The following is a 131,505-nucleotide window of genomic DNA, read 5'->3' on the forward strand; positions in this document are numbered from 1 at the left end:
TATTTTCTTTAGGAATAAGCTTTACTTATTGAATAGAGTTTTTTCTAAGTTCTTCCTATCACGATGTATGAGATGTGGTATATTTAGGATGTTTGGCCCATGTCAAGTATTGACAGGCAGATCGAGTTAAAAGTTAGGTTACTTGATATGCGGTTCAAATTAGAGGTTAGGTCTATGAGACTCATTTTTCTAGTATCTTAAAATATTTTAGGAATACTAATTTCTTCTCAGAGGATCATAATGTGATTGTGGCCCAATATACCATGCTCTTGGAGAAATAGTTTGTCTAAGATGAAATAGTGGGAGGAAAACATAGCTCAAAGAGAAAGTCTTTTAAGAGCAACAAATCATAGAACCTATTTATGTTGAGCCAGTACATATAGTCCCTCCATCTTATAATCTGCGGTCCTACTCAAAGATACTTGGATATTTTGATAGAGGATATAGAGGAAGTGTTTCTCGTGGGAGATAAGGATTATGAATTTGATTTGATCAAATCATTTGATGTGATCAAATATTTCTTGAGAAGAATATGTGTTTATAAGAAGGTCAATGCGAGCATTGTCACGATCTTCGTATTGTATGTGGATGACATCCTCCTGATTAGGAAAGTTGTTCTTATGCTGACATCAGTTTAAAATTTCATTGTCTAAACAAACTCTTCATGAAGGACCTCAAGAAACATCCAATAAAAATTTATGAGATAGACCCAAGAGGATGCTAAATCTTTCACAGAAAATATGCATGGAGGTGCTGAAAGGATTCAGCATGGATAACTCCTAGAAGGATTTCTACCCTTTAGGCATGAGACTGATCTCTCCAAGAAGATGTGTTCTAACACATTTGAAAAGATTTAGCATATGAGCTAAATCCTTTATGCTTGGCTAAAGGAAGCCTCATGTATGTCATACTATGCACACAAACTGATATGATACTTGCTGTGAGTATCGTGAGTAAATATCGGTTAAATCCGGACTGAGAGTACTGGATAGCTGTGAAAAATATTTTTAAGTATTTGAAAAGTACTTAGGATATATTCATGATCTTAGGAAGGAAAAAAAATTGAGGATAAAAGGATTCATAATTCAGATCTTAAATCTGATGCTGATGGTAGAGAGTCTACATCAAGATGTATTTTCTTTTGCATTGAGATTCGATAAATTGGAAGAGTTCCAAACAATCAATTATTGTAGATTTTAGAAGCTGAGTATATCGCTGCTTGTGAGGTAGCTAAGGAGGTATTCTGATTTGTTGCAGAATTAGGTGTAATATCATAAGATGACACAATACTGTTCTTTGACAATGATGGTGCCATAGCTCTAGCTAAGGAGTCAAGATCTCATCAGAGCTCTTAGCACATAAGAGTAGTGATTTGCGACTATTCTGAGAAATAAGACTTCGAGGATCAGAATAGATCCCACAGAAATGTGATGGGCCCACTGACTAAACGGTTAAGCCAACCAAGATTAAAGCACATCTTGAGAAGATGGGGCTTAGTTTTACGATAAATTGACTTTAGTGCAAGTAAAAGATTGTTAGATATATGTTCTAGAAGCCAATCAGATCAATACATTAATTCTTTCTAGGACATAATTTTGTACTTGATCAAATTAATTAGGATAATTAATTCTATTCATGTAGTGTATGTGTCCATGAATCATTCAAGAAATTAATAAATAATGATACATATTCTCAAAAATTGAGAATTTGAGGCTTGTGTCATTGATGGTTAATTTCTAAATTGCTGTCGATCGAAAGATCATCACGAAGATGGTGATTGATCTGATAAGATTGGTGCACAGATCGCTTTCCTTAGGGTAGATGAGTCTCAAGTCTATAGTGTGGGGACATTGGAGTGAGAGTGTAGGTGATTGTTAGAGAACAACGATACTGAACATGACCAACATGAGAAGTCACTTAGATATCTACTCACTCATCAGTGACTTTCTCAATGCTGTAGTAGTGTGACTAGTTCTTTGACCTACGGTGTCTCAGCTGTTCGCAATGAAATTGCTGTAGTTTGACTGCACCATAACCGATCTCCTAGCCATACAAAATTTTGTGGTATATGTTAGCTGCAGTAAGTTCATTGTAGAAATAGGATGTACACCTAGATGAGATCTATCAACCTTAGTAGTTAAGGAATAGTCCTATGTGATTTATGAGATTGAGTTCGGAAGACCTTGGTCAGGACAGTGTGAATGATGGAAAAAAATTTTCATCAAATTTTACAAATGAATTGAAATCGAATAAATCTTATATATAACAGATGATGGAGTTTAACAAATTTTCGTATCCTCTATCTCGTCGGGACTCATGATAGAGAAATTGAATCACACGGTAACTACACCTAGAGATTTATTCTTCTGTTCTGCTGGATTACCACTACATGCTGCTAAACGTCACTGATGGATTGTAGGACTAATAAAAATTATTTTAATGATCAATAATTTTCGATTAGAGAGTTAGAATTGTTCCAATCTATTGAAAAGAGTTTTAATGATATTTTGATGGAGATCAAAATATTAAAATATTTCTCACTAACAGACAGAATAGAACCTATGGGGTCACATATAAAAGAGATCTTGATGGATAAAAAAGAGTCCCACTGGACTGAAACTTTAGAGTCCTACTGAAATGAAATTTTGCCAAATCACAAGTGGTTTTAATTATCAATTTGATTGATGATTGAACTTAAATATAAAAATTATATTAAGAATTTACTAAGAGTTAATAAGTTATAAGAAGACTAAATTATAATTATTGTATATTATTTAATTTGATCAAATATTAGGATTGGGTCCTAATCAAATTAAATCAGATTTAATTTGATTAGTTTTAGTTTGGGTTTGGATTTGACTCAAATTAGGATTCATAAATCTAATGAGATTAGACCTAATGAATACTTGACTCAAACTTATCTAGATTAGGTTTGACTTAATATTTAGCCATGTTTGATTTGGATTGGATCTTAGCCAAATTAAATCAAATTTAATTTAATTAGATATGATTTTAATTTGATTTGGATTGAATTTTACTAGTCTAATAGGTTGGATTTGATTTATGATGAAACCTAAACTAAGTTGGACTCCAAATTTGATTTGGATTTGAACCCATACCACTTCAGACTTTATCTATTAAGAGGTCCACATACAGAAGGACTCTTTCCTTAATTTGTGGTGCCTCTTCTTAGCTTTGGCATGGAGAAATATTTGAGAGGTGGCACACAGGTGGTTGTGCGCAATAAAGAGGAGGAGTCCTAGTTTATCTCAATTAATCCCTAATCCTAACTAACTTCAAGTTTAAATAGGGATAAAGGGGGTGCCTCCTCCTAACAGGTAAGATCAAAGGAGGGATGCCCAAAGGTGGTTGTGCATGAGAGATACTATGGTGTGGAGAAGGGATTCTAATGTAAAGAGAAAAAAAAGATGGGACACCCCCTCTTCCTATCTCTTCTTTCTTACAACCAAAGGTTGGTTATTGAAGATAATCTCTTCTCTCTCTCTTTGTCCAAAAGTTGGACATATCCCTTTCTCCTTCTCCTCAAAAGATGTCCAAGAGTTGGATATGAATAAAATTAGATTTGATCTGATTTTTACTCTCTTCCTTTTGATCCAAGAGATGGACAAAAGGTTCTCCTTTTCCTTTTCTAAATCTATTCTAAGAGTTGGATAAGAAAGAAAGAAGAAAGAGATTAGATCTCTTGTCTTCCTCAGTAGATTTTTAATTTTCTTTTGAGAAGAGAAAAGTGAAAAAAAAAATCAGATATGATCTGATTTCATCATCCTCCTATAGATCCGACTGATTCTTTTGAGAAGAGAATCAAAAGATCAAGCCGATTCGACAATCCAAGAAGCGATCTCTGTAAGAAAACTAGCACCCCCGATGAGATCGAGTTCTCCTAATCAGATCAGCTTCAGTAGATATCCGTAGAGATCAGATACATGTGCGGCTCTGCAGAAATCTCATTAGATTATTATGGACCTTCGAATCGCCGTGAAGATCTGTCTGCATAAAGGTAAAGGTCTAACTCTAAACCTAATTTTATTTTTTAGCATCTTAATTTCAGCGTATGAACGTTCCTGGCATATGTAAATTGGATATATATTTTACACATGTTAAATTTAAAATTATTTTAAATCTAGATCAAGTTCAGTTTTTGCTATGTTCATGATTTTTAAAAGTTAAAAAATCTGCATGTTCTAATCTCTACATATATATCCCGGATGTGCGACATCCTTCAGTTATATGACCCCATAGGTTCAATTCTGTCTGATAGTAGGATATATTGTGATCTCCATCAATAATATCATTAAAACTCCTTTCAATAGATTGGAGCCTCTTCCAATTCAGTCAATTCAAAAATTATTGATCATCAAAATAATTCTTAATTGATCGTACGATCCACCAGTGACATCTAGCACTATGTGGTGATAACTCAGTAGAACTGAGTAGATGAACCTCTAGGTGTAGTTGTTGTGTGGTCTGATTCTTCTATCATGAGTTCCGACAAGACTAAGGTCATAGATAACTCGTCAATCTGATCTTAACCTATGTAAGATACAATCAATTTGAGTTCTTAATGAATCCTTATAGAAACTCTTTTTCATTATTCACACTTGTCATGATCATGGACTTTCGAACTCAGTTTCATGATCCTCATAGGATTTCTTCCTAACTATCGAGATCGATAGATCCCATATAGGTGCACACCCTATTCTTACAATGAATCTACTGCAGTCAACATACACCTCAAGGCTCTATATGACTAGGAGACCGAGTTATTATGTAGTCAAACTATAGTAACTTCATTGTGAATAGCTGAGATACCACAGGTCAAAAAATTATTCACACTACTACAGCATCGAATATGTCACGATAAAAAGATAGATATCCAAGTGACTACTTGTGTTGATCACGCTCAGCACTCTTATTCCCTAACAAGTACCTACACTCTCGCTCAGTATCTCTATACTGTAGATTCGAAACTCATCTACCCATAAAAAATCGATCCGTGCACCAATCTATCTGGATCGATCACCATCCTCGTGATGATCCTATGGTCGGAAGCAGTTTATAAATTCACCATCAATGACGCATACCTCAAATTCTCAACTCTTGAGAATATGTGTCACCATCTTATTAATTCATTGGACGATTCATAGATACTATACAATATGAATGGATAAATAATCCAAATTTTATTTGATTAATAAGTCAAGATTACAAATTATACCCTTAAAAAAATTACATGTGTTGATCTAATTAACTTTTAGAACATACATCTAACACTAAAGCACTTTTAATAGTTTTGATGATATCCAACATTGTGAATCTTCGATCTCTAATTTACATGACCCATTTTTGATTTTAGAGTTGACTGTAAAAGATAATCTCCTCTTGAGGAACATAATCAACTATATATATATATATATATATATATATATATATATAATTATTTCATATTATAATATTCATATGCTATTATGACAATTCATATTTTTAAATATACTTATTAAAACAATTAAGATATTTAGTATTATATATAATATTAAATTTCAGTGCAGAGGCTGCTTGGAACTGCAACTAGAGTTACATAATTTAGACCCCTTTTGTAGTTCAAATGCAACCTACAATTACAATAACAGACGTCCAAACATTTATTTTACAAACAGCCTCACAATAATTTAAGGTGTCCTTGTCCAATTCTATGGGCCAAGGCCTGTAGGGACTGCTGAAAGTTACATACACTGCAGAAAAATAAACTGAAGAAAACATATAGTATTTTTCCAATTCACACCTCTTGGTTCTACCCAAAAAAAAAAAAAAAAGAAAAAAAGGAAGAAAGGAACCCTCTGACCTATTCTTGCCTTAGATTGACAGCTATATCTGCAAAGCAAACTCCAATATTGATAAAATCATCATGAAATGCTGCTCACAAGGACATCTGTTTCGATAAGGAACATGCACACTTGCCATTCAAGGCCTCCACGAAACATTTAAATTAAGGAACCAATGGTTTAGCATAGAGAATATATTCTGTCCAAATATTATCTTTGAATAACCATGGCAATGCAAGAAGTTGATTTAATGATACAACAAAAGAAAAAACAAAAAAAGAACTAACTATGGCTGCATTTAAAAAAATTGTATGGTATGCAACTAGTTTATCAACGAACTTCTATGCCCGAAAACCTATCTAGCAGACCCCAACCATGTACATTCAAAGCTCCTTATTCCAGACCCAAATGAAACTCGAAGTGACAGACATATTAGAGGCACTTCAGCTAAGGAATGTAGACGGTCCAACCGCAGTAATTCCCATGGTGGCTTGCTTATTTACTCTTTCCACTGGAAAAATAGAATAAACAAATAAAAACAGAAATGAGTTAATACAAGGCAAAGGCAGGACAGGCAGCGAGATAGATGCAGGGTGTAACTTCCTTGACAACCATATATCAGCTTGTGACCACCCATATTTGACTCAGCCATATGGTCTAAATATTTGGCTGAGCCAACATGGTAAGGCAGGACAAAAAGGCCGGCCACAAATTTAGGAATCAAGAAGCCAGCTATAGAGCAGATAAAATCTGTCAAAAAATTTGTTCAGAAACAAAACAGGAACAAGAAACAAGAGAAGCTGTTGCAAATGACTGTGATGGCCGGTAACAAGGATCATGGTAATCAACCTTAAACTGATTTGCTGCTGCTTCTCCATAGCTTTCTTCCGGTGCTGATGATCAAACATCAGGGCCTTATCATCCCAACTGCAGGAAACCCACACCCAAACCCCCCCCCCCAACCAAAAAAAAAAAAACAGAAAGGCAGATTTAGACTGTAGACTTTCTGAAACAGTAAATTTGAGATCCAAGTGATGATATGCATGTTTGCTGCATGATTGATGCAATGAAAACAACAAAAAATGTGGGACAGCTACACCAAGAACATGCTAATGTATTGCTCATTACAACTTTTACAATCATGAGGGATTTCAAAGAGACAGTAGACTAGTCAAATTAGAAGCAAGGGATGGAAAAACCATGAACATGTCCTACTTCTGGTACCAAAAGTTGCAAGAAGTAATAGCATTTTATAAAATCAAGAAAACGAAAAACTAAAAGTCTTAGTCTGCAAATGATAAAACAAATACTGAGTCTATGGAAATGTGATGAGCTGTAATTAGTCCATGGATCCTGCTACATGATCTAGTTTGATCCCCACAGAGTAAGATTAAAGGCAGTGATAGCAAATTTTCAAACAGTGATATGCAAGAAAAATGAAAGCATCAAAAAACGTCCTTAATAACAAGTAGAAAGCCAATGCAGTTTTTGGTGAAACTTGCTACTCCAAAAAGATATGCAAAAGGTTACATAACATAAGGCATTAGAAGAGTACACCAAGGAAGCCAAAAGAAAACTAACCAATAACAAAAATTAGACATGTTTTCAGAACTCATCATGGTGCAAACAAGATAGAGTGAGCCTTGATGCAATGGCAAGATTGCTCCATCATGACTTGGAGGCTAGATGTTTGAAACACGGAAATAGCCGCTATGCAAAGGTAAGGCTATATGTATTTGACCCTTCCTAGACCCTGTAATGGTGGAAGCCTCATGTACTAGGCTGCCTTTTTTATCATTGCACAAGAAGAAGTTCAAAAAAAACTTAAACTCTTCCCTTCCACAACTCCCATCATACAACATCCTCTGCCTCTTTCTCTTCTTAGTCACAAGATGAAGCTTGAAACTCAGAACTTCACTCCTTCCTCACCTCATCCACCAGAGGAAACAGAAATGCCAAGAATGCCAGCAATTTTTTTCCCAATAGGTCTAAGAAAAATTGAGTGTAAAAGCAAATATATTGACTAATATCAACGATATTCATCTTATTTTTTCAATTTTATTTTGAACCCCATTATACACTTTCTAGTAAAGACACAAAGGGAGAGAGGAGAGTCCATAGAGTCAAATTTGGAAGGCTTCAATTTTTTTTTATAAAAAAAAAAACTGTCAATTAACCTATATTGTGAATGTGAAACTCAAGATTTTCATGATAAGCAGCAAATGATTTACAGCTTATTTTGAGACAATGGAGAACACAGACCTTCTATAATTTTTGCACCGATGGGAGCACTTTTTCTGTGATTTATTTCCTCCCTCACCAGAATACCACATAAAAAAATGGCAAGCGAATTTGAAGAGACGTTGATTACAACAATTGACATAGCTTTTTATACTGATCAATAAAAAAACAATTAGTTTACTTTACTCATTTGTGTCAGAGGGTCAGGAAAGAGAAGGGGAAAGATTTTGAAACAACTTCAGTGACGGGGACCTTAATATCAGTGATCCATGAATAAATGTTTACCAAACCAACCCTATGCAATTGAGTAAAAGCTAATGATTATGATTATAGTTATGGACAGAAGGTCATATGGTGACTGTTGTCTTGGATATTGAGGAATGCTTTAAAAAGATATTAAAGCAAAACTTCCAAGTTTTCTATAAAGCTCCAATATCCAATTAAAAATCAACACTTTCATTTGCACATATTAAAAGATACATCAACTATGGAATTAAACGCGTTTGCCAGGATGAATCCGGTGACTACTTCCAAGTTTTTTTGTACCTAAAAGTATTACTTAGAAAATCACATCTAAGAAAAGGATCAAAGATCAAATGCCAAAGTATTATTCTGTAAAAAACATTCCTTGATGGTACGTGACAACCTCTTAGAACTAGTTCATGAGATATAGATCCTCATTTACCGCTATGATCAATTAGAAAGAAGCGATGAATACCAGGCATTTTCAGTGCCACAACAATGCATTTTCACCTCTGCTAGAATCATTGCAAATATTATAAGAGAATCATACAGACACCTATTATGCCACACAAAAACCTCGCAACACTTGAAGCAGGGAACAAATCTCATTCTCAATGAATAAGAAACTAGATGGAACTTTGCAAATCCATATAAAGCAATGTACCACAATCACTTTGAAGACATGTCCCACCTATACTATGCATTCCCATAACTGCCACAACAATCTCTATTATCTAGATTCCAATTTATCAGTGAAAGTTAGGCCATCTACTTAACCTTGGTAATTTGTATTTCCACATTATTCTACTACTGCAACGCAAACTCCAAACACCATAAGTTTCATATATCCATTCCTCAAGACTATCTCTAACCACCACCATTTACCATAATACGAAACACTTAGTCTTGCATCCTGAAGGCAGTATTCAACCTTGAAGTGCAGCACGTAGTGAAAAATATAAATTTCCAGATATCTGAATAGTAGTTTGACCATCAAGGATAAATAGCGTAGAGGGAATAAAGCAATATCAAAAACCAGAGACAATCCATTGTCCAACCCTTGTTATTCCTGGGGGGAAGAACCAAAAAAATACAAATATAAGGGGAAATAAGAGAAGACGAGATAATGTATGATGGAGGGAGAGGGATGGGTGGCTGACTTGAAGTGGTGGGAGAGTTGCTGCCGCATGAAGGAGTTGAAGCAGGCCACGGCGGAGAAGGCGAAGATGGCCATGCATGTGTTCACGAACCGATCCGGGTTGGTGTGCGGCACCCCCGGGTCCCCCCGGTATATCCTCCACCAGAAGTCCTCCATATCTCGCTCTGGCCGCTGCTTCTTTGTTTGCCTTCTCCTCTCTATTCTGTTCTTCTTTTCTTTTTTTTTTTTTCCGAAGGTATTCTGTTATTTCGTTTCAAGTCACGGACTTCCCCTGAGGAAGTTCCGAGAGAGAAAAGTTCCGATTGGCTACGCACTGGAGATGAAGTCGGTCGGTCGGTCGGTCGTTTTCTCGCTTGTTCCAGCGTTGTCCCTGGGCCCGAACCGCCTCGAAATTCTGGTCCGGTCCGGAGATCCGAGGATTCGTTTGCGTGAGGTAGGGTAATCTGAGAATTCTTAAAATTATTTATTAAATAAATAATTATGAAAAAAAATAAAAAAAAACTAAAAAAAAACCTCCGTTTCACTTTAAAGTTAAAGCCACTCTCTGTTAGGAATATAAGTTAAAAGAGACTACCCATAAAAATAAAATTACTCTTATATCCTTTCTATGAATAATAGTGCATTTTTTTTCTTTTCTTCGTTCAGTCATTCTTCCCATCAAAAATTTTCTGTCATTCTCTACTCCAGAGTTCTTATCCCCCTCCGTCTTCTTCCCACCAAAAAGAGGAGGTAGCTGTGCTCTTGGCCCCCACTCTTCTCTACTCCCTCCGTCTTCTTCCCGCCAAAAAGAGGAGGCAGTTATGCTCTTGGCCCCCTCCCTTCTCTACTCAGTTTGTGCTCTTCCTCCGCTCTCTTCTCTACTCGTCCTTCTCTCTCGCCTCTCTCCACAGCCCCCAACATCTATACTGTGAGGATCCCAAGTCTTAAATCCCAAAGATCCTTGACCAACTCTCAACATCCGTTCTCTGAACTCCAATGGCTTCATCTTTTGTCGTTAACACAAGTACGGATGCTGAACTCTCCGTCATTTGTGAGTACAACACCAGTTATCATATCTTTTGCATAAATAAATTGATGAAGCTCTCGGACATTTACAACATTCTCTCACACAGATGGAGCCATATAACATCCAAAAATATCATCGTAAAGTACCTTACATCTTTCACAAGGATGCAAGTGAGTCTACTTGAGGATAGCAATGTGACTAATATGTGTCATATCCACTATATAATGAAGAAGGAGGTCATCGATATAGTTTGAGAGAGCAAGGTCCAGCCGAGAGAGGATGCTAGAGAGGATCAAGGGATAGGCACATCAAGGTACTCCCACTTGCCCTTCTATGCTATGGTTTCATATTACATCATATAGTACTATAGTATAAATTATCCATACAGTAGAAATATGAAATGATACATCACTGTGGCAAAAATATGAAATCATACATCACTGCATTACCTTGTTAATTATACATTGATACTACGATATACCTTTTTTGTACTACATTATTTAGTTCTGGTACTCCATTTTGCTTTTTTTATACTATATTATTTACTTTTGATACTGTGGTTAGTTTTTTCTATACTGCAAATCTATCATAAATTTTTTGTAATCCTCTTAATTAAAAAGATATAAATTATTTTAGAATGCTAAAAATGAGCACAAGTAGTACTCACAATTGTTATTCCATCATTTTTTCGATAGGTTGGCACCAATTGGATATGAGAATTATGAAAATTTGGATGATCCCAAAGATAATGCCATTAGTATCGAGACAATAATTATATGGAGGGGGTTGATCAAAAGAGAGCATCAACAGTTTTGCAATGCTCAACACTTTAGGATAGCTATTAAAGATTATTACATCGCACACAATCGTGACTATATCTTCAAGAAGAATGATTCTACGAAGATTATAGTTAAGTGCCCAATGGAACATTGCCCTTGGCGTGTCTATGCTGCTGAATCAAAAGGAAAGGGGACATTCTCCATTAGGAAGTGTAAGCTCACGCATACATGTGACAATTGTGTCGATACTAGGAGTCATCCTAAGGTCACATCTTTTTGGATTACTGAGAAAATCAAGACAAAGTTAATCCATGCCTCGCTATCGGCCTATCAAAATTATGGCCGATATCCATAAAAATTATGGCGTGTTGCTCAAGTACTATCAAGCATGGCATGAGAAGGAAATGACCATGCATGAGATTCATGATCTTGATCATCTGTCGTATAATAAGCTTGAACCTTATTATAGAGCCCTCAAATTAGCGAACCCAGGCACTATCGCAGACTATGACATTTTTCATGATACAAGAAGATTCCGTCGTATTTTCATCAGCCTTGGAGCGTGTATCATGGGATTTCATGCTGGATGTAGACCTATGATTTTTATGGATGGCACCCACATCAAATATAAGTCCCAAGGATGCCTCTTGAGTGCCACCACAAAAGATGCGAACAATGGTATTTTTACCATCGCCTTCGCCATCGTCCAACAAGAAAATGACGAGAGCTGGTGGTGGTTTTATCGAAAGCTACGATGTGTTCTCTTCTACTCGAATGGCTCATTGATCAAACAATACACCTTTTACTCTGACCGTCAACCTGGATATATCAAAGCGGTCAAGGACTAGTTTCTGAATTGTCACTATACTTATTGCCTACGACATCTTGTGGATAACTTTAGAAAGCAGGTACTCACTATTCTATAGTATACTACATATCTTTCATATCCTCTAGTAGTGTGGAGGAAGAATTGACATCAGAATTTAGTACTATACAATAGAAAATGGCACACTCCATTGGAATATAGGAGATGAACTTAGTACTATTTCATAAGTTATTGATATGTCCTTTGGTATTCTGAATACTTTATTATATTCACTTAGTACTGCAAAATCAGTTATTGATACGTTATCAGATATTCTAAATATTTTATTATATTCAATTAGTATTACAATGTAAGTTATTGATATATCCTTAGGTGTTCTGGATACTTTATTGTATTCACTTAGTACTGTAATGTTAGTTATTGATACGTCTCAAGGTATTCTGGATACTTTATTGTATTCACTTAGTACTACAATGTAAGTTATTGATACGTCCTTAGATGTTCTGGATACTTTATTGTATTCACTGAGTACTATAAAAGCAATTATGGATATATCATTAGGTATTTTAAATACTTTATTGTATACATATAGAAAATGTTACACACCATTGGCACATCAGAAGCATATTTAGTACTACAATATAAGTTTATTATAAGTCCTTAGGGTGTTTTCAATACTTTATTGGTGTACTTAGTACTGTACGATAAAAAATGGCATGCATCATTGGCACGTGGCAGATGTTTCTGATATACGCTTATTGATACTACTTTCTGGTGTTGAACAAATATTCAGCATTACATAAGAAACATTGGTGTGCAGTTTTCAAATCTCTCGCATGTGCTACAATGCGAATAGAGTTTGAATGACACTTTCATGATATAGTCTCCAAGATGCCATTGGCCAGAGATTGGATGTTGAGTACTCAGCCTGCACAATGGGCTAATACATTTTTTCAAGGTTGTAGGTGGAGAGTGATGGACAACAACTTGGCAGGGTCTTTTAACCGATGGATCTTAGCTGCTAGGTTCTTTCCTATCACATCTTTGGTAGATTATATAAGATCGTAGATTATGAAAATGCATCATCAGAAGTGTAAGCAAGGAGCAAAATGGCACGATCATCTTTGCCCTAGGCAACAGAGGAGGCTTCAAAAGAACCATCGAGAGGGCCGCACCTTAAGCCTTCATGTAGCGAGTAGAACAAGATATGAGGTGTTGGATGGGGAAGAAAGATATGCAGTTGATTTGTCTGATAGAACATGCACTTGCAAGCAATGGCAATTGAAAATGATTCCTTGCAAGCATGCTTCGCATCCATTGAGGAAAAGGGTGACACTCTCCACTCTTATTGTGATGAATTCTTTATTGTGAAAATGCACCAACTAGCATATAGAGAAATCATCAATCCTGTCCCCATGATTGAGATGCCATCTGCTACCTTCTCAGTGCAAGTGATCAATATCATGCCACCTGTGACTGCACCACGAACAGACTATCTTAGGACTAGAAGGTTTCCATCTCAAATTGACATACGTCCAAATAAGTGTACGCATTGTCACCAAACTAGCCACAATCGACGCACATGCATGAAGAGAATCTCTTAGGAGCTTGAAGCTTTTGCTTTATTGATGGGTCATTTTTTGGGTTATTGATACTATCCTTTTGGATACTGTATTACTTTGCTCTTTGTTACTGTCCTTTGTTACTTTGTTCTATGTTCTGGATTATTGATTTGTCTTTTCTTACTGTGTTGCTTTTTGGGTTATTGATTGGTCATTTTTTAAGCTTGAAGCTTTTGTTCTGAAACTGTGTTCCAAAATGTATTTGCGTAATATACTGCAATGAAGGCATTTGATATTATGTTGTTGCCTTATTTTATAATATTATATTATTATCTTATTTTATATTATGTTGATCTATCTTAGTGAATTATTTATCATTGTATTAAGACCTTTAGTTACTATTTTATTTGCCTTATTTGTCTAATATGGTCGATATTTTCTTTCAGTACTTCATTATTCTATAACCACGACGAGCATAATATACTGAAGAGGGGCAGGATGCCAAGAGTGTACAAGGCAACAAAGAGGACTAGAATCACCTTATGAATGTGGCTGTTGCACTATGTATTAAGTCAATACTTTAATATGACAAAGTAACACTTTGTTATGCTAAACTAATACCGTGTCTTGATAAAACAATACTACGATGCACTATGATAAAGCAACTTTTCACTTTAGTTATGCCAAGTTTGAGGCTTCAGTTGGTATGAAAGATGAAGAGATGGGTTATGGGGCTCTGAATACATCATTATTATGTGAAAGTATGGTATGCTCACCACAATACCGTACTGGTATTAAACAATACTTTCATATTATTAACTAATACTTTGTTATGTCAAACTGATACTTTATTGTGCCAAACTGATATTTTGATGTTATTAAATAATATTTTATTGTGCTTTAAACAAGTATACCGAATTGAAAAGATCATTAAGTGAGATAGAGCATGCTCGAGCAATATTTGAACTTGCAGTTAGTCAATCTATATTGGACATGCTAGAGCTATTGTGCAAGGCTTGCATTGACTACAAGTACGAGACATCGGGGGGTGAATACGAGAGAACAAGGCAAGTCTATGAGAGGTTACTTGATCGAACAAAGACTTGAAGGTATGGATTAGTTATGCCAAGTTTGAAGGCTTCAGTTGGTATGGAAGATGAAGAGGTGGGTTGTGGGGCTCCGAATACATCATTGCTATGTGGAAGTATGGTATGCTCACCACAATATCGCACTGATATTAAACAATACTTTCATATTATTAACCGATACTTTGTTATACCAAACGGATACTTTATTACGCCAAACTGATAGTTTGATGTTATTAAATAATACTTTGTTGTGCTTTAAACAAGTATGCCGAATTGAAAAGATCATTAAGTGAGATAGAGCATGCTCGAGCAATATTTGAACTTGCGATCGCTTAACCTATATTGGACATGCTAGAACTATTGTGCAAGGCTTGCATTGACTACGAGTACGAGACATCAGGGGATGAATATAAGAGAACAAGATAAGTCTATGAGAGGTTATTTGATCGAACACAGTATTTGAAGGTACGAATTAGTTATATCAAGTTTGAGGCTTCAATTGGTATGAAAGATGAAGAGGTCGGTTGTGGGGCTCCGAATATATCTTGTTATGTGAAAGTATGGTATGCTCACCATAATATCGCACTGGTATTAAACAATACTTTCATATTATTAACCGATACTTTGTTATGCCAAATGGATACTTTATTGTGCCAAACCGATACTTGATGTTATTAAACAATACTTTATTGTGCTTTGAACAAGTATGTCGAATTAAAAAGATCATTAAGTGAGATAGAGTATGTTTGAGCAATATTTGAACTTGCGGTCGCTCAACCTACATTGGACATGCCAGAGCTATTATGCAAGACTTGCATTGACTATGAATACGAGACATCAGGGGATGAATACGAGAGAACAAGGCAAGTCTATGAGAGGTTACTTGATCGAATAAAGTACTTGAAGGTATGGATTAGTTATGCCAAGTTTGAGGCTTCAGTTGGTATGGAAGATGAAGAGGTGGGTTGTGGAGCTCCAAAAATATCATTATTATGTGAAAGTATGGTATGTTCACCGCAATATCACATTGATATTAAATAATATTTTCATATTATTAAATGGTACTTTGTTATACCAAACGGATACTTTATTATATCAAATCGATACTTTAATATTGTTAAACAATACTTTATTATGCTTTGAATAAGTATACCGAATTGAAAAGATCATTAAGTGAGATAGAGCATGCTCAAGCAATATCTGAACTTGCGGTCACTCAACCTATATTGGATATGCCAGAGCGGTTGTGCAAGGCTTGCATTGACTACGAGTACAAGACATCAGGGGGTGAATACAAGAGAACAAGATAAGTCTATGAGAGGTTATTTGATCAAACAAAGCACTTGAAGGTATAGATTAGTTATGCCAAGTTTGAGGCTTCAGTTGGTATGAAAGATGAAGAGATGGGTTGTAGGGCTCTGAATACATCATTGTTATGTAAAAGTATGGTATGCTCACCACAATACCGTACTGGTATTAAACAATACTTTCATATTATTAACCGATACTTTGTTATGCCAAACGGATACTTTATTGTGCCAAATCGATACTTTGATGTTATTAAACAACACTTTGTTGTGCTTTGAACAAGTATACCGAATTGAAAAGATCATTAAGTGAGATAGAGCACGTTCGAGCAATATTTGAACTTACGGTTGCTCAACCTACATTGGACATGCCAGAGCAGTTATGCAAGGCTTGCATTGACTACAAGTATGAGACATCTGGGGGTGAATACGAGAGAACAAGGCAAGTCTATGAGAGGTTACTTGATCGAACAAAACACTTAAAGGTATGGATTAGTTATGCCAAGTTTGAGACTTCAGTTGATATAGAAGATGAAGAGGTGGGTTGTGAGGCTCCGAATACATCATTGTTATGTGAAAGTATGGTATGCTCACAGTAATACCGTACTGGTATTAAACAATACTTTAATCATATTAATCGATACTTTGTTACAGCAGACCGATACTTTAATGTTATTAAGCAACACTTTATTGTGCTTTGAATAAGTATGTCGAATTGGAAAGCACTTGAAGGTATTGTTATGTGAAAGTATGATATGCTTGCCATAGTACCACTTTGATATTAAACAATACTTTAATATTATTAATCGATACTTTGTTACGTCAGACTGATACTTTAATTTTATTAAGCAACACTTTATTGTACTTTGAACAAGTATGTCGAATTGGAAAGTACTTGAAGGTATTGTTATGTGGAAGTATGGTATGCTTGCCACAGTACCATCTTGGTATTAAATAATATTTTAATATTATTTACGATACTTTGTTATGCCAGACCAATACTTTAATGTTATTAAGCAATACTTTATTGTGCTTTGAACCAGTATGCCAAATTGAAAAGTACTTGAAGGTATTGTTATGTGGAAGTATGGTATGCTTGCCACAGTACCGCACTGATATTAAATAATATTTTAATATTATTAATTGATACTTTTATTACGTTAAAATGATACTTTAATGTTATTAAGCAACACTTTATTGTGCTTTGAATAAGTATGTCAAATTGGACATGCCAGAGTTATTGTGAAGGCTTACATTGACTACGAGTATGAGATATCAGGGGGTGAATATGAGAGAACAAGACAACTTTATGAGAACTTACTTGATTGAAAAATACCGTAATTATATTAAATAATATTTTAATATTATTAACTGATACTTTATTATGTCAAACCGATATTTTAATGTCATTAAGCAATACTTTTCTAGGTTCATCAAAAATCAAATCCTGCCATATTATCACATATCCAAAAGAACATGTCATAAAATTGCAAGATTTTGGTAGCACCACATATCCAAAAGAACATATCATACATCAAATGTCCAAAATATTTGATAATAAAATAATGCTTAATCCTTACATCGCTCAGCTATGTATTTCTCAATGCCCTCCCTTTGAGTGCTTCTGTAATCCATCAGAATATGGTATGCCATATGAGTCCTGTACCAGTCCATACTGTAGGTCTTCGCCACTGTCCAAAATTATTACTCCTGGAGAAGGACTCAACCCATAGACAAACATGGACCCCACAATTAACGTCTCCATCTTGATCTCGACAATCTGATATGTGTTCCACAAAGTAGTCTTCAAGTGCAATATCCGGACAATGTTTCAACCATAGCCCAAAGAAGCTTGCCTATGTCAAATCATTTTATATTTGTTAGTATCGAACCAGCGAATTATCATGAACAGAGTTGATACCGCAAGAAAAAACCAAGAGCAAGAGCAACCCGACCAGCAAATTGCCATAAACATCAAAAGGTGCCAATGCCACTTATCAAAATTGTCATAAACATCAAACAGTAATTAATGGAATTGAGATTTTATACTTACAATAGTTTCGACAGTTCTTTTTGCTATTGAATTTTTTATAGAGTTATAATATAAAAATTTTCCACGCATGGTATCAAATACTAAAAGGTGCCAGTGCCACTTATCAATGGTGTTGAGTGGAAGCATTATGTAGCGACATATGGCAAGAATGTAAGAAGAAATATGATTAAAAGAGAAACATGTGGTGTTTGTCATACTCTCTATGATTTTTTTCATAGCACCTTTATCTAGATGTTCACCTAGTCTCCAGAAATGGTTTAACATCTCATGCTATCAATAATTGAAAGAAAAATATGTTAGCAGCTCAATATCATTTTATAAAGCTTAGATGTGATACTGAGAATAAAAAATATAGACAATTCATACCATGGACTCCGTGCGTAGGTAGGAGATGTTGCATTGCGTATTGGAGCTTTCTTCATTGGGCAAGATTTTCATTATATGCATCCAACAATTAATTATATGTTCATTCATACAAATAGAATTCACAAACTTTAAAAGAAAAACTTTACAGTATTATTGTCCTATAATATAATTCAACTTACATCATTAAATATTGTCTCTGAAGATAATAATTTACGAAGGCTCAAGTCTTCAACCCATATAGAACCATATGAGGTATCTTCCTTCCAAATAAGATCTCTAAAAATAATGATAATTCACTTATAAGTACTAAAAAAAAGTTAAAATTTTGAATATACCTATCATTGACATAAAATCTTGCAACTATATGCTCATACCTACTATCTTAAGCCATGCCAGTATCTACTATGGCAACATTCTGCATACAACGAAGTATCAGTTAGCACTCAAAAAGTATTAGATAATTTAATTAAAGTATCAAATAACTACAAAATAGTATCAATGTAGTACCAAAGAAGTATCAAAAAACTCTCATAGCAATAACAGAAAAACTAGAGCTGAGAAAGTATCACATAGCACTAAAATATATCAAATAGCTAAAAGAAAGTATGAAATGACAATAAAGCAGTATCAATATTGTATAGAGAAGTATCAGATAATAATAAATGTTTACCTTATCACTAAGAGCATCAATGGTTACCGTAGGATTCTTGCGCCTCTTTTTGTACTTCATGCCAACAAGATAATCTTTCACCATCTTGGTTAATGTTGACTTCCTATCCACCCTCTCCTTCAACCTCTTGACAATTGAAAAAGACCCTCCATCCTTGTTTTTCTCCTCAGTGTTGCCATCCTCGTGACCCCCATGACTTCCACCAAGGTCATGATCATCATGATGATCATGATCATCATGCTTACTCTCATCTTCCCCCTCCTCCTCCTCCTCCTCTTCTTTCTCCTTTTTCTTTCCCTTCTTTGCCTCCTCTTTCTCTTCCTGTCCCTCATTCTTCTTGTCCTCCTTTATCCCTTCTCCTTCTCCTCCTCTTCTTCCTCTTCCTACTTCCTCTTCTTCTTCTTCTTCTTCCTCCTCTTCTTCCTCAACTTTTTTCATGGATTTACCATCATCGTCATCCTCACTGTCAAATGAGGATGCATATGATTTAGACTCAGAATCAGATGAGTCAAAATCATAAAATACTACTTCACGATTATTTCTTTCCAAAATTCGATAAATTTTTTTGCAATTTCTCTTTAATAACTTGATCTTTGCTTTCAAGGTCAAGATCTCATCATCTTTTTTCTTATTGCTTTCTTCAAGCATCTAGACCCTTTGCACAAGACTCTGAAAATCTACACTATAAGATGTGCCGGTGACATCCATTTATTTCTTTTTTCTTCCCTCCATCTCAACAGTGGCAGCCCTATCATTATACATCTGAAAAACACTTGCACCAATAGATATTCCACTGAGGTACTTGTGCTCAAATGGGGCAAGCTGATACTTCTTGATCTGATAAAAGTATAAAGTATCAATAAGACAATATTATTATATCATAAGGAAGTATGGTATCACAGATATTCAGTACCAAATAATAAATGATAATATTACCTTGTCAGTGGTAATCCCATTGATCTTTTCTTCAATTTTATTAATACATTTTAAACATTTCACTTTTCACTTGAATAATCGGGGCCTTGCTGCCCTATCACCTAGGGGTGTCAAGATGGAGGGAACCCTCTCTAGAAACCAAACCTGCATCAAATAATAATAAAAGATATTAGCAAGTTTATTGTTATTATAAAATTATAAAATATAAAATTAATATAGTATAATTGCACTTGATACTTACCAACAAACCGATAGCACAACCATTTAAGTAACCGGATGATGGCTTCACATTGTTTTCCCAATCATATATAGCTCGACGACTGGATATTATGTTCTCCATCAAAAATATATAAACAGCCGTCCCCTAGTTGAATTCACCCAACTTCTCAACTTGGTCAACATATTGGTGTATAAATCTTGCATCCCTTTTGTAGACAAAGAAAAAAGTATCATGTTCAACACAGTCAATACGAAAACAGAAACAAAAGCTTCACCTCCTTTTCTCTTTTAGAGCCAACATAAAAATTTAATAGTTTCTCAAGATTATTTCTATGCCCCCCATCTCGAGAACCCCCAAGCAATTCATTATATATTTTGCCTTTTGGGGGTGCCCCCTCCTCGTCGAGTTCTACTGGTAGGCCAGTAAAAGAGAGGCCAAGCATTGCGGCAAGCTCATCTTTTTGAAGCTTCAGCTCTAAGCCATTGCCGACGATGAATACACTTCTTTACTCATCAAACCGCTTGATGAGCACATGCAACCAATTTGGGCTGATAGACAACTCCGGGATATCAAGGAAGTGTGCAAATGGTGTCTTTTATAAAAACTCCATTTGTGCATCCGAGATTGACTCCTTTATACTTTTCTTCCCTTTCTCTTTAGCATTCAATATTTTGTACAATGAACTTGAAAAGCATCTACTCTCCAACCTCCCGCTAAATAAATCAGCTCTCTTACGTATAGTTTGAACCTATAGCACAATATAGTATAAAAATATAAAAGTGAACATATAAGAAAATATTACATAAAATATATATGAAAACATAAATAAATCAGTCCAACCTCTCACTCATCTACTCTTGGCATTACATGCAATATATAAGAAAATATTTAGCAGAAAAGATAACAATCTTTTTTTATTTAAGGATCCTAAGCTCTGAAGCAGTATAAAAGTACTAAATACGCATATCAGTATACAAATTATGCACAATGAAGTATAAATTGCTTTTCACTTGTATCAATTAGGCATCATTGAATATGTAATTTAAATTATTTCTCATTCAATCATAAATAATAAAAAATTAAATTAAACTATTTCTAGGGTTTCAATAGAAGGACAATGCTTATCGGTTAGGATTTCTTGTACCGGTCAGGCGTGGATATTGTTCTGACGTAATGGAGGGAGGCAGAAGCACCAACAGGAGAGCGAAGACTATGCTTTTTCGGTGTGATGGAAGGAGGCAGCAACCGATGGAGGATCAGCAAGATAGAGGGAGATGGCCATAGGTGGAGAGAACAACAATGTGAGGGGATTGAGGGAGCAGAGTAAAGATGAAAGAGAGCGGACCGACTTGAGGTGGTCAGTGGTCAGAGACGAGCGGCGAAGCAGGGAGGGTGATCGTGTCAGAAGTTCAGGGAGCGTGCAGTGGACGTTGGGTGACCAAGGCAAGGGAGAAAATTTCGTGCCCGTTTAAGTATTAAAGGGTTAATTTGATAATTTTAGCATATTTGGATACCTCTTTTTAATTTAAATTTCAAACGGAGAGTAGCTGTTATTTTAAACTGAAAGAGGGAGTTTCTTTTAAGTTTAAAGTGAAAACAAAGATTTTACTCTATTTATCTAAAAAATAAATTTTATCATATTTAATTGATGATATTTTAAAAAATAATATTATTGAGAAAAACTATAATATCCAATCAGAGGTAATCTTATATAAAATATTACTAAATTTACAATGGTATCATCGAATAAATATTTTAAATGATGATTTTTTTTGTCCAGCTCATTTGTTGGCTATTTATGGTATAATTATATAGAGGCTGTCAATATAGGTTATTTTGAAATATTTATGTGAGTTAAAATATATATTTAAATTGAATATATATTAGAAAATAATTTTTTATTTTAATTTTAGTATATTAATTGTTGATATATCCTACGTTGTAGAGCTATTAATAGTTAATAAATAATTATTAAGTGTTCATTAATAATTAGTATTTGTTAATAAAAAAACTAATGTATGAATCATATTATTATTTTTACAATTTGTATAATAAATTAATTTACTATAATTAAGATATTAGTATATTAGCAATCAATATATTTTTACAAAGTATTATATTTATTAATACTTTAATGATTAATGTAGTTATATTTGATATATTACTTATAATTTTATAAATATAAATAGAGAATTACATTATATTAGTTATATTATATTATATTATATATATTATAAATATTAAAATTTAATATAATTAGTAAATAATAAATATACTTTTGACTATTATTAATTTAATAAATATTAATATAACATATTAATTATAATTAATAGATATCATATATAATATAATTCATATATTAATTATATAAAATAATTAAATAATATTAATATCATATAAGTTGGGGTGTATCCAAGCAATGACAATTTCATATCATCTTCATTTGATAATTTAGCATGCGAAAAAAAATACTATCTTCCTTATGTTATTTGTTTTACCTTTTTTAATAAAATAGGTATAGGATTTATCATTTATTTTACTATCTCTCATCATTGTTTCATATCAAATATAATAATTTGATATAAAATTTATTTTTTTATATAAAATTATATCCAACTAGGTGGACTCTAAAAGGATTTATAATACAACTGCACTGTACATCAAAACCTTGGCTATTAGTTTTATGACATCTTCATCATCCTGTCACTAGACCAGCTAGTGTGATGAAGGCGACTCATTTGTTTGCTTCTTCTTTTATTTTGTTTTTCTCCGAGTGTTAAAGAAAAACTTTATAGACTAACATATTAGACCAACTGGTGGATATACGGCAGCACCTTCATGAAATTATAATATGTCACCGGTGCTGGAGAATTGCTCCCGTGGGTTAAACTTGTTGCTGGGGCTGGAATGAGGTTCGGACCGGCCCAAGATTCATCGGGTCGGACCAATTTTAGATCAGATTTCAGACTTGACTCAAAGCAATTTAGATCAGATTTGGACTTAAATACAGAATCCGTTTATCTTTCGGATCGAGCTCGGATATATCTTTAATCTGATCCGAATTCGATACGAGTTCGACTCGAATATCAACCCAAAATTTTGCTTGAGATTTCAGGACAAATCCCATGGTGCATAACATGCCACGCTACTCTTTGCATAATGCCTAATGCACTATCCATCGTGTATATTCTCCTGATTTGCCCTACTCGATGACCATCCCCAAGTACTTGTCTTCCCTCTGCCTTCCTCCCTTCTCACATCTCTCATCCTAGCCTCCCCTCCCCTCCCCTCCCTCCCCTCACCCTCCAACAAGCCCCCTAAAAACCTCCTTTTCTCTCGCTCGTCCAATCAAAGAATGCCGACTTAGGGCTTGCTGACCCATGACAGCAAACACGGAAGAGGGGGTCGAGGAAGAGGAAGGTGAAGAGGGAGGATGTATCCAGACCAGAGGGGAAGTGGGATCTCGAGAAGGAGATATATAAGTTCATGGAGATATCCGAAAATTCGAGCAACCTCCATTTGCCAGTAGAATCGATAATAGATGGTAGCAACGACCATGGAGGTGATGCCGAGGCCGGACATCACTGCCGCCGCTAGGTACGTTCGCCGCTCCACCTGCTTTCTCGTGATCTTCTCTGCCATCCAATCCAACAAGATCCGTCGTGCCTCGTCTTCTTCCATTGTCAGATTGGAGCTCTCTATCTCCACTGCGTCCTTCATCTTCAAACTTCGATTCTGCTCCACAACGAAACAGACAGCAGTGGTGTGGATTGTGGCTGGTCCAATCGGATTTGAGTCGGACTTGGATTTGAGTATTTTAAAAAATTTTGAATCTAAATCTGATCCGAAGTTCGAAAAAAAAAATTTAAATCAAATTTAAACAGAGATATAATCTGGCTCCATCCGATCCACTTCCAACCCTGCTTATTGCATTATTTGTTTTGACGAATCCCAATCATGCAGCCATGTTAAAAAAAAAAAAGAAAAAAAGAAAAGAAAGAGAGAGAGAGAGAGAGAGAGAGAGAGAGAGAGAGAGAGTAAACGCGGCCACGCATGGCATCAACCAGGAAAGGCAACATTTTTGCTGCACCATCCAAAACAGCAAACAGCCAGACTCAACTTCGCGTCCCACAAAGCGCAGCTGCCATGTGGCTTCGATTCATTTGAAGCCACATTTCTCAGTGACGTTGGCTCCACGTGGTACCTTCCTCGGGACCGCGGAGGCCCAACGCCAACCCCAAGACTCTTATCCCAAGCCAGTATCCCGCCGGAACACGTTATATCTCCCAACCCTCACGTATTCTCCAAGCCATCCCATCCCACCCATTCAACCGTAGTCCGCCACGTGACAGTAACCGACTCCTCCGCGCTATGTGTCGCCGCTAGTCCTTTTTTTTTTGAAGGAAAAAAACAACCCCTCTTCGCTCGACCCCTTCCCGTCTATAAATAATTTCCCCCCCTCGTCCATCCTTCTTCGATCTTCTCTCTCCGAGCTAGGGTTTTCGGAATTTTTCAAATTTTCCCCTCCAAAATTCCTAACGGACGACCAAACGCTAGATTTTCCTTCTATTTCTCGATCTCTTTGCCACGAACCCTAGATTTTTTTTCCCCTCTTCCAGAGCTCAATTGAGCTCCAAGGCTTCCGTCCTCTTCGATTTCCAGCTGCCGAGATCCAGGGCGGAACCGATTTGTCTCCGCGCTAACCAACGGTGAGTCTTCGAGCAGTCCCAAGCTCGCCCAGCCTCTCCTCTCTCGCTCCCGTTTCAAATGCTGTTGAAATCTAGGGTTTTCCCAACGTTTCTCTCTCTACACGCGTGTTTCAGATCGGGAGTGTTTTTGAGTTCTGAGATCGCTGTTGAAGCTAGTGAAGCTCTGGATTCGGGACCGATGATAGATTAGTTGAATATGAGCGATGGAGGCAGGGAAAGTGGAACGGACAACCAGACCAGCTCGAAGAAGAGTAAGGTATCCGGAGGTGATGAGTTTGGCCGTGCCATTGCCAAGATCGCCGTGACTCAGATTTGTGGGTCGACTGGGTTCCATAGCTCCCATCCCTCTGCACTTGATGCTCTCGCAGATGTGGCGATCCGGTACATATCTGATCTAGGCAAAGCTGCAAACTTTTATGCTAATTTGTCTGGGAGGACGAGTAGCAATGTGTTTGATGTCATTCAGGGGCTGGAGGATTTGGGTTTGTCGCAAGGGTTTTCTGGTGCATCCGACATACACCGTTGCCTGGCAAGTTCAGGTGTTGTTCGAGAGATCGGCCAGTTTGTGAACACGGCTGAGGAGGTACCATTTGCTTGGCCTGTTCCCAGATTCCCGATTGCTCGGATTCCCAAGCAGACTTCTAGCTTTGCTCAGATCGGGGAGGCTCCTGCAGGGAACCACATACCCAATTGGCTGCCGGCATTCCCTGATCCACATACTTATATCCACACGCCAGTTTGGAACGAGAGGGCTACGGACCTCCGGACAGATAAAATTGAACAAGCAAGGCAACGACGAAAGGCTGAGAGGTCTTTGCTAAGCTTACAGCAGCGGCTTGCTTGCAATGCTACAGCTGAGTTTATGCCTGCCATTGATGGTGATGCCGGGAAGGGGAAGGAGATTGTTACTAACAACCCTTTCCTCGCCCCACCTTTGCCATATGGGGAAAAAGAAGTGTCTGAAATTGTTATGCCAAAGGTGGATGCCGATGAGAAGAAGTTGTCAGTGCTTGAGACTTTTGCACCTGCCATTGAGGCAGCAAAGAATGGATCTTTAACTTCATTGATTAGTGAGGAAAGGGTTCTTCCCAGTGAAAGGCCCATGGTGCATTTCAAGTTCGGAATTCACAGCAAATCCATTGTGGCGCCATTGTCTTCGAAAGCTCAGAATGCTAAAACGGATTCCTGGTTCCTCAGGGATGATGAGAAGGATGACAAGAAGCGGAGAGCAGAGATGATCCTTAAAGAAGCTATGGAAAACCCGCAGGAACTTGCTCAGTTGTAAAGTTACATTGTAGATGTGGAGTTCTGTCACTGTTGGCATGGTGTATCAAGATGGGTGGAAATGCTATCTCGGGTTTCTGATGGTTTGATCCACACGAGAAACTTGAGGTATGTGAAACCGCTCCATGAGGCAATAACCTTTGTCAACAATTATTTTTATAAAGATTTTTCTCTTTCTGAAAAGCGTAGAGTAACCGTTTCTTAACATGCTGAGATGACTGATAGACATAATCGCTCCAACATTTTTTTTTAAATAATTTCAGTTTCAACACCAAATTGTAGGGAGCAAGAATGAGTCATCTGTGTCCCCATTAAGTAAAGCATGATAATAAGTGAACACTGATCGTGCAATATGGTATATTCGGAATCAAAACTATTAGTCTGAACCAGGGGGAATCCTTTTGTTTTAGATTAAAAAAAGTTTATCTTTGCATATTCTTTTACTCGTGATATTATATTTACATGGTTCCTCATGCTTTTGCTAGTTTAAATGGTCGATATAATTTCTTATCTGCTTAAAATTATGGCAAGTCCTTGCCTGTAATGCTTTCTCATCATTATATTCAAACCTGATCCAGCTCTTTTTTTCCTTCCAAATATACTCCCTTGATATTTCTCTCCTTCCTATCCTTTTTTCCAGGTTTATTGAAGTTATACTATCTTGTTGAACTATGGTGGGTATGGATGTTCTTGTTATAATTTACAGTACAGCCAAACAACACAACTACAATTATGTATATGTTATGACTAACATAATGATTATATAATGGTCATTATTGAATCTTTGCAAGATAAAATTTTATTTGTTTTAATATGTTTTATTAGTATACCCAGCTTTTAATGCAAGAAATTTATATACTATAAACAGTGGTTTTTGCTGAATATAATTATTATTGTTCTTATGATCTGTTATTGTCCAGGCCACTATAATATCTATTTTTTCAACAAAATTCGTCCAAAGATTGAAATGTGCAAATAGAAGTTGTTACATCCATCATAGAGAGTCAGCAACTCTAGGGGCCTATTATGCTAAGATAATGGCCACTAGCTGTGCCTACTCTGTATAGGATAGAAACATGCAATTATTCATTGACTGATACCTCCTTCCCTTCATATCACAAGCATTAAACTGCTCCAACATCTTTTTTTGATAGTCAGTCAATTTAAAACCCTCTTTCTTAAAACTATTAGCAGTCGATGTGTGATATATTGGATTGCTTCTGCCTTCATTATGGACTGATGAATTTTTCTTTTGTCAGTTTATGTTCAGTTATTATCAAAATCTTATGCAATAGATCTTCTTGCAACTAAGTTAAGATGCTCCAGTATGCTCTTGCCATTGAGCAATTTTTTTTTGCCATTCTTTGCATAAAAGAGACTTGAGTTAAAGTTTGTCTCCCATAAACCACCCACTTTCATCTTCCCATTCTCTAGTATCATTTTTTTTAAAATTTTTTTATTAATCCTTGACAATTTATATAAACTCATAGTAAGGAATTACTTATGTCTTGTTTGATTGCTAATGGAAGGAGGGAAGAAACTATCCAACTGAGAAAATGAAAAGGAGAAGAAAAAATAATTGACAATTAATAATCCTTTTAGGCATGTTTATGCACGTATATCCCTTAAAATTCTTTCACTTATGTATTTATCTTTTGAAAACTAGATGCTTCAAGCCCAAAATTTTTGCATGTATGGCTTTCCCATCATTTTTCTTCCATGTTGACCATTGAAACCTTTTATTTGGCTGCGTTAAAATAACTAAGCTTGTCCATGGCCTGTTATGCACTTAACTGCATATGTTTTTTTGAAATTTTAAGCTGATTATCGAAAGCTTTGTGCTAGTAATTTATATGTACTTTCCGATTTTGATGAATTGAAGGAATTCAGCTCTTTTTGAAGAGTATGTGTGCAGAAATCCTTCAAAGGATAAAATGGTAAGATGATAATGTTACTCCTCATCTGGAGGATGCCATCTAATAGCATGTGTGTGCACAATTTTCAATTATTAGAGTGGCGTATATGCAGATTTAGATTTTTGGAGGGGCTTATGTGTAATTTTAACAATTCTAGAGGGGCACCTATGCAAGTTTTAGAATTCTGTAGGGGCATATATGCAAGTTTTAGAATTATGGAATAATATGTTGAATGCACTTAAAGAAAGGTAAATAAGCGAATAAGCATTTCTTGAAAAGTATATGCGGAAGATTATCTTTTCTTTATCATTTTTTGGGGTAAAGGAGAGAGATCATTGGAGAAAGGTTCAGTGGTTGTAGCTATGACCGTAATGGCAACATTAGTGGCAATGATAGTGGAAGTGGTAGAGTGGTTGGTGATATTTAGTGGCGGCGGTGATGATTATACGTAGTAGTAACAACATGGTGTTGTGTACAGTATGGTGGAAAAGATGGCAATGCGATGGGTGATGGTGGTGGTATCAATGGTAGTATTAATCGTGGTCCTAACTCTAGCAATGGTGGTTGTCATAAAGTGGCATTGGCAATGGTCATAATGATGATGCTGGTGGGATTGGTGCAATAGCAGCACCAATGTTAACAACAATGTTCGCCGAAGTTTTTGTTCTGGTTTTTTCCAAAATCACACCCTTCTTGAGAAGACTTTTTTGTTCATTGGAGGAAAACAAAGGTCTATACTTGTTTCTTCTTCCCTTCAATCCATCTTTGCTCTATAGCAAAAACATGCAGCATATGATTCTCTTTCAATTTATTTATTCTTTTGTCTTTGGTTGAGCTAAAACACCATGATGTACATTGTTAAGATGATATCATTCAATCTTTTTTCTTTTATAGGAAAATAGTTGTAGTAGTCATAATAAGTTGTTACTCAATGCCCTTAATTTACCGTGAGTTTTTGTACATCTATGAATTGTAGCAGAATGTTGTTGTTTTATTAGAAAAGAGTCTAGGGTATAGCTTTTCTTCCCTTGAAGGTATATGTACCAATTCTTGATTGTTGATTTGGAATATCATAGACAATGATTGAAGTGTTGTAGGAATTTCAACTAGTTCAGAACCTGAGAATTATGTAGTAAGACTACAAATTGAAATATCCATTTTTTTTTTTTTTTTTTTTTGCATACATGCCCCTGCAAATGTGGCTTATTCCATATTTACCCTTTGAAAAAAGAAACTATTTGCATATATACTCCTTAAATCATTCTGTTTTTCCAACAATTACCATTTTGGTAGATTTTTGATCAATAGTGTTTATGAAAGTATCATCCTTTTACATTATTACCCCTGACAAAATTAACATTCAACTGTATTGTAATGAGTTATATATTTTGCATAAATTTTTCAGGGATATTAATGCAAAAGGACAGTAAAGTCATTTTATACTTAAAGCAATTATTTAGTAGTACTGTTAGCAAAAACTCTAACAGGAAGGTATTGGTGCAAAAACAAGATGATTTACAATGTATATATGCAAATTATGATTTTTAAAGGATCAATATGTAATAAGCCTCATTTGCAATGGTATATATGCAACAAAAAAAAAAAAAAAAAACACCTTTCTGAAACTACCTTTCCTTTGGGTAAAATTTTTGTAGGCAAGATGTGAGAACATTGAGATGAACATTTGCAATGGTATATATGCAACAAAAAAAAAAAAAACTTTCTGAAACTACCTTTCCTTTGGGTAAAATTTTTGTAGGCAAGATGTGAGAACATTGAGATGAGCAAAGAATCTATATTCTCATATTTTCCATAATAAAACATGGTTCATTCCATTTCTTGTCTTCTAGTTTCCAAATTTGCTTGGACTATAGTACAATAGTATCGCTTTTAAGTGATTATTGTGCATCTTTGAGACCTAGCTCACCGATGATTGTTTTAAGCTATCATATAAAAGAGAGGTTTGGCCAGAATCAATCTGAAACTGAATGAATGAAATTTTTGGTTTTGGTTAGTCTGAGCAAGTTTCACTCGATTTCAGTCTAGTTCTGATAGTTTGCTGAAACTAATCAATATCGCTATTTTATTTATTTATTTATCTGTTTGTTTAACATGTTAATATGGTTAGTCTTTTCTAACAATAACGTACATTATTCAATCACAATTTATCTAGAGCTTTAATTATCAAATTTGTGTTACTTTTATTTAAGCTCTGTTGTAATGATGGGTAAGCTGCATTTTGAAATACTGACATAAAGTAAGATCTTCTTTATGTGGTTTTTTCCTCCTTCCATGGGTTGTTCAAATGAAATAGAATGACACATGGTTTTATGGTTCTTTTTCTTTTTCTTGTTTTTTAGTTTAGATGGATTCTTAATAAGGAGAATGAAATATTCTTAAATGGGTGTGTTCTTGTTTAAATGGGTTATTCAAATGAAATAAAACAGAATATTTACATGAATTTTCTCTTTGCTAGCTATTAAATGAATAAAATGGTATTAGGCAGATTTTTCCTTGCATAGATGAGTTTAAAATGAAAACTAGTTAAATATATTTAGATGTGCTTTTCCTGCTTAGATTAATTATTAAAATTAAATAGAATGAAATATGCATTGAGAAAATTTTAGCATAATACAAGAACAAGAGTAAATGTGGGAAATTTATAAAAGAAAATTGTAGGTAGAATACAGTAGCCAGGAAATGTTTTAAGAAAACAAAATATGTGTATAGTGAATGGAAAGTTTAGTATAAAGCATTGAGCTTTAATATAGTTCAGTTTCAAACTAGAGTAGGCTCACTACAGAAAAAAGATCCCAAACAGCTTAAAGAATGACAAATGATATGAAATAACTTATCTTGATTTTTTTTGATACTTTCTCTGGTTTTTTTGACCAAAACTCTGAAACTTGGACAGAACTAGGAACTGCTAAAATCATTACTATACCCAGTGGCCCGAAACTGAGTTTTAAAAACCTTGAAGGCATTGAGATGCTTAATGAGGTGGAACTCCTCAAGCTTATGAGTTTTCTGTTAACAAAAAGGAAATATTTAGAGGGGAAAAAGGGGAAGATGTGCTAAGAAAGGCAAGTAAAATATATGACTGTTTCTGCCTGATATTAAATTAAATTTTGCTATAGAAGATTCTGATATTTCATTCTCCAATTAGGCACAATTCTTCAGGTAAATATATGAAGGTGACATGTCTTGGTTTGGTATCAGAATGTTTTGCTGTCTATGTAAAGATTGAAGTGTACAGCAGTAGGTCCCACCTTTGGTTTTGCACAAGTTTATGCAGATATAGAAATACCCTTCCCTTCATCATTGATATAATTATAGTATAACATGAAAAGACAAAGTCAAGCTTGAGGCATGTTCCCTAAATGAGCTCGTATCTATCAGGTGAATGCCTCACTTTATGTAGTGTTGCCAAAGTGCTTGAAAAGAAGGCATTTAGCATGTTCCCTAAATGAGTTCGTATCTATCAGGTGAATGCCTCACTTTATGTAGTGTTGCCAAAGTGCTTGAAAAGAAGGCATTTACCAGGAGTATTATGTGACATGTTATGAGCCTCCCACATATGTTTTCGGACAACGATTCATGGTTAATGAGAAATGTGAACAGATTCCCTGGAAGCATTCGTTCAAGGGGATTGTCCCATTTATCACTAATGATATGTCCTGTTCTGATAGGTTAATTAACCATCTTAGTCATCAATTACCTTAGTTAATTTGCTCCCTCCCTAAAATATTGTAAAATTTCTCCATCAATCACCAACCTCTGTGAGTCACTTTTGTTTCTTTTTCAACTTCTTATGTAAATATTTGTTCAGTGAAATTGTTAATTAGAAAATATTAGGGCATATAAATTGTTGTAGAAAAATAGATTGACCTCCAATCGGTTGTTGGCACGTCATTTGAATGAATAAAGGCATTACCCCTAATGAATGCCCTCAGGCTAATGGGACCTCAATTAATTTATAGTGGAGTCATTTTGTTGGATATAATGGAATTAGCATTGAATGTGGTATTGTTTAATGCATGTAAAACTTGGTGGAACATGGTGTCTCACTTGAACTTCCTATTCTGTACTACTGCATTGAAATATTCTACTGGAAATCAGAGACCCATCAAAATTTTCAGTTACTATAATGAAGCCTAGCTTATATTAAAAATGCAAGTCTCATGACTTATATGTTGATAAGTATGTGTCTCTTCCTGCTTTGTGTTAATAAGTCTGCATCTCTTCCTGCTTCATGTGTCAAGTGTTTCACATTATACAGAATGGTGTTTCAAATATGCTGAGTTCATGGTGCTGCTGCTTTTGCCACTGCCTTTATTTATGTTTATTTCATTTAATCTCTAGACCAAAGTGGAGAGAACCATGAATAGTCACCTTTTGTTGGCACCTTTTATCTTCTCCTCTTTCTCAATGTACCATGGTATAAACAGAAATCATAATTCTGTAGAACTTAGGACCACAACTAAGAGAGTATATTGGATGTCTCAAGCATTTGATTATGTGCAGGTTTATGTGTATCTAGTATTTGGTTCAACCAGTTGTCAGCCATATTTGGGAATGAAAATGTGTTTCTTATCTTTCTTGTAATAATTGCAGGTCACATCTTTCTGATACAACATCGTTCAACTTGCAAAAAACTCTGCTTCCTTATATGGGCAGATTGGGAATTTGGGATTGAAGCTTCTCTCGCCAAAGTCAGAGATCAGTAAATATGGCTTGAATGTCTCAACAAGTTTCCCCTTTGGTAAGGACCATCATAACAGGCAGTCATATGGCAGCTGGAATCAATCTCTCTATATGCCCAGCAAGTTGAGATATGTCTCAACAAAGAAAAAGCCCCAGATTGACTAGCTGTCAGGATAAATCACCCAAAAAGATGCTTTCCTGCATAATCGTAACCATGTAGCTTTGCCAACGTATCTGTGGTTGGTTCTATGAATTCATTACCATACTTTGATGCTCTATATGCTTGGCTGTTTAACATCCATCCTCCACCTTTTCCATCTGGGTTTGGGACCAGATCAGCATCTGTAGCATTTGCAGGAATATCTTAAGAAGATGTTTGGATGATGGTGTCCGCAAGTGGGACTGTCTTTTCCATGATGGATTGCAGAGAGCTGTTCCTCGTGTTAGAGGATGTCTTTAGTGGAGGCTGACAGAAAGGATGAAGGATCATAGCCTCTGAGATAATATGGCATGGTCAACTAGAGGGGCCTGGCACTCAAAGGCAAGACAACTTCTTGCGAGGCTCAGGACTTACCATTATGCATCCAATGTCGAATCGCCGGCAAATGCATTCCAATCATTCAGTTTTGAAGTCATGGACTGCAACCTGATTCATATATTCTTGGTTATTGCTGCATGGACATGATTGATTCAGTAGTGCAGTGAGCGGCTACAAGGCATTAGGATGGAGTTAGTGCACTTGATGATATGTTTGAGTATTCTAGGTTTTTGGCACTATTTTTTAAACATATAATCTGCACCATTATTTTTGGGCCACGTGTACATCAGATTGCTAACCTGAGTTGCTATTGCTAATGAGGATTATAGAATTTTAATATGTTTACTTGTTCATGTGGAGGATAACAGTGTCTGCTAATTTGGTTATACAAGCATGACGTCTGAAAGAGCCCTGCTGGATGTCATTGTGGTTTCAGCTCGACTTTTCTTGCTGGCTTACTGTTTGGACACCAGACGGCATCTCCAATTGGCTGTGTGCGCTCCATGGAGGGTTCTCCGTGCAACATACATCAGTGATCAGTTTTTTGCTGTTCTGATTGTCAATCCAACTTTTACTGCTTTTCTATGGTCCTGGTTGTGGTAATAATATTCAAGATACCGGTATAATGGAGTTGTGGGATCGAGTTAATGGGGAGTCTTTTCATTATGAAGAGGTCTTCTAATTGCCACAAACTTGGATCTTGACGATGGTCATGGGGGTGGTGTGTCATTATATCTTATAAACATTATATGAAAAATAGCTTTTACTTTAGTTAATCAGTTTATAATTCTTACAAATGTTGACTACAGAAGACTGCCTGATATCTCATGTTTGCCCCCCTCCAATGACTCTGGATTATTTGAGGTGCGTAGAATATCAGTAATGGTGGCGTTTGATGACTTATGAGCTGTAGAGCTAGTAAGGTTAATCGATTGATTACGTTATGACCGGGCTGCAGGCAGTATCTCTCCCAATTTGGCAGCTGGTAACGGCTCAGCAGCATTAGTAATCATTGTTATTTCTTTCAGAATGCCTTTGTGGTTTGATAATTTCCTCTCCTTCCCACTTGATAAAGATATCATATCAACCTAAAGCCATATGATCTGATGGTACATCCCAAATGATTAAGGCCTTACAATCTTTACAGTTTCTGGTAACTGGAATTTTGTGGTTATGGTACATCAAACTTTTCTTGTGATAATCCGGTCTGATTTTAAAAAAAAAAATAGAGAGGAAGACTCTCGATCGAAGTCTTCCTCTTTCTCAATTTCGATCAAGAATCGGAGTTCGAGGGCCATTAAAAGATCCTAGGACGAGCTCTATAAGAACCTCCCTCCTCTCCTCTAAGAGTAAATCCATCAATCACCGACGATCGTCGGAGTTTTTCTCCGATTTTTTCGATTGAAGCCGCGGCTCTTCGACCTGTGCTCACCGTGATTTCACGCCGGTGGGGGTCATCGGAGGCTGTGGTAAGACCTCCTTCCTCTTCCTCTCTTCTCTCCCTTCTTTCTCGTGCCTGTGGGCATGATTGCCGACGACAGGTGTCGCCGGATTTTGTCGGAAAAGAAAACCCCTGTCCGGCCTCTTCTTTTTCCTGATTTTCCGGCACCGACGGTCACCACCGACCGCCAGCTCTGGCCCCTCCGAACTCGGGGGAAGATCGCCCTTTGCCGCCAGCCATCGTCGGGCGGGGAATGGCCGTGATCGGCCGGTCAAGGCACGGGGACCTCTAGGTCCCCTGTTTCGGCCCAAGAAGGCCGCGGGAAGAAGGAAAAAGAAAAAAAAGAAAAAGAAAAAAAAAAAGAAAAGAAAAAAAAAAAGAAAAAGAAAAGAAAAGAAAATGCAAAATAGAAAAATAATAAAAAATAAAAAAATAATAAATAAGAGAAAAATTTTCTCTCTCCCCTCTTTCTCCCTCTTTCTCTCTCTTCTCTCTCTTTCTCTCTCTATTTTCTCTCTCTAAAAAGAAAAGAAAAAAAAAAGAAAAGAAATATATATATATAATAATAATAATAATAATAAATACATGTGAGAGAAAGTTTCTCTCATCTCTCTCTTAAGTCTTTCTCTAGAATTGAACTTTCTCTCTCTACATTCTCTCTCCATTTTCTCTCTCTAGATTTTCTCCCTATTTTCTCTCTCTAGACCCTTTTATCTTTTTTTATGGATTTTGTCTCTCTAGGGTCATTCTCTCTCTCTGATTGCATCACAGATCCTAGGATAAACTTGAGATGAAAATATGATGATCTGAGATTGCTCCGAAATTCGTGCAGTAGATTAGATCCCAATCCGATCCTTCTTTGAAATTGATAACATTGATCATGGTTAATCCATATTAAATCACCTTGATATAACCTCTGATGATCTCAATCATGATTGCCACTTTTGAAGGATACGAAGATTCTCTCTCACTTTCTTTCTCTACTTTCTCTCTCATGATTGACTTTCTCTCTCTAAGAAGGTCTATGAATCCTGTATCGAGTCATGCCTTCATCTTTTAGGGGTTCATATTGACTCTAACAAGATGATCCGAAATTGCTTTGATATTCGTGCTGTATGTCAACCTCATCTGATCGTATCAAAGATCTTTCAAATTTATTATTAAAGAACCCTATTGATTGATCTTGACTTGAATTCGATCTGTCCTTCACGATTTCTTGATCAAGTCACTTGAATCTGACCCTCAGATAAGAGATCCTGACTTGCCCTGGTATCTGGATGGTCCGACACATCCGAACAACAGTCCTCTTTCCTTATGATTTAATCTTATTATATTTATGGAATAGAAATTGATAATGATTTGATATTTTAAATAGGATTAGCTGATTCTTCTAACGAAGTTTGAAGATCTAAGATGAACAAGGTAAGTAGATCTTATGCTCCTTATTTATTTTTAAATGATCATATTTTTATGCAAAGAATTGCTATTGATGAAATCATAATTTTTCATAAAATAAGGATCGGCATATGTGATATGAAAAAGCATGTTTTATTATGAGCATTGATTTCATGAATATGTCTTATGAAAATAGCATGATTATGAAGCATGAATTTCATTATTTTTTCATCTATGTATATGTATGCTTTAAGAAAAAGATATAATGATTTCAAAGGCTCTCAGATGGCTATGAATGAATCCCTTCGGGAAAGTTGACATCCGGAGCTAGCATCCACACGAAACATGGTCCTGCCAGCGGGTATAAAGTTGGCACATGAATTAAGAACTCTGTCGATTAAGAAACATGGCCCTGTCATGGGTATAATAGTGACCTTAGCACGAATATCTGTGAGCAATGTTTTGAAACATGACATGAATACATGATGAAAATGATTTACGATTCATGATTATGAAATATACATAATTTATACATGCATGATGAATTTATAACTTATTTTGTTATATGCTCTATGAAATACTTTATTTTGTATTACCTGCTATTTTCTAAACATTGCATTATCATGAAAAACTTATGTTTGATCCGATAAGGAAGCGTAAGTTCTACTTACTAGGCTAGTGTAGCTCATATTCTTTTTGTTTTCTTTTTAAAGAGAGAAAATAGAGAGAGAAGAGAGAGAAAGAGGGAGAAAGAGGGGAGAGAGAAAATTTTTCTCTTATTTATTTATTTTTTTTTTCTATTTTACATTTTCTTTTCTTTTCTTTTCTTTTCTTTTTTTCTTTTTTTTTTTCTTTTTCTTTTCTTTTTCTTTTTCCTTCTTCCCGCGGCCTTCTTGGGCCGAAACAGGGGACCTAGAGGTCCCCGTGCCTTGACCGACCGATCACGGCCCTTCCCCGCCCGACGGTGGCCGGCGGCAAGGGGCGATCTTCCCTCGAGTTCGGAGGGGCCAGAGCCGGCGGTCGGTGGTGACCGTCGATGCTGGAAAATTAGGAAAAAGAAGAGGCCGGACAGGGGTTTTCTTTTCCGATAAAATCCGATGACACCTGTCGCCGGCAATCGTGCCCACAGGTATGGAAAAGAAGGGAGAGAAGAGAGGAAGAGGAAGGAGGCCTCACCACAGCCTCCGATGACCCCCACCGGCGTGAAATCGCGGTGAGCACAGGTCAAGGGGCCGCGGCTTCAATCGAAAAAATCGGAGAAAAACTCCGGCGATCGTCGGTGATTGATGGGTCTACTCTTAGAGGAGAGGAGGGGGTTCTTATAGAGCTCGTCTTAAGATCTTTTAATGGCCCTAGGACTCCGATTCTTGATCGAAATCGGGAAAGAGGAAGACTCCGATCGGGAGTCTTCCTCTCCATTTTTTTTTTTTTTTTAAATGGGTTTTGTGGGCTTTTTGGCCCATCAGGCCGGATTATCACATTTCTAGTCTGACGGCCGGAATCCACGGCAAAGCTCATTCACATGCGATTTCTGTCCCGGGTAAGTGCGAAACGTGAAGCTGATAACAACACAAAAACAATGTATGTTCACCTCACTTTTGTGTAAGGATTGTGATCTTATAATTCTTATGGCTTGATTCTATATGTCCTTGGTATAATGCTTAAAGATTTTGAACAAGATAATCTGTACAATACATGGATAGGAAAAGTTGTTCCCTTTGTGAATATTATACTCTCAGAAAGCAAGGCAAGGGAAAAAGAAAAAAAAGAAAAAGAAAAAGAAAATCATAGCAGAAGATTTTTAGACTCTTTTGTTTACTTGGGAAATAGTTGCCTGCGCCACCTGCTTGCCTTTGTTTGCACACCAGATGCACCTTCCCCACTAACAACCTCATCAATTAGGTCCTTGAAGATCAATCTTTCAATCTCCAACACCATATCTGGCACTTCTGTACTGAACTCGTACCATCCTTTCGATTGCCGCAGCACATCTTGACCTGATATCAAATTAGTATCATCATTGCAGCAGTCACGGATTGAGGTATCAGCTTTGAGTTGCTCAACCTCCGAACACAATTCTCTTAGCAGTTGCTGACCACTAGGAAACCTGCCAGCAAGTTTCATCGCTCGAAGCATCAGGTAGGGTTGAGCACCGGGACTAGTTAGCTCCAGCTTCTGAATTAGTAGTTCATTTACCACATCAAACAAGAGCTTCCGATGAATCTTCTCCCTCTCAGGTTTAGGCCTGGGAGCGTTTTCATGAATGCCGTTGAGTTTGGTTACCATGCTGGACTTTGTTTGCTCCAGGACAAGGAACAAATCAGGGTTGATTGGGTGGCCTGAAGGATGGAGCTGAATAGGCATTGGACCCATGGTTCCGCAGTTGATGTCTTTCATTAGAAGGCCTGAAGCCAGCAGTATCTCAGACACATACCGATGGTCCGGACTTTGAGTTTCACAGAGCAATGCAATATGATCGGTGGCTGGAACTTCATCATCAGTTGAACTCAACTGTCTCAGCTTCTGAACCAGGTTCTTAATGTTTTCCAGCTTCTTGTGATTGAATTTCGAGCCTGAATTGGGTGATGAGCTGTCCGGCAATGGCTTTGGACTCCAGCGATGTTCTGAAGGATCAATCTCATCACCTATTCATCAACACAAGAAAAGAATATAATGCCCATTCTCTTGTCCAAGTGCCAGTTTATTTGGTAGCAGATCTACATAGGCAAAGCATGTAAATCTTGGTATACATATATGCATGTACTCGCAAATTTATCACATCAGTAAATCAAAAAAAACTAGCATTCTGGATACATGTGGTATGTCCATAGGTCTATATTACTACTTACGTGATCCTTGATATGCATCCTTTTGATTATATGGTATAACTATTCTATATATACACATTGTTGTATGTATGCAAGCATGTTCTACAATTTTATCACATGGGTAATCCAAAAGTCAGGCCTCCGTGGCTATCTTCAGTAGTTCATACAACATTACCACTTGTGTTAAAGATTACATGCATAGTGTCCATCTGTAAATATCAAAAGATGAGATGCGCAAGTAGTAACAATGTACTAATTGTGACCTATGTGTACAGTTATGTTAGCCCACAATGTTGTTACCACATGATACATATTTCACAAGCTTATTGAGTAGGCCACGCTATTTTTTGCTTTCACATATTGCTCGAGACATCCAGCTCAGAGACAGCTGGGAGTGTCTTCTCTTTAAACAGCAGTTATAGACAGCCTCCTTGAATTGATCCATGTGTCATCCCAAGATGCGGGACCTTCTAATCACAACTACTGCAATGTGCAATATAAATTGCATGCTTCTGTTCAATGAACTCATCACATGGATGTCAGAAGCTGGCCTGTTTGAAACTGTGGGAGGTGTTCTTTTGGTAATAATAAGAAGGTCTTGTGGGTGTTAAATGACGTAGGACCGGGTACCTACCCGGCATGTCTTGCTACATGTCAATTATCTGCTCATCCTTTTACTGACAACAGCTGACAGGTAATAGTGCCTGTCCTTCGAAATACAGTAAGAAAATGGAGGCCTCTGAGGGAAGCTGTAGGAAGGGTTTACTTGCTTTGTGGTACCTCATTTGTTGCTGGAGTCTTGTTCTATCCTTTTGTGTGCATGAGCTACTAATGGATGTCTGTCCATCTAGTGGGCAAAGTATATGCTGAATCCAGTACTCGTTCGAGGTTCTATTAGCCCTACAGTTACCTTTTATAGATGCCCATTCACATAAAGCATTTGGCTTCTCTTGAAAATTTTGCTTAACCTCTGGAGTTCCATAAGTTGGTTAATTAAGATCTTAAGCCATTTGTGAAGCAGCACTATGTCAAGCCTACTTGTCTTGCTCCTTTAGTCATATATGGAGAACTCAGGGAGAGAGCTAAATGAGCCTGCTAATTGCTTGCTGCAGAGCAGGTACTACGTCGGAACGAAGTGAGTGAACCCTAAGTCAAATGTTAAATTATATAATTAGTCTAATCTACTCTGCAAGATGAATTCAGAATATACTATATCAGAGTTTCATCAATTTTACTACCAACTTGATGAACCTTAAGAATCCCTCATCCGAAAATGAGTCAAAAATAGATGAGCAAACTTCCTCAGAAAAATATATGAGAGAACTATAGCCTATTTCGCTTCCTGGTAACAGTATTTTACCATAATGAAAGATTGCCAGCCATTGTTTCATATAAGGCAAAAAAAGCATACATTGTCACCATATCTAAATGAAGAACTTCGCAAATTATTATCCTTCTTGTTGCAATGAAGAAAAAAAGTAAGCAAAAAAACAGTACAGAAACCATCTCCTTACCTTTGAATACACTTGGAGCTTTGCTGACAGGAGAGGGTGGCATGTCATCCTGATAAAATGAAGCATCTAGAACAGAGATTGGACTTGGGTGTTCAGGAGCAACAGTTGCAAGCTCCACGGCTGAAACATCTTCATTCAGACTACATGAGGACATCTGAAGCAGACAGAAAATGAAAAAAACAAAACTGATCAACCATGTGACACATTTGTAAATAATTGAGGACAAGGAGTTATTTGCAAACAAAACTTAAGTTTGGAAAAATCAAATCATTTTATCAATAGATAGAAGGTCCTTTGTGACTTTAATTTCTTTATGGAAGTAAAAGAGAAATGAAACTGATGGATTACTGAGACTCCAATATTCAAATATATAGTCTGGAAATGAAATTTTGCATCACAATTTAATTCAAGACAGTGAAAAGCATAGAGACCAGTTGAGGAAGACAATCATAGCCATGACTCATGTACTTATTATCCATGTGAATAAAATTTTAGAATTTCAGAAATAATCAAATCTGCATTTATTCAAAAATAATTAAATTTTAGAATATTTTTTGGCATTATAGATTTTTTTTAAGTGTAAACATTGTAGAATTTAATCACAAGAAGGATTAGGGTCTAACCTGTGATGCACGTACCTTCTGTTTTATGACTGAAGATGTGCTATTGGCAGCCCTTCTTGATGGACTCCAGCTTCCCTGCTGTAAGCAACGAAGGCCCATCTCTGCACTATCAGCGCTTGTTACTTCTATATCATCCTGTGATACCAAGCTTTTGTTCATCTCTGACCTTAGAGAGATCTCATCACCTGGGTGACTCAGACTCCTTGTTCCACTGCTTACATCACTCAACTGGTCATCATTCTGCTGTGCTTGTGCTGGTCTTTGTCTAAGTCTGCCTCTTGGAGAAACTGATTCCAAAGTCTGTCTGTTGGTAGAATTCCTTCGGGGCTTATTTGATTCAGAAGAAGGAATAGGCAGACGTGATTTCTTCTCTGTTTCAATCTTTCTTTGCTGTAGTCTTGGGCTAAGAGAGCCTGAAGTTTTAACTGAGCTTCCACTATTTTCCCTTGGTGAATGCTGACGCCTATACGAGCACTGCTCCATCTGTAAATGAGTTTTCTGTATACTAATTTCTTCGGTCCTGTTAGTAGATTTCTTATATTCCCTGGTGCTGGCCTTAGGAGTTTGTTCTTTGGCCATCCTGTTGTTTGTGGAAGTCTTCTTTCTATGCATGGAATCACTAGTATGCAGCTTTCGAAGACCAGACAAGCTTTCCAAAGGAATAACTGAAGAAGCTGAAACACTTGATTTGCTGACAGATTTTGCAGGCTTCATGATCACGATAGGAGACTCGAAAGCTCTTGGAGTATTGCTTCCTTTCATGAATGTGGGTACTGAAGGAGTGTTATGTGGGTTTCGAGCATCAGTTGATCTGAAATTCTGATCATTACCAGTTGGAGGTTGGTCACTGTAGTTCTTACAAACTGATAAATGCTGATCTTCACTTTTGTTGGTTTCTAAGAGCCCTTTTGCTTGCATTGCATCAAATATCTGTTTAAGAGCCCTGAAATCCTTATTGGATTGCTGGAAATCGAGTTCCTTTAACTTTTTCTCTATGTCACTATAAAATGACTCAGGATGCTGCTTCAACTGAGCTCCCCGGTGGCCAAATGTTGTTTTCTTGGGAATTTGGATTCTTTCCTGCTGTCTCCAAGGTGCAGTTTCAATCGGGAGCCTTGCATTTGAAACTGGTTTCATGACAGGATCAGAGTTTTTCAACTGTTGCATAGCAGGATCTTTGAGGGAGCTCTTTGGGGAGTGTAAGAGGTGATCCTTCCTGCTGTCTTGACTTCCTCGAGATGCCTTAGTTATGAGATTCCTATTCCTTTGTCCATTGAGAGGATCTTTGTCTTTGCTTGCATAGGTTTCTGTCAGATCAGCTGGTTTCTGACTAGCCAAGCCCAAGTGGGGCATTGCTTCCAGTCCCATGAGCTTCGCAACGACACTGGTAGGGCGCTTGTGACCTCCCCATTCTTGCTGAAAATTAGGTGTAGGTACTCCTTGGTTGATACTACTTGTGTCTGAATCCTTTAGAATTGTGTGTGGCTTAAAGCCAAAGTAAGAACTTCTTAGAGAGCCTTCCCTGCTATCTAAGGATAGCCTAGGAAGCTCTCTGAGTTTGGAGGCAGGTTTGCTGACATCTTGAGAATCCAGAGAAGAGCGTGAAATTTCTCTTCCATCATAAGAGAACCGTGGAGCTTCCCTTGATACTGGAAAAAATGAGGTATCATTTGCTTCATGTGATGATCTTGGTGGCTCACTAGCCTCTGAGAAATACCAAGGTGCCTCTTTAAGCTTCACTAGGACTCGAAGGGATTCATTGAGATCAGCAGACAATCTGGATTTTTCATCTACACCAATCACATAAGATCCATGCACTGACTCAGACAGCAGCATAGGCCTCGGGGAGTCTCTATGCTTCAGCTTGTGGTTCTTCACCTCCTCTCTTGTTGAGGTTTTAATGGATAAACCACGAGTTTCTCTGTAGATAGAGTCCTTCACAACATCTTGGAAATCAAGGGACCGGCGATCACGTCGAGCGGATGCATGTGGTGGGTCACTGAGAGGACCAAACTGAACAGGTCTGCTATTGATGTCGGAATGCTTCAACCTGGGTGAATTCTTTGTGGGCTTCTCCAAGAAAGTTCGATCTAGAGACAAAGGCTCTTGTTGAATTGATCCATTACACTCTAGAGAAGAAAATGAGGAGCTTGATGAGGAGGAAAAAGAAGTTCTTGATGACTCCATTGAAGCTTGTTGGTTCTCATTTGAGCTCTTGCTGTGATTTTTCTCCTGAAACGAACAGTTTACATGATTATAAATCATCAAAAATAGCAGAAAAAGAAAACCTGTCATGATATCCAACCGGGAATCTTACCAGAACAATCTGTGGGGAACATGTACTCCGATCTGCTCTCGTATTACCACTGTTTTGAAGGGCATGGCCTACAGAAACATCGTACAATCAATTAGGAGACATAGGCATGTTGAGTAAAACAATACAGAGCCGAATTAAAATAAGTAATCGCAACTCTGTCCAAGCTTAATAAAAGCCAATACATACGTACATACATACATACATATATACATACACATACATCCATACATACATGCATCCATGCATACATCCATACATTCGCATGTGTGTGTGTGTGTGGAGAGAGAGAGAGAGAGAGAGATTAGGATTACTGGGCATTCTTTTGAGAAGGTTAATGTATCATTCCATGAACTATCATTATCTGTACATAATTCATAGAAACAACATATGCTTAACATGAGTCGGTAGGGGGTAGCGTATGGATTATAACAGAGGCACAATTTCCATCACCTTGCTTTTTCAGCACCATTAATTTCTACTACAACTGAACCATAAAAAGCAAAAACTATATAACTTCGGAAGCAAAAAATCCATAAAGAAACACTATTCATCAAGCTGCAAATGAAATATCAACATGCTTGAAATGATGAATTGAGTATTTCCTTCCCATATGGCACATCGATCGTCAAATTGGTCATGAAAGATGAGACATAATTTAATTATCTCAAAGCTACACGCACAGTGCTATAGATGAGAAATAGTAAAAAAACTACGAATAAATAACCAAAAGCAGACAAGAATCAGAAATAAGAAAACAGATATATCTTCATAGGTTTGGTTGCAGAGCCACACTTCCAAGCATAAGACAAAAAATCTTGGAAACACAATCAACCACAAAATCATGAAACTAAATCATAACAAATTCATTTTGACTTTAGAAAATCCCAGCACCTCCATGTAGAACAAGAAACTTTATGAAAAAAATAAAATAAAATGCAGGAAAAGAAAAGTTTGAAGAAACTATGCTTCATAATTCTTTTGGAAATCAGCCAAATGGAAATAAGAAATAAAGCAACCAAGCAAAATCTTTGCTAGAATATGTTGGCTTCGTACCTGAAGCAAACCTCTTATGGTTGTGTCCCCTGAGGCGCCTTCCAGTGAGGAAATGGTGGCGGTCGAACATCTGAAAGATCCCGGTCATGCACCCAATTTGCTTCTGCAACTCCGGGTTTTCGTCGGCAAATGCGTGAAGGAACTTCCCCGACATCTTTTGAAACTTTCTCCAACACCCAAGACCCCAAAAACTCAGAATCCAAATATAATTCCCCACAGAACCCAGAACTCTTCCCAAATAGAAATTCCCAGGGGCAGATAATAGGGTTTGAGAGAAACCTTAAAATCTAACACTGAGGCTTGCTAAAAGTCCCACAATACTGAGGTGGTAACCCCTTCCACATTTCCTCGTAAACCTTCCACCCAATTATCATCCAATCGGTGACACAGAGCTCACAGCTTTCATGGGACCAGAAGCCTCTCACTGCAATTAAAACTCCATTGTAGGATAACAACCTCAGCTTCCTTCCAACTCATATGCAACCAAATCTCATTATACAAAGGTCTCTCCTTTAAAACTTTGAGAGCAGTACAGGAGAAATGATTCCCATGCCAGCCTTATATCAATGATTCAGAATGTAAATAAATAGAAAAACCGAATGCACCAAACCCCTCTCAAGTGTGCAGAGGAAGGTAAAACCAAAACCTTTTTCACCTTCTATGCCTTGCAGCAGTACGCCAATATTAGTAAGAGAGCAGGTTTAGGGAGTACTAATAAATGAGAAGAAGGTGATGCTAAGTGATTTGTTGGTCTACTTATTTCTGTGTCCCTCTTCTTTTGGTCTAGAAAAACAAAAGAGGAAATGTGACATCATCAAATGAATCTAATGATCCTAATGGTTGGGTGGGTGTTGTGTGATCCCAAGGATCCTGAGATTTCTCAATAGGAGGTGGATTTTGGTTGAAGTTTTGGAAGGTATGAAGAGGTCAGAAGGTTTTTGGTATCTTCACACCAGCCCATGTGGATAACAATCCAAGTATTAAGCATGTCTCAAAGTTTCAACTCCTCTGTTCATTTTTTTACATCTAGTTGTTATTTTAGTAAATCTTGGAAGCTATGAACCAAAGCAAACCACTCTTGGAAAACATATCCTCTTGTGCAAGTCATCACACTGGAATGTTATGTTCTCAGCAAAATAGTTTATATTGTGCAAAGGAATTTTACCTCTATTTAATCTCCTATCAATCACAAAAGTTGTTGAGACCCCATACCAAGAAAACCACCGATTGTCCTCTTAAGATGGTGAATTTTTTGAATTAAATATGAAAAAACAGAGAAGACTATATTTTTTCGGCGAATTTATCTTCGAATACCAAAATAAACATTACGGCGCCTACATTGATCAAATTTCTTAACAAGAGAAATGATCTCAAAGCATGTTTTTTTGTGTCCATTATAGCATTTGTAATTGTATGGGGCAAAGTATTTTTACAATTATAGGTGAAAACCATTGCAGAAGAAATGAAGGGAAGGGTGACCCACAATGTATTAATGGATGACCTGTGAAAGCCGGCAGTTTTTGACAAAGGCATAGGCATGGTGGGCGATCATGTGGCAGAGGAATCTCACATGCCAACACGCCCTTCTCGTTGTCCTGATAAATGCCACCCAGAAAGAGAGTAAATGCTGAAGCCCCAGGGAATAAAATGGGGAAGCATTGGATCTTCTTTTGGTTTGCCTGAAATGATCTGAATAGTCCCTAAGCCCACAAGCAGGAATTTCTACATTTCAGACCATGGAGTGGAGAAACTTGGAATTGATATTACTAGAACATGCACATATGAGACTTCTACGAGGCCAGGTTATAATATTTAGAAATTTATGTACGAGACTGACATAGAGGAAAACATATTTATTCTTTTTTTTTTTTTTTTTTTTTTTTTTGAGAAGATGCATTTATTTGGATACAAGGGAATACGAGATCATAAAAAGTAAATAGAAAGATTGAGCAACATACTGTCATGATATGGAAATGGTAAAATATAGATGCAACGTTTATATTCTTTTTCGTTGTTTAGTAATGGAAGGAAGGGTAAAACCCACCTAATTTTATTACAAGTGAAGATATGATGATTATCTACTTTGTATCAGTTCAGCTATAGAATGGAGATAAAGTTGATGACTCAAATATGACTAAAGAAGTAGAGAACACTACATGCATGTTTTGCAATGTCGTGCAACATGGAGTAATTTTAAACGCAAGTTGACTTTTGGTTCCAAAAAATCAAATTCAGGAAGATAGGAATGTTGAATTGGATACGTGGTAAAAGTAGTTGTCAAAGACACAAGAAGTAGCACTAATGGAGAATTAGACTACCAAGAAAGGCATGTATTCTGAACTGCAGTGTTTTTTTTTTTTTTTTAAAAATTCATTCTAGTGTTAAAAATGTAATCATAATATATGATCATTGCAGAAGTACGTACATAGGCGTGACTGGCTGCATAACCATCCAACATAGCCTGATGTGCTTTGGTTGCATGATGGATATCACACTTCCAATCCATTTTTCCATGTTAATGCAACCCTGCATGAAAATACTAGTTTTGGACATAAATCCTCACTCTCTTTGCAAACTTAGAAAGACATGAAACTGGCAATGCTAACATGGCTTTGATCGTAAAAGAATCTGAGGAATGAAATCCCTCATGGTCCCTACAATTCTGCATGAAGGGCCGTGCATGCTTTACATTGGTTTGGAATACATATGGTGCAGTCTGGAATCAGACAATGAGAATGAACTTATGGAGGACATGAGTTGTTCCATTTCATGCGAGGGGTTTTATGGCAACTGTGAAATGGACCACATTGTAAGAAGATCCCTTTCACACCAAGCTGCTCGCCCGTCAGTATGATATAAATGGCTACTGTGGTCACGAAATAGTCCCGAAGAATGTGACATATAGTTATTTTCACTAATGTTAGCAATGAAGGCCGATGATACCACTTTGCGTTGATCCAAAAAATCAGATGCGAATCCAATAGCCCTGTATGAATACAGGAAGATTTGCGAGGTAATTCCGATCTCAAAGTGAACACACTCTTGGTTTTACAACTTATTGCTTTTATTGGTTTTAGTTATTGATTTGGATCTCATAACTCTAATTAAACTCAATCCAAATATTTATTAGTGGATTTGGATCATTACAGGAACCAACCTGAGTTCAGCCATTGCTCACCCTTAATTTAGGTGAAAGCATTGTATGAATTCCTAATCGTATTAATGGAGAGAAATGAACTAATTTGCTTTTATATTATTGTGTGATCAAGGTGGATAATGGGCAAAAAAGGAATTCTTCTTTCCTATTTAGAATAAAAATAAAAATAAAAAAAGTGATATCAATACTAGTAGACAACAAAATACAGATTGGCTCACTAAAACCAAAGAATAGACCTAAAATAAGTCACAGCGGCTGTTACCTAGTACAAAGGCCTATGGATATTTCATGAGCAGGGGAGGCAGTAAAACAATGGTAAATCTTTCTGAAGGGCATAGCATCAGAAATTGACAGTGGTAAAACAATGAACAAGGGAAGCAGTAAAACATAAGTGGAGGTAATAAGGAAGTAAAGCAGATTGGAAGAAGACAGTGGGAAAGCATTGAACTTGCAGAGACTTCCCAGAGCACAAAACCGATTTCTCCTCCTATATTATCTCCTGACAGTCATCACATGCCATCAGACAGCTCCAGACCTACACACAGGGTATATGAAGTCTCCAACCTTAGTATTAAATTCAAATTACAGCTGTTACATTGCAGAGGAAACATACTATTGAAGGTAGCCTCACCATCCAATTAAAATAACTCTAAAGAAAATTCTCCTCTGAGTGAGAATGATATGCTTTTGTCTTGCCTGTGTGGTTTTGTAACTTTTGAGATCAGAATGATATGTAACTCTGTTTATATATTCCTAGACTTTGTCACTGAATGTTCTCCCCCTTTCAATTCTTTAATGTGATCATGGAGAATTCCTTGTGAATTCTAGGGGACTATTGGCTTTGTGCAGTTGCCATTACCTTTAAAATGATGCAAGAGGCATTATCTTATCTGTATAGGGGCCAGGTGTTGCATATAATTTTTGAGCCCAGCAGTCCATAGATTATTTCCCTCAAAAAAAGAGTCTATAGATCATTCATACATTAAAAGCTATTACATAGATGCATGTGCCTGCATAGATGGATGTGCCCACATGCATGTGTGCATCTATAAGAAGGTATAGGTAGATGCTAGGCTATGCCTTATGAGGGAATACTGGATGCCCTATTAGGAAGGTAATGTTGATTGCTGAGATGGGGAATAAGAATAAGGGGATGCACCACCACATGCATAAAGTTGAGAGATCACATGGGGGTGGCGCCCTTGGCAGGACCAACTTATTCAGCCCAATCATCCCAACCATGTTCCATCAAACAACCACCATTTGCACAACCAGACTGGCACATGATGTCCTAATTTTTCTAAGAAGCTTCCCCACCAAATCACCATGTGCCCAAGGGATGTCAGAAGGTTGGCTGTTGGTGGGGTCAGCCCCATAGTCTATCATTTGGCTTGTAATGAGATCTAAAGGTGGATCCATGGATAAGTAAAATAATTACATTCCACATTACATGTCAATCCCCTTGACTTTTATGCATAGTGCAATGATGATTCACTCCCAAGCTAGGAAGTAGGATTGAAACCGGATCGGATATGGATTGGATAGTAGTATATCGATATTTGTTTTATCTTACGAATGCAAAGACGAATGCGGATATAAATTGGATACTAGAAATATGGATATAAACATAAATATAAGTCAAATAATTAAACTTTATGACTACATAATCAAAGATATTACTAAGCGGATAATAAATTAAATTAATAGCATGTTAATATGATTATATATTTTCTTAAACATTAATGAGTACTACATAAAATTAAATAGAATTAGATATTTGGAAACAGATTGAATAACTGTCTGTCCATATCCATATCCATTTTTCTTTAACGGATATAGATACGTATACGAATATTAGTCGTATGCTCAAATTTCTATGCATATCCGGATAGATTGAAATAACAAATGGATTCGGATGGATATTATCTTGTCTACTTTCAATCCTACCAGGAACTAACCATCTTAGATATATACTTCACTATAGGTTCTTAGTTCTGTATTTTTTATAATACCATTAAGATTGCTTGCTAAATGAGTTCATTGGGCACTGTTTAGCTCCATTGTAAATTGGGAAAGAAAAGTCCTCCTCATTTGGATAAATGCAATATATAACAGCAACTTCAAGACGCTTGCTAGATTATGGTTTAACTTCCAATACGTCGATTGATCATCGTCTTCTTCTTTTTGTTTCGACTTTCAAACCATCGACATGGTTATCAACATTCGTTCTTTGACATGCATGTGAAAGTTTGCTGTTTGTTCCTGAGGGAAAAAAAAGAAAAGAAAAGAAAAGGAAAGGTACCCTCCAGTTGAGATAAGTAGTATTGGATATTGGCATAATAAGATTTAGGAATTTGTCAGTCTTTTTTTTTTTTTTTCTGGGGAAAATGGAATTTAAACATAGAAAAATATTTCCATCTATATGAACTGTGTTGTCTTATTGAAGCAATTGAACATGCAGGAGCAAAGACTCCCTCCACTCTTCACACAATATTGGTTCACCATATGACAAGGATGCAACATTTTAGGGCATATCTGTAGGCATAAACTCTTTTATATAACAATAACAATTTGGAGTCAAGTGCATGATTTCAGGTTCTGATATTCTCTTATGGTCTTGATTTCTCGGTTGATCTCCCGTGATCCATAGCTCTTGTATCTTAACAAGTTTAAAAACCTTAAGGATATATTCTATGGCTGTTCTTGGTGTTCTCGTTGGCCTCTTTTTTTGGGTGGAGTGGTTTTGTTTGCAGGCGGGAAGTTCACGAAAAGTAAATAGAAGTCTCCAAATCCCATATATCTTAAAAGCATCCGAGATCATGTCACCATGAAACCAGGGATTTTCCATGTTAATAAGGTTTTCTTAGTGGGTGAGCAAGTATTTTTCAATCTCCTTGGACCCAGTCAAGCTTGCTACCTAAGGTGCCTCCCACTCAATAAGCAATATAGTTTTCCAAGTCTGAAGAATAGAATAAAATGATCAACCTTTCCCTTGATGTTATAAAGCCTACTTCATTGTTGCTCTGTTTATGTGTATAAAAAGATGTGACACAGTGGAAAAGTAACAATTAACAGACAATATAGGTAGCCAACATATGGAACTCACTTAACCAACTCAAAAGATAATGGAGAACTTTTGGTTCACAGGAGAACATCTATCATGCCAGCTTAAGCCTTATCCACAGAAAAACATCTAAGTGTACCATGACTGCCAACCAAAAAGGCCTCACATCATGTGAGGGTGGGCCAAGAGAGATGGGCAGATAGCCAGTTTACCAGGGCCCTCTCTCCTCAATCAACATGTGATATCCTCCCAATCATGGAGTCCTTTAAGAAGATGGCCAGCATTGCTGCATCTAACTGCAAAAGATCCTGGTTGCTTGCTTTATCTGAAGCTACCGTTTGTTTCAGCCTATCATACGAGTTATTTGGAGACCAAGCCAAGCGAAGGCCCATGTGATATGGTAGCAAGGATTGCGACGTCGCAACGGTATCCATTTCATGCTGATGGGGAGCCTTGGGTTGGGATTTCTTATGAAGACAATGTTGATCTTGACTTCAGACCAGTTTTAAACCCAGTATTCTTGATTGAAAGATTAGCAGAGAGATTCTTCAGGTTTGTTCATCTAGAACATAGCTAGCTATCCATGCATTCTGATTTGATCTGCTCTTTAGATCATATGGATCATTTGTCTCCTCACATGGCAAATTGGATTTAATTAATCATGTCATTGACCATTAAACTAACAAGTGGCTCAAGGAAGCAGAATTGGTCCCCATTTTGCTGCTTTGCATCTACTCTATAACACCTACGGATACTGATCTAGACTATTATTAAACAGAATCTCATTTGTTTAGCTCTGATGATTCTGCTGGGTTTTTTCCTGCACTGCTGATGCTTACATCTCCCTCAGAATGATATGAAACTGGTACAGTATGCCTTAAGAGACATAAACTCATGATTTTCTTTCGATCTAGGTGTCAGTTCTTGAATCACGACGAGCATCGTTTGGTTTTGGCTGGTCCATCCCTCTCGATTAGTACTCCATCACTGTTACGATAATATGTATATGGTGGTGGATTAAAATCTAAATCAGTATCCCGTCACTTTTGACAAAACATGTACATGGCAATGGAACAATATTGTTGTGTTTGTTGTACAGCATAAGGTCATCAGTGTCATGAACTATACCTCCAACAGGTTTGACAGTTAATGCTGGTCCCAAGAATCTCCGTGCAAAGAAACAGTGGCCAATGGCTGTACCAGAAAACTGCCACCAGGAAAGCCCAAGGATGGTGCTGGCTCTGATAGATGAGTTGTTCAGTAAACAAAGGTTCAGATTCACGCAGTTTAGTGTGGGTTTGCTGTCAAATAATTCAAGTCCAAGTAATTGAGCCATGTAAAACCTGCAGTGGGATAACTTGATGATTTCACTTTCATTTACACACTTGAGATAGGGGCTGAAAGCAAGACAGCAACAGATTGCGACAAAACAGAGAGCTTGGCACTTTCAATCACTCAGAAAACATAGCATTTTGCTGGGACAGAAAAATAAAATTTTGCTGAACTAAACTTGTGCCCGCCTGTTGACAGCTGATGAATGACCAGTCAATTAAGGAAGCATAGCACATCCAAGCAATGTAAAAAGCATCAATATTGAGTGTCAAGGGCTTCATGGATATGCAAGGGTCATGATTCTTGCAAACAGAAAAAAGCTAGCAACAGGATCAAGTTCATGACATGACATGCCATGCAGCAATGACAAACAAGAACAGATAATGGTAAAAATTATGAAACATCAGACATTTTACCATCAAGCTACCTGTGGCTCAACAGACTGGGCCTTAAAGATACCTGGAGAAGCAGAGAATTACTAGCCATGTAGAAAAGGGGAGCAGGACAAAAATTTCTGTCTGCAACTTGATCATTGGTATGAAGTTACTGAATAAATAACAGGCTGCAGCTGCAGTTATACAAAACATAAATTAGAAGCACCATTCAACAGAACTTGATGGTCAAACTCATTACAACAATGCTGTGATTCTCTCAATACAGGAAAATCAACCACAGCCTGCAACATAATCTTGATTTTTCCAATTTTGGAGCTGTTGTAGCAGTCAAATGCTCCAGATTTGGCCTTCCTATACTCAGTAAATTGCTTTTACCTCTTTCGTCAAAAAGAAAAAGGAAAAAAAGGAAAATAAAAGAAAAGATACTCAGCATCTGTTATCACTGTCTTTCATCCTGTTCGAGTGATGCTTGAGTAGGAATCAGTTACCATCTATCACCAGGTGGTCTATGATATAGGAACCAAAAACAGGTTCATTGACCTGCAATCTCTCGAAACTATAGCACAGGAACGACACTTAAAACATCATCATGATTATTAGGCTGCAACTGAAGTTTTCTCAATTTTCTCAATGATCCGAAGGTAGAAGCTCCAGGAAGGATCAGTATCTGTTATAGCATCCTGACCAAATGGGTGTTCTCGAACATAATGCCGAACATCATCAGCCATTGCTAGCCCTTCTAAATAGACATGAAGATCTCCTTCAGGTCCTGCACATGAATATCTGATTAAATTTTGAAATGTATGACCAAATAAAACATTAAAGCTGCACATGTAGATGAAAGCTTACCTAGAGAGTTGTCGTCTACATCCTCAAAATGATAAGGGAGAGGGAAAATAGCAGTGTATGGCTACAAAACATATGGAAGAAAGGGGAAAAAGGAGTACCATGGTTAGCATCCAGTGAACTAAAACATGGCTAAAATGTTATGATTTGTTCAATAAGGTCTAATATGAAAACCAGATATGGACTACTTACAGGATTGCAAAGGGCTTTGTAAGGAGAGTCATCCACAAGTAATGTATTTGATGGTGAGTACTGTCCTTTATCCCATGGAAGATCATGTTCCTCTTTGTCCCATAATTTTTTTAGTTCCTTTAGCACCAGTGGCTTATGCTTGTTTTCAATGGTTTTAAACCCAGTATAAGTGCATTTAGATTCATCCTGCACAAGATTATGTAAAATAATCAAAAAAAAAAACCCTGTGGGTCATAATATCTAGAAAGGTATACATGAAATAACAAAGTCACATTTCTCACTCTACGGAAGTAATAATGATAAGTACAATAATATGAATCATTCACATTACTCAGACCACACGACTCTCATCCAGTCTACTTCAGCTTACAAATATAAAATATGACTTGGATCTTCCATTCCAGCATGCTAATCTCCTAAATAGTAGATCAGCTGTATATGGAGGCATTTGGTAGAAACAAGAGGGAAAGATCACTCCTTAAAACCTTCAAACTTATAGCCCACTCACTTGTCTGGGACATCACTCAAATATACAAGGAGCTTAGCTCTTGCAATCCACTATTGGTAGAAATTCAGTATGCTAAATGGCATCCGAAAGGTTAAAACAATTTTGGTTAGTGTCCTTTTATTCCAAAAACAGGCATAGAATGCCTCAGCACCTTGTAAGTTTCCCTCCTACAACACTAGATAAGCAGTGGGCTTCATTCTGGCGATGGTAGACAACACATAAAACTGAGACCTTCAAAAAGAAAAGGAAATATTCACATTACTATCCATATAGGAGGAAAAAAAAACTTGCATATGTTTCAGTTCACAACTGACACATGGCCTTTGTCTATTTATTATTTATCTACTCATTTGTTTATCACCTACTTATTATTTATTTACTTATTTGTTTATCACCTACCATCCAAATAGTCTATTATTATCTCCTTTCAAAGGCTCATTAAAAGATTTAGAAAGTAGACCATAGCTTATACAAATTTCAAATGGCTCAAAAGTAGCCAGAAGAACCTCATTCTTAATGAATTTTGACATGAAGAGAACTCTAGCAGCCCTGAGATCAAAGTTCACCAAACTAGTACCAGGGATCATACTAGTTGGCTAATTGTTCAATACAGTAATGTATTTACCGCCCCAAGATGTACCAAAACCCATCCGTGAAGAAGGAGAGGGAGAGAAGGACGAGGGAGAAAGGGAGGGAGGAAGGGGGAGATAGGCGTATTTCCAACCTCCAATCTATGAGCTCCGGCCCAGGATGATGCCCATTGCTGTTGTTTGTGGTAGCAGCAGTATGGTTGTGAGGAGAGCGAGAGAGGTGGTGGCATGGTGAGAGAGAGAGAGAGAGAGAATAGAAAGGGAGAAATGGTGGTTGTCATGATTGTTGTCAACAATGATAGTGGTGATGGAACCTCACCCTAGCAAGGGAAATCATGAGAGAATAGGAGCTGTGAGAGACAAGGAAGATCGAGAGAGAGGGAAGGGCTATAAAAGAACCAAACCCTGAATTGGCTCTACAACCACCCAAGACCACCTGAAACCAGGTGGAACCAAACAGCTCAGCCTAGTTCAGACTGATTTTGACCAAAGATCCAATTGAGTTGCCAAACCATTTCAGTTCTTGACCAGACTGCTTCAGTACAACTTGAACCGCTCAGTTCGGGACGATTTAGCAAACCTTGCCTAGGAGTCTTCAAATGCATCCATCAATGATGAACTGCTTCTTTATCTTACCGCTTGCTGAACTTCTGATAATCACTCTTGGATATATCTTAGTTGTGATGGCATTTAGACAATACCAGTGAACTTTGCCAAGTATATCTTCACAAAAAAAGCAATCTTTGATTATGGTTACACTGCTACCCTCAAAATAAGATTATGGTTAAACTGCTTGCCCAACTCCAATGTGAAACCACCAAAGGATATTTCTATCAATCCAAGGTAATTTATCAGAACATAACGTTGATGTATAATTGAACTGAAGATTCATCTTCAATTTCAACAATAAATGCATAAAAAATAAGTTGTTGATACTAGTGTATCTCTTCAAACATACCAATGGAGTCCATCTATTTAGAAGATGATTGGTTGCAAGGGCTAAGATTATAGAAACTTATTGTGAAGTCAAGAAAACTCTTGAGGAAGGAGGTAGAATATTCCTGGAGCATTATATGTTTATGTTACAATGCCTAAACATCATCATAATTTTCTATAATGACTTGGAATCTAATTGCCATCAATACCCCCTTATTTCAACCAACCAAACCCTATTAGATACTTGGAAAATAATATTTGCATCTTCGTAGTTCTATGCATGTGTTTTCCCTATTATTGTGTGATTTTGTAAATAAATTATACATCAAAATTCATATTTGAGTCGGTGTAACCATGCAACAAGTAACTATGGTCAACCTGAACCATCAACAGTAATCAAACTTCTTTCTTCAGCATGTTATCAGAAAAAAGCCTTGATACTAAGAAGATGATTCAAGACAAAAAAACCAACCAACTATAGTTTCCCTATTAGGTTAAGCAAACGCTTAAGGATAAAGTAATCTTTTTCAAACATGTGCTATCTTCACTGCAACGCATCACAATATTTTTGTAGAGTTTTACTATGACTTGAACCTCTAAGCAGACTGCTTCCTTGCTTCCTTGCTTCTCTAACTTAATGTGCCAGACTAACAAGACAGCAGACAATAGCTTTTAATATTATACAACTAGCACATGTTTAGCATGCTGTGCATGTGTGCATTCTATTATGAATCATGGACTTCATGGTCTGTAGACCTAAAATCTTCATGAAAGCTTTGAAGACCTGTCATGAGTAATCCATCCATCCATATGGATCTCTACATGAGGCTACAGTGCCAGAAAATTCTGCTTCTGATTTTATCCTTTAATAAGTTTGTTTGGCTACCATAATCAAGTGATCTAATAGTCATAGTCTGCTAAAGTAACTGCTAGGTTTTGACCAAACATGGAGGTCTGCCAGAACCCCTCATGAACCTTTCCCATACTTGAAGCTTGTGACTGAAAGCTTGCTCCTCAGATAGGTTTAGGACATGAGAGACACTCTTTTTGATTATTTTTTTAAGCCCTTCTCTTTTGCAGTCTTTTGTCTATTCTTTCTTGATCTGAGAGGAGTATCTTTTCTTCCTCTATATTTGCTACTGAAACACAAAGAAACCACATTAAATCAGCTCAAATTTGTGTCTGCCATCTGGTTTTTCTGGCGGACTTGATAATTTTCTTGTGGTCATAACCTCATGAAGTTCCACTCATCAAAAGAAAATAAACTCAAATGGATCATGAACCTCCATTTAGCTAGGAGAAAGCACATCTTAGCTAGATAAGCATGTTAGTAGCACTACCATTATTTTGCCAGCACATCCAGTAAGTGGCTCCCATTTTTTGACATGGTAGAGCTATGGCTACAGGAACATTGAAAGAATCATTAGACCCTGTTAAAAACTATGATAAAATCAACGTGAGCCCATTCTTTTAGCAGCTCTAACTTTAGCCAAACGTATTAGAATTTCATAATCAAGAGGATTCAAAAATGTTAGTCACAAACTGAGCACAGCAACTGACAAGGTTTCATTCAAGAATACGAACCGCATCCTTATTATTTTGCTTCCTGTAGACTATGGCTTTGTCCTGCAGACCATTTTGTTAATTCCGCTGTCCAGATTCCTTGATTGAATTTGTGGTTTTTGGCTCAAAGTAGCAAGCCTTTAGTCAATTTACCACAATTCACTGCAGCTACTTATAAAAGGTTTTTCTTTTCCTTTATATTTCATCACCACAATTCACTCACTCTCATCTCCTCTTGACGTTCCGCTCCTCTCACCACCACGATCTCCGGCTGTCGATGATCTTCTCTGGCGGTCAATGATCTTCTTTTGAAATTTGAAAGAATGTTAAGGGAAAATTTTAAAGTTTAAATGTTGGTTGATGGGTTGGTAGAGGGAAATTTGAAATTCAAATTTCAAATTTGAATTTCAGTGTGGATGGTTTGGAGGGTTCCTCTTCTTTTCGTACTCACTTTCTTCTTAATAAAATTTGGTGACTATTGTGCTAAAGCACATTAATCTCCTTTACATCAAAAAAAAAAAATATATCATCACCATCTATGTCAAAACTAATGACTTCTGGGAAATCTAAATCTCCCTTTGCAGGATACATTGATCCTGAACTTCTTAAAGTTAGTCTAGTTTATGATTATCTTCCAAGACATACAACCTAGGCATGATTTCGTGTTATTCTGCATCTCAAACACAGCTGCAGAGTTAGCATTATCAGGTTAATTGTCATTCTTATGTTATTCCCTCAACCATCCCAATGGCTCTTGACAAGCATGGTCATTTTAGTGCCTCATTGGATAAATTTGGTGCATCTCTATTATTTAGCATGTTGCTGCACATTTGTCCATTCTCTTACTGTCTCAACTTACAGGTCCTTAATAGAGTTAATTGTTTTCTTCCAAGCCTTCATACAAGTTGATTCTACTTTCATAGATCCTTCATCACTTGCTTAATGTAAACTTTAGGTCTTAAGCGTTGCCATTCTATTAGCCAGCATATTTCCACGAGTTTTTGACCTATTGCATCCATTTCCTATCTTTTTGTGACCCTGTGGCTTTGAAACTAACTACTAGTTCTGGAGCACTCTCAATTTGAAGTTAGGCTTCAAAATTGACCACATATTGACAGAATTGGGCTTGGTTTTGGTTGTCATTATTTTAAGTGTATGCGTAGCATTATGCATGCATTATTTAATATATGTAAGTGCACATATGCATGTATTCAGTTAAAAGTTGAGTTCAAATTGTAAGTGAAGCTTTGATGATTGATGGAAGATGCAGAATAAGGATGGTCAATTATAAATATAGATGAAATAATTCAGTCAAAGGTGGTATTTGCCATTACCAGGGAGCAGATTTTAGACCAGTCTATGGGCTGGATAAGTTATTATTGAGTACAAAGACACAACATCCATAAAAAAAATTCAAGAGCCTTGACGTGACCAACATATCATGCATTATTAAATAAGTCAAAAAATATATAAACTTGTCACAAAAAATGTAGTCTCAAGATCACTTACCCAAGAAAATAATAGATTGTGTTTCAGATTTCCCATAAGAAAATCAACCAAAGCATCGACATTATATCTGCAGAAGGTGCAATAAAACTATTTATCATGGACATGAACACAATATAGTATTCAGAAGCACCTAAATAGAACTTCAAAACACCAAAAGCATGAAAGCTAATGCCTCAAAAAAATACCATATAACAAACAAAATAATGAATAGAGAAAGAGGAAAACAAGCAATGAAAAAAGAACTAATTCAAAGGCATACTTTTTCCTTGATGACCAGACACCTATATCAAATTTCTCAAAGCAAAACTTCAGAAAATCGTCGCAGAAAGGTCTTTTGAATACTGGGTCCAAAACATAACATTATCCATCAGTACTTGTGAAGTAGAAACATTCCCCGACAAATTATCAATAAAAGTTGAAAGTACTGAGTAAAATGTCAAACCTGCTTTGCCCCCAACCCTTTTATGTGCTTTATGAATATTCCGATAATCTGGACTAACATCAGCAAGCAATCCATTCAAATCAAGTACAAGAAGCTTTTTATTGGTATGACTTACTAATGCCCCCTCGGGTGGCACTGTCACTGCTTTTGGTTCCTCATCTCGATCCTTGATTACACCTAAAGAGGTGACATCCTCTATAGCATAGCTTATTGATGGAGATGTCACTTCCTTCTCCTGATCATTAGCTGTTTCTCCATGATTGTATCCAAAGTTTGAAGCATTATTTTGGCAAGTAACCACTTTCACATTCTCTGATCCAGCTCCAGTTATATCAGTATAATTCAGATGTGAGTCATCCATGAGAACTCTCTCTCCTATTTGGAATGAGAAACTAGAACCTTCTACACAGGATGAATCCAATTTTGGCCTGATTGGTTGACCAAAGGAAATAGAATTCTCTATGACACCTCTAATTGGTGAAGGAGGCAAGCTTACTCCTCCTTTGCAATCAGTAGGAAGTATCTTCTGATTTTTTCCTGCAGAAATGAGACAGCCCTCTCGAGCATTTTGAACATCATCCAACAAGCTCTCATTCTTCTGTCTTGGTATGCGGTCAGGTACTTGATCTGCATGGATAGGTTGTCTTACATTCACTTCCTTGACTCTTCTTTCTACATCAGATGCAGGATCCCCATCCGAGTCATCAGCATCACCACATTCAAAAACTTCCACAGAGGTTCTGGAAGCTTCTGCCAGGCATGAGTTCAAAGCTACCTCAGGGAAAAAGTCGTTCACACTTGATGAAACCTCAGCTGTACTCTTTTCTGAACCATTATTTTTTACAACAACATCCAGGATTTGGTTGCTTTTGATGAAATCATCAACATTAAATCTGTCCGCTTCTACCAAGGCTGAAGTGGTTACAGGAGGACCATCCTGATCAACTTCTCTGTTATACTGAGAATAGTCAAAAACCATTTCCTCCATCTTCTGTTTCAGTTTTTGATGCTCACTTGAATCATTGTTTCTAACAACTTCAGAAACTGAATTCGTGAACATGTTGCTCTTATTTGCATCGGCAAATGCATCTCCTGTATTGTGTTCCTTTAATTCTGAATCATTGTTATTGGCAGGCTCAGGAACTGAATTAATCTCAGTAAACATGTTGGATTTTGAAACAATGTTAGGTGGCATTTCACACATCTTCACAATATTATCATCTTTGCTCTTTGATGGACTTTCTTTCTTGGACTGTAATATCAGATAGCCACCAACTGAAGCTTCAGTGTTATTCTGGCACACTGCATCTGAACCTGCATTTTCTAGTAATACAGAGCTGCAAGCAAAATTATTATTTTCAGCAACTTGAGATAAGGGGCTACTGCCATCCTTTTGAGTAGATTCAAAGATGCCAAAAGAGACACTTTTCTCCTTTGAAGTGGCATTTTTATTTCTCTTTGTATAAGTGAATTTCACACCATGTGATTTTAAATTAATTCCAGACACCATGCTGGTCTTTACTGAAGCCATGTTTAAATCCTCTGTCAAAGTATCAACATTCTTACTGACTAGTGGGTTAAAATTGTTATTACTGGATGCTTTCCTGTCATTCTTCATTCTGGAGTCCATCTCCATGATATCTGATAAAGTTGTAACATCAGCAGAAGAATGGTTTTGAACATTTTGCATTGAAGAGTTTGAATCCTCTTTGAAAGATAATTCAGATCTTTCCTCATCAATAGAATCTACAATCTTTGAAACATCACTTTCTTCTGTAACTATTGACATACTAAAGGATGCTTCCCTAAGGTTCTTATTCACTTTGTTTGTTTCAGCAGTTCCAAACACCGGAGCAACGTTTTCTTGTACAACAAAAAAGGTTAATTCACCAGGCATTCTTTGGCTAGGTTCAGTTTCATATACACTATTTTCCTTCATCATTATTTCTTTCTGCTCCACACAGACTTCTGTATGATCCTCAACCATTTCCAAAACAAGTTCATTTTTCTGAGACAGAGTACCGTCAACTGGTACAGCATTTTCTTTACTTTTTTCTGTCAAGACAATATTGGTAGTTTCAAGGTCCTTTTCCCCAGCATTGTTGAACTTTGACAAAGGGGCATACTTTTCCTTTTCCATATCACTCTCCTCTGATAAATTTCTCAAATCTTTGTCGGCCAGAGCACCAGTGCTGTCTGCAGATGACAAATTATGCTTTCCCCATTTCCTCTTGCACTCCCCTTGACTTGGTCGATCTCCTGCAGTTTGAATGAATAAAATGCACCTCTTTGCATGGGAAAAAAAGGCTTACAATATAAGCATTTAAGTTGATATATGAACAGATCATAAAAAGAAAGGAGTCCAGATATCAATCTTGGACTGTGATAGAGTTTCATGGAAAGATCTCTCAGATTGCAGTACACCACAAAATTAGTAACTGTTTCTACCTCCATTACGCAGGCATCTACCAACCAAACATATGGAACATGAAGTGAATACATTTCATATTACAGTATGAATAGGTATACATATCGTTTCAAGCATTACAGGTGACTGAAATACAGAAAGCAAATCATATATTGTTCATACAGATCTACTTGAGAGATACTTTACATTAGATCATCAGGTGATCAAGACAGGAAACAAAACTATGAAGTTTTTCACATAATTGAATTTGGACAGATAAGAATATCATGTACATAGATGACAAGACAAATATTCAACAAAAAAAAAAGAAAGAAAAAACATGGAAAAGAACCGTACTCTATCCAAAAAGCCTTCAATCAGTTATCTTGGATCAGTTATGAATATCATTCTACAAAGTCATGTTGATGATGCTCTATTAAAACTTATTCACAATTCTGCAAGAACCTAGTAATTTTTCCCAATGAGGCTTCTTAACATTTTTATTATAAACGCTCATGCCTCCAGACTATTCACCCTAGCTAGGTTATTGGGGCTGAAAATGAACTGAGCTGTTCATGAATAGCTCAGGCTTGGCTTTATAACTGGCTTATTCGAGCTAGATCCGACTTTGGGACTGGACAAGCTTCAAAAATTTTTTAAAGCTTGGCTTGATGGGCCAAGCCTGAACAACTTAGCTTGAAAAGAAGGAAAGAAGCTTGGCTTAGCTCTATAAGAAGCTCATTCAAACCAGTTTGTATCACAAACAAGCCAAGCTTGAGGACATGATTGCAAGCTCAGCTCAAGATCGAATACTCCTTTAATGAAAAAAGTTGACCTGAGCAGCACACTTGTAAATAAGGGTGTGAAAACAACTGATGAACCACAATCGCAACCTGAACCGGTCTCTTCAATTTGGTTTATATTGTTTTTTCTTTTTAATTCGGTTTGGTTTCAGTTTGAGAAAGTCTTGAACCAAAAAATTTCAGTTCAGTTTCAGTTTGAGTTTTCAAAAAATCGATCTAAACAGACCCAACCCAATCTGACTCAACTAATATGTATATATACAAATATATATATTCAAACTGATCTGACCCAACCAGACTCATATGTGTCCATATATATAAATTTCATTTTTAATTGTTCTTATATTTTCTTTTATATACAAAATTATTTTTTTTAAGTTTAGATTTAATCCAGCCCATTTAGTCCAGCACATTGCATATCAACCTTACATACAATTGAATTTTTAGGTTTAGACTTATCCTAAGCCATTTAGCCAGCCAGTGGAATATCAACCCAATAAACTGAACCAAATTTTTCAGATTGGTTTCAAGCAGTTTTTGTAGATGGTTGGTTCAGTTTCGGCTTTAGGTTTAGCTTCAAACTGACCCAACCCAATCCATGCACACCCCTATTGTCGGCTTGTCTCCACTTGTTAGTGCCCATAGTTATTACTATCCATAATCGCTGACCCTGTTCATGTTTTTCCTTTATGACAGCTTTATATCTTATTACCATAGCTAACTTGTAATCAATCTTCCAAATTCATTTTCTAAAAGATGTTTCTTGTCATACATAAACCTCCAAATTCTTTTATTCTTCTCCATACTTCTCCACTATAATATCATTACAAAAATTTTACCCTTTATGAACCAAAATTCCACAGCTCTAAGAATTTTTAGTTAATACTTTCCATAATCAATGTACAACCAATCGATTCCCTCCCAATTTTGTGGCATGGTTCCCCAACATTCTCAATGGTTATTGTTCTTGTATAAACTGAGTTTTTTTTCCACTGTGGCAGGCATGCCTGTGCCACGTGCCAGTAACCCGAACAGCAGAACAGCACCTTAGGCCGAGTACAGTCCAGATGGACCGCGTGGCCCCCGGGCACACTAAGGGGCCCAGAGAATTGGCATGGAGATACTGCACTCATATCAACTATGCTACCAATTACGAATTTGTGGTATTCAAATAAGACAGAGGAACACTGATTGCTTTATTGTAGTCTAGAATTTGCATGAACGAACTCTATTATATGCATATGGCTAGTCTTCTCCATTTAATTGTTTAATAGTAGCTAACATCACCATGTTTGAAGAATAGATTATTCTTTGAATTTTCATCAGTCCAATGTTTTTCATTCGATTTTGTGCATTGATATCCCATTCTGACACCACATATTATCTACTAACCTAGATTGCGTATTGTTCAAGAAGTCTATTCAGCTAAAGTTAGAAAATTCAGCTCATAAAATATCATCAAGTAAATACTTATCCAATGCTCAAAAACGTATGAAAGAAAGGATTGCACCTATCTCACAAACTAAAACCCTAAATCATCAGCAAGAACAGCAAGCCATGGTATCAAACCAACAGTACAGACAAAAATCGCCAACCAAGTCCACAAAAATAACCAGAAAACATCAAATTCAGATCATCATCACCCAACCAAAACACCCACTCAACTGGAAAACATCGATTCCACCTAGCATCTCATCGTGAATCGAATCAAGAACAAAAACCACGAAAAGAAATTTTTTTTAAAAAAATAATCAGCCAAAAACGGAACGAGAAATACCGCATTCAGCAGTATTCCTCCAAGAAATCATACCGAACAAGAATTTCAGATACCAATCGAATCCCAGTCGATTTCACTCCTCACAGTGGTCTCAGAACGATTCCAGATCTATAGAATTTGATCGCCCAACCTAGAGGAAATATTACAGAGCGTAGAGAACTAACTTGGCGAAACGAACCTGAGGGCGGGCTTCGTTTTCCCATTCTTATCTCGTTCTCTCTCTTTCTTATTGACTTCTCCTTCGATCTTTCTGACTCTTTTTTTCTTGGGAAGGATATTTCCGCTTTGGGTTTTGGCCTGTCGCTTCGATTCTTCGTTCCGTCGCCTTAAATTCTCCCCCTTACCCCTGTTTAGTTAACATTTTTTCCTAGAAATGGACAAACGATGTGAAACAGGGAATCCGTTTGCTTGCGAAATGATACTGGGTTTTGTTTATGTCTGGAAAGGGGAACATGATAGATAACGTATTCCGCTTGTGTGGACCTCTTCGTGTTCCACATGATATGGATCCGCTCGTGGAAAACCGTGTCCGAATCGGAGCAAAAGATCCCATGCCTGCGACTCGATCCAGAGCCAGAGGCATCTCACCGGGGGGTCGGGGTGGGGGGGCAGGGGCCATTCTTATCTCGTTCTCTCTCTTTCTTATTGACTTCTCCTTCGATCTTTCTGACTCTTTTTTTCTTGGGAAGGATATTTCCGCTTTGGGTTTTAGCCTGTCGCTTCGATTCTTCGTTCCGTCGCCTTAAATTCTCCCCCTTACCCCTGTTTAGTTAACATTTTTTCCTAGAAATGGACAAACGATGTGAAACAGGGAATCCGTTTGCTTGCGAAATGATACTGGGTTTTGTTTATGTCTGGAAAGGGGAACATGGTAGATAACGTATTCCGCTTGTGTGAACTCTTCGTGTTCCACATGATATGGATCCGCTCGTGGAAAACCGTGTCCGAATCGGAGCAAAAGATCCCATGCCTGCGACTCGATCCAGAGCCAGAGGCATCTCATGCCTGGAGCATTCCATGTGTGACGATACTTGGCTGCATTGCTAGATAGCAGGGAGAACCAACGGAGGAGCATAGAAATTCCGCACAAGAATAGCTGCACGTATGATAGGAGCTAGGCTAACAGTCAGATCCCAACGAAATATCCCGCAGGACATTGAGACAGGATACCATTCTATATATAAGAATAAGATTATTCTGTCATCATCCCAGCAGCATGATTAGCATATTCTGAAATATCCCTCGTTCTAGATAAAATGATGATGTATTACATTCCACGAAAAAATCAAAATAATCCCATAAAATTTAAAATCTTGAAGCCAGCTCTCATATTCTCTAACATTAGAGATCCCGTTTCCAATCCTAAGGATCCAATCAAAACAAGCCCTAAAAAGATTGCACTTATTTTTTTATCTAGTATTAAGTTTTCTTAATTTCTTCCAATTAGTTACCTTTGGTTCATTTTATTTCTTTTGACATTTTTTTGGCCAACATCTCTTTCTTATTTTCCATTCTTTGATGATTTATATTGCTAACCGTTCTTTTATCTTAACATATTTTTTCACTTTATTTCACAGTAGTTGCACTTATAGCCTTCTTTGAAGCACAAAATGTCATATATTCCTCTTAGAATCATTTTATCCTTGTTAAACTCATCTAAGCCTAGTATCTTTTATCATTGGAGTTAGAAAACCTGTCTATAGTTGACAAAAGATATTAAATTTATTTAAATCTAATAAAAGCTTAGAAAACAACTAGGGTATAAGATGTTTGAGTAGAAGTGACTAAAATATTGTAGAAATCAAAATTAATAGCTAACCCATTCAGGTTCATAACGATTTCGTCACAAAGGATGATGAAGATAAATGCAACCATATACATAACATTGCACCTCAAGTCCATAATAATACATGGAAGCCATTAAGAATGATAAATTTAATATATCAAATTGTAAATTTTATTCAAAATTCAGTATGCATGTAGATTCATCATAAAATCATTATTATATTTTAAATACAACTTAGTTGATAATTTAGATTTTTTTAAAAAAAAATTATACCAAAAGTGAGGCACTTTTATTCTATTGTGAAATTCATAAATTTCACTTTAATCTTTTGGGCTGCACTAGTACTAGACTAATGTGACCGTCCGATTGTACCAAAAAAATCATAAATTTTCTAAAATAATAGAATAGGAAGTTTCAACTTGTAATAAAAATTTTCAAGTTTATAATATTTCTCTTTCTTCTTATCATCGTATATATTTTTTTTGTTTGACTTTCCTAATCGACAATCAAAAGTTATGTATGCTGAAAACATAGGAGGATTAGTGCATTAACTCAAGGGAATTGATGTGATACACAAGGTCATCGAATATTGATAGGTCCATAAGATTTGTTGCATGTACCAATAGGTAATCCAAAATATTTTTCTAAATTTTAACTCACTAATTTTCAAATGGTTTAAACTAATAAAGAGAAAAGAACTGTGATTTCAAAATTATAAGATGTCCAAGCATAGCTAAAGTGAAATCAGATTGACATCTTAGCCCTGAAAAATGGCAAGTTGGAAAACTTTTTGATGTAATGAAACAAAAAAAATTCATACACACAACCCATTTAAGATTCTATAAATTAACGCCTGATAAAAGTAATACAAAGTAAATAAAATTTTTTCTCTAAATAGAAACATGATGAAATCGGCCTAAATAAGATGAATAATAATATTAGAAATGATTGTTTAAAAGGACAGCATACATAAACTCATTCATTGATATGGCATGGCACTTCATAAAATCATAGTTGGTTGTTGCATATAAACCATGATCCATGATGTAGATTAAAAAAATTTAAGGAAAGAAGCAGATGGAACATTCATTTTTCACTATCTCTTCTGTCATGCTCCAAATCCGGGACATAACACGGCCATGCTACCGAGGGATGGAGCCCACGATAACACGAAGCCAATCCATCATAATCATCTAAAATCCATCAAATAAAAAGATTCAATTCTATTATTCATCAAATAATCGAATCAATATTGGTTCAGAGCATCTAAATCCAAAAGCAAGTACTAACCCGAATCTCAACATTCATAAATAACTACAAATCCATGATTATAAAATAAATTAAACTTCTGCTGTCAAATTTTTCAGCTTGCTATACCGATCTTCAAGCTTGGATTCTTTTTGTCGATCCTAACCTTATTTCTCTGTTCAAACAAAAAGAAAACAAAAAGAATATGAGCTACACTAGCCCAGTAAGTAGAACTTGCGCTTCCTTATCGGATCAACCATAAGTTTTTTTTCATGATAATGTAATATTTAGAAAATAGCAGGTAATATAAAATAAAGCATTTCATAGAGCATATAACAAAACATGTTATAAATTCACCATACATGTATAAATCGTGTATATTTCACAATCATGAATCGTAAATCATTTTCATCATGTATTCATGTCATGTTTCAAAACATTGCTCACAGATATTCGTGCTAAGGTCACTATTATACCCGTGACAGGGCCATATTTCTTAATCGACAGAGTTCTTAATTCATGTGCCAACTTTATACTCGCTGGCAGGGCCATGTTTCGTATGGATGCTAGCTCCGGATGTCGACCTTCCCGAAGGGACTCATTCATAGCCATCTGAGAGCCTTTGAAATCATTATATCTTTTTCTTAAAGCATATATATACATAAATGAAAAAACAATGAAATTCATGCTTCATAATCATGCTATTTTCATAAGACATATTCATGAAATCAATGCTTACAATAAAACATGCTTTTTCATATCACATATGCCGATCCTTATTTTATGAAAAATTATGATTTCATCAATAGCAATTCTTTACATAAAAACATGATCATTTAAAAATAAATAAGGAGCATAAAATTCACTTACCTCGTTCATCTTAGATCTTCAGACTTCGTTAGAAGAATTAGCTAATCCTATTTAAAATATCAAATCATCGTCAATTTTTATTCCATGCATATAATAAGATTAAATCATAAAGAAAGAAGACTATTGACCGGATGTGTCGGACCATCCAGATACCAGAGCAATTCAGGATCTCTGATCCGAGGGTCAGATTCAAGTGACTTGATCAAGAAATCGTGAAGCACAGATCGAATTAAAATCAAGATCAATCAATAAGGTTCTTTAATAATAAATTTGAAAGATCTTTGAGACAATCAGATGAGGTTAACATACAGCACGGATATCAAAGCAATTTCGGATCATCTTGTTAGAGTCAATATGAACCCCTAAAAGATGAAGGCATGACTCGATAAAGGATTCATAGACCTTTTTTAGAGAGAGAAAGTCGGTCATAAAAGAGAAAGTAGAGAGAGAAAGTGGAGAGAGAATCTTCATATCCTTCAAAAGTGGCAATCATGATTGAGATCATCAGAAGTTATATCAGGATGATATGAATTAACCATGATCGATGTTATCAATTTCGAAGAAGGATCGGATCAAGATCTAATCTACTGCACGAATTTCAGAGCAGTCTCAGATCATCATATTTTTATCTCAAGTTTATCCTAAGGTCTGTGATGCAATCAAAGAGAGAATGACCCTAGAGAGACGAAATCCATAAAAAGAGATAAAAGGTCTAGAGAGAGAAAATAGGAAAAAAATCTAGAGAGAAAATGGAGAGAGAAGGTAGAGAGAGAAAGTCCAATTCTAGAGAGAGAAAGACTTAAGAGAGAAATGAGAGAAACTTTCTCTCACATATATTTTTTATTATTATTATATATATATTTTTTTTTCTTTTTCTTTTTCTTTTTCTTTTAGAGAGAGACAATAGAGAGAGAGAAAGAGAGAGAAAGAGGGAGAAAGAGGGGAGAGAGGAACTTTTTCTCTTTTCTTATTTTTTTATTTTATTTTATTTTTCTATTTTGTATTTTCTTTTCTTTTTCTTTTTCTTTTTTTCTTTTCTTTTCTTTTCTTTTCTTCTTCTTCTTCTTCTCGGGCTTTCGTTGGGCCGAAACAGGGGACCTAGAGGTCCCCATGCCTTGACCGACCGATCACGGCCATATCATGCTCGGCGGTGGCCGGCGGCAACGGGCGACTCTCCCGGGTTCGGAGAGGCCAGAGCCGGCGGTCGGCGTGACCGTCGGTGCCGAAAAAATTGGAGAAAAGAAGAGGCCGGAACAGGGGGTTTTCCTTTCCAACAAAATCCGGCGACACCCGTCGCCGGCCATCGTGCCCACAGGCACAGGAAAGAAGGGAGAGAAGAGAGGGAGAGGAGGGAGACCTTTCCACATCCTCCGGTGACCCCCATCGGCGTGAAATCGCGGCGAGCACAGGTCGAGGGGCCGCGGCTTCAAACGAAAAAATCGGAGAAAAACTCCGACGATCGTCGGTGACTATTGGATCTACACTTAGAGGAGAAGAGGGGGGTTCTTATAGAGCTCGTCCTAGGGTCTTTTAATGGCCCTAGGACTCCGATTTTTGATCGAAAACGGGGAAGAGGAAGACTCCGATCGGGAGTCTTCTTGCTCTTTTTTTTTTTTTTGGGCTTAGTGGGCTTTTGGTTTAATGGGCCGGGTTATCACATTCTACCCCCCTTAAAAAAAAATTTCGTCCTCGAAATTTAACATACCTTCATTTTCACATAAGTGAGGATATCTCGTCTTCATATCATCTTCAAGCTCCCATGTGGTCTCTCTCTCTTCATGATTACTCCAATGAATCTTTACATACGGAATGATGTGCCATCTTAGAACTTACTATTTTCGATCAATAATTCGGAGGAAAAATTTTTCATAGATTAAGTCTTCATGAACTTGCAATGGCTCATACTTTATCACGTTATTTGGATCAGGTACAAATTTTCTTAGTGGTGAAATATGAAAGACATTGTGCACTTTAGATAATTCTGATGGTAAAGCTAGTTCGTAAGCAACATTTCCTACTCGGCTCAAAATTTCAAAAGGTCTAATAAATTGCGGACTCAGCTTGCCATGTCTCCCGTCTCCCAAACCTCATGACACTTTTTGTAGGTGATTCTTTTAGAAAATTATGATCACCAAAGTAAAATTTTAATTCTCTTCTTTTTCTATCTGTCCAACTTTTCTGTCTATCATGTGCTGCTTCAAGTCTTTCCTTGATCAGAAAGATTTTCTCTCTAGCATCCATTTATTATCAGTAAAATCCTCCCTTATTTACAACTAACGTATTTCACATCTTCCAGGTTTGATGATTGCATCAGATTGCTAGCCATGCAAAAGATTTTTTTTTTAATTATTATTTTATCATACTTTGCAACTATAATATCCAGTAAACAACCCTAAAATCGGAGTTAAATATCATCCAATAGATTAGCCACTCAAAAAACATATAATGAGAGTCTACTATCTATTTCTGTACATCATAGAGATGAAAAAGAATATATAGATAAAGAAAAAAGATATAAATATTTTTGAATATGCTTCTTAAATGGGCAAATATAGACAATGGTGAAGAAAAGACTTTGAAAAAATTTGGAATTGAAAATGATATAGTAGATAAAGAATAAAATTAGAGAAGGCTACCTCATGTTCCTCCCTCTTTTTCTTTGCCCTTTCTTTGTTCTCCTATTCTTATTTCATTCACCTCCTTTTTATTCTATTTTCCTTTTTATTTTCTTCCATTGTAAGTATAAAAGGTGGCTCTACCTTTTGTATGGATGTAACAAAGAAATTAATGGACATATGTTTCTATGTTCAATCACTTGCATGAAAAGTATAAGTTCTAATTAAGAAAGGTATGGAGTGTGGTGCCAGTGATGTAGTGCATAATAAAAAAAAATTAAATCAAAGATATTTTCTTAAATGAAGATTTTGACTAAATTTAAAAAGTATATGAGTAGATTTGGAGAGAACAATGAGATTAAATAGGATCCTACTTTTCCTCCCTCTCTTTTCTTGTCCTTTATATTTTTCTTCTATTCTCATTCCACCTCTAGGGATGGCAATGGATAGGGTATCCGTAAACTTTGCCCTACCCATATCCAAATCCATTTAAAATCTAACTGTCCAAACCCATCCTAAGGAACGTCGGTACATCACATGTATTATACCCACAAATGCTCCTTAGAACTTATATCTTTTATGCTAGGAAACAAATTATGAATCAATACATGCAGCATTTCAAATTTCTGTAAACTATATAAATATGCAAAAACTCCTTGCATATTTGTGGTGGCAAGAAATGAAAAGAAAATAGGAGGGTATCTAACGATAGGTAGTGTACTTTTATATTATTTTTGTGGTAACAATCTTATAATCAGACTATCTATTCATATCAAAATACCTTTGAGGTCAAGAATTTATTCTAGATGTCTTACTTTGTAGGTTACAAGTTGAATTTTATGGGGCATCCACTTATCCCTATCAATATATAGGTCCTAGAGCTTATAGGTATACTCCCCACTTACTTTTCTTAAATTTTCATACCAATGAAAACATGTTTGTATTAAGCACATATTAGTTCATGGTTACTTTTATTCTTTTTCTTAACGGATTTTCACAACTCTAGTAAATTCTAAAGCATCCTCATAGATTCCAATAACTATAGCTCTAAGTTGGTGGATTTTAGCCGGTCATAATCTTCTTCAAAGATGCCTTGATGGATTTCAAGGATGGATAAGCTACTAGTTATTTTAGTTACCATTAGTTCTACTTATTTAACTTTTTGCTTTTAGATTTTAAAGCTTATTTGCTTTCTTTATTTTAATTTAGTATAATTTTGCTTATAGTATTTCAACTTTTTTTATGTCGCTCTAAATCTTACACTGCTCTCAACCTCAATCATAAGTATTCGGAAGCAAAAATACAAATTTTGAACAAACTTGGTTAATTTGCTAAAAACTTAAAAAATACTTAAATACACAAATATAAGTTCGAAAATAAAAAATACAAGAGAATATACATATTAGCAAGTTTATTCATATAAAAAAATATATTGGTAAAAGGCGACAACAACAAAAGATGGCTAAATATGATCAGATAAATAATAAATTGCATAATTAATTTGCTATATATGCTTGCTGTAGAATCCAAATATATTTTTTAAAATTCCTTTTCATGATTAAGAAAATAAAAATACTAATAATTAAAGGATACAAACCCTGCAACCACCAACTTCTAGTGGATTTTCTAAAAACTCCATTAATCCAAGTTGTTTTACCATGTTGCTCTGCACAAAATCCATTAATCTAGTCACTTCCATGATTAGCCTTGTGATAGTTATTGGATGACTAGAAAGATATCAAATCTTTTGTTCAAAGCAATGGTGGGAGCCAAAGGGGACCATTGTGAAGCTTTTTATAGTCATCTACCCTAATCATCATCATCATCAAAGGTTATATTAACTTTACTAGTATTGACTTTAAATTGAAGCTCACTAGTATATGCATGTTCTTTATCTCTTTGTGGTGTATCATATTCACAATTCTTGTAATTTTATATATTTTGAGCTGCCGTTATTGAAATCTCCCTATTTAGGTAGGGAGTGGTGTAGCCAATGATCAAGCTTAGATCTCATTAGGCTTATTTTGAAATTGATTTCAAGTTGGAACTCTTGGATCAAACTTAATTTGTTAATTATTTTTCATGCTCAATACAAGATTAATTTTGAACTAAGCACAACGAGGGCCTAATCAATCAATTTGACAATCCTAAACAGAGCTAAAAACAATTCTTTTTTAGAGAGAGAAATCAATTTATGATTGAATCAAGCTCGGTTCAAGCTTGAAATATAGCCGGGTTGAAGCTTGGTTCAAATCCAATATAATATACCATATATATAAATTAATCAAATATTTGACCTGCATTGAGACAAGCCCGAGTGAGCTAGATCAATTTTTGGCTTGGCTAAAAATAATTTTTGAGTTTGCTTTTGTTGGTTTAAGCTTGATTTGTCTGGCCTCTAATCGAGCTTGATTCAATTTTTTCTTGAGCTAATCTGGAGCAAAGCTTGGATGGGCTTCTCAGTTTATCTAACAGCTATTATGATACCTATGTCTAATACAATGATTTCAAGAACCTCTCATTATTTTATCCATACAGATAATAGCTCACTATAATTTTATTGTCGTGGATGCTATCTATTTTTTTTAATATAGGCCAATTAATGGAAAATGCCAACGCTCATTTGCAGTTTCATATTTTTTGTTTTTTAAACATTTTGAATCTGGCCTTCAATATTGTGATTAAGATTTTTGTTGAATTTTTCTTTTACTGATCATCCTTTTGGTGTTAAGATATGCTGTAGTTGAATTAATTCCTCATTCACATTATTGAGCATCATATGTTTTCAGTATTTGCTGACATCCTTACTAGAATGCTTGATCTTGCTTGAAAGAAACAAAAGGACTTTTGAAGGTTCAAACAGCTAAATCAAATATTATTAATGAAATAAAACTCTTTCAGTTAACTTGGTCTACCCTCTATCCAAGTTTAAGCAAGATGTTCGTACGTGTAGATCCTTTTGCATCGAACCAGTTTGATGGGTTGCTCCAAAGTTAAAGGAGAAGCTATTTATCTCCGGCTCCTTGAGCTATCCATTATTTGTATCCCAAATTCGGGATGGAGTATGCAAATGTCACGCCCCAAATTCGGGACATAACACGGCCATACTACCGAGGGATAGAACCCACGATAACACGAAGCCAATTCATCGTAATCATCTAAAAATCCATCAAATAAAAAAGATTCAATTCTATTATTCATCAAATAATCGAACCAATATAGGTTCAGAGCATCTAAATCCAAAAGTAAGTACTAATCCGAATCTCAACATTCATGAATAAATACAAATCCATGATTATAAAATAAATTAAACTTCTGTTGCCAAATTTTTTTCAGCTTGCTATGCCGATCTTCAAGCTTGGATTCCTTTTGCCGATCCTAACCTTATTTCTCTGTTCAAACAAAAAGAAAACAAAAAGAATATGAGCTATACTAGCCCAGTAAGTAGAACTTGCGCTTCCTTATCGAATCAAACATAAGTTTTTCATGATAATGCAATATTTAGAAAATAACAGGTAATACAAAATAAAGTTTTCATAGAGCATATAACAAGACAAGTTATAAATTTATCATACATGCATAAATCATGTATATTTCACAATCATGAATCGTAAATCATTTTCATCATGTATTCATGTCATGTTTCAAAATATTGCTCACAGATATTCATGCTAAGGTCACTATTATACCCGTGACAGGGTCATGTTTCTTAATCGACAGAGTTCTTAATTCATGTGCCAACTTTATACCCACTGGCAGGACCATATTTCGTGTGGATGCTAGCTCCGAATGTCGACCTTCCCGAAGGGATTCATTCATAGCCATCTGAGAGCCTTTGAAATCATTATATCTTTTTCTTAAAGCATACATATACATAGATGGAAAAACAATGAAATTCATGCTTCATAATCATGCTATTTTTATAAGACATATTCATGAAATCAATGCTCATAATAAAACATGTTTTTTCATATCACATATGCCGATCCTTATTTTATGAAAAATTATGATTTCATCAATAGCAATTCTTTTCATAAAAACATGATCATTTAAAAATAAATAAGGAGCATAAGATCCACTTACCTCGTTCATCTTAGATCTTCAGACTTCGTTAAAAGAATTAGCTAATCCTATTTAAAATATCAAATCATCATCAATTTCTATTCCATAAATATAATAAGATTAAATCATAAGGAAAGAGGACTGTTGTCCGGATGTGTCGGTCCATCCAGATACCAGGGCAATTCAGGGTCTCTGATCTGAGGGTCAAATTTAAGTGACTTGATCAAGAAATCGTAAAGCACAGATCGAATTAAGATCAAGATCAATCAATAGGGTTCTTTAATAATAAATTTGAAAGATCTTTGATACGATCAGATGAGGTTGACATACAACACGGATATCAAAGCAACTTCAGATCTTGTTAGAGTCAATATAAGCTTCTAAAAGATGAAGGCATGACTCGATACAGGATTCATAGACTTTTTTTTTAGAGAGAGAAAGTTGTTCATGAGAGAGAAAGTAGAGAGAGAAAGTGGGGAGAAAATCTTCGTATCCTTCAAAAGTGACAATCATGATTGAGATCATCAGAGGTCATATCAGGGTGACTTAATATGGATTAACCATGATCGATGTTATCAATTTCGAAGAAGGATCGGATCAGGATCTAATCTACTGCACGAATTTCGGAGCAGTCTCAGATCATCATATTTTCATCTCAAGTTTATTCTAGGGTCTGTGATGCAATCAGAGAGAGAATGACCCTAGAGAGACGAAATCCATAAAAAGAGATAAAATGTCTAGAGAGAGAAAATAGGAAGAAAATCTAGAGAGAGAAAATAGAGAGAGAAGGTAGAGAGAGAAAGTCTAATTCTAGAGAGAGAAAGACTTAAGAGAGAGATGAGAAAAACTTTCTCTCACATATATTTTTTTTATTATATATATATATATATTTTTTTTTTCTTTTTCTTTTTCTTTTTCTTTTTAGAGAGAGACAATAGAGAGAGAAAGAGAGAGAAAGAGGGAGAAAGAGGGGAGAGAGAAAATTTTTCTCTTTTCTTATTTATTTATTTTTTATTTTATTTTTTTATTTTGTATTTTCTTTGCTTTTCTTTTTCTTTTTCCTTTTTCTTTTCTTTTTCTTTTTCCTTTTTCTTTTCTTTTCTTTTCTTTTCTTCTTCTTCCCGGGCTTTCATTGGGCCGAAACAGGGGACCTAGAGGTCCCCGTGCCTTGACCGGCCGATCCCGGCCATATCTTGCCCGGTGGTGGCCGACGGCAAAGGGCGACTCTCCCGGGCTCGGAGAGGCCAGAGCCGGCGGTCGGCGTGACCGTCGGCGCCGGAAAATCAGAGGAAAGAGGCAGCGTGAACAGGGGGTTTTCCTTTCCAATTAAATCCGGCGACACCCGTCGCCGGCCATCGTGCTCACAGGCACGGAAAAGAAGGGAGAGAATAGAGGAAGAGGAAGGGGACCTTACCACAACCTCCGGTGACCCCCACCGACGTGAAATCGCGGCGAACACAGGTCGAGGAGTCGCGGCTTCAAACGAAAAAATCGAAGAAAAATCTCCGGCAATCATCGATGGCTGCAGGGTCTACCCATAGAGGAGAGGGGAAGGGTTCTTATAGAGCTCGTCCTAGGGTCTTTCCTTCTTTTTTTTTTTCTCTGGTGGGCTTTGTGAGCTGGTTTTGGGCTCAATTGGGCCGGATTATCACAGCAAATTGACGAAGATCTTGGTTAGTTTCTTCAACCTACACCTAAATTTCCTCTCCTATTTTCGTTGTTGGCCAGACTGACGCCTGGCTAGAGATGCTGGTTTTCTTTGTTAGTGTTCAGATCTTTGCCATCTTGTTGGTGTCTACCGTGCCTAAGAACCATAAGTTTGGGCTTTGGAAAGTTACCATCTTCTCTTAATCGAGCTTCCCAAATTTCTTCAGTCTTGCACTCCAAAAACTTCGACTCTCTTCCTTCTGGAGACAAGTTGTGTAGAGGATCTAATGTTGGAGTTCTCACTCTTTTTGTTGACCATTTTGGCTATTCTAGTTCGTTTTTCTTATGATTGTCCTGCCTTAATTATAAGATACAAGGGTGCACATCGCACATTTAGGCTCCGTGATGGCCGTGCGTGGGTTGCATTCACCAATAGTGGCGAGGCAAACCTATTTTGCGAGCCTTGGTAGTCTTGTTTACCACTTCTCTTTCCTCCTTTTTCTCTCTTTCCTTCTTCCTATTTTCCCTCTTTTTCCCCTTCTTCTATTCCTTCTCCATGTGGTCTTTGCTCACCTCCTTTTATATCAGTGGATTCCTTAATGTAATGATGTTGGTGCTTTTGCACCTTTTTCTCAGGGAACACTATGGGGTTTCAAGGAGATGCATGAAACATCATATGATTTAAATATTAGAACTTACAGAAAACTTGAGCTCACTGCCCAGGTTTTCCGATTAAAATTTGTTAATAAAATGAGTTGGTGGAACGCTGGCTTTAAAAAGAAGAATTTACATCATTTTGGCTTTGCTTAATTTACCTAAGATGTAAATAGATTCGAGAGGAGGGGAGTTTGGCGTATCATTGAGAATCATATCCATATCCTTTTTCCACCGTAATATTATTATGATAAGAGATGGATGGGCCAATTAGGAATGATAATTTTAGTCGATCCACTGAATGTCTGTTTCGATTGTTCTAGATTAAAAATCAATGCGGATATGGATTTTAAAAAAAATATCTGAAGCGAGTTTGAGTTGGATACGAGTAATGATATGCCCATTTTGAATCTGATTCAATTAATTTTAATTTAAATCTTTCTTTTAAAATTATAATTATTTTATAATATTTATATGATAAATTTTTTATCCAATCTAATTCAATTTGTACTTACATCTAACTAAATCTGAAGTAAGTGGATATAGATATAAAATTTTTAATTATGAGATATGTATGAATATGGACCGAACCGATCGATTGCCATTTCTAGGGCTAATCCATACTTATTCCTAAATGGTGCACCTTCACTTTTTCCTATTACATTGGGTTTGAGAGATATGGAGAGATCCTAGGAATCCAATAAGATTAGGTATTTTGCTTGTTCCTGATTAAGAAAGTGAGTTAATCTGCCAATTACACACGGAGGGAAAACGAAAAGAGAAAGAAAAAGTTCAAAAATCTCATTTAAATTTGTAAGATTTTAACCGGTAAGGATACAAAATTCACGAGTCTGACTTGCTATTAATCAACTCACCTTTTTACCTATCGTGGCCTACACCTTGGTATCCGTGCTAGTCACAAGGTAGCAATGCCGTCTACTGTACAGATATGGGCCCACAATGCATTACTTCTTTGCTGGTGAGTTAAGATGAGACTGGTAATCTTTCCATTCATAAATAATAACCTGTAGCAATTCAGTTCATCCTCGGTCCTGTGTCTATCATTTCAATTAATCTCACTATTCAACCTATATTATTGGGATTTCACAGCCATGAGGACCTTGGATCACATCAGAAAAATTATGTAAAATCAGACCATGTAAACCATATTAGCAATTAAATACTTCTTAACTACAGTTATACAAGCCAATTTATTCCTTGGTATTATAAAACTTATTACCTAGACATAGATCCCTTTGTTAGATTATGTCCAACTTATTCGATTATATGATAGATAGTGCACACACACACACATATACTTGAGTGTAGCCAATCAATCAACCTACTGCCAAATATAAAAAAAAATTGCTAAATGTTGGTGGTCATTTTGACCGGAGTTTCCATCCAAATCTGGATTTTTGGGGGGGGGTAATGTTTTGATTTGTTCAGAGCCTAAGTAGAGGGTGGATTTGACTCAAGGGAACAGGTTAACTCCCAACCAACTCGACGGACCCTGACCCAACCCCTATCGGTGCCCATTCACGGCATTTGGGAAATGCGTTTCTCCTATGCTTCTCGTTGCGATTCCGAAAGGTGGCAGACTGGCAGGCGACAACTCTGACCCAACCCGCCAACTTTGAACCTTCTCTCTTTTGGGAAAACGAAATAAAATAAAATAAAATAAAATGAACCTTTTTTCTTGGTGGTGCCGCCCAGAAAACTTCTCTCTTGTTCGCCTGCTTACGTCCGCACGACGCGACAATGGGAGCTCTCTTCTCCTGCTTCTCTTCCGCTGCGCCGGCGAAGACGAAGAGGAGGCGGCTCAGCATCTCCTCCTCCCCTCCGCCGCCTCCCGGCATGGCCATCCCTCCCTTTGGGTTGAGCAGAGACCGGTCGGGGAGGAAGGAGCGGGGCAGGGAGGGCCTGACCCACGAGCAGGAGCAGGCCCTCGCGGCGGCGGCGAAGACCGCGGCCTCGTTGCTCCTCCGCCAGAACGGCGGGGCGGAGGCTGTGGCGGAGGTGCTGTTGGACCGGTCCTCCTCCGTCCGCGACCCGCCTCCCGCCGGGAAGAAGAGGCAGGCGCTGCCGAGGAGCTCCAGCTCCCGGCCCCGCTCCCTCGCCGATCCCCTCGTCCAAGTTCAGCAGCTCGTCAATCAGGTTAAAAAAATCAGTGGTTATCCAACACCTTTTCTTTACAACAAAAAAAAAAAAGGAGAAGAAATACTTCCCATCATGGGTATGCAACATAAGAAGCTTTTACATGGACAAATTGCACATTAATGAATCTGCTTCTTTTGAGATAAGATGAATGAATCGAATTTTGCTTTGGTTAATTGGAGAATTCTTTCGTATCATCGTTTTTTCTGCCTATTGTCTGTTGCTGATCGGGTTTACACACAGAAGTATGTCAATAATGGTATGTTAGCACTGTTAGCCTCTCTCTCTCTCTCTCTCCTTTTTTTTTTTTTGGGGGGGGGGGGGGGGGGGTGGGGTGTTGTTTGTTTAAGAATTAGCAGTGTCAGTTTTATATTTTGCTGATTGCTTTTGTTTAAAGTTAATGATTGTAAATGGCATTTTTAATTTTCTATTCTAAATATCTTATAATCCTTCTGGGTGCAAGGAACCATGATGATATCTTATTTTATAGAACTGATGAATGAAAACTATTGATTTTCCCAGATAAAATGAGGGAACTGACTATTGCTTGACTTAAAAAACTATATTAGAATTTAGTCCCTTGTTCTACCAGTTCCTTGAGTTTTAATTTTCTGATTTATTGACCATATTGCAATTCGTTAAAATACATGCTTGCTAAGTTTAGATTTCTTTGTAATCGATGAATCTTTGAATCTTTTGGATCTGTCCTCGTTGATTATGCCTCACTTTATTGGACAAATGGAATTGGTTTTTGACAGTAGCCTTTTGGTTGCCCCTTTGTAATCATGTTGTTCCCTTCCATCGTAGAGGTTTCCGATGCAAGAATAAAGTTGTTGCACATTCTTTTATTCTTTCTAACGTATTGGTTAGCCCATCTCTACCTTTTGCGACATTTGACTGAAAAATAATTCTGTTGCTGGTCTAATGTCAGCTTCTTTTCTAAGAGTGAGAGCCGCTTACTTTTAGAATTGTATTATGTTGTTGCAGGCTCTGTCAATTACTTGATCTGATTTTGTGATTGTATCAACTATTTTAGATAAAAAAGTCTGCTTCATCCTTTTTTTGCTATTGTTTGTTTATTGCTATCATCTATTCATATTAAATACTCTTAGGCTTGGGGTAGAAAAGTAAAAGAAATCAAGGGAAGAGAAGGGAAAAATGGTATGAGGATACACTACTCCAAACACATATCCAGCATTTCCTTTCTTTCTGCTCTTAAATCTTGATAAATAAAACAAGCCAACTATATATTGATGTTAGAGTCCTTCTGTACTGAGTTATTAATTTTTCCTCCTAGCATTTTTTTTTTTTTTGGGTTAAATGTTCTGTTGTCCTCAAACAAGTTTTTTCAAATTTTCTGAAATAGGATGTAAAGATTGATGATTTGGAGACCAATCACTTTGTTCTTGTCCATGGAGGTGGCTTTGGTGCTTGGTGTTGGTATAAAACTATTGCACTTCTAAAAGATGCTGGATTTAAAGCCACTGCCATAGACCTGACAGGTTCTGGAACTCATGCTTTTGATCCAAACAATGTTACAAGTCTTTCCCAGTATGTAATGCCACTTACAAGTTTCCTTGAGAAGCTCAGTGATGGGGAGAAGGTTGGTATGGCTCTTGTTTTTATAAGAAAGGGTTCAAAATTCAAATAGCTTCTCATAGGCATTTTTTTTCTGATGAGTTTAGTGGTAAAAATTATTAAGCTTGAGTCCGGAAAGAAATGATTCACAGATGCATACCAAATGCATGACTGAAACTGATTGTGGTCATAAAGGATATGAAATACAAAGATAGTAATAAAATGGCACCCTTGAGCAAAAATCTTATAACTGTGGTATATGTAAGAGTTGTTTGCTTTTCCTTCTTTATTTCTTTCCTTTTCATCTCATATCAAAGACATGGCAAGGAAACAGCCATTATATTATTCCGTGACACATTGTCAGGTGGTGTTACGTGTCTCCAGCTTTTTAGGTGAATAAAGAAAAAAGAAAACAGTGATATGGCTTCAACAAAGGGCGTAGACCTCTACTTTACTAGCAGAGGCGTTATAACTTCTTGTTTTACCATTTACGTTCAAAAGATGCATTAATTCCTAAAATATTTTGTAGGTTATTTTGGTGGGACATGATTTTGGTGGTACCTGCATATCATATGCAATGGAAGCGTTTACATCTAAGGTTGCCAAAGCTGTTTTTGTTTCTGCAGCTATGTTGACAAATGGTCAGAGTGCTGCAGATATGTTTTCTCAACAGGTGGGGATCCGTTGGTTTCTATTCCCTTCTTTTCCAGTTTGGAAAACATAGGTGACATTTCAGTAATGTCATATACTGTCATCATGATAAGCAATATTGAGATTGCATGTGCATGTATGTGTGCACTTGTGTGTATGTAGGAAATTAGACTGTGGATGAAGAAATCTAGTGTGCAGTCTTGTAACTCATATGATCTCTGCTATTTTAGGCACGCTCAAATGATTTGCTGCAACGAGCCCAGATATTTTTGTATGCTAATGGAAATGACAATCCTCCTACTGCTGTCGACTATGACAAGTCACTGTTACAAGACCTATTCTTCAATGGAAGTCCTGCTAAGGTATGTTTTGTTGTTTTTTGCTTGGTTCATCACACTCCAAATTTGATTGCCCTGGGATGGCTATGATACTGCTGACAAAGTTGAGTCATTCATCTAAACTGTATCATCTTTTGATTAGATAAATTCTTACATTGACTTCTTTCTAACTCTCCTTATCATATCAAGGATGTTGTATTGGCTTCAGTTTCTATGAGGCCAGTCCCCTTTGCACCAGTGTTGGAGAAGCTCTCACTTTCAGCGAAGAACCATGATTCAATTAGGAGATACTATATAGAGACCACTGAGGACAATGCACTGCCCCTTTCCCTACAACAGAGCATGTGCAGTTTGAATCCTCCAGAGTGGGTTTTCCAGCTAAAAGGAGCAGATCATTCACCATTTCTTTCGAAGCCTCAAGCGCTGCACAAGTACTTGGTGGAGATCGCAAAAATTTCCTCCTGAAGCACATTGAACTGTTTCTGGAAGGATGCACATGACTAATCTATTGCTCCACTCATGGCCATGCACATGATGCAGATGCATGCATGCGCCATTTACCTTAGTCCATTATTCGGAGATACATGCATATTGTGAGTGGCCCTGGCTTGTTGCATCCTTCTTTAGCCTCATAATGGATATGGCAATCTGAGAGTGGCCCTGGCTTGTTGTATCCTTTTTTAGCCTCATAATGGATATGGCAATTTTAGTTCTCAGCATCATCACAAGCTTGCTGATACCTGCTAAACCACCTGCGATTATGGTTCCAGATTGGCTATTTGAACCATTTTCTTTGGTGGTGCTTTTTTCAGATATTTTTGTTGTGAGGCTGTAAGCTCAGTTTTGTCAATATGGTGCCATGTGAGATCATTTTATTGGTGTGCTTCTCAGATATCAGCAAGACTATTGAGGGGTTGGTGGATTCTGCCTTCAGTTAAGATGAAGGGAAGCTGATGTTTTTGTGATTGATGTAGTTATCAAGTTCTACCACTTCAAAAACTTTTGTTTCCCTGTGGATAAAAGTAGGAAAAAAATGTAATAGGAAAAAAAATGCACCAAGTGGAATATGAGTAAAAAAAATTGTTCATCAAGTTCAATATTTGATGGATTACAAAAGAGTGCATCTAGTGTTTGTGGTGATTATGTCTATTGTTTACATGGTATTTGACTTCTAATTATTATCGCCTGTCGCTGGCATTGCAAGTGTTAATAAAGGCTTTAAAACAAAGAGATCTCATGATCACATCATCACTTCTCTTGGGCAAAATTAGAGGTATCAGATGATTCGAGTGGATTAAAAGAATATTCATTCTCATCAAACAACATGCTCAAATAGCATGTTGTTAAATCAAGGGTATTTTGTGGATGATAGATATGCAGTCATAGACAAAAAAAAAATGCATAAACCAAAAGTTTGGGCGACTCATAGATTTTATAGACATGTACCTGGCATATCTATCACATGTTTTTTTTAAGAGAAGAGAATATTTGATAAATAGCAGGCCTAATAAAAAATTGTTTTGGAGTAGATATGGTAAATTCACTTTCTATTTACTCTTAATATTCTTCTCTTTTTCCTTGGGTCATCTTAGAATAAATACAAAGAAGAGGATTCAAAATAATTGTTATGTAACATTTGCAGCATCAATTTAAATGAATTAGCAATTTTAGCTTAAAAAACTTTGTAGTAGATGCAATAAATAATTGGTAGAGAATGATTTTGACAAATAATTTCTCTATATTTTTTTCATAATTGATCATTATTTTCCATTGCAACAACAAATGATAGTTCCTATAGTTGTTACCATATTATTCTGAAGCAATCTCAGTTCAAGCACATTTTGGTGGTACAGTCATTGTGTATTTGTGTTTTTGAGAAAAGCAGAGGGAGACCTACCAACAATCTAATTACTTGTCCAAATTATTGGATGCAGCATCCAAGAATTATATCCAGTACTTTTGGTTGCTAAGAAAATAGTGTGAAAACTAGATAAACTTGCAATTCATGGCAATGTAATCATTATAATAATGATATCATTGGATCATTATCAATGAATGACAGTGGTAAAACAAAGGCTATGCAAAACTTTAAATATAATCATCATAAGCTTGCAAAATATAAACTAATATAAATTATGTTATTGGGTTGGTCCATAAAACCTTTCTAATGATTCCTTGCAGAACTATCGACGCACAACCACCCAAACCCACGGGGCAGTTCCATAATTTAACAAACATCATCTACATGCCTTTCGTTTTCAGTCATCCACTGTTCCAACCATCCGAAATAATTTGATTACTATCAAAATTAATTTATAAAGACCTATTTAAGTATTTGTGGTTTGAAAATTTTATAAGAATCGGATCTGTTAATCCATCTAGCTTCTATTTTTCTAAAATCTATTTCAAATCCTAATCTTTGGACCGTAGGAAAAAATATATATATATATTTTTTGCTTCCCACATGATTTGAACTGGATGGAGTTTGATTGGCACAGACTAATGTTTAAATCCTACGGTCAACTATGTCGGAACAACCAGATATTACTTTTAGTTTAGAGTGGATTAATTACGTCGATCTACGCTCTCTATACGAGGCCCTCGCGTTACTCCGTTCTTCCGCTCCCCATTCCTGATCCCCGACAGCCGATCTCGAGCCCTTCTCATTCGATTCAAGGAGTTGGGTGAGAAATCCTAACTCTAAATCTGTGCTTCGATTAGCTCGCTGCGTTTGCAGATCTCACTTGGAGTCTCTCAAGAAAGTTTTTTGTTTTGTTTTTTATCGGCTTTCTGTTCGTTTATTGCCCAACCGTTGTATTTTGTGGCATTTTGCTCGTATCTTAGCTTTTATTCGTTTAATTTTGGATTCTCCTCTCCGAGAGATCACCGGGTTGCAATCAAAGGTTAAATTGTGCTATTTTCCCTCTCTTTTTTGTTCTTTTATGTGACATTTTGGTGCAAATAATTATGTGCGTGGAAATTTTTGGTTTCATTGTCTCCAAACTTTGATTTGTATGCTGTAATGCTGGATTCCAACTCGAACCGTTTGAAAAATGTTGAACAACTGCCTGGAGTGGTCGTCAGCTTAAATTTGTCTATAATGGAAGAAATTCTAATATTTGATCTAGCTATGATTGTGTTCTCGACAGTTTTAGCTTTGTACCCTGATTGATATGATTTAGTTGACACTACGTTGTCATTGGAACCCTTGCAACTATTTTGAATGATCATAAAAGTTAAAACCGATTAATCATAAGATGTAATAAAATTTACTTAATGATTATGTAAAATCTGCTGTCCAGTAAAAATTTTATTGGACCGTGCATCTTACAAGTATTTCATAGTAATGAGCAACTCCAAATTCAGCACAGCCTGAAATTTTATAGCTTCTGAACCATCATGTTTCTATCTGTCGTTTGGGCAAAGCTCATTAGTTGGAAGACTTTTCTTCTAAATTTTGTAAAATCACCTAAACTGAGGTATATGGTCAACTTTGTGGCACACCATCACATATGCCATTGAAGAGCTGTTTATTGTTGATTCTATGTTTTTGGTTGTGCTTATATAATCATTTGTTGCTAGCGTAGCACCTGGGCTGTGTCTTCAAGAGATATTTAGAGATTTTCTATGTCAACCACTTGCTCCACATGTTATGATGCTAACTGACTATTATTATTGTAAAAGAAGATATATTGAATTCCATACTATAAAAGAACTCTACCTAGCCTGAAACAAAGCTGGTCTGTACTCTCTAATCTATTTTGTCAGACATTCCTTTCCGCCTCACATTTTAATGGAAGATAGCAGAAATATTCATTTTTCCATGTTGTCTGCGCATGTCTTGTTGTAGCCCTTCCCTTCCTATAGGTTCATTTGTTGTTATCTTGTCAAGACCACTTGCTTCATCATAGTTTCTCTACCTTGCATATCTTGCAGAAATATTGCTTTAATTGCTGTCCAGTCGCCCTCTTGTTTAAAAGAATGGGTGTCAATTCTGTAAATTTAAAACCATCGAAACTGCCATTAAAAAAAAATGAAGAAATTTAGTACTAGTTCTTCTATTTAGAGTTCTTTTCTGTTCAAGAATCAATTATTTCCATTTTCATTTTCTGTAGGCATGTTCCATGTCTAGAGGTGCTTAATGGCCTCCTTATGTGATTTTTGTTTAAAAAACCAAGTAGTGCTCTTGATCCTTTGGCTTTTCTAATATCTAATGGATCATCTATTAATTGGAAGCAAACTATGATAAAAACTAATTTCGCTGTTTGCATATTCGCAGACCTAACATAGTTCTTTTAATTCATTTGATTCGCACTCTTAAATCTGCTGTGGTAATTTCCTAGCTGGGAGAAAAAGGAACATCTGCTAAGCTAGGTCGTATGCCACCAAGTCTATGTGATAACTCTTGGCATTGATGTTGACTTTTTTTTTAGTTTTTTCCCCTAATAATTGTGAGAGCTCTTCTTGCATGAGTATATGGTGCTCAAGTATTACTTTTACTGTGATGTTTCCTTTTAGGCTAGGCAGGAGATGATTTATGACCTGATTTTGACATATATGTCAACAAGTTCTCTTGTGATCTGTCAATTGATGGTTTCAGAACAAAAAAAAAATTTCCAAATGGATAAGGACTATAGGGAAGGCTCTGAGTTAAAGGTCCAAAGAGGAAGATATCATTCAAACTTAGACTGTTAATACTACATATAATTGATCATTTTCTGTATGATGTTTCTTGTGTGATTAGAAGAGTTGTTTATACAAAAGGATCAGATCCCTTGCAGAAGGAAGGTGGGTTGCAAAATTCTGTCCAAGAGAGCACTCTGAATCATTCGACTTTTTCCTTTTATTTGTCACTCCACAATATTTTACCCTGATAAACACAATTTGAACAAGAATATTTAAATCCCTTAAAGCCCTTAATATCAGTGCAGTATCCTCTTACATATATTTATGACAAAGATTAGAGGAAGGCCCTTAAAGGAAGTGCTTGGTTTCATGTGAAATGGCTGTAAGGGAGGAGGGAGAGACCTAAGGATATCTTTATGAGATCTAAGGATTTGAAATAGCCATTTATAGCAGTGGATTGTGGAAAAGTTTATGAAGTTAATCCCTAATTTAGTCTTTTTGGTACTATTTATGCTCTCTAGAATAGAAACTGCTTTCATCTACCATCGCTAAGTTCAGAGAACTATGCACGAGTGGTCTCATCTGTCTCACGTATCTTTGATATCTCATCATAGATAATGTAAGGGTCTCGTCTGTGTCACCCATTATTGATAACTCTTTATAGATAATGTAAGAAGGATCTGACTGCTACACTGTAAGTGTTTTTTATGATAATCTCGCAAATGATCTAACTGCAGAGTTCCAGTTCTGCAATCTTATGTCTCAATTAATAAAATTCCCACTAATTCAGAAGGTAGAAGAATCAATAGATCTATAGTTCCCATCAGGCCATTGCATGAAAACTGTTGTTATCTATTGACCACCTTGGAAAGATTTGTGTTCTTACTCTTTTTTTCGCTCAGGAACAACAACAGAACCATGCTATAACCATATTACTGAGACTAATATAAGTTCATTTGCCATACAATAATGCACTGGCAGATTCTAATATCGGATTTCATTTTCATTATATTTGCACCTCTTTGCTCGATAAATCTTGGATTCCTGTGCTTCATTTTGCAAATGATATATATTAAAATTCCATTTTCTGAAAGTTTGGATTACTTTATACGAGAACTAGAGAATGGGTCGTGGTGTAAGCAGTGGAGGAGGACAGAGTTCTCTGGGCTACCTCTTTGGGAGTGATGAGACCCCTAAACCTGCTGCAAATCAAACTCCAGCTGCTGACAACACTTTACATTCCCAAAAGCCTTCTACTGCTTCACCAACTGTTGATGTCAGCAAGCAGATTCCAGCAGGCATCCAACAAAAAATAGCAAACAGCTACCACCGTGCGGATGGCCAGAACAGTGGCAATTTTCTTACGGTACAAACTTACTTGCCCTAAGTTAAGCTATTCATTACATACTGCTGCTCTGCTGTTCTCTGTTTGATGGATTGCATTTTTCCTCACCAATATTTCTTGGCATACTATTTTATGTGTACAATTTCATTTCTGTCACCTTGTAGATTGATCTGTGACCATTATTGATCATAAACTTTGAGTTCTATTTTTTTTTTTGCCCCCCTCCCTTCATCTGATATCAAACTCATGAAAGCAAGGTATCTTCTGTTTGTAAAAGTATCTCTGCATTTTGCCTGTGGCTCACCTACGTACTTTTGATTTTTGAATCCTTAGACAGTTCTATCCTCATTAGTTATGCATAGAAGAACCCTCCCTCCTTTTCTTGGTAAAGCTAGTTTCCAGATTATGATCTGTTTGACTTTAACAAACTCCTGGTATTATGATTGTTGGGTGGAAGCCAAGAAAACAGTTTCACGACCCACATTTCTGAGTTCCAAAAAGGAGATCGGTCTTCTTACATGTTAATGTATTAGTTAGGTTTTTACATTTGTGCATATCTGGAAGGATAGTACTAGTTTTCTGTTGTGCAGGACCGGCCTTCAACCAAGGTTCAATCTGCTCCTGGTGGCGGTTCTTCCCTCAGTTACCTCTTTGGTGGTGGCGGCAACTGATGAACTTATTTCTGGTTAGAACTGTGAAGTGTCTCAAACAAATGAAGAAATGATATCATTGTTTAGACCTGCTCATTTCAAATGAATGATGATTTTTTTTTATTGCTGGGAGACCGACATATACTTGCTGAACCAAGATGTTTTTTGTGGCGATTTGTTTGCCTAATTGATGAATAGATGAGAAACCTTCATCCCTAAGATAGAAGTGTGTTTTCCCATTCATTCTTAGCATTGGCTCTCTAAATTCGGTGTCATAGTTCTGTGCCATTACTTAAATACTAATACATGCATTCTACTTTTCCGTGAATTGTTTGATTTCACTGTGCATAGGGTTAAAACCCCAGATCTATAGTGTTGCTGTCTCTGGGTTTAACCAGGGTAGTCTATCTCTGCCCCCTGTTATATTTAACCGTTCAATACAGCAACCAATAGGCCTACCATGCAAAGTGAGTCAGGTTTGTTTGCAATGACAGCCCACTCCTAAATGGGAAAATTGATGAGGTGCACTGGCCAATTCTCTCTCTTTCTTTCTCTCTCTATAGCAGATGCCACTAATTTTTTTTTTCTTTAATTCACTTCAAATAAATCAATAATTAACTCATGAACTTCTTAATCACTGCACAGTTTCCTCAGATTCTGAGTATCAGGGAACCCCTATCAAAGCCACCTTTCATCAGTGTTAGTACTGCTAGCTGTTGCACATACAACAAAGCCAGATTCACATTTTGCCTGCTCACGTTTTAACATTTGATGCTGCTTTTTTCATCATAGTTCCTGTTTACACAGTCATCTGAAACATTCAGCACAGAATTTAACTCACACATGGAGCCAGTTCCGCAGAACATCTCATTTACGATCAGCTGAAGTCTTACCAGTCATATTTTTCATTGCATCATATGAAAGCTTTCAGGTTCCACCATTAGTATCTAAATGAAGCCACATTCCCTCCTGAAGCATGCCTCCTAAAAGCTCATATAATTTCATTGGAAAGGCAAAGCACATGGAATGCATCTCTGATTCCAAAACACCGAACCCTGCATTCCTCAAATGAAATTAGATTTGCCTCACATATAGTTAATTCTGCAATTTACTATCGGTCAGTGGATGGTGCTCCATCGTCGGGTGCAACAATCGCATTTGAGCTGGCTAACTTGAGGTTTGGTGCTCTTGTACTAAATAACAAATGTGCTTTACAGGACTCAACCATTATGAGGTATCAAGATACAGAACATTCAAACATGGATTATCATCAGCAATGCCTGCAATATATAGGAAAAAAAATAGGAAAAAAAAATCAATTCCATGATTTCTAGATTACATTCTGTGCTCATTGGGTCATGACTGAAATAATCTTGTAGACAAATCTGCACTGTTATCAGATCATTTAAAGGTCTACATGACAAGAATTCAGCAAATATACGATAACCCAAAAAAAAAAAAAAATCAAGTGTTACAGAAACCCGTTGGATTTCATTGGAGGGGCTTGTTTGGCAGATAGCATGCCCTTTCACTGTCTTAAATCAAATGAAGTATCTCACCAATTGCTTGATACTTTTCATTGCTCGTGACGTTGACAAACTTCAGCGAATCACCAATCCTTGCATTGCCTGTAGTCCTTCTTCAGATATCTTGTTAGCCTTGATAGTGCTGATGGCATTGGCAATATTGCCCTAAATAAAAAGTTCAACAGATAAACAATTTGAAATCATTAGTTGCATGGCTGAACAAGTACATTTAGCTAGCTTTTTCAAAAATTAGAAGCAGGGCACAGATTTGGCACCCAAATTATCAGCATACTATGAGGCCTTCCACTGCCACAGGTGGGTTGGGGCCTGACAACTATGTAGAAACGCATCTAAAGAACCGCAAGTAAGAAATTACCCTCCAAGCTCCAAGCTTGGAACGGAGAGATTGCCACTGTGATAGTCCAAAAACTCTCTCTGTATGTCGGCTGCACATCAAACAATGGAACATGCATGAATCAAAAATAATGGTTTGGCTTGAATTCCAACTGAACAGTATAAACCCCGTTATCTTCACCCTACACCACTAAACAAAATAAATACAACAAAAGAACATTCACTGGGCAGTGATTACCTCACGACCACTATTTGATTCATCTGATCCATCTTACAGTCCAAAAGTTTGGAGGTAATTGCTTTGACAACCCAATATTCTACCTCCTCATCTGTGATCTGTATGACAACTTATTTAAACAAGAAGCAATAATTGCCAAAAGTAATAATAATAAAAGGCAAGCCGAAAGATATGGGTTACCCGAAGTGTGTCCTTGATGACAGAATATGGAATTTCACCAGACTCGTTGGAACTTAAGTCTAGCAATGACATCAACCTCATCTTCGTTATGCAGTCTTCGTGAACCAGACCTGTAGATCCCTTGTCATTAGAAAATTAAACAAAAACTTTGGATGTCGACAAGTTCACAAAACAAGCTTCCCACCATAGCTTTTAAGTAAAGTAGAATTTGCAGCATGAAAATCTAGATAGGCATCAAGCCTTTGAGTGAGAAAGATCTTCAATAGCTGGTAAACCAATGCATGCTTTCCATCCTTTTCCAGCTGCCCAACAGCAGGCATATCTAGCAGATCACACTGCAAGAAACATCATAATTCTGAAAATTCATTCCATATATTGTAAATAGTAAGAAGATAGTAGACATATATAACTAAATGCACAAATAAATAAATGGTCGGAATTTGAGCCCACCAATCAATAGAGAATGGTTCATAATATCCTTCAAATTTAAAAAAGGAAAATGACAATTTGTTTCACGGGGAAAAAAATTCCAAACTGAACATGATAGAGGGATTCAACCTGGTTATTCATTTTTTATACTTTCACTTCATTCTTGTTTACTTCGCTATCATCAGGTGGATAACACGTTCCCCAGGTGACAAATGAAGTGGAGACAGATTTGTTGAAGTGATAGCCAAACCATCATCCAAATGAAGAATGATGGACAAATCAAGAACCCCGATCCCCCAATCTCCAGGTCACTAGCGGATAGCGGATGCTTGATAAAACCATACCCAGATCACTAGTTTCATGGTTCACACAAATTGGTCACCTGGAACCCAACCCAATCAGGTCATCTGAGGTGGCTGGGTGAAGATGAGAGCCCAAGAATGAGAGCTTATCAATGCCTTCCCATCGTAGGCCCATGCCTACTTTGGACTGCTGTCAGCAAGAGAGATTTCAGGATTCAAGCCTTCCTCAGCTTTAAGGTAAGGTTTCGATTGCACATTGAAATTATATAAAGCCTATTGACAAGATCAAGCTAAGATGTTATAAATGAATAATAATTACCAGCTTTAATATATGTTAGGCTAGGAGGACATGCCATAAAATCTAGAAGGGAGACCATCGTAAGTGGATACGATGGAGCTAATGAAAACAGAATTGTTCTGATAGACCTAAGAAAATCCACAGAGAAAACTCTTGTTATTATAAAGTAATTTGTATTCATCATCACTAGGGAACATACTGTGGTATGTTTATTCAAGATGCAAGCTTTCAAATTATCATTGAGTATTAGATGCCCTCTTAATGTATTTATAAAAATTCGAAGTATCGTTCAAGCAAGATAGATCAGAATATGGACTTCTCATCTTCCAATTCTCAAACCATTTCCCAAGTTCCTAGCATGGGCATGAATATTCCTAAAAAGTGCTTCAAACAACCTCAGCATTCATGTGACATAATTTCCTTATTTTTTGAGCATCCTTCTGAATTGACCTACTACACCCACCCCAAAGGAAATGTTGCCATCGCTGTCCACTTAACTCTTCTGCTTAGAATCTCTGCAGTGTTATGCTTTCTACAACTCCAGTAATGGCCCCACCACCATATCTTGTCTTCTGAGGTAAGGAACACTCGGTCCAAGGAAAACACAACTCCAGCTTCAGACTATCATTTTCCCCTGTATCTTTCTTAGGAGAGAATATTTCAACTAGCCAACAGCTACTTGATGAAAGGACTTGAAGACTCCTTAAGGAAAACAAATAATACAAAAGAAAATTGCACTCTCAAGGCACTCGCAAGTACAAGACATGAAGCACAGGCCTCTGCCCTACACGTCTCCCTTCCTACATGATAGTCTACCCTCAAAAAAAATAAAAAACAAGCAACTAAAAAATGAATAAAACAAGGCAAAAGTGGAGGAAAGAACATTTGCAAGCAGTATAAATGTAGCCAAAAGAAGGGTTAAACATGAGACTCCAAAACAAAGAGATAGCAGACCACAACATAAAGAGATAGCACAGAAGCATTTAATGATGCATCAGGCATGTAATGTATATGTGATATATGGAAACTCCAATGAATATTGGCCATTGTTTTATAATTCAAAGAGAATATGGCTAAAAGACTTCATAAGAAAATAAATATAAAATATAGGAATTCATAGCATACAAACTATCTACAAAATTAAAATATGGTGTTGATTTCTTCAATTAGAACACTCGTTTTAGAGGCTAAATGCATTAAACTTGCAGAATGCACTCTCCACTTAGGTACCTGAACAATGTCTGGGGACTTCACAAACTCTATAACAGCCCGCACGGCTTCCTCTTTGGCCTCATTCATCGCATATGACTCGTCACCAGTACCAGAAAAAGTAGCTAAATACTTGGTCAGAAAAGCAAAAGAATCTTTGACCATGCTGTAGATTTAGAAAAAAGAGAAGTTCATACAACCAAGTATAAAAGGAAAAGGATTAACAATAACTTGATCTTCAATTTGAATGTACACCTCTTGTCCTTTAAAACGTTCAAGATGGTGAGGAAAAGCTCCCTTTGGTCTGTTTTTCCAATATTCCACTCTTGCAGAAAACTATCTATCTTTTTGAAAGAAGGTATAATGCTTTCAGTAACTTTTCCACGGGCTGCCAAATTAAGTGCTTTGCTGTAGACAAGGAACCTGCTGTGGGCATTCTCTAGCAGATTGTACAAATTGAACAAACTGTTTGGATCATGAAGACATATAAGAGATGGCTTGGGGATAAAAACTTTAAACATCACTAGTTTATTTGCCTTACATCTTCAGGCGCCAAACAGGTTTATCATTTGGATGCTGTACAACTTTTGCTGAAATAAGCTTGGCCATCTCTAGTTCTTCATCAGGAGTACTAGCTCTTGTGACAAGATTGCAGATAACGCTGAAAATACATTCCAGGTCTACAAGAAAAAAGGTACGTTTTATACAAGCAACAAAAGCTAGTAAATATCACTAAAGACAAGTCAATATCTGCAATCTGATTAGCTCATCGGCAAATGCTACGAGCAAAAAGATATATGATTATTTCAGAGTCTCGTAGTAGTTTTACTCAAATAAATAGCCAAACTAGTAAATGTCAGCCAAAGGCAAGTCAGTATCTGTAATTTGATTAGCTCATCAGTGAACGCTACAAGCAAAAGGATATGATTATTTAGGAGTCTCATAGTAGGTTTTACTAAAATAAACAACAAAAGCTAGTAAATGTCAACGGAAGGCAAGTCAGTATCTGCAGTTTGACTAGACCATCAGTGAATTCTACAAGCACAAAGATATGATTATTTGGGACTTTTGTATTTCTTAGTCAGGTAAAATTTATTTTTTTCCTAAATTGAAGACATTGTATGTTGTTACCAACAAACTAGAATAAACATTTGGACAGGAGTTCTAGAAAATACATGAACATTTGGTCAATATGATACTTGATGAATAAATATATAACACTACAATCCTTTAAACTACTTCAAGCAAATATACAATAATTAACAATCAGCTCTAGCAATGAAGCACAGCTGGAACAAAAATATAATTCTCTTGTGACCTGAAAATTATAGGAAAAAGAATGGTATAAGCAAGGCATAGCAGATTCCTATTACAACAATTTTATGATAATTAAATAAGACTTAAAACAAGCATACCTAAGATGCCATAAAGAAGAAAATACTACAAAAATTCTCAGAATCATTAAACTTCTCTTGATGATATCTCAAATAATCATGCACATATCACCATATTGCACTTTTTGCTCAAATTGTATTGAAATTTATGGAAAAACACTGTTATAAATTTCTCAATATAAGAGAAATTCAAGATTATTTCAGTTTGTTGACCTTCCAGATACAAGACAGAAATATTCTGGAAATGTTTTAGAAAGTAATCCATCTCTGTCGGTATTTAGCTTATGGGACTATGGCACGACATCATTAAGACTAGAAATCTTTAGTTACAAACTACTTCATGAATAGCCGCATCTAGTAAAGTAATCATTCTTATTTTTGGTTTTGGAAGTTTTCATAGCCTCAAACTGCTCAATTTAATTATATATAAATTGTAACCTAAGACTCAAAAACACTTAGTACTTGACTTTCACATAAAAGAGATAATTTAAACAGCATATTATGATGAAGATACACGCACATGCTACCAAGTCTGCCTTCCAAGGCTAAGGACCAAAGTTCAGAGAAATATGACACAAGAAAACCAGTGTTATTTAAATGGAATAGCTGATAAGAAATTAAAAATACCACCAACTTTTGACAAGTAGTTGTGATAGCAAGAGTTAGAAAATGCTGTAGATGATCCAATTGGTCTTGTGCAAGGATATGGCTATAATTTATTGGATGCTAAGTATTGAAACCGATGTCATGCCAAAAAAAAGCAAACTAGAGAGTCATATTTTAGATGATCCTTTTGAGATAAATATCATCGCACAGCGTGCTATGATAAAATCGAATTTCAGCAGATCATTCCGACTTCAAGAAGAACTAGAAAGGTCGAGATTTCATGATAAGCATGGTATATTAGTTGCTAGATATATTAGTAATGAGAATATAGATGTAGAGCATCTCGACTGCCCTGATGATCTGGTTTCACCTTGCAAATGTTTACTGGCCTAAGAACTGGTAAATTTCACAAGTAAAAGGTTGAGATTTCATAATAAGCATAGTATATTAGTTGCTAGATATACAATACTGAGAACATAGATGTAAAGCATCTCGACTGCCCTAATGATCTGGTTTCACCTTGCAAATGTTTACTGGCCTAAGAACTGGTAAATTTCACAAGTAAAAGATGATGAAAAGCACATATCAATTAGCCACAAATCCCATCTACCAATCATCATACCAGATTGGAATTCATGTGGAACTGCTGAGTAAAACAAGTGATAGATTCAAACCTTTCTCTGACACTCGTGACACAATCAAGTCTGCTGAAGTAAGCAGTAAAGATGCCAGATCCAACCATCTATTCATAACCATACAATCTTGGGCTTCAATGTAAAGTCTTGTCACCTGAGGTTCTGCAACCTATCAAAAAATAAATAAAAGAAATTAACCAGTGAACCATTAAATGCTTTAGCTGTTCATGTGAACATTTCTCTCCTCATTGCGGAAAGCGCAGAAGCACAAAACATTAGACAACCATTGGTTTTATTTGTTTGAAGAGCATGCTAAACAACCAATTAGCAGGGCAGCAGGTGCTTGAATCATGTAGATCCCTCTTCTTTCTTGAGTAAAGACTTTACTGATGGTTCAACAATACTAAACAAAGAATTTTCTCTAGCATATGAACTGTCCATGCGTCAAAAATGAATCTAAATGGGTTATCATGAGATCAATACATCATCTTATGTGCACAATATGTATAAGATATAATTTTTACTAATTTTCTGATCAATTCTACTCTAGAACAAAACAAAATCTAACAACCACCAAAAGAGATTGGGTAAAATAAATCCAGAGCTGCTGATTACCTAAAAAGATAACAACACTAACAGATACATAAACCATTCAATCAAACCCCTTTCTTCCAAAACAAGGAACATAAATCCTAAAGAAATCTAAAAAAAAGAAAAATTTAATGAAAACTTGTGGGTAAAACTAGATCTAAGTGGGAAGGTTCCATACCTCGGGGCCTGCATCAGCCCAGGCAAGCTCCGACGTGAATCGAACGACAGCGAGCACCGGATCTTCCTCTGAGGTAGCCACGATCGTCGTCATTTTGGACCAAGAAGAGACCAAGGGATTGGAGTCACGGGACCAGCGCTAGGCACCAAAACCCTAACCCTAATTCTCCGTTTCTTTTCCTGCCATCCATAGTTAGGAGATCAGTTGGGGGATGAAAACTAGGTTTCTATTGAAGCACATAGTATTATATAGCAAACAAAAAGATATCTAATAAAACATTTTGGTGATTTAAAGTATAAGTTCTTACACATTAATTTTTTTAATTTTCTCCAATATCTCTCCGCCATGTATCTTTATTCTTAAATTCATAGTTTTTATTTTTCTAGAAAAAATAAATTGACTTATTTATACTTAAAGAATCATGCTTCTCTATATGCTCAAAATGCTTAATGCATGAACATAAATTATGAAAACTATATTCTCTATCCAGACAATGTAGCACTCCTATACCCTTGTAATTGGATAAGAACAATCACACTTTCTGGATTCAGCCCCTAGCTATCGTCTAAACTTCCTTATTCGGCTCGGATCTAAACTTCCCTGTTCGAACGCTCCAAGCCTCCCACCACCGATTGAGACTCGGAAAAAAGAAGAGGAAAAACCGGAAAACATAGGAAAAATCAACGAAAACAAAGGAAAGATGAAAAAATTAAAAGGCAAGGCTTTTTCCCGCATGTATTGATCAATTTTTTTCCTTTTCCCTTATTTTTCTTTTCATTTTTTTCTCTCTTTCGGAGATCTGTGGGAAGCAAAGCACCTGAGGAGATTGGAGGAGAAGACCGATGCCGGTGACGATGGAGAGGAAGGCGACGGCGGAGACCGGTGGGAGGTGGCGGCGAGGAGAGCAGGGAGGAGGTGGACGTCCGCTGGGGATCGAAAAGGGTAAAAAAAAAACGCTGCCGCCACTTGGGGTAAGAGAGTTTTGGACCTGTACCTCTAACTAAATGGGTATAAGTTCAACTTGGTTATGGGCTCCCTCTTGTGCCCCAAATGATTCATGATGTTAACTTGCTAATGTAATATTCAACCATCCTAATTCTTTTAGTAAATTTTATAATTTACATCATCAATCATCACGCCTGTGACCAAACAAGCGACTATTAGCGTACATTGCAAAGAATTAAAGCTTAAAAGTTATAAATAAATAAATTTAAATTTTTTATATATATATCTTTCAAAATATTTTAATTTATATAAATATTTTTTAAAATTAATATATATATATATATATTTTTAAAAAATATTTTTTTTACATATATACTCACATCATCTAACATTCTTAAAAATTTATAAAGGTATATATGCAAATAGCAATTTATGAAGGTATTTATGTAAATTTGAATGTTTAAAAAGATATATATGCAAAAAATCTAGAGTAAAATTTTTTTGGATATAATACATCTCTCTGGATTTGTTAATTCTTTCCTTATTCTAATAAAAAAATAATATACACAACTAAAATAAAAAATATACTTAATTTATTAATTTATATAGATAAAATAAATTTTTTATTAAATAATAGATTAAAATTATTTTTTCTAAAAAATAGACAAATCGTGATCATCCATGTTTCTTCTAATATATAATAATATACTTTTGAAAAAAATATCTAAACCTGATATTCGATGGATAGCTGATACATTTGTATAGAATGAACATAATTATAGATTTGAATATTATATAATAATAAAAATTTATAATTTTATTATATTTTATTTAAAAATTTTTATAAAAAATATTTTGGTGAAATGTATCAGGTATATCATATTCTTATAAGATGGACATAGTCATGCAACCTTACCTAAAAATAAAATATAATATAGTATTATAATATATAAAATATTATATAATATTATCATCATATTGTTATATTATATGATATATTACTATATTGTAGAGTAAAAGGGTCCAAATTCATCTAGATGAAATACATAAAAATTAAATTAGATTTTTTCTATGTATATTCTTTTAAACATTCAAATTTGCATGAATATCTTCATAAATTACTATTTACATATATATCCTTATAAATTTTTTTTTTGCACATCTATCCATAAGAGTATTTTAGTCATTTAAATTCTAAAACTTAATTTTTTAATAGCATTAGATGATGTAGGTACATTTACAAAAAAAATAAAAAAAATGATATACATGTAAAATAAATATTTTATGAGGGTATATATATAAATATCAATTTTAAAAAGATATTTATGTAAATTTAAATTTTTAGGAAGATATACATGCAAAAAAATTTAATAAATTTAATATAATAACTAAATAAGTAAATAAAGATATTTAGAATTTTTTTTAAAGAGAGATCGGATCTTCACAAGATTATGCTATACTAACTTATAACTCCATGCGATGCATGAGTTATGATTTTTTAAAATAATATTTAATTATATTTATCTATTTTATTATATTTATTCTATATATATTTTAAAAAAAATTTAAAAAATTATATTTTGTGCATTGCATGCATTATAAGTTATTGAAACGATCTTGATTCCATAAAGCTCCTTAAACTCATCATTTTTTACTATTTTATCTTTAATTATTTTTAAATCCTTCTACCTCTCTTTTCTCTTCTCCTTCGATCCCTTCTTCCTACATCTCTAATTCTTCCAATAGTAGTACTGACAATGTTATCTGTCGGCCACTATTATCATTAATGGTAGTAGTATCTTTAAGCTTGAGATGGAGAGAAAATATATCAATATACAGAAATTGATCATAAAAATACCTTCAATGACTATATTTGGTCTAGATTTGGCATCTACAATGTACTATATAGCTGGTCCCTCGTGTAATCTTGGTAATTACTGAAGATAATTATAGATGTTCTCAGTGCACGATGGTATCTGCAAAGAAAAAATTGCACGCTTATCAAAAAAAGAAAAATTGGCATGATAGAAGAAGTTTATTGGCTGCTTATAGTTGTTTAAACAGCAATGACAACCAAAAGATGGGAAGCTTTTTTTACCGCCCACTCGCATAAAGGGACCTCTAGGGTGGATGCCTGGCCAGGACACATTTTTCAGGACCTTTTCGATACCGCACGATGCAGTAAAAAAAAAAATAAAACAGAAAACAATTAAATACATGAATCAGTCAAAAAAGAGCTCGCTTCCACGGAGCATGCAAACTTCACTATAAAAAAATAAATATTACAAGAGGAGATCTCACCTTTAACCTTCGTATACTCAATTTCTCCCTCACAGAAAGTTCTCCCTCACAAAAGCTCTCTTTCTAAGAAGACCCCCCTGAACCCCTGAAGTGACTACTGTCCGCTGTCTAGGAGTCTCCTACTCCTCCTCTCAGCACCATCAAGTCTCTCTCTCTCTCCCATGGGTTCTCTTCTATTCACTGGGCTCTTCTTGGATCAACGCCGCACCACACAAGGCCACACAGTCCTCTGTTGCATGATCAAAGCCTTATAAAGCCTTAAAAACCACTTAGAAAATGATTAGGACTCCTAATTAGGCCCAAACAAAGAGCACGGACCGTCGGATCAATATCGGGAACTGCCCACGCTGTTAGATCGTGCATCGATCAATGAAACAATCCGTGGATCGCAAGAAATGTGTGGGAAATGCCCACGCGGTCCATGCGGTCGGCTGTGCATCGTCCGATCCACGATGGATCGGGCAACGGGCTCCCAAGGGTGTGCGTGGGCCTAGGCCGTGCCTGCGCCCGTGCGCTTAGGCCTGGGCCGCACCCCGCAAGCCTGGGCCTGGGCCGGCCCGCGGGCTCATGTGCCTGGGCCTGGGCCGCGCCCCGCATGCTCGGGCTTGGGCTGTGCCCTATGCGCTTGACCCGCGTGCTGTCGCGCCGCTGTCGCTTCGCCGGCCGCCGGCGGTCCTCCGCCACTCTAAATTTCGTGCCGACTTCTCTCGCACATATCTTCTCCATCCAAACTCTATTTGAGATGATCTTGGTCTCGTTGGACTATATTTTTCATCGTGGACCTCACTGTGGGCTCAATGTGGACTGAATCTCAAGACGTCAAATCCTAACAATCTTCACTTCGATTCGATATTCGGCCTCCTCCTAACTCTGAGAGCTTCTAGGGCAATAGGCTCGACCGTTTGATCCCATCTCCGTCGTATGCTGTGCTCCTCCTGACCTGAGATATGCTCGGAATATCATCCTGTGGTAATAAAAATCTCACCTTGCGATATCACCTTTCATCCTTCTGAGTCTCCTGTCTCGTGCCTAATCCACCTCCATCTGGAGCTCACATCGCTCTGGGCTCCTCCTGACTCTCGAAGCTCCACCTCGCATTGGGCTCCCCGTCAGGTAATAATGTCCTCTCCTCCCTTTTTTTTCCTCCAGAACAATCCTATTACCGCGTAGCATCTTCAGGATTTCTCCACCAGCTACCGTCCTGTAGTCTCTCGAATCTAGTCTACTCAGTAAGATAAGATTTTGCCTGAAATCGGGTATGTATCGGACCTTCCTCAATCTCCTCACGCATCATCATGTGTTCTCCATCTGACCGTCCTAATGTCTCTAATCGCACAGCATAATCTATCTGGCAAATAAACAGTGCTCTCACTGTTCTCTAAGAAGTTAAATTGCTCCTCTCTACAACATATATGATAGGTACATGCAGAATCTAAAATCTACTGCTGAGAAGAAGTAGATACCTCGTCAGATATTTCTAGAACATCTCTCTCTGAATCGCTACTGGTCGTCACTACAACAGCCATCGTCCGATCTTTGAGTTGAGAGCAATCTCTGGCTAGATGTCCCAACTCGTCACACCGGTAACACTTGATTTTGCTCAAGTCCCTCCTGGACTTAGACCGTCCTCGTCGCGATCTTCTGTCGCTTCATCTACCGCCTCCTGCTCCTCCAGAAATCACCAAAGCTGAGCTACCACCATCTGAGCTCGAAGCTGAGTTCTCCCTCCTGAGAATCTCGTTCTGGAGTATCGCCGCAGTAACCTCGCCCATCTTGATAATGCTTTTCTTCACTAGAAGAGCAGTCACCAAAGACTCATACAAAGGAGGAAGCGACGCTAGCAAAACCAGCACCCTGGTCTTCTTCTCAACATTCTCACCAATGCTGAGGAGGTCGGTGAGGATCTTCTGAAAGTAGCTGAGATGCTCCTACACGCTCTGTCCCTTAGTCATCCGCAACTGATAGAACTGCCTCCAGAGGAAAAGAGTGCTGGTGAGAAATTTTGCCATGTACAACTCTTCGAGCTTCGACCACAGCACCGTCGGAGAAGTCTCGCTAAGCACATGGATCACCACCTCATTCGCTAAGTACATGCGGATGGTACTCACCGCCTGCATCTGTAATCGTTTTCAATCCTGTACCTCCATGGTGGTCAGCTTCTCCTCGTATAAGAGAGCATCAATCAATCTTTACTGGATGAGCACATCCTTCACCCTTGCTTGCCACAAGAAAAAATTGCTCTTTCCATTAAATTTGTTAATCTCCATTTTGATTGATCATGTCTTCTCCATCTTCAGTCTTGCTCACCATTGCTGCAATCGTATCCTTGTACCATCTCACTCTGATACCACTTATAAGATGGATGTCTAGCCAGGACACCACCTCCCAAGATCTTTTCGATACTGTACAATGCAGTAGGAAGAAAGAAGAAATAAAACAGAAAATAATCAAATACGTGGATCAGCCAAAAAAGGGCTTGCCTCCACAGGGCATGCAAACTTCACTATGAGAAAAAAAATATTACAAGAGGAGATCTCACCCTTAACTCTCGTACATCCAATTTTTTCTTTACAGAAAGTTCTCCCTCACAAAAGCTCTCTTTCTAAAAAAATCCCCCGGAACTTCTAAAGTGACTGATGTCCGCTATCCAGAAGTCTCCTGCTCCTTCTCCTCTTAGCACCCTCGAGTCTCTCTCTCTCTCTCCCACGAGTTCTCTTCTATTCACTAGGCTCTTCTTGGATCAACGTCGCACCACACAAGGCCACACAGTCCTCTGTTGCATGATCAAAGCCTTATGAAGGCTTAAAAACCACTTAGAAAATGATTAGCACTCCTAATCAGGCCCAAATAAAGTGCACAGAACGGAGGATCAACAACGGGAGCTGCCTATATCGTTAGATCATGCATCGATCCACAAAATAATCTATAGACTGTGAGAAACGTATGGGAAATGCCCATGCGGTCGGCTGTGCACCGCCCGATCCAGAGTGGATCGAGCAACGGGCTCCTAGGGGCACGGACTGCGCCCACGCGCCTGGGCCTGGGCCGCGCCCTGCGTGCTCGCACACCTGGGTCTGAGCTGCACCCTGCACGCTCGACCCGCATGCTGTCGCACTTGGGCCATGCGCGGCCGCACCGCTGCCGCTCCGCTGGCCCGTCGCCAACCGCCGGTTGTCCTCCGCCACTCTAGATTTCATACCGACTTCTCTCACGCATATCTTCTCCGTCCGAACTCCGTTTGAGGTGATCTTAGTCTCATTAGACTTCATTTTTCATCGTGGACCTCGATATGAGCTCAGTGTAGATTGAATCTCGAGGCATCAAATTCTAACAATCTCCATCTTGACTCGATATTTGACCTCCTCCTAACTCTGAGAGCTTTTGGATCTCCTCGCCCCTATGCCCCGGGGCAATCGCCTGCTGATCATGGATGGACAAGCATGGGAGTCGAGCTAGGCCGCTCGATCTCATCTCTGTCGTATGCTGTGCTCTTCCTGACTTGAGACCTGCTCGGGGCATCATCTGCGGTAATAGGAATTTTACTTTACGATATCGCCTTTCATCCTCTCGAGTCTCCTGTCTCGTGCCTGATCCACTTCCACCAAGAGCTCCACCTCACTCTGGGCTCCTCTTGGCTCCCGAAGCTCCATCTCGCACGGAGCTCTCCGTCAGGTAATAATGTCCTCTCCTCTCCTTCTTCCCCTCTAGAATAATCCTATCGTCGTGTAGCACCTTCAGGATTCCTCCACTAACTATCGTCTTGTAGTCTCTCGAATCTAGTTTACTCAGTGAGATAAGATTCTGCCTGAAATTGAGTATGTATCGGACCTCCCCCAATAGATCCTACCCCCAATAAAAATAGTGCGATTTTGCAAGGCCTACCGATGTGCAAGTAGTTGTTACTCTTATCTCAGAGAAGCGATGAGCCTACCCACCATTGTAGCCTGAATTCATGATTTCAGTCAAAGTTCTTATGAGGCACATTTTGGTCTCTTTCCTCTTAACCTTCACCCAACTCCTTTTATCTAGCATTGTCATTGGATTCCCGTACGGGTTGCTCGGATCGAAGTCGTCAGGTGGCCTCTCATCAAACTCTACCTTTGCCTTCCGCACCATCTCCTCCTCCTCTCCTGTCCTTCGTACTAGTTTTCGCAGCATCCTTCCCACTTCTGCCTTCGCCTTCTTCGCCGAATGCGGAGGAGGCAGAGCAGCTGCCCTCTTGGGCGGCCTCCCCACCCTCCTCTTCGCTGGGGTGCTTAGCTCCACCACCCGCTTCGATGTCGCAGCATCGAAAGACTGATGAGAATAATGATTTTTTTGATCCCCATGCCCTACATTCTTCACCTGCTCGGCCCTCTTCCCACCATCATTAGAGGAGGCGCTGCTCTTTCGTGTATTCCACAGTGCCTCGTTGGACGTCGGCGAGCTTTGCTTCCTTCGATTGGTGATCTCCCCCGCATCTAGCCGCCGCACCCTCCTCCACCCTCCTTGCCACCTTCGCTAGCAGCCTTCCTCTCTACAATGCCCTCCTCTCTGCCTTCTACCATGCCAGCAACTTCTATGCCACCTATGCCCTCCTCCGTCGCATAATCGTATCCCTCGACCGCTTTATGAATGAAGAGGAAGAGCTCGCAAAGCCAACACGTGTTAGTAACCACATGCGGAAAACATCCACATGACGAACGGAGGCTAATGCCTCCGTTTTAATACATATACATAGAATATATAGATTGCTAAGTTTTCTTTCGGAGAACGTATCCACTAGTCCAAAGTAATTCTTTATACACCGCATGCAGTGTACAGTTATTGCACCACACTTTTTTATTGGACCATAGAGTCATATTTTTCAATGCAAATTAAATACATCAATTCTACTTTGTTGTTTGAAATTTTGAATAGCAAAAATGATCTTCTGTTTTGAAAAAATTATGACATTCCGTGGCCTGACATCCTGAAAACATATTATGACTTCCTGAAAATAAGAAGTCATAAGAGGGAAAAAGTATTTTCATCATTAAAAATTCATAAATTTTTCAATGATGAAAATATCCTTCCTCCCTTATGATTTTTTATTTTCAGAAAGTTATAATATGTCTTCAAGATATCATAACAGGCCACGGGATATCATAACAGATCATGGGATGTCATAATTTTTTCAAAATAGAAGGATATTTTTGTCATTCAAAATTTCAAACCCAAAAAAAAAACTACAGGCATTTAATAAGCGTTGGAAGGTGGAGGCTACGTAGTCTAATAGAATAGTGCGGTGCACTTCACGTCAATTTTATTGCACTGCATGCAGTGCACAAAGTGTTTCTCCACTAGCCCAAACTTAGCACAAGGTTCGAAAATCTGGCCCTAGCAAAATTCGTTTGGACATCTGAGTTTTGGGCCTAAATATACTCCGTGGGCCTAAAATTTGGGCCGTTGGACCGATCAGGTCAACCTGGCAAATTGACAAGTGAAGCTTAACGCGGTGGGGAAGACAATTGGGAGAGAAGGAGAAGATTAGGGATGTTAGGATTTTCGTATAGAATTTTCTTACCCACTATATCATAATCAGGAGGAAGACTTAGATTTCAGCACCATGCTTGACATTGGAATATTCAGGTTTGTATATCCGAGGGATAGTGGCCGCATTTGTTAAGCATAGGGATGGATAACTTCTCCGCACGTGCGCACAAGATTAACCCCTAAGTCACCCTCTAAAGTACACTCCTTGTTCTGGATCCGACTGTGGGCGTTGTTATTCTCTGCCCATCCATCTTTAAGAAAACTACAACAAGGAGATCTATTTGGGGAGAGAGTTGGGAGTGCGGATGAGAAAGATGCTCGGCTTTCATTGGGCCATTTTAGTTCTGAAAATCCTTTCTAGCTTGAGATGTGATGGCCTCGTCCAATTGAATCAGCTGATTAGAAATCGGTCCATGTCTCACTCAAAATCAAAAGAAAAAAAAAATGATAAAGAAGACTCCCGCTATCCGATCCCATCGAAGAGGAAGCCGATTCAGGAGAGAATTCGGTCTTCTCTCCACTCTATTTAGAGGCATGAACCCCCCTCTAAGAATTTCATGGGAAGCATCGGCCCTCCTCCTCTCTTCTTCCTCTCTCTTTCTTCCCTATTTTGCTAATTTTTCTAAACCCATGCCTATCAAAATCGAGGACAAAGACGCTGCTAGAGTTAAGGTAAGACTCTGACCCCACCTTCCTCTTCCCCGTCTTCTCTTGGTTTGGGCACTACCACCGGCCACTAGTTTTGTCAGAAATCCGTCACGAAGAAATCTCCTATTTTTCTTACCTTTCTTTCGCTCTTTCTGACCACCGATGTCTCCGTCCTTTGAAGTCGGGCCCCAAGCCAAGTATCTCGATCTCCCCTTAACCCTATACAGTAAGTCCATGGCCGCCGCCAAACGGCTGGCAGCCAAAAAATGAAGAAAAGCTCTCGGATGCTTTCTTTTTCGTACCCTTGTTCCCATGATTTTCTCGTTAGGTTCGCCAACGGTTAAAAATGAAGAAAAGTCCTTGGATGCTTTATTTTTCGAGCCCTTTTTCTCATGGTTTTCTCATTGATCGATCCTCGCCACCAACTATCCCCTATCCCACCACTGTCAACTGTCTATTGCCGCTGCCCATCGTCGGTCTTTGGGCCATCAACCACCATCCCCTTCCCCTTTATTCGGCCAAGAATAAGAAAAAAAGAAGAAGAAAGAAAGAAAAAAGAAAGATAAAAAAAGAGGAAGAAAAGAGAGAGGTGTCCCTCTATCCTCCTCTCTTGTCTTTCTCTATCTTCTCTTTTCTCTCTCCTAAAAAAGAAAAAAAATAAAAAATAAAAAGACTCATCCTTTCTCTATTTTCTCTCTCTATTTTTCTCTCTTCATCCACTTTTTCTCTCTAAAAGGATTTAAGGATCCTATATCGAGTTAGGCCTTCCTCTTCTAGGGATTCATGTTGATCCCAACAAGAAGATCTCAAACCATTTTGGTGCCCAGATGGTCTATCAGACTGATCATCTAGTCAATAATTTTTTTTATTATTATTTAATTAATTAAAAAAATAATTATAATTTAATATTTTAAATAAAATTATCTAATTCATCTAACGAAGTCTAAAGATCTAGAATGAATAAGATCTATGAATTTTATGCTCCTTATTTATTTTTAAATTAATCATATTTTTCATGCAAGTAATCTATTAATGATGAAAATATATTTTTCATAAATTAAGAATCAACAAATAAGATATGAGAAAGTATATTATTCTATGACAAGTAATTTCATAAATATATTTTATGATAATAGCATGTTTATGAAGAATGAATTTTAATGATTTTTCATCTATGTATATATATGTTTAAAAAAGATATAATATTTTCAAAAACTCTCAGATTGCTATAATAGTCTCACTGAAGTAGGATCAATTGACAAACAGACCTGTACCAATGGGTATAAAGTTGGTAACGAATATAAATTATCATACATTATCGATTACAATAACAATCATATCACAAGTATAAAGTGATCATATCACGAATATCTATGAGTAAGATTTTACAACATAACATGAACATATGACAAAAATAATTTACGAATCATGTTTATGAAATATTTATGATTCATGCATGCATGATTATTTTTATAAATTATTTTATAATATACTCTATAAAATATTTTATTTTATAATATCTATTATTTTTAAATATTATATTATTATGAAAAATTTATACTTGATCCGATAAGAAAGTGTAGGTTTTATTTACTGAATCAGTGTAACTCATATCTTTTTATTTTTTTTTCTTTTATAGAAGAATAAAGTTAAGAATAACAAAGAACTCAAACTTGGGGTCTGCATAGCAAGTTTAAAAATTTTATCGCTAAAACTTAGTTTATTTGATGGTCATGGACTTGTAGTTAATTATTTATAAATTTTGAGATATATATTTGACATTTGATTTTGAATTTAGATGCTCTGGACTAATCTTGATTTAATTACTTGATGAATAACAAAATTAAATCTTTTATTATAATTTATTTGTGATAGATTTTAACTGATTATGATCGATAAATTTTATGTTATTGAGGATAGCATCCTTTGATAGTATGGCCATATTATATTTCGAATTTGGAGCATGACATGAGAAATATATTATATATATTATAGATCATTATGGGTTTGACCGGCCAATTGACAACCCTACAGGTAGTGTAGAGGACTAGTCATCCAGTCATGCGCATGGTGCCACGATTTATCAACTATTATGAATAAGAGTTGCTATACTTTTTATTTCCTTTCTTTAATTTATTTTATTATTATTATTATTATTTTAGAGTTGATTTTCTGGTATTTATCTGATACATCTCTATTTTTGTGTCCAATACTATTTAGCAATTTATAGAGATATTGTTAAAATTACTTCATTTAACATGCAATATGCAATGCTCGGTATATTACATGGTAAATCTTTTAAGTCATAAATGGAAACTATTATGATACATAAATATATATCACTCAATATTTTTATCATTTTAATGAAATAAATGTTTGAACTAATATTAATTCTAGTATTTATTTTTTATTTCATATAATTATTGATAACTAACTCATATCAAATATACTGTTTATTGCTATTTTATATCATAAATATTACTCTAATTCATTTTCGAAAGCTTCATGGGAACGACCATCTTTCTCATGTTAGAGCATAATCACCATTTCTTCAACTAATGAAATGGTGAATAAAAAAAAAAATAAAGAAAAAGAAGGCGATTTCCAAATTTGTTGTCACCAAGCACTATAATGGCACCAAAACTGCAATTCCCATTTTATTGCAGCACTTGTTGCAGTGAACCAAACACAGCATTATTTCTAAGAAATGCATGGCAAAATGCCTCAAGGGTCCCACTAGAAGGTTCTCTACGACTCTACAGCACAACCCACTCTTCTGCTTACAGCAAAGAAAATAAAATCTTTTCTAAGTTTTGCTAGTTGTTTTCATTTTTATAAGAAAGCTGTACTTCCAGAGTAGTTCAAAATAGTTTCTTCATATAATAGATACTATTTTTATGATCAATTGACATATGACCTAAGAGGATTTTGCTGCCATACAATCCAAGTTGAGTTGGACTGAAAATGGGAAACTATAGGCATAGGATCTTGCAAGTAAATATTAACTATTTTTGGTTTTTTTCATTGACCTATCTAAATTCCAAAACTTATAAAACACAAAAGTCTGACGACTTGTGCCAAGCCACAAAGATAAATGCTGTGCTACAGCATTCGGAATGACTGGGCCCTAATTACTTTCCTAATTTGAGTCCGAAAAACTCTAAGCCTTCATTTTTATTTATTTATTTATTTTGTGGAAGTGCTGAGTTTACACCCTTGGGTAGGTCATTCCCCTCGCATCCGCCATTACAAATGAGTCAAGTTCCATGGGAAGATCTTGTGTCCACAACGACTTCTCAAAGCTTTGTTAATTCCCTATAGTTTGCCTTCATGACCTCTTATGGTTCTTCATGCTCAACTCATTTCTACAGCATGCGACACAAAATGCATGAGTGGTGTCTTCTGCTTCATTTACTGAATACATCTTTGGAGGAAAAAAAAAAAAAAAATGCTCCACTCAATATCTATATCTTTATCAACCCCTAAAAAATCTGAACATTGGCATTTCATTTTCTAAGGGGATTATAATAGGCACGAGCTACTCATATCACACATGCATGGATGTGATGATGATTATTTAATAGAAAACCTAACAGAGCATTTTATTGGTTGGTGGGATCATAGCAATTTGTCAAGAGAATGCTTTGTCAAATCAGTTGCCTGTGTCACACATGCCAAACATCACTAAAAATCTGTGCTTGCATTTTTGACCGTGCCAAGGTTTATAGATTTTTCTGACTGCCATTTCATTTCCTTTGCTTATGCAACATTGGAACAGGGGAGGCATGATTTGACCAGAAGTTTCTTGTGTAATCCCTTTGATCTTGACCCAATCTCAGCAAGACTGCAACTCATTAGGCCAGAAACTGGAAAGAAGACAGCTAAAAAACAACAAACAAACACTCAGATAAGAAAATTGGTGATATAACTACAACGAGAAAGAAAATTAAATATCCATCATTGAGTTTGCTACATCTATGAAAAGATATAATTATGAATCTTGAAACATAAGCATAAATATCAAATGCCAACAGGCAGTTCAGGAACAACCTAAGAAAAGTTAGTAATTCCATCAGCTATTTGATCCGATTGGTATTCAAAAATCATGTAAAGAAAAAGAAAAAAAGATTGTGATGGCAAGCTGTTTGATCAGATCAGACCCTTCTTAATTCCAGCCCACACAAGAGCAGCAACCACAGCACCCCCTAAATGAGCTGAACCTGAGATATGTCCCTCTCCCTGAAGTAAAAAAGCAGAAAGAGAGTAAAGAAAATTGGTAAGTTTTATATTTTTGTAATGACCTCATTTCTCTCTGTAAATTTCAAAAGAGCAAAAAGACATCTTCACATGCGTGCAAACAGCATCCAGAATTATACGCCACCAATAGAGGTATCAAAAAGGAAAATAATGAAACTTATTAGGGGGTTCCACTTCACTGAGTTCTGTTAACTAAAACATGAATATATACAAACCCCAAAGCCTTTTGTAATCTGCTGGTATGACTTAAATTAGAAACCAAAGGCAGGAAAAGCAAATGGTTTAGGATTACAAACCCCAAATAGAATAATATAAAGAGGTCTTCAGGCCCTATTGGATGCTTTAAACACCTCAGTTTCCATACAAGGCAAATAAGAGAATAGTTGATTTAAAAAGTAAAAACAGGCAAGTTTGAAGCTTAGGGCCCACCTTTTATTGTTGCATTCTGTTTTTGTTTTCAAACCCCCGAAGAAAAATGAACTAGACTGAACAACATGCATCATGAAGCCCTTTTGGTTTTTTGCAACTGCTTAAAAAACTTTTAAAGATTTGGTAGTAAAGATTTATTCCTTTCAAAAAAGAGTGAAAAATGAAGAAAAAAGAATGGTAGAACTTTTGTGTGAATACTTTGACGTGAATCTCCACACCCACAAAGTATTTTACTATTGGGGAAATATGTGGTGTCATTCAATACTTATGATTTGTTCCCAGGTGTGGTCTCCACCCAGATGGCAAGGTATCCATTCTATAGTTGGGCATCCTGGTGCATGACACTCCCACCACTATGGGATCCAAGGAAGGTCAAATGTAGGTAGCCTTATCCCCAAGTGCTGAGAGGCTGTTTCTATGTTTTGAACCTGTGACACCCAAATCACAATGGAGCAACCTTACTGTCATACCAAGTCCCACCCTCTACCCATTCTACGCTTGATGAAATAAAAGCATAAAACAACAATAAAGACACCCTTAGTTATCTTTATTGGATCATTAAGGTCATAATTAACTAACTTTTATCTTCTATGAATTCTGATTCTTTAACTAAATGACCAGTTACCACCTGATGCTTATGAGATGGTTGCAGTAATAATAACTAGAAACAATGTTTGCAGGAGATTTTGAATTTTGAATCGGCTGCAACATCAATGTGGTTGGTGAGAACTGATTGGGCCTCATGCAGTACATGGGAGACAAAATTTTCACTCCAAATGTACTGTCCTCCATGTACTGCTTAAGGACTCTATTTATTCTCACCAATCTAGGAGAGCACCTAGTTGGGACACCGGTGTTTCTTGCCATGACCAGATTATGCCAACAGTATCCAAATTTTACAATTTGCATACCTTCTTAACCCTCCACAGATCTGTTCCGATCAATATTGCCCCCTGTAATAAGACAGTCCCAAAAGTCTGTGGTAAGTAAATGGGCCTCAAACCATTATTTTTATCTTACCTAAAGAAGATGAGCTTACCATTAAAATTGCAGGCACAGGCATAATGAGATTTACATAGATAATATTCTTTGGAAAGAGAAACACATCAAGAAGAATGATTGCATTAACAGCAGCACTTGCACCCTGCATTACATGAACAGAAAAGGTTTCATTTAGTTGTTCGGAATAAAAATCAGATGCAAACTGTGCTTGCATTCATAACCTATCCATGATAAGATATTGTGTGGAAGCAAATATAAATACACTGGTGTACACAAAAACTACATGTATATATACATATACATACAATATTCCACTCATATTTTTTGGGTCCATTTGTCTGCATCAATTGCAAATGAAGACAGAAGAATAGATATATTAATGGATGTGTGAACCAAGGTTCACCGTCTTGGTACTAGACCCCGGTATGCAGTACGGTATGAGACAGTGAGGCATACCGAGTGTCATATGGTACAAGACTGCATATCGGTTCAATGCCAGTACATTTGGTACAGAAACCATGGTGTGAATTCTTGTTTTATTTTTTGCATATAAAAAATCATACTGGACTGCTAATATTGTATAAGCGCTGCTAAGCATACAAATTATATGCATCTTTAATAAGATAACTGACTCTAAGATACATGTACCAGTCCAGGAATTCTTGAATGATCCCATTGTCGATAGCCCTGAAATTTTCAGACAGATCCAAAATTTAAGTAATCATTCTACATCAAGAAGATTCTTTATCCAAAAATAGGGTAATCAAATGCTCAATAACGTTTACTGCTCTAGCAGTATTATTTGCTACCTCTGTAGATGGAACAATTAAGGCCTTGTGTACTAAGAAAAATATTGATCCACCTAATGCCCCTGCTAGGTACAACTTCAACAGAAATTCAGGTCCAAATAGTCTTCCTATCTGTTCATCACGAAACATGAAAACAAGTTCAATATATGCATGAGTTTATTGGGTGCAAATGATTTTATTTTTTTAAAAAAAGTCAAACTGAAACAATATATATTCATGCCAAGAAAGTACTCCGAGTTTCCATAAAGAAAGGTTAGTGACAAGACTGCATTTGTCTTAACCATTGAAACTTTTAGAAAGCCATATATAAAGCAGAAGAATAGCCTTCGCTTATTATTTTAATAGACATTAGAAGTTGATATTGTTTGCCAATTATATGTCAACACCATCATAATATGCTTTATGACATTACATAGAAAAAGCTTGAGGTCTTGGTCACACTCAAATTACTAATGCAATGTGACAAATCAAAGGATATCTAGCTTGAAGTAATTCAAATAAAAAGCCTGTACGACCTCACTCAGAAGGTATATCATAAAAGTATTGGAAATTTCTACTACGTCCTCTGCTCCTCTGCTTATAATTAAGAACTCCTTATTCAGGTTGATTATGTAGATGAGAAGAGATAAAGGCCTTGACATGTACTATAATAACTAATTAATAATGACCAAGAATATGTTACACTAAGAAACTGGCCACCTAAAATGAAAATTTTTTGATATAACAAAAAAAGAAGATAGATAATTATATACATAGATAAAGAGAAGACAGATAGAGATAGGGATGGAAATTATAGCCAACCACCAGATATCCAACCCAAGCCAACCCGAATGGGGCAGGTTTTATCCGACCCAATTAGAATCCATGGCGGATATAGGTTCTAGAAAAAATATCTGAAGCAATTTTGGGTTAGGTATGGATAATGGTACGCCTTGTGCCGAACCTGACCCGATATAGCCTTAATCTATATCTTCCTTTCAAAATAACAATTATTTTATAATGTTTACATGATGAGTCCTTTATCTAACCCGACCCGATCTGAGACAAGTACGAGGTGGGTATAGTATGAGGCTTTTAATTGTGGGACAAGTATGGATATTGGCCAACTCGACTCATACCCAACCCATTGCCATCCCGAGAGAAAGAGAGAGAGAAAGAGAGAGAGAGAGAGAGAGAGAGAGAGAGAATAGCATAATAGTTCTCATATGTATAACTTAAAATCGTAAATTAATGACAGAAATGATGAGAGGTAGGGCATTTTCCTATGCATGTATAACATGGAATATGGGCCAATTCTGTAAAGCCTCTTATATAAAGGGCATATGTATGTACACCCATAACATATGTTATCGATCTGTTTATGGGGGATACCAGATTTAACAAGAAAAACCATCTTTTTACATCTCAGTTTCATTGTTCTGTTTGTTTACCACTCCTTTTTCTTAATATCCTGCAGTAACCATTACTCCTGATTTCAGCATATAAATTTGTACAAAAACAACTAATTCAAAATGCCCATTTCTTCAGCCTATTCAATCATCTTTCACTCTTTTCTTAAAGTCTATACATGCAGTCCACCTGTTTTCTTCTGATAACTTGCATACAAGGCCTTTGATTATCTCATACTAAGAGTCACCCTTTCTAAGATTTTATCATTCCTTGATACAAAAAAGGATAATTAGAATTTCCCTACTGAGATATCAAAAAAATACCTACTAATGGTTTCCTCCATGTTTCCACCCTAACTACTTCCTAAACCCTATGTGCAATTGATTGATCTGGTAACCTATCATGAAAAAACACACTGCTGCCACATATTGATCCTTCGCTGTGATCTTGACAAATAAAAATCTTGACTATGTCATTTCCAATCCAAGCTTCCCATCATCACCTAACCTAGCATACTAGCCAAGGATTTAAATACTGCCAGTTAGATATGGTACCACTGGTCCCATAAGTTTGGATGGAAACATGGGACCAGTATGGTGCAGAATGCCAGTTCTCACTTGACCCATATATACCAACTGTACTTGCCTGTACTAAGAGTTGATATGTATTGGGAATTGATATGTACCAAGATTTGATGCATCCTTGTTCCTTTTTATTCTTGTTGATACTGACTGTATTGGCACCTAGCATTCCAATACAAAACTGGTACAGGGCTCAATATTGTATTTTAAACCTAGAATGTAGCACTTAATTTCATCACAAGCAAAGTGTACATTTGAGATAAGCCACAATCTTCTTCTATTTAATACTGAATGAAGCCCCTCAAACTGAAATCCACTTTCCTAGTCAAACACTTCATAAGATTCACCAAAAGACACATATCAACATCTCATATTCTCACAATTCAAATATTTAAGATGCTTCTATCCAATCCTAACATTAGCATATAAGACTGACCCACCATTGCCCTTATACTCATGCCAACAACCAAGCAACCAGGCCTTGTCCCCTCAAGATACAAGATAGGCAGAAACATATTTCAGTAGGGTAAAACAGAAAAGGGAATAAGAAGATAAAGGAAAGAATAGTTGGATTATCATTCAGAATAAAGAAATTATTCACATAATCCACCATCAAAAAAAAAAGAAGATTTATCCAAAATATGAATTGAATCCATTTCATTTCTCAGTTTACAATGATTCCTGGTTTGGGCACATTAAAATATCTACTACAAGACTATGACTCAAATACGTGTGTACTGAACGTAGTTTGATATTAATTATAGTACAATTACACAAAGGATGTTCTGATAAAACCATTCTTCATCACTAAACTTGGTCAAAGAATTTGTGCTTAATAAATAAGGCATCAAACTCTACATGATGACCTACATGATCTATTTAATCTCTGTAGCATAAAGGACCTTCTAAATAGACTAAAATATTCACTATATTGGAACTCAATATTAGACAATGATGATAACAGGATTTGTGTTTGAGCATCAAAGACTGCTGCTCTTCCTGAAGCTGCACCCCAGAACTCGCTAGGAACCTCACCCTCAATGCCTTTAATTTCTCCCAAACTACAAGAACATATGCAGGTTCAAAATTAAATAGTAAGAAATACAAGAAAATTTTTCCATATTGAAATGCTTGTACATGCATATCCATCCGTTGCAATGCACTAAATAATGATCATTTTCAAAATTGATCCCCTTTTCTTGCTTGAGTTAATTTGCGTGTTCACCAAGGTTAGAGGTGAATATTCATTCAAATTCCTCTGTCTCAGGGACAAGCTAAAAGAGTAAAATCCCAATGTTCTGAACATAGACTTTGTTCCATGTCTGCAAGCCCCAAGTCTACATCATAGAGAAGAAAGATGTGGACCAAAGCTACAATTAGATCTCCGACATGTACATCATGATTATAATAGTATTTATTGAAGATCATTTTCATCTTGTCATTCCATTTCATTTGTAGTTCCACATACATGAGACTGAAAAGGTTTAGCAGACCTTCCCTCAATTACAAATTCATAAGCATAGGATTATCAACCGGTGAAAAGGCTAATTATGGAGCAACAGATGATTTTACAAAATTACAAATAAAACAGCAATGAATTTTACTTTCTTATGGAAATGCTTATCTATCTCAAAAAATCCTAGAAGTATACTTGTCAAGACTTTAAACTATGTTTTACCTTTTATCACTGCAAACCTTTCAGTCGAATTTTGAAAACAATTACAGCTCCAGAGTCAACTTGATGACAAATTAATTTTGCATTAACCGCATATATTATGTGCCAATAGAAATTAAGCATCTAAAGAAGGTTTGGTAAGGTTTTAAACAAAGTATAATTAAGGAACTAAACACTTAACAATGATTTTCACTCCAAAGTAATTTATCTTTCAATTCTTCACTTTGCACTGGCCAGATATCAAAAAATAAGATAATATTTGTATCCCGCAAATTTACAGTACTTAAAAGTTTTATGTCTCATAAGTAGGATCCCCACATGTTTTTCAGATCAAAAAAGCTCAGCCACCATTTTATAAATTAGTTACAACAAGAACTTAGAATTAAACAAGATACACAGCACAAGACCTTAACTTATACCAATCTCTCACTCTGAGAGCATAGAGGCCCTATACCCATATGTATCAGCAGCGAAGTTTCTATAAATTGGTTCTCATGATTGTATACCATATGACTCTTCTTTCAAAGTTCACTTTCACATCTTATGTGAAGTAAAAGGAATTTCACAATCAACCATGTAACAACATAGCTGATGAATAAGCTAATTGGTGAAACAATCCTTCACAATCAACAATTAACTATTGATCAACAACTAGCCAGTAACTTAACAATTAAATAATAAAATGAAACCAAATTAATCAATAAGTTTCATGCTTATCAATTAGCCTTATCACTTAAGCCCTAAAAAATAACCTAAAAGATGAGTTTGAGAAGCAACTCTAATATACTAGGAAGATAGTATGGCTAAACAGCCAGTTTTCTGCTTTGCTCCTGCTCCTTACTCCCTTCACAGTATACCAAGATCTTTACCAAGATTGACACCTTACGATGGTGCCAAATACCAAGGTAACCTAAGATCATAAATCCTTTATTGCCATGATTGACTTAGTCCAACAACAGTTCCTACCATCAAATACTGTAGTCATTTAGAAACAACCCATCAAGTATACCTAATATAAATATTAAATATGTATGTTTAATTGTTCATACTATCTTATATAAGAAGCTACCAAAAACTCTTGCTCACTAAGTTCTAATCCCCCTCCAGATCCAAAGCCACTAATGTACTTGCTTTAGGCTAGATAATAGTCTGACTGCTAATGAATAGAGAAGGTAGAAATTTACGGCTTTGTATGTTGTCCATACAAGAGTGCACTCCAAGGAGTTAATCTAAAGCCTAAGGAGATTTTGCACTTGGCTACCAATACTGCAAAGATCATATTATTTCACACTTCTGCTTATTTCTCCGTCAATGTATTTTGTGCCTTGACTATTTGTGACTAAAGGGCCCTTTTAACCTAGGCTCTAAGAGCATTCAAAACATATAATAATGAAGAAGATATATGAATTAGGAACTAGGAAGATTCTTGACTTTAGTAGCAAAATAACTACTAAGAATAGCTGCTTGCTTCTGAATCTTGTTCTTGTTCACATCATGCCTTCATGACACATACCAAAACATTCAACCTACACTTAATAATCTCAATCTAGTGTCGTATGTACTCTGAGATGCTTTTCCACCCTCAAAATTGAGCATGATTTTTTGATCAAGATTAACTTACTGCATTGTAATAATCAGTTAAGTCATAATTTGAAACATCAAATTATGAGTTCTAGCATAGCCATTTTAAATTTGATTTATTTATATGTATAGTAAATACATTTTCGATCATATAAATGTTTCCTGGGCCTTGGAATTTTGAAGGTGTTATGTATCTGACCTTGCACCCAAATTCATTCGCATTCTTGCTTCTAGCAGGATCATGCTCAGTAACTCATGCATCAGTGGAACAGGAGGGGAGAAAATAAGTCTTTATCAATTCTTAATATAATCTGCACCCAAGTGAGTTTCAGCCATCTACCTACATGCTGTGCTAGTCCAAAGAGAGAGGGACAACAAGGACAATGAGATGACTCTTTGGATAAGAAACATCATGCAAGTCCTCTCCTTCTTCATCTCTAGCAGCGGAAGCATTCAGATACAGCTTAATAACTTTCATAAGTAACAAGAGAAACCCAAACATAGAAAACAAAGAGATCTTACATTTGTGCCGAAGAAGTAAAGACCAATCATGTTTGTCACAAGATGGTCAAGATCCGAATGACTAAATGCACTAGTGAGCAATGTGTGCAAACGCCCGCTTTTAAAATTGTCTAGCGAAATCTGTCCATTAAAAATCAAGAAGTTAGCAACTGAAATATTCACGTACCTTTTATGTTTATAAAGCATTATATGCATTAATGCACCATAAAAGCAAATGTTCATCTGGTATTTTGCAAAATAGAATCAAAGTATAAAAGAAAGCATAAAACGAAAATAATGATTGTAACTAATGTTTCTAGTGAAGCGTCGACCATAAAATTATTCCTCATAAATTTCGGGTCGGCAATTCTCCATAAGAAGAAAACAGCAACATTAGCTCCAATCAAGCTTAGAAGGACTCCATCTGGTGTTGGCATCAAGTATCTCCTGCAAACAGGAGCAAGCAGAACCAACTAGCTTCGTAAGAAATACTTTAAAAACTCAAAAAGGCACACACATAAATTGATCTAGTGAAGCTAAACACAATAGACGAATTATATTAATAACTCCAACCCGTAAAACAATTTTGAAAAAAAAAAAAATCATCGAAGAAGACTATAATTCATATTATGAATCATCTGCTACTAAAAGTTGGAAGCATTAAGAGTCCTGCTAGGCATTTATACGTCTTGATTTATTCACTCTCTTTTTTCTCTTTTTTCCTCTCACTTTTCTCCATACAAAAGACCCACAAAGCAAACCCTGGAAGCTTCAATTCTTACAGCTCTACTTCCAAACCAATGAGGAGAAACCTTAAGATACCTTGATCTCGATCTCTGAACACCAAAAAAACCAGAACAAAGAAGAAGAAAACACACAACTTTCTTCCACTTTTTGCATAGAGAAAACACGAAAACAAATTAATAAAAACCCTAACCAGAAATTTCGCGACGAAGAGAAGAGCCGCCCAGCATCGAACCCGCGCCTCCTCTGTAGCGAGACCTTCCACAAGTGCGTCCCGCGATCAAAAAATCTTTCGAGACCGCCCTTGGCCATCGCCGACTTGGCGAGGGCCTGAGACGCGAGGAAGTCAAACGACCCCGAAGGGAGGCGGTCGCCGGAGCGCCATGAGCGGAGGGAGTCGGAGAGTAGACGAGAGAAGGGGTGGTGGTGGGGCTCGGGAAGAGGAGAAGAGGAGAAGACGGGAGAGCGAGAAGCCGAATTGGGAAGTCCTCTCTGTAGTGGGAGGGAAATGGGGTTGCTGGGGTTGTGGTTCTTCCTCCTGAGGAGGAGTTTGAGAGGGAGAAACCTCCGCATATCCCCCACCTTTCTAATTTTCTCCCGACTCTATCTCACTCCGGAGTTGGCTGCTCTTTGTATTGCTGGGTTCCCTGGGACTGTTTCTAGGCGCAGAGTCGCTGCCAAAATGGCTTGAAGATGGGAAAAACAAAAAAAAAAAAAGTGCGTGCCTAGTCCGAGTGGTTAGGTGGGGAACAATATACTGCTTGCTGGAGTTGTACAGGGATTTGATTCTCTCACTTGGTGTTTAAGGCTTCTCGTAAATGATACTGAGATTTATTATTATTATTTTTTCCAAATCATAGATGATATTGCATGAATGCCTAAGACATGACCATGCATTTGCCATTTATAAGGTCATAATGCAAGAACTCTACATGCCAACCATCACCTGGAGCATGAAAGTTTTTGTTGATGAACTGAAGAGAGACAGCCATTCATGACATGTTTGATTGGCAAGAGTTGGACTGTGGAATGAGAATGAAAACGAGTAACTCCCATTAGGGACTTCTATTGCCATAAGCTTCCGATCAGATTGCAATGCAATTTGGCAATAGAAAATAATGCTAGTCTACAAAGCAAGGACTCTTGCCGATACCTACAAAAAAGTTTATTTGCCGGAGTATGTCACATGGGGGACCCTTTAACGATCAAGTCAATCGGGAATTGGGAACAAAGGAAGGAAGAGAAGAATTGGATAATTATCCCTTAAGGATGCTTGAGAAACTTATCTAGAGAGTTCCCTCCTTTCCCCATTTGTAGATGAAGAGTCGGTGGTCATTTTTAGGAGAGTAACAGCTAGTCATTCCATAACCATAAACGTCAGGTTAACGCTTAGTGCTTATTTTGTTATTCCAGCAATACGATAATAATCCTGACAATCTCTTACCTGTTGTGTGAGATCTTAGGGATTCTCTATATAGGGCATTTACTGGCGATCTCAGAATAGTCCTTACACTAGATTGACGGCATCTTAACTGCATGGGCTACCTTAGCCCTATGACAGCTGATTCCACCATCATCTAAGGTCAATCTCGTATCAGTTGCTTCTACTCTTGAGTTCGAGGTCAGATTTAGCTCAGATAAAAAGAGGTAAAACTTTTCCTTAACTAAGGGTCATCAATTATGTCCAATTATCTTTTTCCATGGCTACAGTTAATGTGCCAGTTAGACTTACAAGATGTCATAATTTTGGATGTGACAGGCACACCACTTCAGGCCCGTAGCTCTCTATCTAGATCAACGGGTGACATGTGGAGGCAAATGGCATCGTTACGCCAAGTGGTAGGCTATTCACCTTTGTTGGAAGTATTATTTCGTGGATTTTGAACTTGGCCCGTATCATTCTACCACGTGTAGGGGTCGTGGGCACCTAAATGAAGCATCACTTAGTTCTAACCCTTGTAGGCCCTATATGGACCATTAGATCTCTTTTTACATTTTATTGTCATTTAAGGAGAAACTTTACTACTCGAGTGATTCTTATCGAGTACTCAGCATCTTCCAACAATATTTGTCACGTATCTCCTATAGTTGTCCTGTCTTCTCTGGTGAGCTTTTCAAGACTCTTTTATCATTTTGTCCCGAGCCTAGAATAGGTATCCTTGATATTTCTCCTCTTTCGGTCCCCCTTTTTTTTTTCTTTCTTTCCGCATCATTTTTTCTTTTCATCCCTTATCAAAAATATTCAATACCATCATTTTCACTAGAAGCCACTCTCCCGATCGGTCTTAGGGGGTGAGGGCTTGCCTTCGGCACCTTTCATCTTCCTCTGATTATTTGGAGGTCGGATCTGGTCTCCTTATTGGTCCGAAGTAGGTCTCATCAGTCCCTTCTTTTAATGAGTTGGAGTCTATTCACATCTAGTATCAAATTCCTAATGAGTTTCATCTGGAGCTCCCTGGTCTTAATGTTTGGATCTTGGACCTGCCTCTAGGCTAGCTAGGTCTCTATGAAGAGACATTGACAACCAGGCTAAGGCTCCCACTTCATTCTTTTATCATCTAAATCTTCAGGCATTGTAACATTATTCTGACTCTTTTGGTTCCAAATGCATGGATATTCATCATCATTTTTCTATCTATTTATCTTCTTTATGAGGTTCATACCATCTCTCTCTTCTGTACTTCCTTCACTCTGAAGAAGCACCCACAAGAGAAGGATTGGTCGTATGTGTCCTTTAGGAAGAGCCACGTCTTAATCCGATGAGCACCTTCTTCTATACACAAAGGAAAGGAGTGGTTCTTATTATCTTCGAAAAGCTGCCATGGGGGTTCAATACTTCATATGGTCAGCCTCGAAAGATCATGAACCAAGCCTGTGGATTATCTGATGATGACAATTGTTCGTTGAAGGCTCTGTCTGATTGATTATATTCTTCCTCTGCAAGAGTTGCTATTCGACCAAACATTAGTCAATGTCAGGCTGAATCACACCGGCTCTCATGGTATCGCAATCTTTTATTATTGTTTTCGATAGCTTCCTGGTCTATCATGTTTTTCTAGTCATTTTTTCTACCTTATAGCCATATAGGTGAATGCTAAGCTCCTTCGCAAGGCACATCAAAAGAAGCGAAAGGTCATTGCGGCTGACGAGACCTCATCAAGGAGGGTCTGAGTTGAACCTTCAAAGGATCATCCATGGTGGAGCTTGACAAGGGGGCCGAGCCACGATCCTGAGGCTCCAAAAAGAGATCAAAGTAGTCCTGGGGATGAGTTAGTTTCACCCCTTCTCTCACTTTCCCTCGGGGCCCAAGTCCCCTCAAGGTCCTTTCCTCTAGCTTCTACTTGTCTTCCTCCATTTGAGGTGGAGGCGAGGCCTAAAGCCACCGGGGTTGGTCCTTTTGCCCCACTCTCCTTTGAATTTTACATCTCAAAATGGGGTGTAAAGCAAAATAATAAAGGGCTTCACAATCCTCAAATCGCTAAAGATCTATTGTGTGGGGTGATCCATCCAGCTAATCGGGAGGCTTATCGAGGGATTGGTGCCCCTGCCTGCATATACAATGCATTCGATTCTATCCTACAAATGAGTGCCTACTACTTTGTTCCTTCTTTATATTGCAAAATGAAGCGAAAATTTAGTGCAGGGGCAAAATGGTAATTTTAAAATTTTTTCAAAATTACTATTTTACAGTGAAATTATTAATTAATCTCATTAATTAATACTAATTAACCCTATACTAGGATCTAAATATGATACAACAGCATGCATTTAAATTTAAAATTCAAATTTGAATCAGTAAACGTTTTACAGTACTGTGTTCAGAACACATCACCTTTTGCGGGTAGTCGATCACCACAATCTGATCACCGTCGGAGGGCTCTGATCGTCACGTCACAGCCACATAAATGTCTGGCCTCTGCGGATCGTCCACACGAAGCTCCCGTCTGATCAGCTCCTCACGAATGCTAGTTCGTGATTTCACCCTTTTGATGGCAGATGTTGATCGAACTCCTTCGATCGATGTGTGCCGACTTTTTGGATGCTCTGGATCATTTGCACAGTTGCTTGAGAGGCTGATGGATCTCTCCTTAAAATTTGGTAGACTCACGACACTCGTGGCACACCAATCTCACTTCCCGAACCCTAGGTAGAAACCCTAGCGTACACACCAAAAACCCTGCGCCCAATTTTCTCTCTTTTCTTTCTTTTTCTCTCGGAAGGTTTTGGACCTTCACCTTACGCAGAAGCCTTCCTCACGCCCCAAAGTTTCTCTCCTAAAATTTCTACGCACGTCCCACCTTTCTCCTCTTTTTAAAACAACGTCGAACGTGTCTTATCCGCGTGAGAGGATAAAGACAAGAGGTTACACATTTGAATTCAAATCAAATTTGAATTCAAACGAAAACCAACTTATCCCTATCCTTTTGGGCGTGAGAAGAGAAGGGGTGTGGCTCTTTGTGCGTGGAAAATGTTTCACGAGAAACCTTTTCTCGTATAAGTAATGTGGCGCACAAAATGGATAAGGATGAAAGGGCAAGTGATAAGTTATCCATTCAAATTCAAACATGCTTTGAATTTGAATGGCTAACTAATTATTTTATCCATCCATATGGAGCACAAATGAGGGCATGGGGAAGGGTTTTGCGTGAGAAAAATTTTACGAGAAGTTTCTTCTCGTGAATTCAAATGGGTGCAAGGAAGTTGGGTGTCGCAGGGAATTTAAAACAAGGTGGTTTGATTCAAATTGAGCCAACCTAGTTTAAAATAGGTTAAGCACAATTAGACCAGATTAAACCCAACATAATTAGGCTTAATTAGGCTCAATAAAATCCTAATCAAATCAGAAATTAACTAAATCTAACCCCTGATCAAATCAGGGACTAAACCACCTTAGCGATTAGGTCAACATTTAACCTAATCGGGTCAATCCAAACTGAATCCAATTCAATTGGACTTGATCCAAAAATAATTACTCAATCAAATTGAGTTAATTAGTGATTAAATCACTAATTAAATCTCTCATAAATATTGAGTCCAAATCCGATGGACAATCAGGCATCAGAGACCATCGATATGAAACCCTGATCAAAGAGTTCAAATTTCAAATTCAAAATTTGAAATTCAAAATTTTGACCCCGGTACCCAAAATGTGTGGAACTCATGATTAGAGAATCCTAATTCTCAATCATAGAGTCCCAGATAGATAAGACTCATAATCAGCCATCAGATCAGAAAGGAACCTCTAATGTGTGTGACCCCGTAGGTTCGAACCTAAGCCGGTAGCACAGAAACCAATTCCTGTACTAATCGAAGTGACCATCTAGCAATAGTACCCGACGATCGAATAGGTCGAATAATCGCAATCGCAACATTCAGAACCTACGTGAATATGGTTACCGTATAATTCATCCCTTTTGACCCCTGTGTTTAGGACGACTCAGGGTTAAACTGTCAACCCTGATGATATCATCCGAATCGTGCTCAACTCAATTAGTCCTGTGACTCCTCACTAGGACTACCCTGACCACGGTTTTGCTAAATTGAAACACGACTGTACACAGCTCCTAAACTGGAGTGGTCAATCCCATCTTGACACACGCACCGACAAGTCCAGTACTTGACTACACCCAGCAGCCTTCCGTCACTGAATTAAAAATTCAGGTAGTCCAGTGCCTAAGTGCAGTGAGTTGCTTGCAAGTCACCGTGGCGGTCTCAGGTCAGAGGGACATTTATACCCATATCCCATCGGAGCAAATCTTGATAGCAGAAATAGCTTCGGAGTTGGTCACGTTCAGTGCAGATGTACCATTACATCTCACCTATATGCCATACCAGTGTCTCCACACTCTTTGGTTATGAGGACAACCAACCCATATGGCACACAACGACCTATGCTCGATAAACGTTGTCGTCCTTGGTAACAACGTATCATTTGGCCGCGAACATGTTTAAGGACTAAGCGACAAATCCTCCTTTGTCGAGTCTAAATAGTCCTAAGGACTTCACCACAACACAGGAGTTCATTAGAAGATGAAACATTTGTGATGAAAAAATACCAAAATAACTTTTATTTATTTATAATTCATGTACTAATACAAAAAAGAGCACAACCGTCAACAGGCTGACGATTGGCTTTGGGACACTATTCCCAACAATCTCCCACTTGGCCTAAAGCCTATCGGTGCAGTATCTAATACCCATCTTCGACTTGTAGTCGTTGAACTCCTTCACCGCAATGGCTTTAGTGAATGGGTCGGTCAGGTTCTCCTTCCCGTCGATCTTCTGAAGGTCGACGTCACCTCGATCCACGATCTCCCGGATGAGATGGTAGCGGCGCAGAATATTCTTCGTCCGCTGGTGTGTCTTTGGTTCCTTCGCCTGAGCAATGGCTCCAGAGCTGTCGCAGTAGAGCAGAACTGGACCAACAAGGGAGGGTGCTACTCCGAGCTCGGTGATGAATTTCTTCAGCCACACCGCTTCTTTGGCAGCATCTGATGCAGCAATATACTCCGCCTCGCATACTGAATCAGCCACAATGTGCTGCTTGGAACTCTTCCAGCAGACAGCCCCACCATTAAGGGTAAAAATAAATCCTGACACACTTTTGCTATCATCGCGATCAGACTGGAAACTAGAGTCTGTAAACCCTATAAGTCTCAAGTCCGATTCACCATATATAAGCCACTGGTCCTTAGTATTTCTTAAATACTTCAGGATAGTTTTAACAACCTTCCAGTGATTCTCTCCTGGATCAGATTGGTATCTACTCACTACCCCTAGTGAGTATACCACATCTGGTCGTGTACATGTCATGGCGTACATGATAGATCCCACTGTCGAAGCATATGGAATCCTACCCATACGCTCTCTCTCTTGAGGTGTTGTCGGACAATCCCTCTTTGAGAGAGAAATTCCATGGCCTATCGGTAGATAGCCTTTCTTGAAATTTTTCATGCTGAACCTTTTCAGCATAGTATCAATGTACGTGGACTGGGATAAGCCAAGCAACTTTTTGGATCTATCCCTATAGATCCTCATCCCTAGGATGTAGGAAGCTTCTCCCAGATCCTTCATGGAGAACTGTGACGATAGCCAAATCTTTATTCCCTGTAATGCAGGGACATCATTCCCGATTAAGAGAATGTCATCCACATACAATACAAGAAATACTACTACTGGACCATTAGCCCACTTATAAATGCAGGGCTCTTCTCCGTTCTTAACGAAGCCATATGTTTTGATCGTCCTATCAAAACGTATGTTCCAACTCCGAGATGCCTGCTTAAGTCCATAAATGGACTTCTGTAGCTTGCACACCTTAGACTCATCTGTGGATGTGAACCCTTCAGGTTATATCATATACACCTCTTCGTCCAGCTCTCCGTTTAGGAAAGCTGTCTTCACATCCATCTGCCAGATTTCATAGTCCAGATGGGCAGCTATCGCAAGCATAATCCAAATGGATTTAAGCATTGCCACAGGAGAAAATGTCTCGTCATAGTCTATACCATAACGTTGACGATATCCCTTGGCAACCAGACAGACTTTATAGGTCTCCACCTTTTCGTCTGCGCCTCTCTTCCTTTTGAAGACCCATTTACACCCTATGGGTTTTACTCCTTCGGGTGGGTCAACCAATGTCCACACATCGTTGACCTTCATGGACTCCATTTCGGATTTCATGGCCTCTAGCCATTTCTCAGAGTCAGGTCTCTACATTGCATCCATGTAGGTGATCGGATCCTCATCATTTTCATCAAGTTCGACAGGATCACCATCCCGGACCAAGAAACCATAGTATCTGTCCGGTTGATGTGGTACTCTACCAGACCGCCTTAAGAGTGCATAATCAATGGGCTTCGGATCTGATCTAATCAAATCTGGTTCAGGTTCAGTAATATGTGTCGATTTTTTCACCTGTCGAACTTCGTCAAGTTCGACTTTAGAGGCAACAGTTCCTTCACTAATGAACTCCTTTTCTAAAAAGATTGCCTTAAGGCTGACAAACACCTTTTGCTCATCAGCAAGGTAGAAATAATACCCTTTGGTCTCTTTTGGGTATCCTATAAAATTACACTTGTCAGACCTAGGTCCAAGCTTGTCTGTAATTAAACGTTTAACATAAGTCGGACACCCCCAAACCCTAAGGTGCGAGAGTACTGGCTTACGTCCTATCCATATCTCATATGGTGTTTTAGCTACAGACTTACTCGGAACTCTATTTAGAAGGTAACAAGCCGATTCGAGCGCATATCCCCAGAGGGAGATCAGCAGACCAGCAAACCCCATCATGGATCGAACCATGTCTAACAGGGTCCGATTCCTCCTTTCAGACACACCATTATGCTGTGGTGTTCCAGGAGGAGTCCACTGAGAGAGAATCTCATTCTTCCCTAGATACGTCAGAAACTCATTGGAAAGGTATTCACCTCTTCGATCAGATCGAAGAGTTTTAATACACTTCCCATTTTATTTTTCTACCTCATTTCGGAATAGTTTGAACATTTCAAATGATTCCGACTTATGCTTCATTAAATAGACATACCCATACCTAGATAAGTCATCTGTGAAGGTTATGAAGTAGAAAAATCCACCTCTTGCACTTGAGCTCATGGGTCCACATACATCAGAATGTACCAGACCTAAGAGTTCACTGGCTCGCTCACCTTTTCCAGTAAAAGGTGACTTGGTCATCTTCCCAAGAAGACAGGACTCACAGGTTGGAAGTGATTCACAATCACTAACTTCAAGAATTCCTTCTTGAGCCAACATGTTTATCCTGTTCTTATTGATATGACCTAGCCTACAGTGCCAAAGGTAGATTTCTGACACATTATCTATTCTAGAGTGTCTACCGAATTTTTGAACCACATTAACAGGCTATGATAGTAAGTAAATTCTATTATTTAATTATCCAACAAATATTGTAACACCATTCAAAATGATATTGCAAATATTTCTTTTTATTAAAAAATCATAACCGTACATGGCCAAAAGGCCTACAAAAATAATATTTAATAAAAAACTTGGACAATAGTGACATTCACTTAGAATTATATTACGAGAATTGATTACAAGACTCATAATTCCTAAAGCTAGAACTGGAACTTTGCTTCCATCTCCAACATTCAGAAACCTCTCGCCTTCATCAAATCTCCTACTGACCTGCAGACCCTGCATCGAATTACAAATATGATAAGGACTTCCGGTATTCAATACCCAGACAGTAGTATCACAAATCGAAAAGTTGCAAGGAGTTATCATATAATTACCTTGCTTCTTCTTTGGCCTGTTCGGGTCCAGGGAGGTAATGTATTGAGGACAGTTCCTCTTTCAATGCCCGTGCTTCTTGCAAAAGAAGCACTCCGCCTGGCTCTGGTCGTGCTTGCGCTTCTTGGTCTGACCCCGTGCTACTGTCCCAGCATGAGATTGCACATTCTTATTTTTCTTCTTCTTGTTCTTCTTCCCCTTCTCAAAGGGTTGACGACGAGAAGAAGACCCTCCCACTACATTCACCGACTCCTTATGGAGTTGGTGATCCTTCTTAAAGTTCTGCAGCAACCCCAATAATTCGTGGTAGTTTACTGCAGGCTTTGTCATTCGAAAATGAGTAAGGAATGGGAGGAAGGACTTGGGCAAAGAATTAAGGATCGCATCCTTACCGAGCTGCTCGTGCAGAGGAAAGCTCAATTTGCTTAGGCGCTCAATCATCTCGATCATGTACAGTACATGATCAGTGACTGAGGCCCCATCCCTCATTCGAGCATTGAAAATGGCACAACTAGTTTTGTGCCTTTCAACGTCGTCAGGCGTGCCAAATGAGTCGTTCAATATTTGAAGCATCTCCTGTGGCTGGGCGTTCTCAAACCTTCGGCTGAACTCGTCATTCATTGCTGCCAGCATAATACATCGAACGGTGGTGCGGTCATTGAGCCACTTCAAGTAAGTGTCTCGGATCGCCTTACTAGCGTTCGGAGCTGGCTCCTCAGGTGCTGGATCCGTTACTACATAAAGGATCCGCTCATGCTCAAGGACGATTTTCAATTTTCGATACCAGCTATCGAAATTGGATCCCATGAGCTTGTCATTATCTAATAATGACCGGAGCGACAGGGTAGTGGCCATAGCTGCTTAAAGAAAAATGAGACCTCTATTAGTACATAAATTAATACTAAAGACTTGAATTTTAGTCTAAAATTTTTTTCAATATTTTTACGAACTGGTAGCCTCATCCTCCAATTCGAGGAATTACTTTAATTCCTTAATGGGTACTAGAATCCACACAGACTACACACGAGCCCAACTTTGGTTGGTCAACCCATGTGCATCTATAGGTAGGTTCTTAACCAGTTGTTTCTCTAAACAACTTCTAGTAATTGATTTTGCCCCAGAACCTAATCAGTAGGCTTTGGCCTCCACTGAAAAGATCCAGTTAGGTCCAACCATTAACATGACTTAATTTAGTGAATCGGACCAATAAATGATCAGGCCCGACTTTGGCCGGCCAACCTAACCACCATCAGAAAGACTTAATCAAATTATCATATTATGAATAATAATTTCATTAGCCAATGAGCACCAGGCCTTTGGGCCTCCAATGATCATTGAACTAATGGACTCATTATCACTCACTTAATGGGAGGCTATGACTTAGTTATCATTATAACTTAATCATTTTAGGGACCTAATAATTTTAAAAATTTTATTAAAGAATAGTAGAGAAGAAATCATCCAGCCAATTTCAATCCTCCCACTGACTTCACCAAGTCAGATTAAAAAAGATTTAATTAAAGCTGGCATTAGGAGCACCTAAATCAGTCACACTGATTTACCTAATGATATGGGTGAGCTCTAATCACCAAGTGATCTAATCAAAATCTAACTTACCAGATTGGCCAGGTAAGTGAGATCAGTGGTGGGAATTTGCCATTAACTCGTCAATGATCGAATCAATGCGAGTAGCTCCCGCTTAAGAACCACTGGTCAAAATTGCCGAACTTACCTTAGACACCAACCGGTTCATTAGTTTTAATTTTGATCAACTTAGTAAATAGGGCTCCACCGCGTAGCCATGAATTAAGTCCATCTTGGTCTAGTTAAAGACATGGATCCATTCAACTACAACTATTGAAGTTGAGTCTAGAGTATCCTTGACCTAATCTAATTCAACTTTTGATTAGATTTGATCAATTACTCCATTTAGTCTATTTTTTTAAACTAACCTTAGGTCTAACCCAATTATGGACCTAATTCATCTAACCCATTGACCCACAAGTTTATGCAATTGTCTTAGGTCTTAATTCACAATTCTAGACCTACTAGACAACACTTAATTCTTTTAATTAAGTACTTGGGCTGTTGGGTCAGGGTTTGGTATTTTGAAAATAATTTTAAATTTGAAAGATTTTATTTTCTGTTCACCAAATGTGTTAACTCATTTCACAAACGGGTCAGCACATTTCATAAACAGTAATTCTATTGCTCATTTCATAACAGAAAATAACTCAAAATAAATCATAAATTTTTTTTTAGATCTAATCTAATACATTCATGATAAATTTCTTAATTAAGTCCTTTCGCTGCTTCATCGGCATGGGATATAATTGCATCGGCACCCCTATCGCCATAGGAGACCCATCGAATGGGAAGAGAGGGCCTTTAAACCCTACTTTTCTCCTATGACCGGATGGCCATGGCAACCAACCCAATTAGATTACTTGCTACTTGGATCAAGTATATCTAAATATACCAATTTTAAAATTTAAATTTTGAATTTCAAATTTCAAATTTTAAATTTTAAATTTTAAATTTCAAATTTGAGATTTCAACCAAATTTTAAATTTTGAATTTCTAATCTTTGAATTTTAAATTTTGAATTTTGAATTTCAAATTTCAAATTTCGAATTTCAAATTTCAAATTTCAAATTTGAGATTTCAACCAAATTTCAAATTTCAAATTTGAAATTTCTAACAAATTTCAAATTTCAAATCTTTTTGAATTTTGAATTTTAAATTTTGAATTTCAAATTTAAACTTATAGATTACACCTTAATCTACGCATGCATATGTATATCATATTCTAGAACCATGCTCTGATACCATTTGAAGCGAAAATTTAGTGCAGGGGCAAAATGATAATTTTAAACTTTTTTAAAATTATTATTTTACAATAGAATTATTAATTAATCTCATTATTAATACTAATTAACTCTACACTAGGATCTAAATATGATACAACAGCATGCATTTAAATTTGAAATTCAAATTTGAATCAGTAAACATTTTACAGTACTGTGTTCAGAACACATCACCTTTTGCGGGTAGTCGATCACCACAATCTGATCACCGTCGGGGGCTCTGATCATCACGTCGCAGCCACCAAATGTCTGGCCTCTGCAGATCATCCACACGAAGCTCCCGTCTGATCAATCCTCACGAATGCTAGTTCGTGATTTCACCCTTTTGATGGCAGATGTTGATCGAACTCCTTCGATCGATGTGTGCCGACTTCTCGGATACTCCGAATTATTTGCACAATTGTTTGAGAGCTGATGGATCTCTCTCTAAAATTTGGTAGACTCACGACACTCGTGGCACACCAATCTCACTTCCCGAACCCCTAGGTAGAAACCCTAGGGTACACACCAAAAACCCTGCGCCCAATTTTCTCTCTTTTCTTTCTTTTTCTCTCGAAAGGTTTTGGACCTTCACCTTACGCAGAAGCCTTCCTCACGCCCCCAAAGTTCTCTCCTAAAATTTTTACGCACGTCCCATTTTTCTCCTCTTTTAAAACAACGTCGAACGTGTCTTATCCGCGTGAGAA

The 131,505-nt window shown here is 37.1% G+C and overlaps 8 protein-coding genes across 16 annotated transcripts; 3 read left to right on the forward strand and 5 right to left on the reverse strand.

The window, feature by feature from the left end:
- Window positions 1-5,992: 5,992 nt before the first annotated feature.
- LOC105057548 (uncharacterized) lies at window positions 5,993-9,753 on the reverse strand. Its single transcript, XM_019852992.3, has 3 exons — window positions 9,485-9,753; window positions 6,690-6,767; window positions 5,993-6,351 (listed from the first exon to the last, which is right to left on the reverse strand). The coding sequence occupies exons 1-3, from the start codon at window positions 9,637-9,639 to the stop codon at window positions 6,336-6,338; spliced, it is 249 nt and encodes an 82-aa protein (XP_019708551.1). The 5' UTR covers window positions 9,640-9,753; the 3' UTR covers window positions 5,993-6,335.
- Window positions 9,754-24,699: 14,946 nt separating this feature from the next.
- On the forward strand, window positions 24,700-33,786 carry LOC105056929 (transcription initiation factor TFIID subunit 8). Of its 2 annotated transcripts, XM_010939320.4 has the most exons (3): window positions 24,700-25,005; window positions 25,120-26,397; window positions 32,820-33,786. In XM_010939320.4, the coding sequence occupies exon 2, from the start codon at window positions 25,202-25,204 to the stop codon at window positions 26,288-26,290; it is 1,089 nt and encodes a 362-aa protein (XP_010937622.1). In that variant the 5' UTR covers window positions 24,700-25,005; window positions 25,120-25,201; the 3' UTR covers window positions 26,291-26,397; window positions 32,820-33,786. The 2 variants fall into 2 exon arrangements, with proteins under 2 accessions (XP_010937622.1, XP_073108043.1); XM_073251942.1 differs by having other exon boundaries at window positions 24,700-26,397.
- Window positions 33,787-37,986: 4,200 nt separating this feature from the next.
- LOC105056943 (protein LONGIFOLIA 1) lies at window positions 37,987-45,618 on the reverse strand. 2 transcript variants are annotated; one of them, XM_073251944.1, is made up of 5 exons: window positions 44,619-45,618; window positions 43,566-43,633; window positions 41,249-43,480; window positions 40,626-40,779; window positions 37,987-38,928 (listed from the first exon to the last, which is right to left on the reverse strand). In XM_073251944.1, exons 1-5 carry the CDS (start codon window positions 44,770-44,772, stop codon window positions 38,099-38,101), a joined length of 3,438 nt encoding a protein of 1,145 aa, XP_073108045.1. In that variant the 5' UTR covers window positions 44,773-45,618; the 3' UTR covers window positions 37,987-38,098. The 2 variants fall into 2 exon arrangements, with proteins under 2 accessions (XP_073108045.1, XP_010937633.1); XM_010939331.4 differs by having other exon boundaries at window positions 41,264-43,480; window positions 44,619-45,616.
- Window positions 45,619-52,658: 7,040 nt separating this feature from the next.
- On the reverse strand, window positions 52,659-64,621 carry LOC105056951 (uncharacterized). 5 transcript variants are annotated; one of them, XM_010939343.4, is made up of 7 exons: window positions 64,318-64,621; window positions 59,153-61,411; window positions 58,970-59,051; window positions 58,711-58,777; window positions 53,605-53,790; window positions 53,416-53,476; window positions 52,659-53,335 (listed from the first exon to the last, which is right to left on the reverse strand). In XM_010939343.4, the coding sequence occupies exons 1-7, from the start codon at window positions 64,340-64,342 to the stop codon at window positions 53,163-53,165; spliced, it is 2,853 nt and encodes a 950-aa protein (XP_010937645.1). In that variant the 5' UTR covers window positions 64,343-64,621; the 3' UTR covers window positions 52,659-53,162. The 5 variants fall into 5 exon arrangements, 4 of the variants coding, with proteins under 4 accessions (XP_010937645.1, XP_019702440.1, XP_010937654.1 ...); XM_019846881.3 differs by having other exon boundaries at window positions 64,304-64,619; XM_010939352.4 differs by having other exon boundaries at window positions 64,173-64,319.
- Window positions 64,622-78,716: 14,095 nt separating this feature from the next.
- On the forward strand, window positions 78,717-82,868 carry LOC105056965 (putative methylesterase 11, chloroplastic). The gene is made up of 5 exons (XM_010939369.3): window positions 78,717-79,178; window positions 80,545-80,781; window positions 81,286-81,429; window positions 81,638-81,769; window positions 81,935-82,868. The coding sequence occupies exons 1-5, from the start codon at window positions 78,783-78,785 to the stop codon at window positions 82,208-82,210; spliced, it is 1,185 nt and encodes a 394-aa protein (XP_010937671.1). The 5' UTR covers window positions 78,717-78,782; the 3' UTR covers window positions 82,211-82,868.
- Window positions 82,869-84,292: 1,424 nt separating this feature from the next.
- LOC105056979 (protein SPIRAL1-like 1) lies at window positions 84,293-88,585 on the forward strand. The gene is made up of 3 exons (XM_010939389.4): window positions 84,293-84,429; window positions 87,492-87,737; window positions 88,307-88,585. Exons 2-3 carry the CDS (start codon window positions 87,495-87,497, stop codon window positions 88,385-88,387), a joined length of 324 nt encoding a protein of 107 aa, XP_010937691.1. The 5' UTR covers window positions 84,293-84,429; window positions 87,492-87,494; the 3' UTR covers window positions 88,388-88,585.
- A 1,154-nt stretch (window positions 88,586-89,739) lies between these two features.
- Window positions 89,740-97,279, reverse strand: LOC105056986 (uncharacterized). 2 transcript variants are annotated; one of them, XM_010939401.3, is made up of 11 exons: window positions 97,124-97,279; window positions 96,307-96,485; window positions 95,577-95,706; window positions 93,444-93,582; window positions 93,158-93,367; window positions 92,924-93,068; window positions 90,849-90,999; window positions 90,665-90,774; window positions 90,485-90,582; window positions 90,269-90,338; window positions 89,740-90,057 (listed from the first exon to the last, which is right to left on the reverse strand). In XM_010939401.3, exons 2-11 carry the CDS (start codon window positions 96,397-96,399, stop codon window positions 89,968-89,970), a joined length of 1,236 nt encoding a protein of 411 aa, XP_010937703.1. In that variant the 5' UTR covers window positions 96,400-96,485; window positions 97,124-97,279; the 3' UTR covers window positions 89,740-89,967. The 2 variants fall into 2 exon arrangements, with proteins under 2 accessions (XP_010937703.1, XP_073108046.1); XM_073251945.1 differs by lacking the exon at window positions 97,124-97,279 and adding an exon at window positions 96,817-96,947.
- Window positions 97,280-109,622: 12,343 nt separating this feature from the next.
- On the reverse strand, window positions 109,623-119,386 carry LOC105056995 (RHOMBOID-like protein 12, mitochondrial). 2 transcript variants are annotated; one of them, XM_010939413.4, is made up of 8 exons: window positions 118,876-119,386; window positions 118,247-118,385; window positions 117,960-118,079; window positions 112,212-112,322; window positions 112,051-112,089; window positions 111,440-111,544; window positions 111,312-111,353; window positions 109,623-109,953 (listed from the first exon to the last, which is right to left on the reverse strand). In XM_010939413.4, the coding sequence occupies exons 1-8, from the start codon at window positions 119,253-119,255 to the stop codon at window positions 109,864-109,866; spliced, it is 1,026 nt and encodes a 341-aa protein (XP_010937715.1). In that variant the 5' UTR covers window positions 119,256-119,386; the 3' UTR covers window positions 109,623-109,863. The 2 variants fall into 2 exon arrangements, with proteins under 2 accessions (XP_010937715.1, XP_010937724.1); XM_010939422.4 differs by having other exon boundaries at window positions 118,271-118,385; window positions 118,876-119,384.
- Between the last annotated feature and the right edge of the window lie 12,119 nt (window positions 119,387-131,505).

Source organism: Elaeis guineensis, chromosome 2 (assembly GCF_000442705.2).
Source record: "Elaeis guineensis isolate ETL-2024a chromosome 2, EG11, whole genome shotgun sequence".
In the NCBI taxonomy this organism is placed as follows: Eukaryota; Viridiplantae; Streptophyta; class Magnoliopsida; order Arecales; family Arecaceae; genus Elaeis; species Elaeis guineensis.

Bases quoted from the DNA above. Each gene is read 5' to 3' on its own strand.
- LOC105057548 (XM_019852992.3), bottom strand. From the start codon at position 9,639: ATGGAGGACTTCTGGTGGAGGATATACCGGGGGGACCCGGGGGTGCCG. The intron at 6,768-9,484 runs GTCAGCCACCCA...GGTTTCCTGCAG, and splicing joins CAACTCTCCCACCACTTCAA to TTGGGATGATAAGGCCCTGA.
- LOC105056986 (XM_010939401.3), bottom strand. From the start codon at position 96,399: ATGACGACGATCGTGGCTACCTCAGAGGAAGATCCGGTGCTCGCTGTC. The intron at 91,000-92,923 runs GTACCTAAGTGG...TGTTTCTTGCAG, and splicing joins AGTCCCCAGACATTGTTCAG to TGTGATCTGCTAGATATGCC. The intron at 90,775-90,848 runs GTGGGAAGCTTG...AGGGATCTACAG, and splicing joins TACTTTACTTAAAAGCTATG to GTCTGGTTCACGAAGACTGC.
- LOC105056979 (XM_010939389.4), top strand. From the start codon at position 87,495: ATGGGTCGTGGTGTAAGCAGTGGAGGAGGACAGAGTTCTCTGGGCTAC. The intron at 87,738-88,306 runs GTACAAACTTAC...TCTGTTGTGCAG, and splicing joins ACAGTGGCAATTTTCTTACG to GACCGGCCTTCAACCAAGGT.
- LOC105056943 (XM_073251944.1), bottom strand. From the start codon at position 44,772: ATGTCGGGGAAGTTCCTTCACGCATTTGCCGACGAAAACCCGGAGTTG. The intron at 43,481-43,565 runs GTAAGATTCCCG...TGTTCGTTTCAG, and splicing joins GTTCCCCACAGATTGTTCTG to GAGAAAAATCACAGCAAGAG. The intron at 40,780-41,248 runs GTTAGACCCTAA...TGTCTGCTTCAG, and splicing joins AGAAGGTACGTGCATCACAG to ATGTCCTCATGTAGTCTGAA.
- LOC105056929 (XM_073251942.1), top strand. From the start codon at position 25,202: ATGAGCGATGGAGGCAGGGAAAGTGGAACGGACAACCAGACCAGCTCG.
- LOC105056951 (XM_029268366.2), bottom strand. From the start codon at position 64,170: ATGATTTCTTGGAGGAATACTGCTGAATGCG. The intron at 58,778-58,969 runs GTATGCCTTTGA...CACCTTCTGCAG, and splicing joins GTCTGGTCATCAAGGAAAAA to ATATAATGTCGATGCTTTGG. The intron at 53,791-58,710 runs GTAAGTGATCTT...AATCTTGTGCAG, and splicing joins ACAATCTATTATTTTCTTGG to GATGAATCTAAATGCACTTA.
- LOC105056965 (XM_010939369.3), top strand. From the start codon at position 78,783: ATGGGAGCTCTCTTCTCCTGCTTCTCTTCCGCTGCGCCGGCGAAGACG. The intron at 79,179-80,544 runs GTTAAAAAAATC...TTTCTGAAATAG, and splicing joins TTCAGCAGCTCGTCAATCAG to GATGTAAAGATTGATGATTT. The intron at 80,782-81,285 runs GTTGGTATGGCT...AATATTTTGTAG, and splicing joins AGCTCAGTGATGGGGAGAAG to GTTATTTTGGTGGGACATGA.
- LOC105056995 (XM_010939413.4), bottom strand. From the start codon at position 119,255: ATGCGGAGGTTTCTCCCTCTCAAACTCCTCCTCAGGAGGAAGAACCAC. The intron at 118,386-118,875 runs GTTAGGGTTTTT...TCCTGTTTGCAG, and splicing joins TCTTCGTCGCGAAATTTCTG to GAGATACTTGATGCCAACAC. The intron at 111,354-111,439 runs GTAAGCTCATCT...GTCTTATTACAG, and splicing joins CTGTGCCTGCAATTTTAATG to GGGGCAATATTGATCGGAAC.